The sequence below is a fragment of the Pseudophryne corroboree genome, chromosome 3, assembly GCF_028390025.1.
Source record: "Pseudophryne corroboree isolate aPseCor3 chromosome 3, aPseCor3.hap2, whole genome shotgun sequence".
Classification (NCBI taxonomy): domain Eukaryota; kingdom Metazoa; phylum Chordata; class Amphibia; order Anura; family Myobatrachidae; genus Pseudophryne; species Pseudophryne corroboree.
In genome coordinates, this window is record NC_086446.1 from 362,359,322 (window position 1) to 362,503,500 (window position 144,179).

Here is a 144,179-nt window from a genome sequence, read left to right on the forward strand (position 1 = left end):
GAACACAGTGTACCCCGCTGCAGAAAAGCAGATTTAGGGTAGACTTACCATGGTTAAATCTCTTTCTGCGAGGTACACTGGGTTCCACAGGGCGCCCACACTGACACACTTAGCTTCTTTGGGTTTGTATGGCATTAGCCGCTAGTCCCTTCTCCTGTCGTGAGAACGTGGTTCTATGTGACTAATATCTGCCTTCTCTTTTACCTGCTTCTGCATTGGACTGGTTAACAAAACTGAGCTCACAGTGTCTGGAGGCGGGGTTATAGAGGAGGCCCCGCAATGCATTCTGGGACAGTCTAAAGCTTTAGCCTGTTGGTACCTCTGGATCAAGATCCATCTCTACACCCCGATGTATTCCCTGTGAAACCCAGTGTACCTCGCAGAAAGAGATTTAACCATGGTAAGTCTACCATAAATCTTTTTTGAAAGAATTAGTGTAATAGTTGTTAATTGTAGAAATATTATAATAAGGATATATAACTAAAAACCTTTATCCATTATATTCTTTATGGGCCGTATTCAATAGCTGTCGGAAGCTGCAGTCTTGTCACAAAGACTGCAGCTTCCGACAGATTTCTGTCCCCCTACCGCCACTGAGAAGTGCACCCCTCCGCCGCAAACATCACCGCCCGCCACCGCTGACAGCACCCCCCCCCCCCCGCCGCCGCAGACATCACCCCCCGTCGCCACTGCCAGCTCCCCCCGCCGCTACTGACAGCACACCCGGCAGCCACTGAGAGCAGCAGCAGGACAGGACACCGGAAACGGCCAAATCCGACAGTCAGATTTGGCTCAAATCCGACATTCGGATTTGGCCGTTCATTAAATAGCCCTTGTCAGATTAATTACGACAAATGCATGTCGGAATGGATCTGACACTTATTGAATATACCTCTATGTGTTTAATGAAAAACAGTATGGTTTCTTTCTTTTGGTGTATGTGTATTATAATGTACAGGGTTGAGTTTAAAAAATAAATAAAAATAAGTAAAAAAATAAATACAAATCCAGAACATGTCTGCTTAATGCACTATAAAGCATGTGAAACTTAAGAGAAAATACAAAACTATAAGAAAGAAGAAAACTGAAAAACCTTTATTTATTTATTTTTTTAATGTAAAGCTAATTTGTATTCCATAAGCCTGTTCTTCCTCCAACTTGAAACGTAACCTTGATTGTAGCAGAGTACTGAAAATTATTAAAGTATAGAAGCGAGTATAGCAAAGCTTTGATGTGTAACAGCAAATCCCTTCCATCTTTTCATCCAGCTATGTCAGCAGGAGATAGCATGGGCAAATAATGCATCTTGGTTCATTATGGGTCCATGGTACAGTAATTTCCAAATATTAGTATACCATAGATAGCAAGCTGAGATCCCCAGTCCCTGCACTCATGAATGCTTGTTGCAATTGCTTTTTGTCATGTTTCCCAGTGGCTGTTTCATGTTGGTTATGATGGAAATAAGAGGTGTTGTTCAACATACAAGAATTATATAACACTTATTTTCCATGTTATAGTTAAGAATTCTATAATAATAGTTTAGTAATACAGTATAACATCAAAGCTGAAATGGGTTTCATAACAAAATATAATTAACATTTCTAATGTGCGATTCCACTGTTATACACAGACCACTATTTCTGCATCCACGCATCACATTAGTAGTGTACATTGTTTGCTCATCTTTGTTAGATAGGATATGGGGTCCCTGGTTTCTTTTTTAGATAGGATATGGCAGGGACGTGCAGTCAGGGGAGGCAGTGCCTCCCCTGTGATTAATTATTAAAATAATAAAAAGAAGATACTTATGACCAGAGGCGTCACTTACTTTCAAAATACCCGGTGCGGCCGCTGGTGAAAAGGGGGCGTGGCTTTGCGGAAGGGGGCGTGGCTTCACGTCCCGACCCCGTTTTCGGCACATTGTGGGTCCGGGGGATGCGGGCTTCACCCGGAGACTGCTGAATCTGCAGTGCTGGCTTCTGCACTGTGACAGGAGCCGGGTTGCAGCATCCAGCTCCTGCCACTGAGCAGGAGCCGGCACTTTGGTGTCACCCCTGAGAGGGGAACACCCGGGTGCGGGCCGCACCCCCCACACCCACGTTGTGACGCCACTGCTTATGACACATATTCTGTGTCATAAGTATCTTCTTTATTTTATTCAAATAATTTTCCGTGTTTAAATTAGTTTGGGAGGCACTGATAGCAGTTCCTCCCGTGGATAATAGGAACGGGGACAGAGCGGGGTGCGGGGCCAAGCACTGGGCTGTAAAAGCCCATTAAAATAGATCAGGAAAGCGGTACTGAAACAAGTGCCTCGCTGACAGGGACACCACCCCCAGCCAGCAGCGGTGGGCCTGCGCGGCTCTCCCCCCGTCCTCCTCTGCCGGCTCCAGCAGCAGCAGGTTAGTTTGCGTACCCCTCTCTTCCTCTTCCCCTCCCCCTCCCCCTCTCCCTCTCCACCTCTCTTTCCCTCTCTCCCCGGTGGATTTGTAAGTGTAATGTTCATTTTTGCAGGTACCCCTACCCTATTGGATTCTACTGGACAAGTGGACGTGACCGGCGTGGGATGTAGGTAAGTATGTGTGAGTGTGTGTGTTTTAATAAAATTTTACTTTCACGGTGTGTGTTATGTTTTTATTTGGGTATTTTTTTGTTGTTGTAGAACTACAGGTACCAGCGATCCCGTTATTTCCCCACATGCTGGTACTTGAGGTTCTCCAAGTACCAGCAAGCGGGGGAGGCTTGCTGGGCCTTGTAGTTCCACAACAAAAAACAATATTCTTTTTTTACACACACGGCTATCAGCCCGACACCCACCGCCCACGGGTGCTGGAGACAGCCTCGGGCTTTGCCCCTGGCCCTTGGTTTAAGGGGTCCCCACTCATCCAGGGAACCCCAGCCAGAGTTGACTAGTTGGGGGGGTAATGCCACGGCCGCAGGGACCTACATTAAAGTGTGCCCCGGCTGTGGCATTATCTCTCTGGCTAGTGGAGCCCGGTGCTGGTTTTAAAAATACAGGGGACCCCTACATCTTTTGTCTCCTGTATTTTTGGAACCAGGACTGGGCCAAGAGCCCGGTGCTGGTTGTCTAAATACGGGGAACCCCTGTCCAATTTTTCCCCCAGTATTTAAACAACCAGGACCGGCTCAAAGAGCCCGAGGCTGGTTATACTTAGGAGGGGGGACCTTACGCATTTTGTAAAAAAATTTTTTAACCCATTCCGACCGTTCTCCACTAAGTTAATGGAAGCCCTGGACAACAAAATTGTATTCATGTCCTCCTCCCATATTATATGGGGTCCCTGGTTTCTTTGTTAGATAGAATATGGGGTCCCCGGTTTCTTTGTTTTATATAGGATATGGGGTCCCTGGTTTCTGAGGAAGAGCAGAGATACAGTATAACATTGTATACTTTGGCTATTATTCCTATGCGAGAACATATTGTAATTCTTCACTTGTCTGAGTTGCATTTTGTTTTTGTTATTTTTGTCTAAAAGTTTTTGGGGTTGAACCTCAGAACTTCTGTTGACAGACTGTATTCGCTTACAGTATAACAGCTATCAGACCTTGAAATCACTGCAGTGCTATTTTGTCAAGTCCATTGTAAAAGCACTAGTACTCTGCAAGGGATCAGTCTGTTTTGCCGGCACATTGGATCCCAGTGGTCGTAATACCGACGACGGGATCCCAAAGTTTTAAAAGCCGAGAGAGGTGAGTAATGGGTGTCTCCCCCTCTCCCCCACCACCTAACCCTCCCTCCCCGCAGCCTAACCCTAACCTCCCCCCTTTTGCCTAACCCTAACCACCCCCCGTAGGTGCCTAAACCTAACCCCTTGTCCCCGCTGTCTAAGCTTATCCCCCCCCCCCCAGTCTAACCCTTACCCTCGGAGGGGGGTGCCTAACCCTAAAATACTGACCCAGAATAGGGACGGTTTTCCGGCGTTGGTATTCTTACAGCTGGGATCCTGACTGCATCCTCTCATCAAGGAGGTTATTGATTATCTATCTATCTATCTATCTATCTATCTATCTATCTATCTATCTATCTATCTATCTATCTATCTATCTGTCTTTCTATTTAGCTCTGCCTGCCTGACCCTGACCTTTGGCTGCTGGTATGAATCCCATGAAAGTCACAAACTGTGGCCCAAGTCCCCTTTCAGGGTCTTCTGGTGAACCAAGTGGGCCATTAAACTCTGTGCCTAAATGGAGCCCATACCAGCCATCAGAAGAATAGAAGTTCCATGTGACATTCCAGTTTTTACAACATCCTGTGTTATGATGTCATCATCTTCATATGATAAAGACTTAGAAATTACAAACTGAGATTGGCCCATTCAGAAGCATACAATAGTCCTTGGCTTTGACACACACACACACACACACACACACACACACACACACACACACACACACACACACACACACACACACACACACACCTTCCTAGTGGCTGGTATGCAGTACACACAGCATCCTAGTTACCGCTATACAGTACACACAGCCTTTCAGTGACCTCCACACAGTACACACGCTGCCTCAAAATCTTTGTGGGAGAAACTATTATCAGTCAAAGTGTTCCTGTCAAAGTGTTCATTCAGGTCCTGAAGCAACTGTGACAGCAGATGCAAAGTAACAAAGTACCAATACAGTATTCGGTATTTAGCGTATGTGACGAACCCATACTGCACATGCACAATACGAGTTCTGCGTCTTCGAATGCAGTGGCTGCAGCTGTCAAGTGTTTGACCATTTGCAGCCATTTGGGGATGGGGCAGGGTGTGACAATGGCAGCTGTTTCACAAAAAAGGAAGCATGCAATCTCCTTTTTGTGAGAGTGCCAAGGCCAGGGACTCCGTCTTCCAATGGAAGGAGCTGTGGTTGCTGACCTGCGTGACCTCATGGGTCACTCAGCCAGCCGATGGTGTTGCAAGTGATCTGATGCTGCATCCTCGGATACAGCACTGGATTACATATGCATGCAGGAAGAGTCTACTTATACCAGATGCCTCCTGATAAATTAACTTATCAGAGCATCGCTGCTGCTTCCAAGTAAGACATTTCACATTATTATTTACAATAGATTCTACATCAAATTCTAGATTCTACATCAGCTGTGATCTGAATATAAAGTGTTTCCTCCAGAGAAGTCAGTTGACAACAGGTTGAAGCAGAGGATTAAAACCCCATATTAATATCTATATACAGAGATCTTTAGAATCCCCCCACCCCTCTCCCCTGCATCCAGGATAAAAAAACAACAACCTATTCTGCTTAATATGAGCGATCACACTGCAGTGTGCTTGAACTCTTGCAGTGGCCGAATTCTTTCAGATACACCACTACTGTAAGTGCACCGTGGGGGTAATTCAGAGTTGATCGCAGCATCAAATTTGTTAGCAGTTGGGCAAAACCATGTGCACTGCAGGGGTTGGGGGGGGGGGGGGGGGGGGCAGATATAACGTGCAGAGAGAGTTAGATTTGGGTAGGTTATTTTGTTTCTGTGCAGGGTAAATACAGTACTGGCTACTTTATTTTTATACTGCAATTTAGATTTCAGTTTGAACACACCCCACCCAAATCTAACTCTCTCTGCACATGTTATATCTGCCCTCCCTGCAGTGCACATAGGCCCTCATTCCGAGTTGTTCGCTCGCTAGCTGCTTTTAGCAGCATTGCACATGCTAGGCCGCCGCCCTCTGGGAGTGTATCTTAGCATAGCAGAATAGCGAACAAAAGATTAGCAGAACTGCTACTAAATAATTCCCTGCAGTTTCTGAGTAGCTCCAGACCTACTCACAGATTGCGATCAGCTCAGTCCGTTTAGTTCCTGGTTTGACGTCACAAACACGCCCTGCGTTCGGTCAGCCACTCCCCTGTTTCTCTCTGACACGCCTGTGTTTTTTAGCACACTCCCGGAAAACGCACAGTTACCACCCAGAAACGCCCCTTTCCTGTCAATCATTCACCGATCAGCAGAGCGACTGAAAAGCGCTGCAGGATCCACAGCAAATCTAAGTTTTTAGTTAAATAACTAAGCGCATGCACCCTGCGTGCCTTGCGCATGCGCATTTTGCAACAAATCGCAGCATAGCGAAAATCGGCAACGAGCGAACAACTCGGAATGACCCCCATGGTTTTGCCCAACTGCCAACATATTTGCTGCTGCGATTAACTCTGAATTAGGCCCCATGACAGAGATGCAAGAGATTTGACTTCCCCTTTTTAGCAGACACAGAACCACTCGTTGTAACAGTCCAACACAATTTTATTGTTTTCAATTAATGTTGTCGGTGGTAACAATTTTAAGATGACAAGAAAACAATACATACACAGTTTGAAGTAAAGGACAGGTACGTGACAGTATGAGCTCAGGGCTAACTACTTAATTGTGGTAAGCAATAACAATAGGATCTTGAACACAGTACACGGGTGAAACAGATGAAGCAGGTATGCCAGGATGGCTGATGGTCTGGTGGCCTGGTCCGGTTGCACAGAGAGTCAGCAAAGCCACACGCAGCGCAGCTTCCGGCTATCTTTTGTTCTTCCCCTGCCCGAAGTGCCATTTCAAGAAACATAGGGACGTGCCGCGAGTCCACACCCCCTGACTCATGGTACGTCCCTGCGAGCAATGTCCATGCGCCCCTCTCACATCACACATGCACCAGAGGAAAGCATCCCCAGTCCATCACTGCTCTGTAGCACCAGCAGGGTTACACTCAGGCAAAAACTTAATGAGGATATGGCTATTTGAGGGCTGTCCCTTTGTGTGGGTGCCCCAGTTCACCCCACTATAATACAGAACCAACAAATGTTTTGCTTTGCAAATGTTGGGGTACAAATAATGGGGTGTGGGATGATAGATAGACAGTGTCTAGTTAGACAGTCAATAGATAGAGACCACACGTTAGACAGACATCAGGTAGACAGGGTCAAAAGGTTGACAGGGTCAAAAGGTCAACATGAAAAAGGTAGACAGTACAAAAGGTTGACAAAGTCAAAAGGTCGACATGAAAAAGGTACACAGTACAAAAGGTTGACAGGGTCAAAAGGTCGACATGAAAATGGTCAACACAATAAAGGTACTATAGACACTATTTTTATTTTATTTTAGTGGTTTGTGTGGATAGTTTTGTCATCTGGGACCCCCAACTGTAGAAAGGCATCCCCTCATCGGGCTCGCTTCGCTCGCCACACTTCAGGCTTGGTGGCTCGCTGCGCTCACCACAAGGTTTATAACCATCTCTGTGCTGACATGGATAGAGAAGGTATGAAATAGTCCAAGAACATGTTATTTTTTTACAAAAACCTGTTTCTACCTTTTTTTATGGCAACCATTTTCATGTTGACCTTTTGACCCTGTTGACCTTTTGTACTGTCTACCTATTTCATGTTGACCTTTTGACCCTGTCGACCTTTTGACTCTGTTGACCTAATGTCTGTCTAACATATGGTGTCTACCTATTGACTGTCTAACTAGACACTGTCTATCATCCGGATACCCAAATAATGTTTATGGGCCACCAGGGTACATATTTGGAAATTATTTGAGAATCACTTCCCTAAAGCAAGTGTGAAGCAGGAATGAAACATTTCATTGGTTCTGGTGAATTCAATCCCAGAAGTTAAAGTGGCTTCAGATGTTTAAGACTTGCTAAATAAAGATTTTGGAAGGGGTTCTGATTTACATGAAATAGGAACTTAAAAGTGACTTGTTTACTGTTTTATGAAAACGTGGAGGAAGAATTGTGCTAAGAAATGTTCTATACTGTGTAAATACATCTCAGAGAGGAACTTCCGAGAAGCTTACAACAAGCATGTAGGGGAAAATGGGAAGTTGATATAAAAACTAGCTGTTTTATTGTGTCTTGTAAACCTTATAGGTCACCTTTGTCACTCTATAAACACTACAATGTACAGCCCAAATGTCACTGAGTCTGTTCATTCCAAAGATTTCTGGACAAGTGACATCATCCTGAAATTACATGCTTGCTGAAACAAGTGTCTGTGTCTGTTTATAAATCTACTTTACAAGTTTCTTCTTGTAATATATGTTATTTTATACTGTTTCTATAGTGATACAACTATAGTAATTGCTTTGTATCAAGTAAAAACTAATCTGCTCACAGAAACAGATTAAAAAGATACATGTTATAATGTCTTTCCATGTCTGAGGTTTGTTGTTTTATATTTGCCACTGATTACGTGCTTAGTTTCATTAACTATCATTTTCAGTATGACATTGTATGTGATCCTTGAATAAATCCCTTCTGTCTAAATAAAAAGTGTAAATTGGATTGTTTCACTCAAATCCCAACAGGATTTAATATAATTTTCTTACTTATAGTGTTTTACATGAGAACACAATGTGACTACTATAGTTTATGCATGCAGACTGATTTATGAAAACTAGGATTTTAGACCCATTATTTGGTGGGTCACTAGCTAGCAGGTGAACACCCCCCTTTCTCCCCCCATCCCTTTTTGCCTTTACGCCACAGTTCTCTGTCTCCACTTCCCCTCTCTCTAGAGCCTCCTCATTCACTATCCATCCCACTATGAGGGATATTCAATTAATATCATTTTTTCGACTGCACTTTTCACCTGTTTTTTAGGTTGAATTTACAATCGACCTATTCAATGCCCGTTCCGTTTTTTGACTGGTCAAAAAATCTGCATGGGCAAAAACCACGTGTATCGGCGAATTGTTTTGTCAAATTTGCGGACGTTTGACAGTTTTTGGGTCCACTATTGAATACACTGACGTCAAATTAGTGTCAATTTTCCGACTGTCGGAAAATTCGGCACTGATTGAATATACTCATTGATCTTTCTGCCTCATCCACCCACTTCCTGATCTCTTGCACTCTCTTCCATCCCTGTTCTCACTGTCTCTCTTACCTCACCCTTTTCTCTCTCCTTTCCCACATACATTCTGTCTTTCTTGCCACTATACTGTTTCCCTCTCTTTTTTTATAGTATGTAATAAATATATATATATATATATATATATAAAACCAGTACAGGAAGACACTGCGGCACTCGGAGTCTTTAACTTGGAAAACGTGTATTCAAATTAGCACTCCAAACCAACGTTTCGGGGCTGGCACGCCCCTTTGTCAAGGTGAACAGAGATGAAATAACAAGAACATAACTTACCTAAATACCTAGGAGAAGCCCGCCGTGGAAGAAGCGCCGCCCGCGGTCACGTGGGTTGGACCCGGCTCTGACGTTCAACTGGCGCGGTATGATGACACGCTGCCAGGTAGTCATGGGAACCGGGACGCCCGATGTCGCGTCAGTGTGCGCTACAAACTAAACAAAGAGTGACGTACATTACAGGGCCCCAATCACCGGTGTATGTTCTTGTTATTTCATCTCTGTTCACCTTGACAAAGGGGCGTGCCAGCCCCGAAACGTTGGTTTGGAGTGCTAATTTGAATACACGTTTTCCAAGTTAAAGACTCCGAGTGCCGCAGTGTCTTCCTGTACTGGTAATACTTCTTTTTACTGGGGGCACCGGAGCTACCTATTCCCATGAGAGCGGAGTGCCGGTCCATGCACTAGTATGTATGTATGTATATATATATATATATATATATATATATATATATATATATATATATATATATATATGCAAATCATCCTGTATACACAGTAATTTTCCTGTGCCAAAGTTGCCTTATTTTCTCCTTTCTCTGAATGCCTCCTTTAATGTCTCACTACCTCTTTCCCCTTAACTTTCTGTCTTTCTCCTCCTGTCATGACCCTAATCTGACACTTCCCATTCTCCCCCTTCCCCTATGTCTTTAAGAGGTCTATTCATGAAGCAGTGAAAAGTGTGGAGAAGTGAGCCAGTGGAGAAGTTGCCCATGGCAACCAATCAGTATTGATTACATTTGCTCCCCCTGCAGTGAAACATGGTTTTGTCCAGTTCCTTGTTCTTTTGGTTTGCTACCACATCTGAATAACCACTAGAGACCAGAGGGAATGACTGATGCTACCAGCACTTCAACCAACTTCACAGTGCTGTGTCTGACTAACCAGAACTATCAGACATGGAAATTGCAAAGTAAAGATACTGCTTAAAAGAGAAGGCATGTGAAAATGTATACAAGAGGCTAAGTCTGACATGTCAGAGGAATTTATTGAGGAAGACCAGAATACAATATCTGTCAGTGTAGATGATCAGATTGTGCATTTATGTAACTGTGACACTACAAAAGAAATATGGAGTGTGCTGCAGAAAGTTCAATAAGCTGTATTTAATAAGAAAGTTATAAGGGACTAAGGAGCTAATTCAGACCTGATCGTAGATGTGCAAAATTTAGCACATCTGCGATCAGTTTCACAGACATGCGGGGGGACGCCCAGCACAGGGCTAGTCCACTCCGCATGTCAGACCCCCCACCTCCACGCACAGGTACAAAAGCATCACACGGTGGCGATGCTTTTGTACCTAAAGAGTAGCTGCCTACCAGCGCAGCTCCTGCGCACTGGCAGGGAACTACTCATCACTTCCCGGGCTGCAGCTGCTGCGTGTGACATAACAAAGCCGCCACGGCCTACCCCCCACATGGTCTGGGCACGCCTGTGTTGCCCGGGCTGTGCCTCCAAAATGGCAGCCAAACATTGCTGGCCCGCCCCCTCCCGCCCAGCGAACGCCTCTGCCTGTCAATCAGGCAGAGGCGATCACAGGGCTGAGATGGCCATCAGCTCTCTGACATGCGGTGGCACCGGCGCATGTGCAGTTCAGACCTGATCGCCCGCTGCGCGAAAATGCACAGCAGCTGATCAGGTCTGAATTAGGCCCTAAGCTGCTTAAAAAGGCCAGCACATGCAGAATTATTTAAGATATACCTTAGAGATGGTTGAACATCTGTGCTGCATAGAAGAAGAAATATAGGACTCTTGTATAGTAGCCCTGCTACTCAATGTTCTCACATCTGAAGTTCTCTTCAGCTATGAAACACTTATAATACATAACATTTGATGCCACAGCAGATGATGAAATTACATTAGAGCATGTTAAAGGAAAATTTTTGGTTGAATTCAATCACAGAACAGAAAGCATACCTCCCAACATGACCCTCTTCAGGAGGGACAGAATGCTCTGCTCCTGGACTTTTCTCTTAATGTATGATTGCCAGCACCTGTGATGAAACACCTTTCTTATCCATTATCCTGTTCTAAACAGGTGCCGGCAATCACAAATTAAGAAAAAAGTACAGAAGCAGAGCATTGTGTCCCTCCTGGAGAGGGTCATGTTGGGAGGTATGAGAAAGTGCAAATAAATATGATACTACATAAATGGTTCAGAACTGTATTATTAAGAAAAATAGTCACAGACCAGAATTAATCAGCTAAATAAACAAGATGCAAAGCAAAGAGTGCTATAAAGGAGCTGGGAAATACGTCTAATGCTAAATTAGTGGCACATGCTCACAGATGATCACAAGGATGCTGTGCACCATGCAGCTGCACTGAATTGCATAGTGCATGTGGAGTAGCTCCCAAGTGACTAACAAAGGTGAGTCAAGTGGGGCATGTGCACTATGTGCCCTGATACCAGCACCAGTCAGGGGTTTGCCTACAAAGTCATTGCTGTCCCACCACCCATATAAATCCCAGTGGCTCCCTCTGTGTTGTCCCACATACTGTCGTTCAGTGGCATCAGAGCCGGCCTTGACCAATTTGGTGCCCTAGGCATGATTTTATCTGGTGCCTTCCCCCACCCCTAAGCGGGAGCTTCAGCGCATGTGCACATGAAAAAGGAGCATGGCCTCGTGAAAGGGGCATGGTCTCATGGAGTGGTGTGGCCTTGTGTTGCTGCACTCTGCTTCTCCCATTGGGGCAGATGTATTAACCTGGAGAAGGCATAAGGAAGTGATAAACCAGTGATATGTGCAAGGTGATAAACACACCAGCCAATCAGTTCCAATATGTAAATTAACAGTTAGGAGTTGATTGGCTGGTGTGTTATCACCTTGCACATATCACTGGTTTATCACTTCCTTATGCCGTCTCCAGGCTTAACACATCTGCCCCATTGTATTGTGCTCCCCATCCTGCACAATCTCATCCCCCATTGTTTCTCTCCAGCACCAGCCCATACAAGTGTCTCTCCAGTCCCAGCTCCAGAATGTTGTTAGAGAACTGCCCTGGCCAGTGCAATAAAGCTACAGAGTATCTACAGCAGCTACAGCAGTTGCAATAAAGCTACAGCCTGAAGTAATTCAAACTTCTTGTCCAGACTTCCCAGATGCCCCTAGGCAGTGCCGTAACTAGACATTTTAGCACTGTGTGCAAGAAACAGCACTGGCACTGACCTCCCCCCCCCCAAACCCACACACATATACAAAACAGGCGCCAAAAGTATAGAGGCGTGGCTTCATGGAGAAGTGGTGTGGCCACAAAATAATACCAATTCATATTACGCTGTACAGAAGCCTCCATTATTCAAATTACGCCGCACAGTGGCGCCACTTACACGCATTACTCCAGGTAGAGCCTCTGTCACACATTATGCCAGGTAGAGTCCCCTTTTACACAGTACGGCAGGCAAAGCTCTCTTTTACACATTAAGCAGCAGAGTCCCTCTTTTTGCACATTAGACAGCAGAGTCCCCCTTTTTGTACATTAGACAGCAGTCCCCCTTTTTACACATTAGACAGCAGTCCCCCTTTTTACAGACAGAAGAGTCCCCCTTTTTACACATTAGACAGCAGAGTCCCCCTTTTTACGTGTGTGTGTTTGTGTTACAGCCCTGCCTTAAACATTATGCAACATATTTTGCCCCTCACACTTCTGCCACACATGCCTATGCCCCTTACATATCCAGCCACACATTACGCACTTACACTTTATGCCACACATACCCTTACACATTCTCTTTCTCCCCCCCCATATCCTAGCCAGTAAAGAGCAATCCTTTAGCTCTCCAGACCCCATGCCTAGCAGTGGCTGAGCTCTCTCACCCGGTGGAAGTGGCTCTCCCCCCACAGCAGCAGCTATGCTAGCAGCAGCGACTTCCTCCCGGCAGCAGCAGCTCTTCCCCAGCGGCAGCGGTTCTCTCCTGGATAACCTGGAGGCAGCGGCTCTCTCCAGGTGGTAGTGGCTCTCCCCCCACCGGAAGCGGCTCACCAGGAGGCAACGGCTCTCTCCCGGTGGCAGTGGCTCTCCCCCCAGCAGAAGCGGCTCTTCCCCGGCGGCGGCGGCTCTCTCCTGGTGGCAGCGGCTCTCCCTGGGTGGAAGCGGGTAACCTGGAGGCAGCGTCTCTTTTCCGGTGGCGGCTTTAGGAGTGGATCACTGAAGTTGGAGTATGATCGTTCCTGCTTCCCCATGGTCTCTCTGTTGCTTCCCTCGCCTGCACAGTACACATGGGTCAAGAGATGGGGCGGGCCGCGGGAGCGCAGTAGACAGGGGCGGGCAGTGGGAGCGCGGGGAAAGATGCGCTCTAACTAGGTGTGCGCCGTAGGCAAAGCCCCTTCTGCACACACCTAGTTACGGCGCTGCCCCTAGGCTTTTTAGTTCCCACTAGTCATTTGCCTATACTGGCTCTGAGTGACATATTGCTGGTGCCACAGTGAAACCCTCTTCTTATAAAGGCACAGATGACTCCTCTTGCAGCCTGGCATATCAGCACTGCAGACAGCAGCTCCAGTTCCCAGCTTCCAGCAGCGTTGCGCATATTGTATGATGCAATGATGACAGGACGTTGCCTAGCAGAGGAGCTGGGAGAAGATGGTCTTTCTGTGAGTACTTGGTGAGGCATTGGGGTATCTTCAATAAGAGTCGGATCCATTCCGACATGTATTTGTTGGAATACATGTGACCAGCCCTATTGAATGAGCGTCCAAATCCGACTGTCAGATTTGAGCCAAATACGACTGTCGAATTTGTCCATTCCCGGTGTCCCGTCAGCAGCTCCCCGTTTCCAACAGAAGCATGCGGATTGGTGGCTATTCCACCGATCCACGTGTTTTCCGACAAGTCAGAAAAAAACAGCCCCTATTGAATAGGTTGGAACCCCTTCCGACCTAAATCAGTCGGAAACTGCCGTCTTTCGACAAGACAGCAGTTTCCCACTCTTATTGAATATACCCCATAATGTTTGATTACTAGTGGATGGGAGAAGGGGAGATCATGATGCTAACTAGAAAATGGGTTTTTGTCTGGTAAGGGGAAGGGCAGGCAATTATATAAGATACTGAAAGGTTTTTTTTGGGAAGGGGAATGACACAAAGGGGGTTATTCAGATGTGGAAGGAAACCAAAAAAGCAAGCAACTGGCCAAAATCATGTTGCACTGCAGGTGGGGCAGATGTAACACGTGGACAGAGATTTAGATTTGGGTGGGGTGTCTTTCATAGAAACAATATATTTGCATTGCAAAATGGTTTATTCTAGATACAAAGTTACATGCTTTTTCTGCCTTGCTTCCAATTCCTGATGTAGCAAAATACAGAAAATACAGACATGTGAGGGGACAACATTATAAAGACTGGGCAGTGGGATGTATAAAGAAAATGGAGATGAGGGCCAGTATAACGAAAATACGGAAATGGGACACAATATAAAGAAAATGTGGTCATGGTATAAAAAAAATACAGAAAGGGACAATAAAAAGATGGGTGAACAGTATAATGGACAAGAGGGGAAATGTAAAAAAAATACAAATGGGCAGTAATATGGAAAATACAGACATCGGGGTAATATAAAGAAAATACATAAAGGGACAATATAAGGAAATACAGACAAGGTGGGAACAATACACACTTAGGGGTATATTTACTAAAGTGCAGGCTTTCAGAAGTGGAGCTGTTGCCCATAGCAGCCAATCAGCTATTATTTTCTAGACATTTTAAGTTTGAATGATAAGTAGAATCTGATTGGTTGCTGTGGGCAACATCTCCACTTCTGAAATCCCGCACTTTAGTAACTATACCCCTTAGTGCTCCATTTTACAGTGACAAATAACACCTTTCTGCAGCGGGGTACACTGGTATTCCACAGGGAATAACAATGGGGTGTAGAGTTGGATCTTGATCCGAGGCACAAACAGGCTAAAGCTTTGACTGTTCCCATTGCACCGCCTCCTCTATAGCCCCGCCTCCAGGCACTGGAGCTCAATTTGTAAGTTGGTGCCTGCAGTGCAGGTCACTAACAGGGGGGGCTGTGCTAGACAGCCCTGAAAAGAGATTTTTAAGAAGACTTCAAGGGCCACAGCACTTTTATGTCATTCTGACATGCTGTGTTGCGGCTCCATCACCCCCCTCAGCGGCGCTGCATACTGCCGTGGGCTGGTACCCGGGAACTTGCAGCAGGGACGCACCGGTTTCTAGGCACACCACCGCTGCTGCTCTCCTGGATCGCATGGCTGCATGCAGTGCCGTAACTAGGCATTTTAGCGCTGTGTGCAAGAAACGGCATTGGCACCCCCCCCCCCCCATGTAAGATAGTGTTATGATTCCAGCACTCTGGTCTGAGGAGGTCCTATTGCAAGGACCGGAGCACTGGAACGTAATGCTGGGGAAGGAAGCGGGAATAGAAAGTAGCCCCTGGCGCCCTAACTCCGTTGTCTCGCCCGTGCTGTCAGAAATCCCCTGCGAGACTATGGTTGCTTGAGCCCATGGCAGCCGCGTTTGAAGGGCGGATTATGTCTGCCCAACTCCGATGCCCCCTCAGGTCTTAATGGGAGACAAAGGGAAATCCAAGACAGGGTGATAACAAGGGGCCCTCTGACTAAACAACCAGGCCAGGGGCTACAAGCTAACTGACAAAAGCTGAGGTATGTGCGGAAACCCGCCAGGGAAAAGGACAACCAAAATCCACTAGTCCGTTACTCCTACCCAGCACCGCTGGATACCAGAGTGGATCTGTGGGAGCGGAATCCTCCGCAAAAGCTCCGAAACACAAATAATAAATAATAAATGATAAAGCAGCCAAGCCGCAACACACGGCTACGCCGTGACTCACGAACACCACTGGATGTTCAAAGGTGCTCAGTCAGGACTCCAGGAACAGATGACGACTTCCGAGTACAGGACAACTGAGAACAGGAACGACCGGATACAGCAGGACTGGAAACACTCTCAGCAAACAGATACAGCATGCAAGAAGCTATTACCGGCGTCTGTGAGAAGCCCAGGAAGTGTATTTAACAGGGAGTCCTCCAATCAGCTGTTTAGAGGCTGATTGGATTAGATGCCATACAGTTGCCTAGCTGCATGGCCAGGAAACAGGTGTCCTATTAATTAAAATGGACCCAGCAACGGGGAACGCGGTCCGTCAGTGGCGTCCCCGTTGCTAGGGTCCGTGCGGCTCCGTGCGCCCGGCGTCTAGCGTTGCCAGGGAGCCGGCGGCTGTACGCGCACGGCGTCCCTGGTTGCTAGGCGCCGGGCCGCACCGACGAGCGGACCCCGGCGCCTAACAGTACCCCCCCCTTGAGGAGGGGTCAAGGAACCCCTAAAGCCAGGTTTCCGAGGAAATTCCCGAAAAAATGCCCTCTTGAGCCTCGGGGCATGGAGATCCTTATCCAGGACACAAGACCTTTCCTCTGGACCATAGCCTCTCCAGTGCACCAGAAAATAAAGCCGACCCCGGGACAATTTGGAATCGAGAACCTTCTCCACCAAGAACTCCTGATGACCCTGTACATCTACTGGTGATTTCCCCTGAGAGATCTTCCGAGGAAATCTACTGGAAGAAACGTATGGTTTCAACAGGGAGCAATGGAACGTATTTCCGATCCGGAGAGCTCTTGGTAAACGTAACCGGAAAGCAACTGGATTGATTTTTTTAATAATATGAAATGGTCCAATAAATTTGGGGCCCAATCTAGCTGAGGTTTGTCGAAGTTTAATGTTACGAGTCGACAACCATACCCTATCTCCCACCTTAAAAGTGCAAGGACGCCGGAGCCTGTCAGAAAAATTTTTCTCTCGAAATGCCGCTTTTCTGAGAGCAAGGTGCACTTTTTTCCAAATGACTCTGAGATGAGAGGTTAAGGTTAGCGAGGAAACAGAGGAATGTTGAAAAAAAGAATTAGCTCTGGGGTGAAAACCAAAAACTGAAAAAAATGGAGACACATTAGTGGAGGAATGACAAGAATTGTTGTAAGCAAACTCCGCCAAAGGAAGAAACTCGGACCAATCATTCTGGAGTTTGGCTGAGTACAAACGCAAATACTGTTTTAATGATTGATTAACTCGCTCGGTCTGCCCGTTGGATTGGGGATGGTAGCCGGATGTTAAAGACAATTTCATCTTTAATGAGGCACAAAAAGACTTCCAGAATTGTGCAATGAATTGTGGACCCCGATCAGAAACAATATCAGTGGGCAACCCATGAAGTCTGAAAACATGGCGGAGAAACAAAACTGCCAATTCCTGGGCAGATGGCAGTCGGGGAAGAGCAATGAAATGGGCCATCTTGCTAAAACGGTCCACTACCACCCATATGACTCGGAATCCGGCTGACAGAGGGAGGTCTACCACAAAATCCATGGAAATATGAGACCATGGCCTGAGAGGAACATTTAAGGGCATAAGTTGCCCGATAGGCAAGGAACGGGGAACCTTATGCTGTGCACAGACCTGACAAGAAAAAACAAACTCCTTAATGTCTTTAGAAAGACCAGGCCACCATACTGAGCGGGAGACTAATTCCAAAGTCTTAGAGATCCCCGGATGCCCGGCAACTTTGCTATCATGAAACTCAGTCAAAACAGTAGCTCTCAAAAACTCAGGGACGTAAAGACGACCAGCAGGAGTATTTCCAGGAGCTTGATGTTGAAGCTGCTTTAACTGGGTAAATAAATCTTGTGTGAGGCCTGCCGAAATGACTGAAGACGGAAGTATGGGAGTAACAGGACTGTTATTATGAACTGGAAGAAAACTGCGTGACAGGGCATCCGCCTTGGTATTCTTGGAACCTGGCCTAAAGGTGATAATAAACTTGAAACGAGTAAAAAATAAAGCCCAACGAGCCTGCCGGGCATTCAGCCGCTTAGCTGATTCGATGTACTGAAGATTTTTGTGGTCAGTCAATACTGAAATGGTATGTGTTGCTCCCTCAAGCCAATGCCTCCACTCCTCGAAAGCCCATTTAATAGCCAGTAACTCCCGGTTACCAACATCGTAGTTGGATTCAGCGGATGAGAATTTCCTTGACATAAAGGCCAAGGATGTAGTTCTAGAGAGTCCGGATCCTTCTGAGATAGGATAGCCCCCACTCCAACCTCCGAGGCATCAACCTCAACAATGAAGGGCAATTCAGGGTTGGGATGTCTGAGGACTGGGGCCGAGACAAAAGCTTGTTTCAAGGCCTGAAAGGATAACTCAGCTTCACGTGACCAGTTGGTAGGATCCGCTCCCTTCTTAGTCAGTGCCACAATGGGAGCAACCAGGTCGGAAAAAGCATGAATAAATCTTCTATAATAATTCGCAAACCCTAAAAAGCGCTGAATTGCTTTTAAGTTGGTGGCTTGCGCCCAACTAAGGATGGCTTGGAGCTTCTTAGGTTCCATACAGAATCCCCGAGGGGAAATAATGTACCCTAAAAAGGATACCTCCGTGACATGAAACTCACACTTCTCCAGCTTGGCATATAGGTGATTTTCACGTAATTTTTGAAGAACCTGACGCACCTGGGTAGCATGTTGTTCAATAGAGTCAGAATAGATCAGGATGTCGTCTAAGTAAACGACCACGAATCTTCCTAGAAAATCACGGAGCACATCGTTAATGAGATCCTGGAAAACTGCCGGAGCGTTAGACAAGCCGAACGGCATCACCAGATACTCGTAGTGACCCGACTGAGTACTGAACGCCGTCTTCCATTCATCTCCCGACTTGATTCGGATGAGGTTATACGCTCCCCTCAGGTCAATTTTAGAAAAAATCACAGCCGAACGCAGCTGATCAAAGAGGACAGAAATCAGCGGCAGAGGGTAAGTATTTTTAACTGAGATCTTATTCAGGGCTCTAAAGTCAATGCAAGGTCTGAGTGATCCATCTTTCTTCTCCACAAAGAAGAAGCCTGCACTTAAAGGGGATTTAGATGGCCTGATAAATCCTTTCCCTAGGCTCTCCTTAACATACTCATTCATGGCCGCAGTTTCTGGCCCGGACAATGCATATAACCTTCCCTTTGGCAATGTGGCACCAGGAATTAGCTCAATAGCACAATCATAAGGCCGATGGGGAGGCAGAATGTCTGCATTGCCCTTGGAAAATACATCAACAAAGTCCTGGTATTCCACGGGAATGGGTTCGGGAATGGCAGCAGCTATTCTGACGGGAAATGTAATACATTCCTTATTACAGATGGTACCCCATTGTGAGATCTCCCCCGACTACCAATCAATGATGGGATTATGAAAGGCCAGCCAAGGGTGACCCAGAACCACTGGAACTGCTGGGCAATGGGTAAGGAAAAACTCAATTTTTTCGGAATGAAGAGCTCCTACCGTAAGTAGTACAGGGGGTGTACAGAGGGAAATAACCCCATTGGACAAGGGACTCCCATCTAAACCATGCATGGTGATACACCTACCCAAAGGTAACTGAGGAATACCCAAGGCCTTGGCCCACGTTAAGTCCATAAAGTTCCCTGCAGCTCCACTGTCAACAAAAGCCGACACCGAAGAACTGAGGCTGCCAAAGGAAACTTTAGCTGGGACTAAAAGGGAGTTATTCGAGGAGATAAGCTGCAGACCAAAGTGAACCCCCTCACAATTCACTTGGTCGAGGCGTTTCCCGACTTATTCGGACAATTACGGGCAAAATGTCCCTTACCCCCACAGTACAAACAAAGACCAGAGTTTTGCCTTCTGGCTCTTTCTTCTGGAGACAGCCGGGAGAGACCCATCTGCATGGGCTCCTCTATGTCCTCAGGAATGGAAAATACACATGGAGTAGACCTGACAGGTGCTCCTTTTTCAGCCCTCCGCTCTCTGAGACGACGATCAATCTTAATAGAAAGCTCCATGAGTTTATCGAGAGTCTCAGGAGCGGGATACTGAAGGAGACTGTCTTTTATAGACTCAGATAAGCCGAGGCGAAACTGACTGCGCAGGGCTGGGTCATTCCAGCCACAGTCGTTCGGCCAACGGCGAAACTCCGTAGAATAAACCTCTGCAGGATTTCTACCCTGTCTGAGAGCGCGTAACTGACTCTCAGCGGATGCCTCTCTATCAGGGTCATCATACAAAAGCCCTAAAGACCCCAGAAAGGCGTCTACTGACAACAATGCTGGATCCTCTGCTTTTAAACCAAAAGCCCAGGTCTGAGGATCCCCCTGGAGCAAAGAAATAATAATTCCGACCCGCTGAGATTCAGTACCTGAGGAGATTGGTCTTAAACGAAAATAAAGTTTACAGGACTCTTTAAAATTAAAAAACTCCTTCCTATCACCAGAAAAGCGGTCAGGCAAGTGCATTTTTGGTTCAGGGACTACCCTCGGGGAAGTTCGTAAAAGATCTTCCTGCGACTTCACCCGAAGGGAAAGATCCTGAACCATCTGAGTAAGTTCTTGAATCTGGCTAACTAGGAGCTGGCCAGGATTTGGCCCTAAACCGGTGGGATTCATGAGGCCGATAAATCTTACAAAACTGAATAAGGAAAAAATCAAACCCTGTTTAATTTTAAGTTTGGGTGTGGCCGGTAATAATGTTATGATTCCAGCACTCTGGTCTGAGGAGGTCCTATTGCAAGGACCGGAGCACTGGAACGTAATGCTGGGGAAGGAAGCGGGAATAGAAAGTAGCCCCTGGCGCCCTAACTCCGTTGTCTCGCCCGTGCTGTCAGAAATCCCCTGCGAGACTATGGTTGCTTGAGCCCATGGCAGCCGCGTTTGAAGGGCGGATTATGTCTGCCCAACTCCGATGCCCCCTCAGGTCTTAATGGGAGACAAAGGGAAATCCGAGACAGGGTGATAACAAGGGGCCCTCTGACTAAACAACCAGGCCAGGGGCTACAAGCTAACTGACAAAAGCTGAGGTATGTGCGGAAACCCGCCAGGGAAAAGGACAACCAAAATCCACTAGTCCGTTACTCCTACCCAGCACCGCTGGATACCAGAGTGGATCTGTGGGAGCGGAATCCTCCGCAAAAGCTCCGAAACACAAATAATAAATAATAAATGATAAAGCGGCCAAGCCGCAACACACGGCTACGCCGTGACTCACGAACACCACTGGATGTTCAAAGGTGCTCAGTCAGGACTCCAGGAACAGATGACGACTTCCGAGTACAGGACAACTGAGAACAGGATCGACCGGATACAGCAGGACTGGAAACACTCTCAGCAAACAGATACAGCATGCAAGAAGCTATTACCGGCGTCTGTGAGAAGCCCAGGAAGTGTATTTACCAGGGAGTCCTCCAATCAGCTGTTTAGAGGCTGATTGGATTAGATGCCATACAGCTGCCTAGCTGCATGGCCAGGAAACAGGTGTCCTATTAATTAAAATGGACCCAGCAACGGGGAACGCGGTCTGTCAGTGGCGTCCCCGTTGCTAGGGTCCGTGCGGCTCCGTGCGCCCGGCGTCTAGCGTTGCCAGGGAGCCGGCGGCTGTACGTGCACGGCGTCCCTGGTTGCTAGGCGCCGGGCCGCACCGACGAGCGGACCCCGGCGCCTAACAGATAGGGGCAGTGCGCGGCGTAGGCGCGCGGAAAATACATAGGGGCATGGCTTCATGGGGAAGGGGCGTGGCCACAAAATAATAGCAATTCATACTACGGTGCACAGTAGTCTACATTATTCAAATTGCGCTACACAGTAGCGCCACTACACCAGGTAGAGCCCCTTTTATACATTACAGCAGACAGCGTCCCCCTTTTTACACATTACAGCAGACAGTCTCCCTTTTAACACATTGCGGCAGCCAGTCCCCCTTTTTACACATTGCGGCAGACAGCGTCCCATTTTTTACACATTACAGCAGACAGCGTCCCCGTTTTTACACATTACAGCAGACGGTGTCCCCCTTTATACACATTGCGGCAGCCAGTCCCCCTTTATACACATTGCGGCAGCCAGTCCCCATTTTTACACATTGCGGCAGCCAGTCCCCCTTTTTACACATTGCGGCAGCCAGGCCCCCTTTTTACACGTTGCGGCAGCCAGTCCCCCTTTTTACACATTGCGGCAGCCAGTCTCCCTTTTTACACATTGCGGCAGCCAGTCCCCCTTTTTACACATTGCGGCAGCCAGTCCCCCTTTTTACACATTGCGGCAGCCAGGCCACCTTTTTACACATTATGGCAGACGGTGTCCCCCTGAGAGAGAGAGAGAGAGAGAGACATACTTACCATCTGGCAGTCAGGCTCCTCGTGCAGCTCCCTCGGTGCAGGCAGGTGAGAAGGAGGAGGAGGGAGGGGGACTGGAGCCGCAGCAGCGCTATTTCATTGGTAGTAAGCGCCGCTGCAGCATCCCCCTCTCCTTCCGTATTGGCTGCCCGGCGCTGCTGTGGATGCTGGGATGGAGGAACCGCATCCCAGCATCCACAGCAGCGCCGGGCAGCCAATACGGAAGGAGAGGGGGATGCTGCAGCGGCGCTTACTACCAATGAAATAGCGCTGCTGCGGCTCCAGTCCCCCTCCCTCCTCCTCCTTCTCACCTGCCCGTCGCTATAGCTCTCCTCCACAGCGCGGCGGCGGCGCATGGCGCAGACTTCAGAGGCATGTAAGGAGTCAATTTGACTCATTACATGCCGCTGCCCGTGCGCCCTCAGGGCAACTGCGCTGTGTGCCAAGTGGCTGCATGGCAGGGAGGAGGTAAAAGGGTCCCCCAGGTGGTGCCCACCGGTAAATCACGATCCGGTCGCGACACCAGGAGACGGAACGCGCCGCTGACATGGACACTGTGGCCATACAGGGACCCCACTATATGCACCAGGGCAGGGAGCACATGTCGGATTTACCAAAAATCCGTTTGTAATAGGGTCCATAGTACCCGGTGGTGAAGTCCAGCAGAGGGGATAAGGCGCTGACCTGTAGACCCTCCCCCAGCTCTAGGCGCCATCTACTGCTGGTGTTCCCGCCCTGGAGCTACATCTCTCTCTCTCCCTCACTCCCTGAAGAAATTTTGGCGCCATTACATAGCTGGGATCTCCGGGACTGCTGGGCACTGTCTCCTTTGTAAAACCGCCTGTCCTGCAGCGCTGTATATTTAAAAACACTTAAGTATTCTACATGTCATTTTAGACAGTGAAGAACAAGTGTACTGCTATATGAATATTTAGTACAAGTATTCTGTGATATACATCCAGTGTTTACTGTGCATTGTTATATCTGTATACATACATATCTATATGTAGATTTACTAGTCCAGTGCAGTCTTATTATTTATATGTAATAATTTCTGCATTGTAACTGTGACTGTGTGCCTATAGCTGCTGTGTGGATTCTATTCTGTGTATCACACGTATTGCTAACACCATATTCTTTACCCTGGGGGGCTAAGTACGTCAGGGTCTCATTTAAAATATAGTGTTCCAGGATATACTGTTTTGTATTTTTCACTGTGTGTTTCAGTCACCTCACACTGCTTAAATCCTCTGTTGTGTGCTTTGCAGTTGCTATCACATAACACAGGTTTTTTTTTGCAGGTATTGTGTTTGTCTGGCTATATTGTACTGTTGCGCCCCAAGGCTACATTCCCAATAATGTCTGCTACAGAGGGCGGAAAATCCGCAGATGCTACTGCATCATGCAGTGCTGGCGCCACGGATTTGACTGAGGAAAAGGTTTCAGCTAAGGGTTCAGTTACTGGGTGCCCTGCACCTTCCAGTCAGTCTGCAGCACCTGTGGCAAATCAAGACCCACCTTTGGCTGCTTTTTCAAATATGCCGACGAAGCTTGTATCGCGGCACTTCCTGTGCCATTGCAGCCACATATTGTTCCTGTAGTTAACCCGCCTTGGGCGGATGCTCTGTCTACCCAGTTACAACAATTAAATCAGTCTTTGGTTAGACAAAAACCTACCTCTCGCCCTGCTGGGGTCAAGGGGTCATCTAAGCGGGCCATTTCTTCCTCACAATCCACTAATATTTCGGATGATTCTTTCGATGAGGATGGGGATTATACTGATCTGTCAGACAGTGATACAGTTGCTTCTGATGAGGAATCTACAACTCAAGTTGATGTTCCTGACCTAGTGGAGGCTATCAAGCTGATTCTCCAAATTGATGATGATATTGAGCCTCCCCGCTACGTCTAAGAAACCTGATAAGTTTAAACGTCAGAAGGTTGCTAAAGTTGTTTTACCGCATTCTGACCTTTTAATTGACATACGTCAGGAATCCTGGTCATCTCCAGTAAAGAAATTTTCCCTGTCCAAAAAGATGCTAGCTCGTTACCCTATCCCTGCGGAGTTGAGTAACAAGTGGGAAACTCCACCGCAGGTGGACTCTAATGTCGCCCATCTAGTGGTATCTTCTACTCTGCCTGTCACCACTGTCACCTCACTGAAGGAACCGATGGATAAGCGTGTGGAGGGATGCCTGAATTCTATTTACACACTTACTGGTGCCGTACATAGAACCACTATGGCAGCCTCTTGGGCTGCAAAGGCTGTTGAAGCATGGGTTCAGGCAATTGAGGATGAGCTACCTCTACATTTTTCTGACACTGCCAGACAATATCTGTCGTATATTACCACAGCCTCTCACTATATTCAGGAGGCGGCCTCTGATGCAGGCGTAATGGCGGCCAAGGCGTCTACTACGTCTATTCTGGCTCACTGGATTTTGTGGTTAAGGTCCTGGACTTGGACTCAAAAAAGACCTTGGATGTTCTCCCTTTTAAGGGATACATACTATTTGTACTATTTGGTGAGCATCTGAACAAGATCGTGACTGACTTGGCAACAGCTAAGACTGCATTTCTCCCAAGCACTAATCCTTCTGCTCTGAAGGATAAGAGAACCACTTTTCGTTCCTTTCGACCTCCAGGTAAAGCAAAGGGTCAGGCATACCCGAGACAGGCTCGTACTTCCAAAACCACCAAGCCCAAGTCTAAGCAATCTTGGGCTGCCCATCAGCCTGCTTCCAAACGGGACCAGTCTGCGACATGACGGGGCAGGCCACTGCAGTTCACCCAGGCCTGGTTAAAAACCACTTCAGACGCCTGGGTGCGAGAAGTTGTCTCTCACGGGTACGCAATCTCCTTCAAAAGACGTCCCCTCACCAGTTCTGCTCGATGGTTATCCCTTCGGATCCTCTGAAAGCACAGACTTTACACTTGGTTGTACAATCTCTCCTAGATACTGGAGTGATTGTGCTGGTACCTCTGTCTCAAAGAGGCAGGGGATACTATTCGACCCTGTTTCTAGTCCCGAAACAATGGGTGAGGGTATCCAAATTCCGTATGGAAATTCTGCGTTCTATTATACTGGCCATGGAACCCAAGGACTATATGGTATCCCTGGACATACAGGATGCTTACCTGTACATTCCTATTGCCATGTCACATCCGCAATATCTGCGGTTTGCTATTGGCAACCTACATTATCAATTCCAGGCCTTGCCTTTCGGACTGACCACGGCTCCTTGGATCTTCACCAAGGTCATGGCAGTCATGACTGCTCGTCTCCGTCGTCAGGATGTCAGGGTCATGCCGTCTCTGCACGACTTGCTGATCCTGGTGAACTCCCCAGAGGTTCCCCTCAGTCATCTGGAACTGATGGTCCAATTCCTATAAGCCCACAGGTGGCTCATCAACTGGAAGTAGTCCTCGCTGGTCCCTGCTCACACACACACACACAACCAATGATTGTTCTTGTCTCCAGAGAAGGTCCTGAATCTTCAGGACATGATCAGATACTTCCTCTCTCGCCAGAGAGTGTCAGTACACTCGGCGATGCAAGTACTAGGCCTCATGGTGTCGGTATTCGACATGGTAGAGTACGCTCAATTTCATTCCCACCCTCTGCAGAGGTTAATCCTTTCCAAGTGGAACGGCCTGCCTCACCGGATCAGGTCTCAAATAATCTCCTTGACTCCGGAGGTTCGGCTGTCACTAAGCTGGTGGCTACAGGACCAACAGCTGAGCAGGGGCCGTCCCCTCTGGATCTCCAACTGGGTCCTCCTAACAACGGATGCCTGTCTGCGAGGTTGGGGCACGGTGTTGGAGCAACACTTTCTCCAGGGTCGGTGGACCAGGGAGGATTCACTCTGCATTGACACTGGGCCTACCTCTGGTACAAAACAGGCCTGTTTAAGTACAATCAGACTACGCTACCACGGAGGCGTGCATAAATCATCAAGGCGGCACTCGAAGCCACATGGCAATGATGGAAGTGTCAAAAATCCTCCTATGGGCGGAACGCCATCTGCCAGCAATATCGGCAGTGTTCATTCCGGGAGTCCTCAACTGGGAATTAGACATCCTCAGTCATCAGGACGTGCACGCCAGAGAGTGAAGCCTTTATCCAGAAGTCTTTCAACTCCTAGTGGACAAGTGTGGCCTACCAGATCTAGACCTGATGGCATCTCGACACAATCACAAGGTTCCGGTCTTCGGAGCAAGGACTAGGATCCTCAAGCAGGGTTCGTGGATGCACTGGTAATTACATGGAATTTCGGCTGCCATACGTGTTCCCTCTAGTGTCACTCCTACCCAGGGTAATACGGAAGTTCAAGCAAGAAGGATGAATACTAATTCTAATCGCTCCAGCGTGGCCCACACGGCATTGGTTCTCACACCTGCAGGGTCACTCGATAGAGGGTCCTCTTCTACTTCCTCAACGCCCAAACCTCCTCGTTCAGGGCCTCTGTGCCTACACGGACCTGGCCAGACTGGCTTTGACGGCATCGCTCTTAAGGCATCACTCCTGAGAGCAAAAGGCTTCTCTGAGGCGGTCATTCAAACTATGGGCCTAATTCTTGCTGCTGCGATCAACTCAGAATTTACCCCCTATGTTGAAAGCCCATAAACCAGCTTCGGCTCGGATTTATTACAGGGTCTGGAATTCTTACTTCACATGGTGTGCTGCTAAGAATTATGATGCATATACTTTCAAAACTTCCAGACTTTTGGCTTTTCTACAACAAGGCCTAGACGGGCCTTCATCTGGCCTCCCTCAAGGTTCATCTGCCTTGTTGGTGTGATTTCAGAGAAAAATTGCGTCTCTTCCTAAAGTTCACACTTTCACTGAGGGCGTTCTAAGGATTCAGCCTCCCTATGTCCCTCCTGTGGCTCAATGGGATCTGTCTGTCATCTTAAATGCCCTGCAAGAGTCTCCATTTGAACCTCTTGAGTCAGTGGACCTTAAATGCCTTACACTTAAGGTCGTGTTTCTGTTTGCTATTGCCTCTGCTGGGAGGGTGTCGGACTTAGGTGCTTTGTCCTGTTGTCCACCCTTTCTGATTTTTCACCGTGGCCGGGTAGTTCTTCGAACTTGCCCTGGTTATTTACCTAAGGTGGTATCATCTTTTCACCTTAACCAGGAGATTGTGGTTCCGGCCTTCATCTCTTCTGATTTGTCCTCCAAAGAAAGATCTTTGGACGTGGTACGGGCTTTCCGTATTTATGTGGAAAGGACTGCCTCTATCAGGAGTTAAGATTCCCTTTTTGTACTTTTTGGTTTTCACAAACGTGGCTGGCCTGCGAATAAGCAGACCTTGGCCAGATGGATTAGAATGTTGATTGCGCAAGCCTATGCGCAGGCTGGGCTCCCAGCTCCTGCTGCTATCAAGACCAATTCTACCCGGTCAGTTGGACCTTCTTGGGCGGCTTACCGTGGCCCGTTTCCGCAGACCAATTGTGCAAGGCGGCTACGTGGTCCTCAGTGAACATGTTCATCAGGTTCTATGCCTTTGATACTTCTGCTTCCCAGGATGCTACCTTTGAACGCCAGGTTCTTGTGCCCGCAACAGTGCATCCCCCCCATGAGGAACTGCTTTAGGACATCCCCAATGTTATTCCCTGTGGAATACCAGTGTACCCCACTGCAGAAAAGATTTATGGTAGACTTACCATTGTTAACTCTCTGTCTGCGAGGTACATTGGATTCCACAGGGCGCCCACCCTGACGCACTTAGCTTCTTTGGATTTGTATGGCATTAGCCGCTAGTCCTTTCTCCTGTCGTGTGTGGTTCTATGTGACTAACATCTACTGTCTCTCTTACCTGCTACTGCATTGGACTGGTTAACAAAACTGAGCTCCAGTGCCTGGAGGCGTGGCTATAGAAGAGGCGGTGCAGTGCATCATGGGAACAGTCATAGCTTTAGCCTGTTGGTGCCTTGGATCAAGATCCATCTCTACACCCCAATGTTATTCCCTGTGGAATCCAGGGTACCTCGCAGAAAGAGATTTAACAATGGTAAGTCTACCATAAATCTCCTTTTAGCGCTCATTAAAGGGATTATCACCTCTGTTCAGTATTTACTAAACAGTAGTAAGTTTAGCTTAACACTGCTCAGGGGCGTATCTACCCCTTGGCCAGGATGGCACTTGCCAGGGACTCCGGCTGGTGACCAATAAGGAAAAATCACTGCAGTAATCAGGTAACTCAAAGCCGGCTTTCTGAGTTCCTGTAATAATAACTGATCGCACAGTCAGGGAATACATCTGATGTCAAACGGTGAGAGGATGGAGTCACTGGTGAGGCTACCCACTGCACTGCTGCCTGACAATCACAGTAACCTGCTGCTGGGACTGGAGGAGGAGACTCAGTACCACTAAATTTTATCCAAGTCTCTGTCAGGCAGGAGGGGGACAGTGGTTGCAGTGATGTTGGGGGCTGTCTGGTGTACGTGGGGGTGGAGTGTATAACAGACATACTGTAGGTAATTTATGCAAGGTTTTGGGTCACATGATAACACACAGGCCTCACAGACATGTCAGCCTACCAGGAATCTTCCAGGTGAGCCCCATGGCCAATCCGCCCCTGCAGGTTACTATTCCCAATAGAGGATGACATTGATCCAGTGCCTGACAGGAAAAGTTCTTTTGGTGAAGGCAAGCTAGGCACTATTCTAGTTTTAGGGCCTCACACATGGGCATATGGCTAATTGGCTGATTTTACAGTGTATGCACTTGGTTTTTAGAAAACGTGTTTCCATTTTACAATGATCTATATTTCTGCAATATTTTCCCCAGGGTCGTATATGTACTCATTGGCCAGGATGGCACTCACCATGCCCACGGGGTAGAAACACAAAGTAGTTATCAGGGTCTTAACTAGTATTGTGTGTATGGCAGGGCAAAAAAGCATAGGGAAAGGAGACTATGGGTGGGGGCACCAGTCCTTTACTTTGCCTGGGGTGCTCGGACCCCTAGATACAGCCCTGCTACTGCTTGTCACTGTACCACTTACTGTACATCATCCATAGATGATGTTATTAGCACACAAAAAAAAAAGGAAGAAAAAAAGCGTGTACTTGGATCAAATAACATTGGCCCTCATTCCGAGTTGGTCGGTCGCAAGGCGAATTTAGCAGAGTTGCTCACGCTAAGCCGCCGCCTACTGGGAGTGAATCTTAGCTTCTTAAAATTGCGACTGATGTATTCGCAATATTGCTATTACAAACTACTTCGCAGTTTCAGAGTAGCTCCAGACTTACTCTGCCTGTGCGATCAGTTCAGTGCTTGTCGTTCCTGGTTGACGTCACAAACACACCCAGCGTTCGCCCAGGCACTCCCACCGTTTCTCCAGCCACTCCTGCGTTTTTTCCGGAAACGGTAGCGTTTTCAGCCACACGCCCCTAAAACGCCGTGTTTCCGCCCAGTAACACCCATTTCCTGTCAATCACATTACGTTCGCCGGAGCGAAGAAAAAGCCGTGAGTAAAAATACTTTCTTCATAGTAAAGTTACTTGGCGCAGTCGCAGTGCGAACTTTGCGCATGCGTACTAAGCGGATTTTCACTGCGATGCGATGAAAAAGAACGAGCGAACAACTCGGAATGAGGGCCATTATACGAGTCACATTTTTATTGATATGTATTAAAATTCTGAATATACATATGTCACAAGAAATGGTGAAGTATTAAAATACAGTGCGAAAAAAGTGAAAGAAAAAGGTGTATTAAAATTCTTATAAAAAAGACCTCTGGCTTCTGTCTTTTCTTACTGCTTAGATATTATGGTGGTATGGATGGTAAGGAATTATATTATTATGTAATATAATATATTTTATAGAATGTAAGCTCTCACGAGTAGGGCCCTCTTCCCTCATGTGTTTATCCTTCTCTTTCTTTATAAACCTCAACTGCCCCAGATCCTGCAGTTCTCGGCCACGTGATACTTATGTCAGTGTCGTCTACTGATGTAGCTATGTTTATTTACCCTGTACTTGTCCTATATTGTCTTCAACTGTAATTCACTGTTTTTCTGTTTTGATTATTTGCTTATGCACTTTGTAATTGGGCGCTGTGGAACCCTTGTGGCGCCATATAAATAAAGGATAATAATAATAATAATAATAATAATGTGTCCCCAATGCAGGCAATGGGTACCCAGTAAAGCTGTTATAGGTTCAGAGAAGCCTTCCAGGCTTTGTTAATTTCCTTCCGAGACGAAATTCACATTTCAGATGACCATCTGGCATTACTCAGAACCCTGTCACAGGCTGTGATAGGCTGCCATCAGCTGAGTGGATGGAATGGGTTTATTGGGTTGACCCTATTCAGGCCTACACTCATTAGGTTGACCACTATTGGTTGACAGGCAGTAGGTTGACAGCTGGAAAAGGTCGACATGGACATCAGGTCGACATGAAAAAAGGACATAAGTTTTTTTGTTGTTTTTTTGGTGATGTTTTGTTCATAAAGTTACAGGGAACCCCAATTAGTGTACCGTGTCCCTAAGACATACTTGCCTACCTGACCCTCTCCATGAGGGAGAAAATGCTCTGTTCCTGGACTTTCCTGGTAATGTATGATTGCCATCACCTGTGGTTAAACACCTTTCTTATCAGTTATCAATTAACTAGCTCACCAGAGGTGATGGCAATCATACATTACCAGGAAAGTCCAGAACAGAGCATTTTCTCCCTTATGGAGAGGGTCAGGTAGGCACGTATGCCCTAATTAGTGATGAGCGGGTTCGGTTTCTCTGAAACCGAACTCCCCCGAACTTCACCTTGTTTACACGGGTCCGAGGCAGGTTAGAACCTTCCCGCCTTGCTCGGCTAACCTGACCGCGCCCGAACGTCATCATCCCGCTGTCGGATTCTCGCGAGATTCGGATTCTATATAAGCAGCCGCGCGTCGCCGCCATTTTCTCACTCGTGCATTGGAGATGATAGGGAGAGGACGTGGCTGGCGTCCTCTCCGTTTATTGTAGAACTAGAAGTTGATTGGTTTATTGCTTTTGCTTAATTGTGGGGAGGATTGGGGAGCAGCTGTTAGGAGGAGTACAGTGCACAGTTTTGCTGATAAGTGACCACCAGTTTTTATCCGTTCTCTGCCTGAAAAAAACGCTCCATACCATATCTGTGCTCAGTGTGCTGCATAATATATCTGTGCTGAGTGCTCACACTGCTTAATTGTGGGGACTGGGGAGCAGCTATAGCAGGAGTACAGTGCAGAGTTTTGCTGACAGTGACCACAAGTATACGTTGTCTGCCTGAAGAAAAACACTCCATATCTGTGCTCAGTGTGCTGCTTTATTGTGGGGACTGGGGACCACCAGTATAATTAATATTATATAGGAGGAGTACAGTGCAGACTGCACTGCTGTACCTACCTCTGTGTCGTCATCCATTAAGTATACTATCCATCTACATTCTATACCTGTGGTGCATTTTAGTTTTGCAGTTTGCTGACAGTGTCCACCAGTATACTATATATAGCAGTACGGTAGGCCACTGCTGTACCTACCTCTGTGTCGTCACTCGTCATCCATTAAGTATACTATCCATCTACATTCTATACCTGTGGTGCATTTTAGACAGTTTTGCAGTTTGCTGACAGTGTCCACCAATATACTATATATATACTTATAGCAGTACGGTAGGCCACTGCTGTACCTACCTCTGTGTCGTCATCCATTAAGTATACTATCCATCTACATTCTATACCTGTGGTGCATTTTAGACAGTTTTGCAGTTTGCTGACAGTGTCCACCAGTTTATTATATATATACTTATAGCAGTACGGTAGGCCACTGCTGTACCTACCTCTGTGTCGTCACTCGTCATCCATTAAGTATACTATCCATCTACATTCTATACCTGTGGTGCATTTTAGACAGTTTTGCAGTTTGCTGACAGTGTCCACCAGTATACTATATATATATACTTATAGCAGTACGGTAGGCCACTGCTGTACCTACCTCTGTGTCATCACTCGTCATCCATTAAGTATACTATCCATCTACATTCTATACCTGTGGTGCATTTTAGACAGTTTTGCAGTTTGCTGACAGTGTCCACCAGTTTATTATATATATACTTATAGCAGTACGGTAGGCCACTGCTGTACCTACCTCTGTGTCGTCACTCGTCATCCATTAAGTATACTATCCATCTACATTCTATACCTGTGGTGCATTTTAGACAGTTTTGCAGTTTACTGACAGTGTTCACCAGTATACTATATATATACTTATAGCAGTACGGTAGGCCACTGCTGTACCTACCTCTGTGTCGTCACTCGTCATCCATTAAGTATACTATCCATCTACATTCTATACCTGTGGTGCATTTTAGACAGTTTTGCAGTTTGCTGACAGTGTCCACCAGTATACTATATATATATACTTATAGCAGTACGGTAGGCCACTGCTGTACCTACCTCTGTGTCGTCACTCGTCATCCATTAAGTATACTATCCATCTACATTCTACACCTGTGGTGCATTTTAGACAGTTTTGCAGTTTGCTGACAGTGTCCACCAGTTTATTATATATATGCTTATAGCAGTACGGTAGGCCACTGCTGTACCTACCTCTGTGTCGTCACTCGTCATCCATTAAGTATACTATCCATCTACATTCTATACCTGTGGTGCATTTTAGACAGTTTTGCAGTTTGCGACAGTGTCCACCAGTTTATTATATATATACTTATAGCAGTACGGTAGGCCACTGCTGTACCTACCTCTGTGTCGTCACTCGTCATCCATTAAGTATACTATCCATCTACATTCTATACCTGTGGTGCATTTTAGTTTTGCGCAGTAAATATAGTAGTAGGCCATTGCTATTGATACTGGCATATAATTCCACACATTAAAAAATGGAGAACAAAAATGTGGAGGTTAAAGGGAAAGATCAAGATCCACTTCCACCTCGTGCTGAAGCTGCTGCCACTAGTCATGGCCGAGACGATGAAATGCCATCAACGTCGTCTGCCAAGGCCGATGCCCAATGTCATAGTAGAGAGCATGTAAAATCCAAAACACAAAAGTTCAGTAAATTGACCCAAAAATCAAAATTAAAAGCGTCTGAGGAGAAGCGTAAACTTGCCAATATGCCATTTACGACACGGAGTGGCAAGGAACGGCTGAGGCCCTGGCCTATGTTCATGGCTAGTGGTTCAGCTTCACATCAGGATGGAAGCACTCATCCTCTCGCTAGAAAAAAGAAAAGACTTAAGCTGGCAAAAGCACAGCAAAGAACTGTACGTTCTTCAAAATCACAAATCCCCAAGGAGAGTCCAATTGTGTTGGTTGCGATGCCTGACCTTCCCAACACTGGACGGGAAGAGCTTGCGCCTTCCACCATTTGCACGCCCCCTGCAAGTGCTGGAAGGAGCACCCGCAGTCCGGTTCCTGATAGTCAAATTGAAGATGTCACTGTTGAAGTACACCAGGATGAGGATATGGGTGTTGCTGGCGCTGGGGAGGAAATTGACAAGGAGGATTCTGATGGTGAGGTGGTTTGTTTAAGTCAGGCACCCGGGGAGACACCTGTTGTCTGTGGGAGGAATATGGCCATTGACATGCCTGGTCAAAATACAAAAAAAATCAGCTCTTCGGTGTGGAATTATTTCAACACAAATGCGGACAACAGATGTCAAGCCGTGTGTTGCCTTTGTCAAGCTGTAATAAGTAGGGGTAAGGACGTTAACCACCTCGGAACATCCTCCCTTATACTTCACCTGCAGCGCATTCATCATAAGTCAGTGACAAGTTCAAAAACTTTGGGTGACAGCGGAAGCAGTCCACTGACCACTAAATCCCTTCCTCTTGTAACCAAGCTCCTGCAAACCACACCACCAACTCCCTCAGTGTCAATTTCCTCCTTACCCAGGAAAGCCAATAGTCCTGCAGGCCATGTCACTATCAAGCCTGACGAGTCCTCTCCTGCCTGGGATTCCTCCGATGCATCCTTGAGTGTAACGCCTACTGCTGCTGGCGCTGCTGTTGTTGCTGCTGGGAGTCGATCGTCATCCAAGAGGGGAAGTCGGAAGACCAATTGTACTACTTCCAGTAAGCAATTGACTGTCCAACAGTCCTTTGCGAGGAAGATGAAATATCACAGCAGTCATCATGCTGCAAAGCAGATTACTCAGGCCTTGGCAGCCTGGGCGGTGAGAAACGTGGTCCGGTATCCATCATTAATTCAGAGGCAACTATAGACTTGATTGAGGTACTGTGTCCCCGGTACCAAATACCATCTAGGTTCCATTTCTCTAGGCAGGCGATACCGAAAATGTACACAGACCTCAGAAAAAGACTCACCAGTGTCCTAAAAAATGCAGTTGTACCCAATGTCCACTTAACCACGGACATGTGGAGCAGGGCAGACTCAGGACTATATGACTGTGACAGCCCACTGGGTAGATGTATTGCCTCCCGCAGCAAGAACAGCAGCGGCGGCACCAGTAGCAGCATCTCGCAAACGCCAACTCGTTCCTAGGCAGGCTACGCTTTGTATCACCGCTTTCCAGAATAGGCACACAGCTGACAACCTCTTACGGCAACTGAGGAAGATCATCGCTGAATGGCTTACCCCAATTGGACTCTCCTGGGGATTTGTGACATCGGACAACGCCAGCAATATTGTGCGTGCATTACATCTGGGCAAATTCCAGCACGTCCCATGTTTTGCACATACATTGAATTTGGTGGTGCAGAATTATTTAAAAAACGACAGGGGCGTGCAAGAGATGCTGTCGGTGGCCCGAAGAATTGCGGGCCACTTTCGGCATTCAGGCACCGCGTACAGAAGACTGGAGCACCACCAAACATTCCTGAACCTGCCCTGCCATCATCTGAAGCAAGAGGTGGTAACGAGGTGGAATTCAACCCTCTATATGCTTCAGAGGATGGAGGAGCAGCAAAAGGCCATTCAAGCCTATACATCTGCCCACGATATAGGCAAAGGAGGGGGAATGCACCTGACTCAAGCGCAGTGGAGAATGATTTCAACGTTGTGCAAGGTTCTGCAACCCTTTGAACTTGCCACACGTGAAGTCAGTTCAGACACTGCCAGCCTGAGTCAGGTCATTCCCCTCATCAGGCTTTTGCAGAAGAAGCTGGAGACATTGAAGGAGGAGCTAAAACAGAGCAATTCCGCTAGGCATGTGGGACTTGTGGATGGAGCCCTTAATTCGCTTAACCAGGATTCACGGGTGGCCAATCTGTTGAAATCAGAGCACTACATTTTGGCCACCGTGCTCGATCCTAGATTTAAAACCTACGTTGTATCTCTCTTTCTCTGACGTCCTAAGTGGATGCTGGGACTCCGTAAGGACCATGGGGAATAGCGGCTCCGCAGGTGACTGGGCACAACTAAAGAAAGCTTTAGGACTACCTGGTGTGCACTGGCTCCTCCCCCTATGACCCTCCTCCAGACCTCAGTTAGAATCTTGTGCCCGACTGAGCTGGATGCACACTAGGGGCTCTCCTGAGCTCCTAGAAAAGAAAGTATATTTTAGGTTTTTTATTTTCAGTGAGATCTGCTGGCAACAGACTCACTGCTACGAGGGACTAAGGGGAAAAGAAGCGAACCTACCTGATTGGAGCTAGTTTGGGCTTCTTAGGCTACTGGACACCATTAGCTCCAGAGGGATCGAACACAGGACCCGACCTCGATCGTTCTGTCCCGGAGCCGCGCCGCCGTTCCCCTTACAGAGACAGAAGCATGAAGATGGTCCTGAAAATCGGCGGCAGAAGACTTCGGTCTTCAACAAGGTAGCGCACAGCACTGCAGCCGTGCGCCATTGCTCCTCATGCACACCTCACACTCCGGTCACTGATGGGTGCAGGGCGCTGGGGGGGGGGGGGGCGCCCTGAGCAGCAATATTAACACCTTGGCTGGCAAATTAATCACAATATATAGTCCTAGAGGCTATATATGTGAAAAATACCCCTGCCAGAGATCCATAAAAAGCGGGAGAAAGTCCGCCGAAAAAGGGGCGGGGCTATCTCCCTCAGCACACTGGCGCCATTTTCTCTTCACAGTGCAGCTGGAAGACAGCTCCCCAGGTTCTCCCCTGTAGTTTTCAGGCTCAAAGGGTTAAAAAGAGAGGGGGGGCACTAAATTTAGGCGCTAAATTGTGTATTATAGCAGCTATAAGGGAAAAATCACTGTGGGAAGTGTGAATCCCTGTATTATATAGTGCTTTGGTGTGTGCTGGCATACTCTCTCTCTGTCTCCCCAAAGGACTTTGTGGGGTCCTGTCCTCAGTCAGAGCATTCCCTGTGTGTGTGCGGTGTGTCGGTACGGCTGTGTCGACATGTTTGATGAGGAAGGTTACGTGGAAGGCGGAGCAGATGCCGATAAATGTGATGTCGCCCCCTGTGGGGCCGACACCAGCGTGGATGGATAGGTGGAAGGTATTAACCGACAGTGTCAACTCCTTACATAAAAGGCTGGATGACGTAACAGCTGTGGGACAGCTGGCTTCTCAGCCCGCGCCTGCCCAGGCGTCTCAAAGGCCATCGGGGGCTCAAAAAACGCCCGCTACCTCAGATGACAGACACAAATGTCGACACGGAGTCTGACTCCAGTGTCGACGAGGTTGAGACATATACACAATCCACTAGGAACATCCGTTGCATGAGCTCGGCAATGAAAAATGTATTACACATTTCTGACATTAACCCGAGTACCACAAAACAGGGGTTTTATGTTTGGGGAGAAAAAGCAACCAGTGTTTTGTTCCCCCATCAGATGAGTGAATGAAGTGTGTGAAGAGGCGTGGGTTCCCCCGATAAGAAACTGGTAATTTCTAAAAGTTACTGATGGCGTACCCTTTCCCGCCAGTGGATAGGTCACGTTGGGAGATATCCCCTAGAGTGGATAAGGCGCTCACACGTTTGTCAAAAAAGGTGGCACTGCCGTCTTAGGATACGGCCACTTTGAAGGAGCCTGCTGATAAAAAACAGGAGGCTATCCTGAAGTCTGTATATACACACTCAGGTACTATACTGAGACCTGCAACTGCCTCAGCATGGATAGTGCTGCTGCAGCGGGGTCTGTTACCCTGTCAGGACAGGGATACTATTTGGCTAACCATAGAGCATATTAATGACGTAGTCTTATATATGAGGGATGCACAGAAGGATATTTGCCGGCTGGCATCCAGAATTAATGCAATGTCCATTCTGCCAGGAGGGTATTAGGGACCCGGCAGTGGACAGGTGATGCTGACTTTAAAAGGCACATCTGCCTTATAAGGGTGAGGAATTGTTGGGGATGGTCTCTGGGACCTCGTATCCACAGCAACAGCTGGGAAGAAATTTTTTTTTACCTCAGGTTTCCTCACAGCCTAAGAAAGCACTGTATTATCAGGTACAGCCCTTTCAGCTTCAGAAAAGCAAGCGGGTCAAAGGCGCTTCCTTTCTGCACAGAGTCAAGGGAAGAGGGAAAAAAGCTGCACCAGACAGCCAGTTCCCAGGATCAAAAATCTTCCCCCGCTTCCTCTGAGTCCGCCGCATGACGCTGGGGCTCCACAGGTGGAGCCAGGTGCGGTGGGGGCGCGTTTCGGGAACTTCAGCGACCAGTGGGCTCGCTCACAGGTAGATCCCTGGGTTCTGCAAGTAGTATCACAGGGATACAAGCTGGAGTTCGAGGCGACTCCCCCTCGCCGTTACCTCAAATCAGCCTTGCCTGCTGCCCTCGGAGAAAGGGGAGGTAGTACTGGCGGCAATTCACAAGCTGTACTTCCAGCTGGGGATAATCAAGGTACCCCTCCTTCAACAAGGCCGGGGTTACTATTCCACAATGTTTGTGGTACCGAAACCAGTCGGTTCGGTGAGACCCATTCTAAAATTGAAATCCTTGAACACTTATATACGAAGGTTCAAGTTCAAAATGGAATCGCTCAGGGCGGTTATTGCAAGCCTGGAAGAAGGGGATTACATGGTATCACTGGACATCAAGGATGCTTACCTGCATGTCCCCATTTACCCTCCTTACCAGGAGTACCTCAGGATTGTGGTACAGGACTGTCATTACCAATTCCAGATGTTGCCGTTGGTCTGTCCCCGGCACCGAGGGTATTTACCAAGGTAATGGCCGAAATGATGATACTCCTTCAAAAATAAAAAAAAGGGAGTTATAATTATCCCTACTTGGACGATCTCCTTATAAAGGCGAGGTCCAGGGAGCAGTTCTTGGTCGGAGTAGCACTATCTCGGGAAGTGCTACAACAGCACGGCTGGATTCTGAATATTCCAAAGTCGCAGCTGGTTCCTACGACGCGTCTACTGTTCCTGGGTATGGTTCTGGACACAGAACAGGAAAAAGTGTTTCTCCCGGAGGAGAAGGCCAAGGAGTTGTCATCTCTAGTCAGAGACCTCCTAAAACAAATACAGGTGTCGGTGCATCAATGCACGCGAGTCCTGGGTAAGATGGTAGCTTCTTACGAAGAAATTCCATTCGGCAGGTTCCATGCAAGGATCTTCCAGTGGGATCTGTTGGACAAGTGGTCCGGGTCGCATTTTCAGATGCATCGTCTGATAACCCTGTCTCCAAGGGCCTGGGTGTCGCTGTTGTGGTGGCTGCAGAGTGCTCATCTTCTAGAGGGCCGCAGATTCGGCATACAGGACTGGGTCCTGGTGACCACGGATGCCAGCCTTCGAGGCTGGGGGGCAGTCACGCAGGGAAGAAACTTCCGAGGACTATGGTCGAGCCAGGAGACTTCCCTACACATAAATATTCTGGAACTAAGGGCCATTTACAATGCCCTAAGTTAGGCTAGACCCCTGCTTCAACACCAGCCGGTGCTGATCCAGTCAGACAACATCACGGCAGTCGCCCATGTATACCAACAGGGTGGCACAAGAAGCAGGATGGCGATGGCATAAGCCACAAGGATTTTCCGATGGGCGGAAAATCATGTGTTAGCACTGTCAGCAGTGTTCATTTCCGGAGTGGACAACTGGGAAGCAGACTTTCTCAGCTGGCACGACTTCCACCCGGGAGAGTGGGGATTTCATCCAGAAGTCTTCCAAATGATTGTACACCATTGGGAAAGGCCACAGGTGGACATGATGGCGTCCCGCCTCAACAAAAAGCTAAAAAGATATTGCGCCAGGTCAAGGGACCCTCAGGCGATAGCTGTGGACGCTCTGGTGACACCGTGGGTGTACCAGTCGGTTTATGTGTTCCCTCCTCTTCCTCTCATACCCAAGGTACTGAGGATAATAAGAAAAAGAGGAGTAAGAACTATACTCATTGTTCCGGATTGGCCAAGAAGGACTTGGTACCCGGAACTTCAAGAAATGATCTCAGAGGACCCATGGCCTCTGCCGCTCAGACAGGACCTGCTGCAGCAGGGGCCCTGTCTGTTCCAAGACTTACCGCGGCTGCGTTGACGGCATGGCGGTTGAACACCGGATCCTGAAGGAAAAGGGCATTCTGGAGGAAGTCATTCCTACGCTGATTAAAGCTAGGAAAGAAGTGACCGCAAACCATTATCACCGCATTTGGCGAAAATATGTTGCGTGGTGTGAGGCCAGGAAGGCCCCAACGGAGGAATTTCAGCTGGGCCATTTTCTGCACTTCCTACAGTCAGAGGTGACTATGGGCCTAAAATTGGGTTCCATTAAGGTCCAGATTTCGGCTCTATCGATTTTCTTCCAGAGAGAACTGGCTTCACTACCTGAAGTTCAGACTTTTGTTAAGGGAGTGCTGCATATTCAGCCTCCTTTTGTGCCTCCAGTGACACCTTGGGATCTCAACGTGGTGTTGGATTTCCTAAAGTCACATTGATTTGAGCCACTTTAAACCGTGGAATTAAAATATCTCACGTGGAAAGTGGTCATGCTGTTGGCCTTGGCTTCGGCCAGGCGTGTGTCAGAATTGGCGGCTTTGTCATGTAAAAGCCCTTATCTGATTCTCCATATGGATAGGGCAGAATTGAGGACTCGTCCCCAGTTTCTCCCTAAGTTGGTATCAGCTTTTCATTTGAACCAACCTATCGTGGTGCCTGCGGCTACTAAAGACTTGGAGGCTTCCAAGTTGTTGGACGTAGTCAGGGCCCTGAGAATTTATGTTTCCAGGACAGCTAGTGTCAGGAAAACTGACTCGTTGTTTATCCTGTATGCACCCAACAAGCTGGGTGCTCCTGCTTCACAGCAGACTATTGCTCGCTGGATCTGTAGTACGATTCAGCTTGCACATTCTGCGGCTGGACTGTCGCATCCTAAATCAGTGAAAGCCCATTCCACGAGGAAGGTGGGCTCTTCTTGGGCGGCTGCCCGAGGGGTCTCGGCTCTACAACTTTGCCGAGCAGCTACTTGGTCGGGGTCAAACACATTTGCTAAATTCTACAAGTTTGACACCCTGGCTGAGGAGGACCTAGAGTTTGCCCATTCGGTGCTGCAGAGTCATCCGCACTCTCCCGCCCGTTTGGGAGCTTTGGTATAATCCCCATGGTCCTTACGGAGTCCCAGCATCCACTTAGGACGTCAGAGAAAATAAGATTTTACTCACCGGTAAATCTATTTCTCGTAGTCCGTAGTGGATGCTGGGCGCCCATCCCAAGTGCGGATTGTCTGCAATACTTGTATATAGTTATTGTTTAACTAAAGGGTTATTGTTGAGCCATCTGTTGAGAGGCTCAGTTATTATTCATACTGTTAACTGGGTATAGTATCACGAGTTATACGGTGTGATTGGTGTGGCTGGTATGAGTCTTACCCGGGATTCAAAATCCTTCCTTATTGTGTCAGCTCTTCCGGGCACAGTATCCTAACTGAGGTCTGGAGGAGGGTCATAGGGGGAGGAGCCAGTGCACACCAGGTAGTCCTAAAGCTTTCTTTAGTTGTGCCCAGTCTCCTGCGGAGCCGCTATTCCCATGGTCCTTACGGAGTCCCAGCATCCACTACGGACTACGAGAAATAGATTTACCGGTGAGTAAAATCTTATTTTCCGGCAGACACAAGTCTGCAGAGGTCCAAAGACCTGCTGGTGAGAAAATTGTCAAGTCAAGCGGAACGTGACCCGTCAACATCTACTACTTCACATTCTCCCGCAACTGGGGGTGCGAGGAAAAGGCTAAGAATTCCTAGCCCACCCGCTGGCGGTGATGCAGGGCAGTCTGGAGCGAGTGCCACTGCTGACATCTGGTCCGGACTGAAGGACCTGCCAATGATTACTGACATGTCGTCTACTGTCACTGCATATAATTCTCTCACCATGGAAAGAATGGTGGAGGATTATATGAGTGACCGCATCCAAGTAGGCACGTCAGACAGTCCGTACATATACTGGCAGGAAAAAGAGGCAATTTGGAGGTACTTGCACAAACTGGCTTTATTCTACCTAAGTTGCCCTCCCTCCAGTGTGTACTCCGAAAGAGTGTTTAGTGCAGCCGCTCACCTTGTCAGCAATCGGCGTACGAGGTTACTTCCAGAAAATGTGGAGAAGATGATGTTCTTCAAAATGAATTATAATCAATTCCTCCGTGGAGACATTCACCAGCAGCAATTGCCTCCAGAAAGTACACAGGGACCTGAGATGGTGGATTCCAGTGGGGACGAATTAATAATCTGTGAGGAGGGGGATGTACACAGTGAAAGGGGTGAGGTATCGGAGGATGATGATGAGGTGGACATCTTGCCTCTGTAGAGCCAGTTTGTGCACAGAGAGATTGATTGCTTCTTTTTTGGTGGGGGCCCAAACCAACCAGTCATTTCAGTCACAGTCGTGTGGCAGACCCTGTCGCTGAAATGATGGGTTCGTTAAAGTGTGCATGTCCTGTTTATACAACATAAGGTGGGTGGGAGGGCCCAAGGACAATTCCATCTTGCACCTCTTTTTTCTTTCATTTTTCTTTGCATCATGTGCTGTTTGGGGACAATTTTTTGGAAGTGCCATCCTGTCTTGATTGACACTGCAGTGCCACTCCTAGATGGGCCAGGTGTTTGTGTCGGCCACTTGTGTCGCTTAGCTTAGTCACACAGCCACCTTGGTGCGCCTCTTTTTTTCTTTGCATCATGTGCTGTTTGGGGACAATTTTTTGGAAGGGCCATCCTGTCTTGATTGACACTGCAGTGCCACTCCTAGATGGGCCAGGTGTTTGTGTCGGCCACTTGTGTCGCTTAGCTTAGTCACACAGCCACCTTGGTGCGCCTCTTTTTTTCTTTGCATCATGTGCTGTTTGGGGACAATTTTTTGGAAGTGCCATCCTGTCTTGATTGACACTGCAGTGCCACTCCTAGATGGGCCAGGTGTTTGTGTCGGCCACTTGTGTCGCTTAGCTTAGTCACACAGCCACCTTGGTGTACCTCTTTTTTTCTTTGCATCATGTGCTGTTTGGGGACAATTTTTTGGAAGGGCCATCCTGCCTGACACTGCAGTGCCACTCCTAGATGGGCCAGGTGTTTGTGTCGGCCACTTGTGTCGCTTAGCTTAGTCACACAGCCACCTTGGTGCGCCTCTTTTTTCTTTGCATCATGTGCTGTTTGAGGACAATTTTTTTGAAGGGCCATCCTGCCTGACACTGCAGTGCCACTCCTAGATGGGCCAGGTGTTTGTGTCGGCCACTTGTGTCGCTTAGCTTAGCCATCCAGCGACCTCGGTGCAAATTTTAGGACTAAAAATAATATTGTGAGGTGTGAGGTGTTCAGAATAGACTGGAAATGAGTGGAAATTATGGTTATTGAGGTTAATAATACTATGGGATCAAAATGACCCCCAAATTCTATGATTTAAGCTGTTTTTTTAGGGTTTTTTGAAAAAAACACCCGAATCCAAAACACACCCGAATCCGACAAAAATTTTTCGGTGAGGTTTTGCCAAAACGCGTCCGAATCCAAAACACGGCCGCAGAACCGAACCCAAAACCAAAACACAAAACGCGAAAAATTTCCGCTGCACATCACTAGCCCTAATATAATCTGCCAGATAATTGTATAGTGTGTACCTAGTTTAAGACTCGCTGGAGGGGAAAATAATATTAAATACAGTGGCAAATTCGTCAGTATCACTGTAATGCTAAACAAATAATACTGACCGAGGTAAGAATTGTTCATAAATAGAGCACATGGGGCCTAATTCAGAGTTGATCGCAGCAGCAAATTTGTTAGCTAATGGGCAAAACCAAGTGCACTGCAGGTGGGGCAGATATAACATGTGCAGAGAGAGTTATAGGCCCTACACACTGTTCGACATCACTCAAAGACATGAACGATCTCGTTCATTAATGAATGAGATACCGTTCATATCTTTGAGTGTGGAGGCACCAGTGATGAACGATGCACGGCCCCGCGCTCGTTCATCGCTGGTGCCCCATCGGCTGTGCATGCAGGCCAATATGGACGATCTCGTCCATATTTGCCTGCACTGCTACGGAGCCGGGTGATGGGGGGAGTGAAGAAACTTCACAACCCCCGTCACTGCCACCCGGTCGCCCATCGACCGTATCCGCCGTCGGGCAGCTCGGCGGCGGATCGCCCAATGTGTAGGGCCCTTAAGATTTGGGTGGGGTGTGTTCAAACTGAAATCTAAATTGCAGTGCAAAAATAAAGCAGCCAGTATTTACCCTGCACAGAAACAATATAACCCACCCAACTCTCTCTGCACATGTTACATCTGCCCCCCATGCAGTGCACATGGGGGGTCAGCCATACAAACGCTATGCCGCCGCCCTCTGGGAGTGTATTTTAGCTTAGCAGAAGTGCGAACGAAAGGATCACAGAACGGCTACTAAAAAATTTTGTGCAGTTTCAGAGTAGCTCCAGACCTACTCAGCACTTGCGATCACTTCAGACTGTTCAGTTCCTGTTTTGATGTCACAAACACGCCCTGCGTTCGCCCAGCCACGCCTGCGTTTTTCTTGGCACGCCTGCATTTTTTCAAACACTCCCTGATACGGTCAGTTGACACCCAGAAACGCCCTCTTCCTGTCAATCACTCTGCGGCTGCCTGTGCGACTAAAAAGCTTTGCTAGTCCTTGTGTGAAACTACATCATTCATTGTAATAGTACGACGCGCGTGCACATTGCACCGCATACGCATGTGCAGAAGTGCCGATTTTTTTGCCTGATCGCTGCGCAAGCGTCCGAAATCTGCTAGCGAACAATGCGGAATGACCCCCATGGTTTGGCCCAACTGCTAACAAATTTGCTGCTGCGATCAACTCTGAATTACCCATAGAGAGGGATACATACTGATTCATGGAATGACTAGACAAAGATAAATACATGGGAAGCTTAATCTAAATAGAATATATATTATGGTTGCAATAGTAATGTTACTATAAAAGCTATCCAAATATATAAACTTAAAAAGCCAAAATAGATAATTGACAATTATTAATATTGTGTTTAAGGGGGAAGGGGGAAAGACCTGAGCACTGGTACAGGACCCCTATTCTTATCGAACAGAGATACGGTGGACCAATTACTCCATGGTTAACACACGTTATTTAAAAATGGCCAATCAGACAGAGTCCTGACAGGGATTGGGATTGAAAACCAGCCTGGGAAATTGTACAGAGCAGCTAATTGGTTGCCAGGGGCTCTGCACATATCCAGCGTTCTGCAGTGCGCATATGCAACCCTTCATCATGCGTTCGCATCCCGGAAGGATGCAATCGCATGGTGATCGGCAAACGATGGGCGATGCAGCATTGGGATGGGGGGGAGGGGGGAACAGGAAACACAGGTGTGTCATGGCCATTTGCAGCGCAGCCCGATGACATCGTCTGTGTTTCCTTTGAGTGAAAAAATGGCCCGGACCGCCTGCATACACAGCCATGCTGCATAGGCAGGGGTCTACGTCTGATCACATCACAGGCATACTTGCCTACTCTCCCGGAATGGCCGGGAGGCTCCCGAAAATCGGGTGACCCTCCCGGCCCCCCGGAAGAGCAGGCAAGTCTCCCGGAATCAGGGGTCCCCCTGCCCGTCCGCCCACTTAGTGTGTAAAGTGGGCGGTCCGGGCAGTTGATGACGCGATTCTTGCTGAATCGCGTCATCATAGCCACGCCCTTTGCAGTGTAATGCCGGGGATCGTGGCATTACAGAGCGGGGGGCGTGGCTTAAAGGATGTGCCACCAAAACTCTGCCCCCATCCCACCCCTGCTCCACCCCCGTCCCGCCTCCGGTCCACCTCCTCCCCACCTCCCCTGCCCCCTTGCTGAGCCGACCTGGCTGCTCTCTCCCGCAGAGAGCAGCCAGAATGTCGGCAAGTATGATCACAGGGTGGAGCCATACATGCTGGATGGCCCCCAGCATGTGAGTAGTATGGTCTCAGATTTTGCTGCGATAGCAAAATATAAGACCAACACTGAATAACCCGTATAATACGCTATATCTGCATATGATTATCCAACCCCCTGTAACTGCCCAGGGATGTGCAACAAACGTCTAATACACTTCTTGTTACACCCATCTGACTCTATACTGCAACTCTGTACAAGCACTACATGGTACACATGCACAAACTAAGGGCCTAATTCAGACCTGATCGCAGCAGCAAAATCTTTCTCTAAATAGGCAAAACCATGTGCACTGCAGGTTAACATGTGCAGAGAGAGTTAGATTTGAGTGGGTTATATTGTTTCTGTGCAGGGTAAATACTGGCTGCTTTATTTTTACACTGCAATTTAGATTTCAGATTGAACACACCCCACCCAAATCTAAGTGTCTCTGCACATGTTATATCTGCCCCACCTGCAGTGCACATGGGGCCTAATTAGGGTTACCACCTCATCCCTTTAATTCTGGACACTATTAATTACACAGGTTCTGTGGCTGACTAAAACCAGGTGACATGGAAAGTCAGCCAGCCACAGAACCTGTGTAATTAATGTGTCCAGAATTAAAGGGATGAGGTGGTAACCCTAGCCCTAATTCAGACCTGATCGCTGTGTTGCAAATTTTGATGTCCTGCGATCAGATAGTTGCCGCCCAAGGGAGAGTGTTAATTCGCCTGTGCAAGTAGAGATCGCATGTGTACGCTGTGCAAAAATGTCCCTCAGTCAGCGGACAGCTGCAAATCCGTTCACAACTCACTCACCATCTAATGGTTTTTCCAGTGTGTGCAGTCTGTGCGCAGCCCAGGACTTACTCCTACAGTGTGAAAAAGAACAGGCTGATCAGGTCCGGAGCTGACAACACACACCCTCCCAGAAACCGCTTGGGCACACCTGCATTTTTTCTGACACTCCCAGAAAACGTCCAGTTACCACCCACAAACAGCTTCTCCCTGTCAGCTTGCAAATGGCTGTGCGATCGAAATTTTTGCACCAGCTTGTCGCTGTTTGGTGACGCGCATACGCATGCATAGTCAATCGATAGTCGCCCGCTGTATGAAAACTAGAGATAAGTGTGTTCGGTTCTCAGAGCCCAGATCAGAGTCCAGCTCAGGACTTCCCGCCAGATTCGGAAACCAGAATGAGGCAAAACGTCATCATCCCGCTGTCGGATTCTTGCGGGTTTTGGATTCCATATAAGCAGCCGCGCATCGCTGCCATTTTCAGTCCAGACTTGGAGAGTGAGGGAGACAGATCTCTGTCTCTCTGTGTTTGGTAGTGTCGGGTGGGGTTAGTATGTGCGCTGTAGGGGTGCTGCTCCATTCACTGTCGTGTACCTGTGCTGTTAGGGGTGCTGTCCTGGCTGTCACTGGTGTTTCATGTGCTGTTACGGCTGCTGCAGCTGTACATGGGTGTTGCTGACTTGCTATCCTGGCTGTCATTGTGTTGTACAGGGGGCAGGGGCACTGTCCTCCTGTGTGCTGTAAAAATATAGGGGTGCTGCTGTTAAAATACCATTACACTGGCCCTGCATGCTGTAAAAATTCAGGGGTGTAGTTGTTCAACTAAAAGCACACTGGTCCTGTTTGCTATAAAAATATAGGGGTGCTGCTGTTAAAACAATATTACACTGCCCCTGTATGCTGTAAAAATTCAGGGCTGCTTTATTTAAAAATAAAATAGGACTAAAATAAACAAGACACACAGGTATGCTCACATGTGTGTAACTGGGACACACAGGTATGCTCACATACGTGTAACTGGGAGCTGTGAAAAACAAACATAAGGCATCTGCAACAAAATATGTAAATAAAAATGCAATAAAAAAATGGAACAAAAGAAACCCACGAGATTTTCACAAAATAAATCTCCAGACTCTGTGGGGAGGAAAATATCTAATCTTGATCCTGTGGTATACACCAGTTTATTTGCATCCCAGCATTAAATCTGAGATTATCTTAATCCCTGAACATGGAGAAGGGGGTACAAATTTGGAGGCTTTGGCCCCTAGTTTTTCAGTTTGTCCAGTAATGTGGTAATTACATATTTGCTTGGTTGAAGTCCTTTCCATTCCACACCAATATAGGAGTGGAGGTGAAAGCCTGTGTGTTGTTCCTGATTGCGTGTGCCTCTCTAATTTTTAATGATTTTCTTGACACAGTCCTCTTCCTCTTGCCTCTTCTCATATTGTGAAAAGTCATCAAATATGGAGGTGGTATGTTTGTAGCTAGCTATGATTCGGAGAACTTGGTGAGCTTTTTCCATGGGGACCACCTGTCGCTGAAATGATGGGTTTATTAAACTGTGCATGTCCTGTATTATACAATTCCATCTTGCACCTCTTTTTTTCTTTGCATTATGTGCTCTTTGGGGCCTAGTTTTTTAAACTGCCATCATGTCTGCCACTGTAGTGCCACACCTAGTTGGGCCAGGTGTTTGTGCCACCCACTTGTGTCGCTTAGCTTAGTCATCCAGCAACCTCGTTGCACCTCTTTTTTTTTTGCATTATGTGCTCTTTGGGGCCTAGTTTTTAAAACTGCCATCCTATCTGCCACTGTAGTGCCACTCCTAGATGGGCCAGGAGTTTGTGCCGCCCACTTGTGTTGCTTAGCTTAGTCATCTAGCGACCTCGATGCACCTCTTTTTTTTCTTTGCATTTTGTGCTCTTTGGGGCCTAGTTTTTAAAACTGCCATCCTGTCTGCCACTGTAGTGCCACTCCTAGTTGGGCCAGGTGTTTGTGTCACCCACTTGTGTCGCTTAGCTTAGTCATCCAGCAACCTTGTTGCACCTCTTTTTTTTCTTTGCATTTTGTTCTCTTTGGGGCCTAGTTTTTAAAACTGCCATCCTGTCTGCCACAGCAGTGTCACTCCTAAATGGGCCGTCCACTTGTGTCTCTTAGCTTAGTTATCCAGCGACCTTGGTGCAACCTTTTGGCATAAAAACAATATTGTGAGGTGGGAGGTGTTCAGAATAGACTGGAAATGAATTGTATTGAGGTTAATAATACTGTAGGATCAAAATTACCCCCAAATTCTGTGATTTGAGCTGTTTTCATGTTTTTTTTAAAAAACCATCGAGATCCAAAACCAAAACCCGAAATCGTGGTTTTGGCAAAACCAGTCCAGATCCAAAACATGCGCTGGGATCCTTATCCAAAACCAAAACACGAAAAGTGTCCGCCGCTCTAGTGAAAATGCATAGCAGCGATCAGGTCTCAATCGAGCCCATGGTTTTGCCCATTAGAGAAAAAGTTTGCTGCTATGATCAGGTCTAAATTAGGCCCTAATAACATTGCAAAAGAAAAAAAACACTTTGTCCTTACAGGAAAAAGCACACGTTGGCCCCCACAGGAAAAAACAAAAACACACTGACCTCAATAAGAAATAAAAGCACTTATAGAACCATCACATGTGTAGTTCCTTTACTAGGACATGCAGACAGGGGGGTGGTTCAGATCTGATCACTGCTGTGCATTTTCGCAGAGCGGGTGATCAGGTCCTAACTGCGCATGCATATGCACCGCAATGCGCATGCACGTCGGGCAACAACAATGGGCATCACTGGTCAGCGACAGGATGGTGCAAAAAATAAGTGAGAATGGGCGTTCACAAGGTGATTGACAGGAGGAGTCCGTTTGTGGGTGGCAACTGAGCGTTTACAGGGAGCGTCATTTTCAGGGAGGGTGTCTGACGTCAGCTTCGGCCCCGATCAGCCTGTTCTCATCGCACTGGAGGAGTAAGTCCTGGGCTGCACAGAGACTGCACAAACTGGATTTTTGCAGCTCTGCTACACATGCGTTCGCACACTTACACGGCAAATTTACACTCCCCCTGGAGGTTGTGACTATCTGATCGCAGGACAGCAAAATTAGCAGCCCAGCGATCAGATCTGAATTACCCCCAGATTCATAAACAACAAACACTTTAATATACAGACACTGTGCTGATAAGCAGCTGCATCAGAGCATCACACTAATGTGTAAGCAGCACTACAACTTACAGCTTTACTAGTTTCAATTACATTTTGGAGGTAATTCCAAGTTGATCACAGCAGGAATTTTTTTAGCAGTTGGGCAAAACCATGTGCACTGCAGGGGGTGGGTGGGGGGGGCAGATATAACATTTGCAGAGAGAGAGTTTGATTCGGGTTGGTTATTTTGTTTCTGTGCAGGGTAAATACTGGCTGCTATATTTTTACACTGCAATTTAGATTGCAGATTGAACACACCCCACCCAAATCTAACTCTCTCTGCACATGTTATATCTGCCTCCCCTGCAGTGCACATGGTTTTGCCCAACTGCTAACAAAGTTCCTGCTGCGATCAACTCAGAATTACCCCCTTTATCAATATCTACAGTTTAGATAATGGGGTAGATGTATTAACCTGGAAAAGGCATAAGGAAGTGATAAAGCAGTGATAAATGCAAGGTGATAAACGCATCAGCCAATCAGGTCCTAACTGTTAATTTACATACTGGAGCTGATTGGCTGGTGCATTTATCACCTTGCACTTATCACTGGTTTATCACTTCCTTATGCCTTCTCCAGGTTAATACATCTGCCCTATGAATGAGAGCCCATAATACTGACGGGTGTGTATTGCGTTACTGGTGGTCAGGAGTACGTCGGTCACCATACCGACGCGGTGGGCAACCGCAACAAGCCCCTTGCAGTCGCCACGGGTTCTTTTCCCACTCCTAGCCGTGATGAGTTTGAAAAATGACAGGATCTGATTGTCATTTTTCAAACCCATAAAAGTTAAGAGCTGATTGGCTAGAGCACTATTTATCATTCATAACAAGTTTAAAATAGCTATATCTCGTTGATAAAAGTTGTGAAAGTGTACAGAACTGTGTAAAGTACCTACACATGTGCAGCTCCCAGGGCAGAGAAGAAAACAAATAATTAGCTTGTTGCACAAAAGTTCAAATTCATTTCAATACTGTAGTATAACTATTTCATAACATTTTATTTGTCCCATATACTAAATGGTGAATATACTGTTTGATGATGACAACGGCAAGTGTCAATCAACCAGGTTATCTGGAAAGGAAAGGGTTAATTATTGGCCGGAGAGACACAATTGTGTATGAGACAGTACTCTGAAATTTTTTAAAATTACCAGGATTTATAAAGCCCCTCTGAGTTGGTCTCATCTCATATTCTGAGCATGGCAAATAATTTCCAATCATGATATGAATGTCATGTATGCACTTTAAACTCAATTTTATATTAAATGCAGAGGGCAGTATTGCCTAAATTATTAAAAAGCAAATATTTATGAATTTTCTAGCCTGGAACACGCTAATGCTATCCTTAAAAAGAACATCGAGCCGCATTCAAATGCAACATTGTATATTAAGCACCTTCCAGCTTATGGGAATTGAAGCTGAGAATGCACGATAGAATGTCAGGGTATAACTTGAAGGGCAAATTCTTATTTTTAAATGTCATCAGAATTTGAACAAAATCATTATTTAAAATGATACAATTAACTCTAAAGTTCCTCCTCTGTTATATCTTGTGTATTAAAGGTTGCTACAACAAGTTATGTAACCTGCCTGTGGATACAGCATATATCTTGCATGAATTGATCCGAGCTTACAGAAGTATAGCCAATGCTGAGTCATACTCCTTTTTATCACATATACAGTCACGGCTAAAGAGGCACTGGACTGTAATGGAGCGTCCTCTATTAGGCAAAGTTCAGTCAGGTAGTGTTGCAAGAATTGCATACTGGACATGACATAAATGTAGATATTCCAGTTTCCAGGTGTAGCTTTTGCACCAGGTGCAGACAGATAATTGGAAATTCCACTAAATCCAAAGGTTTAATTTTATTGATCATTTACATTTTTATTCATGTGAGTGGGTAGGTAGGGGCCGCAGTGCATTGCTTTGCTTAGGACCTAGAGTGCCGTTAAGACGGCCTTGTTACAGAATTCTGCATACATTCATAAAGTAAGAAAATGACTGCTTATCTACTTGTTTTCTATCTGCAATCTCAAACTTTCCAATAATAATATGCTGATGGCAGCCTACATTCATACACAGGTTAACACTAAAACATCTAAAAATAAAGACACTGGGGTCTATTCATAAAACAGAGAAAAGCCCTGTTTTCTGCTTTGGGCTGTTCACAGAACGAGTTACCGTGGAGAAGTGCCTGACTTCTTCAGCGGCACCCCTGCTTCGTGTCTGAATCGTATCACCATACTTTTGTATGGTGAATGAGATTCATCAAGGTATGGAAAGCTCTGTTTTCCACTTGTCCACTGTGTTTAGATTCACCATCCCAGGAGAGGACAATCTGAACTTGGGTGCGATAAAGACTGGGAAGCTCAGTGCTCTCCTGCTCTCTGCCTGGCACCCAGTACTAGCTCTGCCCCCGACCTCCCATCAGCCACTGCAGCTTCCTGGGAGCTCAGCTGGCAGCACATACACAGAGGGTCCCGCTGGCTGACGCCAGTCATCGCAGAGGGGATAGCCGCAGAAGACTTCACTGCTGGTCCCAGGATACTGGATTGCATCACCAGAGAGGTGGGTATACATGAATTGCTAGTTACCAAAGCTATATATTGCATCGAACTGATGTGATGTATAGTGATAAGTAAGAATTCATGTTTCATTTTTTTTACATGCACAGACTCAACTGAGACCTATCGGCAGGGAAAAAATGGTCAGTTTACTTATTTATTTATTAAAGGGTATGGTGGTAAATAAAATACTGACACACACACACACACACACACACACACACACACACACACACACACACACACACACACACACTGCACCATCTGACTTAACTTGGGTCCAGCTGCTAGCCCATAGAATATAGGGGGTAATTCCAAGTTGATCGCAGCAGGAAATTTTTTAGCAGTTGGGCAACACCATGTGCACTGCAGGGGGGGCAGATATAACATTTGCAGAGAGAGTTAGATTTGGGTGGGTTATTTTGTTTCTGTGCAGGGTAAATACTGGCTGCTTTATTTTTACACTGCAATTTAGATTGCAGATTGAACACACCCCACCCAAATCTATCTCTCTCTGCACATGTTATATCTGCCTCCCCTGCAGTGCACATGGTTTTGCCCAATTGCTAACAAACTTGAAGCTGCGATCAACTCAGAATTACCCCCATAGTACACAAAGCCTAGATGGGGGTCAGCTACCAGCCCATCACTAATAACTTAAAGTATCAGACTCCCCTCCCAATAACACCTGTACCAGTGGTGCTGCTGATACCAATAGTTTATAATCAGCCTAACCAATGCATTGGCAAAGAGAGCAACTCAAGACCTAAAACAAGACAACTACTGCTACTATTCTTCCCTGTATATGACAGATGCCAACCGAAGCAAACCGAAAAGAGGACGGTGGGCGGAAAGCCGTAAGAAGAGACCTCGTAGTGCTGGAAACATTAGTGTAAAACACTAAGCACACCCACAACATACGCAGAGCAGGATGACAGGCCCAGTCACAGAAACATGCCATAACTAAGTCGAACCCAATAACAATTTAACCACTGATACTAAATATATACTGAAACACAGGGCCGGATTAAGGATGGTGGGGGCCCTGGGCAATCTTTGCTTTCTGGAGAAGTCCATGCCCCCCTCCCTGGGCCGTGCGCGCGCACGCACACACATACATATACGCTCACACATACACACACACATACATTCATACACTCATATATACACACGAACACACATACACACTCACACACCTTTACTTACATTGCAGCAGGGAGCGCAGGCTGTCCGGCGGCTTGCAGTCACTGTCTTGCGGGATTTCCTTGTCCCGTGAGACTGACTGTGCAGGAGCTCCTTGGCGGCTGCTGTTACTGAACAACTGAGCTGCCAAAGGAAGATTCCTGCAAAACGTAAGGTGTGTGGGCCCCTAATGTGTGGGGGCCCTGGGACGGCCGCCTCTCTTGCCCCTGCCTTTATCCGGCTCTGCTGAAACATTCTCGATCCTTAAATTAGGGCAGACATATTAACTGCTTTCTGTCTCCCTTTTTTTTTTTTTATAAAGTCACGATTTAAAAAAACCTTACTTGGAAAAAAATAAAATAATAATAATTATCTGACAATAGTCCAAGCAAAACATATATTAGTGTGGGTGTCCAAACCTGGGTCTGGAGCCAGAAGTTCACATTTTTCTACACTATTCTGTGATGTCCTAAATCTATTTATCTGGAATAGGTAATGAGGGTAGCTTCCCGAAAAAACATTGCTATACTCAATCAAGAAAAAATTAGTAATATTTTGCAATGGCGAATAACTGATTAGGAATAGAGGGGCAGACGTGTTAAGCCTGGAGAAATGATAAAGTGGAAGGTGATAACGCACCAGCCAGTCAGCTCCTAACTGTCATTTTTCAAACCCAGCCTATAACTTGACAGTTAGGAGCTTCTCCAGACTTAATACATCTGCCCCAGAATAACAGGTTTCATTTGCATAACATTCACAATTTTCCTATTTACACCCAGGTTTTCATTTTCTTATACCAAAACTAAAAAATAAATTTGCAACTTCAACTGACACTAGAAGCATCCTGATATATCTGTAATGTATTCCTGTCACTGAACACTGTTACTTTCCATTATGGGGTATCAGACAGATCATGCTCTTCCTTATTAATAGCTCTCTCTCAATACTGAAATATCAAGAAATAAGCTGTTTTTATGCACCCTGGATCAAACCTACATTCGCAAAATGAAACTTTTCAATATGTGCAGTTTGACCCTTGTACAGTATAAAGGTCAGGTCTGATACACAGAGGGAAGAAAGGTAAAACTGTAAATTCTCTTCCCATCAAAATGTATTTCTGTAAAACAAGAGCTTGCCGCAAATAACTCTTGTCTTTTGTAAGATAAACCATAATTTGTTTCCGGCTATAAATCTAATATACTCCAAGTTCTATTATGGAAATGAAGACCTTGCAATTATCTATAATAAAGACTATTGGGCCTCTTCGAGCCTGGGAAGTGTGCAAGTGAATTTTACATTAATTTCTTGAAAATTGATTTCAGCAGTAGAGTTAAACTAATCCTGAAACATAAATGTGGGAGCTCAGGATTTATTCTTTTAATGGTATTCCCTAGATATTTGAAGAGGATGTTTCATGAAAGATAAATATTTGCTATTGTATGGATTTAGGTATCCATTTGTATATAAACCGTTGTTTACATTTTCCTTATAAAATCACTGTTTATTAAAACTAAAAAAAATAGTGTTAAGGGGGACATGTACTAAGCAGTGATAAAAGTGGAGAAGTGAGCCAGTGGAGAAGTTGCCCATGGCAACCAATCAGCATTGACATAACAGTTATAATTTGCATACTTTAAAAGTATATAGAGCAGTTGCTTGGTTGCCGTAGGCAACTTCTCCACTGGCTCACTTCTCCACTTTTATCACTGCTTAGTACATGTCCCCTTTAAGTGGTGTGCACATAATATTTTTTTGTGAATCTTCTTTTCCTTAAACTGTTCTGGGAATGCACAGTTAATGAGTGTAAGAAATGTAATGTAGCCAGTGAGTCATACTTGCCTACCCTCCTGGAATGGCCGGGAGGCTCCCGAAAATCGGATGGCCCTCCCAGACACCCGGAAAGATGGGCAAGCCTGCCTCTTTCCATGCAGGATTTGCGCTGAATCGATCATCGTAGCTCCGCCCCCTGCTATACAGTGTCTATTTTCTTGGCACTGTATAAAGGGAGGCAGAGCCACGATGAAGCGGTCCTGATGCCACGCCCCTGGACTGCCCACTTCCCTGTCGGTTACACCCCCGGACAGCAGACATTGCCTCTTGTCACACCCCCGGACCGCCCATCTTTGCTGCCGGCCATGCCCCCATGCACCTACAACGTTGCCTCCTCCCGGAGGAGGGGGCAGCAAAGTAGGCAAGTGTGCAGTGAGTGACACATGCTCAGACACTGTGCTATGTGGCCAGGGGCTTTTTAACAGTGGAGGGGGTCCATGTACAGATTCTGGATGGGCACCCTCCTCTTCATTGCACAGTAGACTCTGAAATTGTTCCAGAATCCTCTGCGTATGCGTAGATCTCCGGAAACATGGCGTGCACCATGTTCCGGAGACTAAAGGGCCTATTTACAAAGCCTTGGATGGAAATAAAGTCAACAGAGATAAAGTACCAGCCAATCACCTCCTGTCATTTTTCAAACACAGCCTGTGGCATGGCAGCCAGGAGCCGATTGGCTGGTAATTTTTCTCCGTCGACTTTATCTCCATCGAAGGCTTAGTAAATAGACCTTTGTATCCCTACTGCGCATGCACGCAGCTCTGGAGCCAGACTTCCGGAAAGGTAAGTAATAAAACATGGGTGCAGCCCCCCTGATTCTAGGGGTCCGTGTGCACCACAGCCATTGCACACATTATAGAAACACCAATGCATGTGGCAAACAGCTGAAAACTAATCCTTGTATTGAGCTATTTCATAAATACTGGGGGTGATGGTGAGCATATCTTGTGTGTATCCACATTGCACATGCTCAGGAAATGGGTGCATACAGGAGCAGGCAATGCAAAATTGTAAGCATGTCACGCACATGTACAGTAAACTCATAAGTAAACTGGATTGCAATTGAGCATCCTCATGTAGACAAAGTTGAACAAAGGTTTTTCATTACAACTGTGGGCTATGCAGAGCTGTACTTAAGCATAAATACATCTGTCTGGAAGGGTGGTCTTCTGTTTGCCGGCGGTCGGGCTCCCGGCGCTCAGTATACCGGCGCCGGGAGCCCGACAGCCGGCATACCGACAATTATTTTCCCTCGTGGGGGTCCACGACCCCCATAGAGGGAGAATAAAATAGTGTGGCGCGCGTAGCGCGCCACCGTGCCCGTAGCGTGGCGAGCGCAGCGAGCCCGCAAGGGGCTCATTTGCGCTCGCCAAGCTGTCGGTAAGCCGGCGGTCGGGCTCCCGGCGCCGGGATGCTGGTCGCCGGGAGCCCGACCGCCGGCCAGCCGTAGTGAACCCGTCTGGAAGTGTATTTACGCTTAATATAGGGTAGGAGCAATTGCACATTGATGATGATGACTAGTAGCAAACCAAGTATGCATACAGAATTGCAATCAGATTGCAATTATAAATAGATGTCAGATGAGCACATCCAGTGGTGTATTTATAATGGATGGAGGATGAGGTGACCTCGGGCCACCTACCACCCTGCTGCACAAAATTCAGTTACTTACTGATCCAACATTATTCCATCGCCATCTTTGGATATATGGTGCTACATTTTTGACGGTATCAGCAGATCATAGAAGACTCTGGCACAGAGCTTGAGTATTTGTGATGTCCTGCATATACACTGGTGCCTTAAGATGTGTAGGTTGTCCACAGACATCTCCAATCTTAAAATGCCCCTTGGTGCACTATACGCACACAACTGTACATATGGGCAAATATACACATTTTTACTGTGCATACAGTTTGGGAGCAGCTTACACCTAATTGCTATCCATTTTGCTATGAATTTTTTTTAGTCCCTATTGTAACATTTACCATTCAAACTTGTAGCCTAAAGGCCAGTACTCACTGGCCGATGCGGGAGAGATGTGTGCTGAGCGAACCGCTCAGCACACATTTCTCCCACTGCTCAGCACAGCGCGATGTGTGCTGAGCTTGCGGAGGGGAGACGGGGGCGTTCATTTCACCCAGCGGGTAAAATGAGCGACCCGCTAGATTGGCCAATCTAGCACCAGTGATAGCGATGTGCGGGGCTGCGCATCGCTATTGCTGTAGGGGGTACACACGGAACGATCAGGCTTAAAATCGAAGCAATCTAGTCAGATTGCTTAGATTTTAAGCAGCGATCGCTCCGTGATCCCTTAACATTATTTAAAGTGATAGCCGCCTACGTCCGCTCTTTGGACATGGCAGTGTACAGACACTGTAGCAGGACAGGTATTGTCCCTCCTACTGATATTTTGCCTCATTACTTGACAATTTGGTCCAATCTACAATATGGAGGCAACTTTTGCTATATTTTCCAGGACCACTTTAAATTCTCAACCCATGCCTGTGTACACAATATATGATTTAAAAACATAGCCTGTCAACCTGAAATAGTGTCTATAAGTCAAATGTATAACTGCAGAATGTATATTGGTGTGCTTATCTTTTTCATTTCCCCAGGTCATTATATCTTTCTCTCCTTACTGAATAAAATTGACACATATATTCCAATTTCCTCTTTCGATTCTGATGGTGGCAAAGATGGTTCAGAATTGAAATGACAAAAATTAATCAAACAATATTTTTAACAATTTACTTATTCAGAATATTTTAGGTATAATATTTGTAAAATGAATAATCAGAATAGGGTTAATTTATTTTAATGATTGACATGCTTTAAGTCACTGTGGTGATGGGGATTTGAATTGACTATTATTTTTCTACAGTTTTGGATACTAAAAATGCATTAAAGCTAGTATTCTGTAGCTATCCTGACCCTTCCCCCGGTTTTGGAGACGTATATTGATCATGCTCTGTGATGGATTAACCCACAAGAGGATCAGAGTGCAGAAAATATAAATCCACCCTCCCTAAGGACTCACAGTGGGATGCGGTCAGGATCCCGACAGCCGGGATTATGACAGTCAGATTACCGACAGTGGAATTCCGACGGATCCTGAAGGTAAATACTGGAGATTGGATTAGGGTTAGGTTGCAGAGGGAAGGGGAGGTTAGGTTTAAACTGTGTGTGTGTGTGTGTGTGTGTGTGTGTGTGTGTGTGTGTGTGTGTGTGTGTGTGTGGGGGGGGGGGGGGGGGGGGGTTGGTGGTTAGTATTAGGCTGCAGCAAGGGGAAGCTAGGGTTGACCTGCGGTTGGGTGGATTAGGGTTAGCATTAAAGTAGGGTTAAAATACTTACTGGGATCCATCAGGATTCTGATCGTCGGGAAGCCACTGTTGGCATTCTGACTGCTGGGATCACCGACTGCTGGGATTTTGTACCCAACCCTTCACAGTTAACAATATCATAAAAGTGGCTCCAACGACTCCTTTATGCCCAATAGACATCCATAATGCACAGCTAAAATAATCACTGCAATATGTAATCTGCTAAAAAGTAATAACTTTTACACATCTGCCATTGATATGTCCATTAGTAGTAAATATGCCATAAAAATACATTTGGGTAGTAATATAAAATCATAGGCCTATTCATTTCAATAGGCTATTAAATACTCATTTGGAGTAGTGTGAGCAAATATGGCTGTTAGCAGCAATGTGCCCATGAGAAGCAATATGATTAACATTACTGATGCCATGTAATATGAGTATTAGTAGTAGTAATAATTATAATAATAATAATAATAATAATAATTATTATTATTTTCTCTAACGTCCTAAGTGGATGCTGGGGACTCCGTAAGGACCATGGGGAATAGCGGCTCCGCAGGAGACTGGGCACATCTAAAGAAAGCTTTAGGACTAACTGGTGTGCACTGGCTCCTCCCCCTATGGCCCTCCTCCAAGCCTCAGTTAGATTTCTGTGCCCGACGAGAAGGGTGCACACTAGGGGCTCTCCTGAGCTTCTTAGTGAAAGTTTTAGTTTAGGTTTGTTATTTTCAGTGAGACCTGCTGGCAACAGGCTCACTGCATCGAGGGACTAAGGGGAGAAGAAGCGAACTCACCTGAGTGCAGAGTGGATTGGGCTTCTTGGCTACTGGACATTAGCTCCAGAGGGACGATCACAGGCCCAGCCTGGATGGGTCCCGGAGCCGCGCCGCCGGCCCCCTTACAGAGCCAGAAGAGCGAAGAGGTCCGGAAAAATCGGCGGCAGAAGACGTTCCTGTCTTCAATAAGGTAGCGCACAGCACTGCAGCTGTGCGCCATTGCTCTCAGCACACTTCATACTCCGGTCACTGAGGGTGCAGGGCGCTGGGGGGGGCGCCCTGAGACGCAATAAAACATGATAAAAATACCTTACATGGCAAAAAATACATCACATATAGCTCCTGGGCTATATGGATGAATTTAACCCCTGCCAGAATATACAGAAAAACGGGAGATAAGGCCACCGAAAAGGGGGCGGAGCCTATCTCCTCAGCACACTGGCGCCATTTTCCCTCACAGCTCAGTTGGAGGGAAGCTCCCTGGCTCTTCCCTGCAGTCACTACACTACAGAAAGGGTTAAAAAAAAGAGAGGGGGGCACTAATTAGGCGCAGTATTAAAACATACAGCAGCTATAAGGGGAAAAACACTTATATAAGGTTATCCCTGTATATATATATATAGCGCTCTGGTGTGTGCTGGCATACTCTCCCTCTGTCTCCCCAAAGGGCTAGTGGGGTCCTGTCCTCTATCAGAGCATTCCCTGTGTGTGTGCTTTGTGTCGGTACGTTTGTGTCGACATGTATGAGGAGAAAAATGATGTGGAGACGGAGCAGAGTGTCTGTAACAGTGATGTCACCACCTAGGGGGTCGACACCTGAGTGGATGTACTGTTGAAAATTACGTGACAGTGTCAGCTCTGTATAAAAAAAAACAGTGGTTGACATGAGACAGCCGGCTACTCAGCTTGTGCCTGTCCAGACGTCTCATGGGCCGTCAGGGGCTCTAAAGCGCCCGTTACCTCAGATGGCAGATACAGACGCCGACACGGATACTGACTCCTGTGTCGACGGTGAAGAGACAACCGTGATTTCCAGTAGGGCCACACGTTACATGATTGAGACAATGGAAAATGTTTTATACATTTCTGATAATACGAGTACCACCAAAAAGGGGTATTATGTTCGGTGAGGGAAAAACTACCTGTAGTTTTCCTGAATCTGAGAAATAAAATGAGGTGTGTGATGATGCGTGGGTTTCCCCCCGATAACAATTGATAATTTCTTAAAAAGTATTGGTGTATACCCTTTCCCGCCAGAGCTTAGGGTGCGTTGGGAAACACCCCCTAGGGGGGATAAGGCGCTCACACGCTTGTAAGAACAAGGGCTCTACCCTCTCATGAGATGGCCGCCCTTAAGGATCCTGCTGATAGAAAGCAGGAGGGTATCCAAAAATGTATTCACACACATACTGGTGTTATACTGCGACCAGCAATCGCCTCAGCCTGGAGGTGCAGTGCTGGGTTGGCATGGTCGGATTCCCTGACTGGAAATATTGATATCCTAGATAAGGATAGTATATTATTGCCTATAGAGCATTTAAAAGATGCATTTCTATATATGCATGATGCACAGTGGAATATTTGCCGACTGGCATCAAGTATTAGTGCGTTGTCCAATTCTACCAGTAAAATGGTCAGGTGATGCGGATTCCAAACGGCATTTGGAAGTATTGCCTTTGAAAAGGGACATTTGGGGTCGGTCTTTTAGACCTGGTGGCCACGGCAACAACTGGGAAATCTACGTTTGTACCCCAGGTCGCCTCTCAAAATAAGACGCCGTATTATCAGGCGCAGTCCTTTGTTGGCAAGCGGACAAAAGGTTCCTCTTTTCTGCTCGTGACAGAGGGAGAGGAAAAAGGCTGAAGAGATTAGCCAGTTCCCAGGAACAGAAACCCTTTCCCGCCTCTGCCAAGCCCTCAGTATGACGCTAGGGCCTTACACACGGTGGGGGCCCGTTCTCAATGAATTTCAGTGCGCAGTGAGCTCACTCGCAAGTAGACCCCTGGATCCTTCAGGTAATATCTCAAGGGTACATATTGGAATTCGAGACGTCTCCCCCTCGCCCTTTCCAAAAGTCGGCTTTACCGACGTCTCCCTCTGACAGGGAGGCAGTTTTGGAAGCCATTCACAAGCTGTATTCCCAGCAGGTGATAATCAAGGTACCCCTCCTGCAACAGGGAACGGGGTATTATTCCACACTATTGTGGTACCGAAGCCAGACGGCTCGGTGAGACCGATTCTAAATCTAAATCTAAAATCTAAAATCTTTGAACACTTTCATACAGAGGTTCAAATTCAAGATTGAGTCACTCAGAGCAGTGATTGCGAACCTGGAAGAAGGGGACTACATGATGTCTCGGGACATCAAGGATGCTTACCTTCATGTCAAAATTTACCCTTCTCACCAAGGGTACCTCAGGTTATGGTACAGAACTGTCACTATCAGTTCAGACGCTGCCGTAGGGATGGTCCACGGCACCCCGGGTCTTTACCAAGGTAATGGCCGAAATGATATCCCTTCGAAGGAAGGGAATTTTAGTTATCCCTTACTTGGACGATTCCCTGATAAGGGTAAGATCCAGGGAACAGTTGGAAGTCGGTGTAGCACTATCTCAGGTAGTGTTGCGGCAGCACGATTGGATTCTCAATATTCCAAAATCGCAGCTGGTTCCGACGACTTGTCTTCTGTTTCCTAGGGATGTTCCTGGACACAGTCCAAAAAAAAGGTGTTTCTCCCGGAAGAGAAAGCCAGGGAGTTATCCGAGCTAGTCAGGAACCTCCTAAAACCGAACCAACTCTCAGTGCATCAATGCACAAGGGTTCTGAAAAAAAATGGTGGCTTCCTACGAAGCAATCCCATTCGTTAGATTCCACGCAAGAACTTTCCAGTGGAACCTACTGGACAAATGGTCCGGGTCGCATTTTCAGATGCATCAGCGGATAACCCTGTCACCAAGGACAAGGGTATCCATCCTGTGGTGGTTGCAGAGTGCTCATCTTCTAGAGGGCCGCAGATTCGGCATTCAGGACTGGGTCCTGGTGACCACGGATGCCAGCCTGCGAGGCTGGGGAGCAGTCACACAGGGAAGGAATATCCAGGGCTTAGGGTCAAGCCTGGATACATCACTTCACATAAATATCCTGAAGCTAAGGGCCATTTACAATGCTCTAAGCTTAGCAAGACCTCTGCTTCAAGGTCAGCCGGTGTTGATCCAGTCGGACAACATCATGGCAGTCACCCACGTAAACAGACAGGGTGGCACAAGAAGCAGGAGGGCAATGGCAGAAGCTGCAGGGATTCTTCGCTGGGCGGAAAATCATGTGATAGCACTGTCAACAGTATTCATTCCGGGAGTGGACAACTGGGAAGCAGACTTCCTCAGCACGACCTCCACCCGGGAGAGTGGGGACTTCACCCAGAAGTCGTCCACATGATTAAAAAACTCGACAGGTATTGCGCCAGGTCAAGAGACCCTCAGGCAATAGTTGTAGACGCTCTGGTAACACCGTGGGTGTACCAGTCAGTGTATGTGTTCCCTCCTCTGCCTCTCATACCCAAGGTACTGAGATTGATAAGATGGAGAGGAGAAAGCACTATATTCGTGGCTCCGGATTGGCCAAGAAGGACTTGGTAACCGGAACTTCAAGAGATGCTCACGGAGGATCCGTGGCCTCTACCTCTAAGAAGGGACCTGCTCCAGCAAGGACCCTGTCTGTTCCAAGACTTACCGCGGCTGCGTTTGACGGCATGCCGGTTGAACACCGGATCCTGAAGGAAAAAAGGCATTCTGGATGAAGTCATCCATATCCTGATCTAAAGCCAGGAAGGATGTAACCGCAAAAACATTACCACCGCAATTGGCGAAAATATGTTGCGTAGTGCGAGGCCAGTAAGGCCCGACGGAGGAAATTCAACTGGGTCGATTCCTACATTTCCTGCAAACAGGAGTGTCTATGGGCCTGAAATTGGGGTCCATTAAGGTTCAGATTTCGGCCCTGTCAATTTTCTTCCAAAAAAGAACTAGCTTCAGTCCCTGAAGTTTAGACGTTTGTAAAAGGGGTACTGCATATACAGCCTCCTTTTGTGCCTCCAGTGGCAATTTGGGATCTCAATGTAGTTTGGGTTCCAAAAGTCACATTGGTTTGAACCACTTAAATCTGTGGAGTTAAAATATCTCACATGGGAAGTGGTCATGCTGTTGGCCCTGGCCTGGGCCAGGCGCGTGTCAGAATTGGCGGCTTTATCCTGTAAAAGCCCTTATCTGATTTTCCATTCGGACAGGGCGGAATTGAGGACTCGTCCTCAGTTTCTCCCTAAGGTGGTTCCAGCGTTTTCACCTGAACCAACCTATTGTGGTGCCTGCGGCTACTAGGGACTTGGAGAAATCCAAGTTGCTGGATGTTGTCAGGGCCCTGAAAATATTTCCAGGACGGCTGGAGTCAGGAAATCTGACTCGCTGTTTATCCTGTATGCACCCAACAAGCTGGGTGCTCCTGCTTCTAAGCAGACTATTGCTCGTTGGATTTGTAGTACAATTCAGCTTGCACATTCTGTGGCAGGCCTGCCACAGCTAAAATCTGTAAAAGCCCGTTCCACAAGGAAAGTGGGCTCATCTTGGGCGGCTGCCCGAGGGGTCTCGGCTTTACAACTTTGCTGAGCAGCTACTTGGTCAGGGGCAAACACGTTTGCTAAATTCTACAAATTTGATACCCTGGCTGAGGAGGACCTGGAGTTCTCTCATTCGGTGCTGCAGAGTCATCCGCACTCTCCCGCCCGTTTGGGAGCTTTGGTATAATCCCCATGGTCCTTACGGAGTCCCCAGCATCCACTTAGGACGTTAGAGAAAATAAGAATTTACTTACCGATAATTCTATTTCTCATAGTCCGTAGTGGATGCTGGGCGCCCATCCCAAGTGCGGATTGTCTGCAATACTTGTACATAGTTATTGTTACAAAAATCGGGTTATTATTGTTGGGAGCCATCTTTTCAGAGGCTCCTCTGTTATCATACTGTTAACTGGGTTCAGATCACAGGTTATACGGTGTGATTGGTGTGGCTGGTATGAGTCTTACCCGGGATTCAAAATCCTTCCTTATTGTGTACGCTCGTCCGGGCACAGTATCCTAACTGAGGCTTGGAGGAGGGTCATAGGGGGAGGAGCCAGTGCACACCAGTTAGTCCTAAAGCTTTCTTTAGATGTGCCCAGTCTCCTGCGGAGCCGCTATTCCCCATGGTCCTTACGGAGTCCCCAGCATCCACTACGGACTATGAGAAATAGAATTATCGGTAAGTAAATTCTTATTATTATTATTATTATTATTAGTAATTCATAGAAATATGACTTTTGCAATGAAAAGCAGCTTATGGGAGTGTGGTCTACTCTCCCAGCAGTCCAGGAGAGCTCCTCAAAATTAGGGTGTGTTCTGGAAATTCTGGAAGAGCAGTGCATTATGGCCTAAGAGATGTGACTTGTCTAAGGAACATTGTTCCCTTGCACCTCCATGCCCATACTATTCTTAACATACAGGCAGATGCCTCTTGCATGCCTCTTTAAGCACAAGAAGCCACAACTCTGTGATACAGTCAACTCACAAATATGGCTGCATACGTAGTACAAGAAATGGTGGCATCACAGGGCCTAATTCAGAGATGTATGCAGTGGTGTACCTACAATGGGTGCAGTATGTGCAGTGCACAAGGGCCCCTAAGTCCAGTGAGGCCCACTCCACACATCCTGCATCCATTTTTTCAATACTCACCTCTCCAGAGTCCCCTGTTGGCGGCAGAACCTCTCCACAAATCACATGGTAAATAGCGTGGCAGTCATTATCCCAGCGCTTTGAGCATGCGCAGAACAGAAATCCCTAGGAAAATGGCAGCCGCACCATTTTCCCCAGAGTTCTGTGCATTCGTAATAGTCTGTGCCCCTAGTACTCAGACTTTATTGCACTGCCGGCTAGAGAGAAGAGGGCTCGGATGGAGGAGGCTGCACAGGCCTCAAGTTTTGTTAATACTCTCTTGGATGAATGCATATCTGATGGATTCCGTACATCTCTGATGGTGTGAGATCTGCACATGACCAGATGTCACACAGGGCCTAATTCTGAGTTGATCGCAGCAGCAACTTTGTTAGCAGTTGGGCAAAACCATGTGCACAGCAGGAGGGGCAGATATAACATGTGCAGAGAGAGTGAGATTTGGGTGGGGTGTATTCAAACTGAAATCTAAATTGCAGTGTAAACATAAAGCAGCCAGTATTTACCCTGCACAGAAACAAAATAACCCACCCAAATCTAACTCTCTCTGCAAATGTTATATCTGCCCCCCCTGCAGTGCACATGGTTTTGACCAACTGCTAACAAAATTGCTGCTGCGATCAACTCAGAATTACCCCCACTGTGCATGTGCAGATCTCATTCTGCAAGATTGCATGCAGTGCACATTAAGCCATAGCAGGACTGACATACTACGGCTGTTTGGCGGCATCGATGGTGTGGTGATGGGCATCATTCTCAAAAACGAGAGTGCTGCTTTTTTGAGGCATGCTGTAGAGTGACCATATTATCTCTTTTACCTGGGATGCTCATGGATTACACAGGTTCTGTGGCTGGCTGACTTCAAGCCTACATTCCAGCTGGTCTTAATCAGACACAGAACCTGTGTAGTCCATGAGCGTCCCAGGTAAAAGGAATAATATGGTCACTCTACATGATGCTGAGGCCAGTGGGTTAGCCAGATGACCAATGTTCACACAGAGGGATCTGTTGCTTTGTCTTCGGACACAGCAGCAGATCACAAAAGAATTTAGTGGGTGCCTTTCAGTTTCTACTCAAGGAGCCTAATTCAGATCTCATTGCTGGGCAGTGATTTTTGAAGTCCTGCGATCAGATAGTCGCCACCTACAGGGGGAGTGTTTTTTGCTGTGCAAGTGTGTGAACGCATGTGTAGCTGAGCTGCACAAACTGATTTTGTGCAGTCCCTGCGCAGCCCAGGACTTACTCTTCCTGTGCGATGGAATCCTGCTTATTGGGGCCGGAGCTGATGTCAGACACCCTCCCTGAAAACGCCTGAGCCTGCCTGCATTTTTCCGGACACTCCCTGAAAACGGTCAGTTGACACCCACAAATGGCCTCTTCCTGTCAATCTCCTTGCGAACACCCGTGCAAATGGATCCTTCGCTCCATCCCGTCGCAGGGCGCCGATGCCTGTTGCAGCAGTGTGACACACCGGTGCAGTGCGGTGCATACGTATGCGCAGTTCAGATCTGATCGCCCATTGTGCAAAAACGCACAGCAGCGATCAGATCTAAATGACCCCCAAGATGCCTCCTTCTGCGTTCACATATTTTAGCACAGGCACTGCATATAAAGTCCTAGAAGTTGTTGTGCTACTGCATCTATCTCTGAATCTGCCCTGGAGGTAACAATTTTTTTTTTTGTCTAATTCCAGTCAATAAACAATCTGTGATTATATGTGAACTTCCTTTCAAAGCATTGTTACAGCATTTCATAAAAATAAAATCTCCTGCTGTTGAAACAAGTGACCTTAAATGAGATACAAGTGCTGTATTGATATAATGTCATTATCAGTACTTCTGTGTGCGGCAGCTTCCAGATCCGACTGTGAGATCAGCATGTGGATAGCTCACTGCTCACATATTCATGGTAAAAAGAGAAAGCGAGTCTCCCGCTGTTTGGAGCCTAATACACCGTGTCATCTAACAGGGATTGATGAACATTTAAAGTGTGAACAGTGTAGCTGGAATATTTGGTAGTTAAATGTAACATTTTAAATGTATAATAAGTTTGAGGAATGAAGACATTTTTGCCCATTGTTATGTATGATTTACTTATGTTCATGTAGTTAGTACATTTTTCAGGAGAAACTGGTGTAATGCTTGGGTGCAATTATTATCAGCACTTGCACCAGCTCTTTACCAATACCTCCCAACATCCTCTGATGCAGGGATTACAACCCGGAAATTTATGGAAGCAGTCCTAATGGGGGCGGGGTCTGTTATGGGAGTGGGGTGGAGTCTGTTGAGTGGACAGGATTCTTCCTCATAAGGTCTGATTCTGAGTTGGATACAGTTTCGGTCTTCCTTGCGTCTTTTGCTGCAGTTGCGTCTATGAATTTATGCTGACACTATAATGCCCTTCCCTGGTGTACATCTGTGCATCCAAATATGCATGGACTGAGATGCCCACTTTCAGTGTCTACAGGTGCTGTAATTATCCTCTGCGCGTCGCACCATTGAAACTTTCATCAGCCCTATCAAAGTGCAAATCATCCATCTGAGTATGGCCTCCAATGTGAGCAATTCATTGTCTCCATATGCAACCACTATCAGCAACACGCCCACACTAGGTTACATCTGCATTTGATTAACCAACCCCCTTTATCCACCCAGGAATGTCCAACACATTTGTAATACACTTCTTGGTGCATGTGTCTGACTATGTACGAACACCATCGCGGTGCATGCATGCACGGTGGAACTCAGATACAAGTGCAGATGAAAAACATTGCACAAGAAAAAAATAAAACACATTGGCCCCCACAGAAAGCAATAAAACAAAATTGGCCCCCACAGGGAATAAAATAAATGTATATGATAGATTTTGGTATCACAATTTTTTCAGATTTCCACTTCTGTCTGAAAGACCCAGTGACACCATGAAGTTTAATAATTCTCGGCTGTAGAACATCTATATATTCATTTATTTATTAAAATTTATGTACAGCTAGCATATTCTATTGCACTTTCCTTTAAAGACAGGCAGGGTGTTACGCTTGCCCAGCAGTATTCTAGCCTCCTGCAATACTAGGCTTCACCTATAGCAGCCACCTTTTCCAGGTGAATTAAGTCCACCCAGTACTCTGATGCCCCCAGGTATTATAGAAGGACAAGGTGACCATAGAAGGCTGGGCAAGGGCAAAAATAGAAACTAGAGAGAAGCTCACTGGATGAGAATTAGGACAGATAATACTGTATCAAGCTGCACTATGCACAAACAGAAATAAGCATTTTAATGTATGCGAATGCAACAATGCACAAGGTGGTATAAGCAACTAAATATAAACTGTATATGAATGCAACAATGCACAGGGTGATATAAGCAATGGAATATCAATTGATTATAAATGCAATAATGCATAGGATGATATAAGCAACTAAATATCAATGGATAATAAATGCAACAATGCACAGGATGATATAAATAACCAAATACAAGAGGTAACTCAGACTCTGAAAATAACTAATGCTAAATCCCAGGACTTAGCTTAAGCTGTCTGATGTGGATTCTGAAGAAGCCCATAAACTGGACCTGGAACAGAACCCCCTGAAGGGGAACAGAGATCCAGAGACACTGAAACGGAGACTAGCTTCAGAGCAGGATTTCACTATGTGCAGCGATAGCAAGCTTGGCAACTGGAGAAGACAGCACTAACTTCACAGACTCAATTCACAACCATAGGACAAGGACCAGGTACAAACAAGAACTTGAACCTATAACCGGCGTCATGTAAAAAGCAAGCTGGGTAAAAAAGGGAGACACTCCCAATCAGAATACCCAGAGAAACCAAGCTTCCTGATGAGGATATACAATGCAGCGGGATAGCTAGACACAGAGAGTCAAACTGCTATTTATGCAACAACTGAGGCTGAACACAGGGATACATGCAGGAATCTAACTGCTGGAGTGTAGTAACACAGATGCGCTGCTAGTGGCTTGTAACACAGAGGCGGATTGGAAACTGAAAGTGGCTCTGGAAAAATTTGTACAAGTCGCCTCACATGGGCAACACCAGAGGTATACCTTGTAACCGTGGCAGCAGCACCACCCCTCACATGTCAACAAACCAAACATGCCCCACATGCATTTCAGCCCACTGGGAATCTTCTCTGTGAGCCCTAGGACCAATCTGCCCCGGCTCTGATGACAGATCGGGACGCCTTAGCCGAGCAGCCCAAAAAGCGGGCATTTCATTGCTATAGTGGGTATGGGGCCAGATGCATCATCTCTTGGAAAGTGATAAAATGGACAGTGAAAAAGTATCAGCCAATCACCTCCTAACTGTCATTTTTCAAACACAACCTTTGACATGGCAGTTAGGCCCTGATTGGCTGGCACTTTTTCTTTCTCCATTTTATCACTCTCCAAGCATCTAGCCCCATGTCTCTTGCAAAAGGGCCGTGGCATCTTTACAAGGGGTGTGACCTTGTGGGAAATGCAGCCACTAGCCAGTGCTCCGGGAGTTGCTGAACATATTCCCAGTCCCCCTTTCAACTGAATAGATGCCATGTGCATAAGCACGCTATTTATTCACCACTTGTTATGCTAAGCAGAACAACAACTGAGAGAGGATACTTTGGCCTACAGGTGGGACAATGCCCGAAAAGTGGGACTGTCCCACCAAAATCAGGACAGTTGGGAGGTATGCTATAGCTAGTACAAAAGATGTGCCTTAAATCAACTCTGCATAGCCTGCAAGTCTGACTACTGTACATGGTCAAAACACACCATCACACAACTTTATACAAAAAATGGGACAACAGACTTAACCAGCACTGTCCTGTGATGAATGGGTTAGTATTGTAACATTCTCAATATAGGAGTCAGCATACTTCTGGCAATGGATCAAGCTCTTGTTATATACTCTACTTGGGCTCGATAATGTATACTCAGAATGAGAAAAAAAATGAAATGCAAATAGTGAATTACTATTTAATAAACCATAAATAAAACTCACTACAATCTGGCTTTCGCCCACTCCACTCAACTGAGACTGCCCTGGTGAAAGTCACCAATGACCTGCTTTCGGCCAAATCCAGGGGCCACCTCTCTCTGCTCATCCTTCTGGACCTCTCTGCTGCCTTTGACACCGTAGATCATCCTCTCCTCCTCTGCACACTCCAAAACGCTGGCCTCTCTAGCACTGTCCTTGACTAGTTTTCTTCTTACCTCACTAACCGCTCCTTCTCTGTGTCTGCCTCCAGCACCACCTCGCACCCTTCCATCCATCCTGTTGGTGTGCCTCAGGGTTCTGTCCTTGGACCCCTTCTGTTCTCCCTGTACACCTCTTCCCTGGGTGCACTCATTAACTCCTTTGGCCTTCAATACCACCTCTATGCTGATGACACACAACTCTACCTCTCCTCTCCTGATCTGTCCCCCTCTGTCCATTCTCAGGTTTCCAGCTGCCTCTCCGCAATCTCCTCCTGGATATCTGTGCACTCTCTGAAGCTCAACATGGACAAAACTGAACTCATCATCTTCCCCCCCATCCAGAGCAACACCCCCGACCAATATCTCTATCATTGTTGACAACACCACCATCTCCCCTGTTCCCCAACTACGCTGCTTGGGCATCACTCTTAACTCCTCCCTCTCCTTTGCACCCCACATCCAAGCTCTGGCACAATCCTGTCATTTCCAACTACGCAACATTGCTCGTATCAGGCCATATCTCTCCCAGAGTGCAACTAAACTCATCATCCACTCACTGGTCATCTCACGACTTAACTATGGCAATGTTCTCCTCACTGGCCTCGCTTGCTCCCATCTTGCTCCCCTCCAATCTGTCCTGAACTCCACAGCTAGTCTTATCTTCCTCTCCCACCGCACCACATCTGCCACTACCCTTCGACAAAATCTACACTGGCTCGAATTCCCCTACAGAATCCTCTTCAAATTCCTCACCCTCACATACAAGGCCATCTCTAATTCCACTGCTGCCTACATCTCCAACCTCCTCTCCTTTCATACTCCCTCCTGCCCCCTATGGTCGACCAATGACCATCGACTCCCCACCGCCCTGGTCACTGCTTCCCATGCTCATGTTTAAGACTATGCCCATGCTGCACCCCTTCAGTGGAACGCACTCCCCCACTCCATTAGACTCTCCCCGACCTTGCAAAGCTTCAAACGGGCACTAAAAACCCACCTATTCATCAAAGCATACCCTCCCGATGCATAACCCAGTCCTGAAGCTGCGCCTCCACCCCCCTGCCTCATACCGTGAACTTCTCAGCTTTGCTTGCATACTGCCATCAGGCTACCTCCCGCTTGCCTGCACCTCTTGTCATCTGTCTGTCGCCCCTCCCCACTAGATTGTTAGCTCTTCAGAGCAGGGCCCTCTTTCCTCTTGTCATCTTAGCCATCGTCTCGACACATTTCACTCGCAGCTCTCCCCTACTCAACGACCATCTTTACCCTGCTAGTAAAGGCTCTTCTCCATCTATGGCCACCAGCCTCTAGTAGTACGATGATCACTCCCTCAATACTTACATCTTAGCTGTATTATGTCTTGAGAACGTGTGGTGCTCTATATTACCTGTACTGTATTTCTGTTATTTATTTACTGTAATGCTATGTTTTGTCTGCCTGTACTGTCCTTTGTACGGCGCTGCGAAACACATGTGGTACCTTATAAATAAAATGTAATAATAATAATAATAATGCAGAAAACATAAACATGGTCTGGTCCACACAAACAGCGGATATCCCCAGGAGGCTCAACAAGTAGCAATTACCAGCTAAGATATGCCTGGGGGGCGACAAAAAGGAGAAGAGATTCAAGCCAAGAGGAGGAAGGGAGGGAAGAACTAGGATAGAAAAATCCCAGAAAAATGCAGGAAGATCGCTAGCTAGAAAGACTCTTAAACAAAATGTATTTAATCTTTCATCTAAACAACTTAATGATTCTGAACTCTCCCTTCTGGAAAAGGGCCTCAAATTCTCCCCCACTAGCGAACCCAATATGTTCGACCTATTTGTCGAACTTAACCGCTATGTCCGAACGATGTGTAGAAAACGCTATTTTGCGAAAAAGAACCTCCAGAGGACTAAGGATGATTCTGTTCCCATTACCCTGGACAGCAACGACGCCTGTGCAGTTGCTGCCCTGGAGGAACTATGGGAGCAGAATAATGTTGAATCTGACAAAACAATCAAAATTTATGATCAAACCAGAGAGTCCACCAAATTTAAGAAGAAATCGGAATTCTTTCCTGTATGTGCAAAAAGTTCACATGTAGAATCTTTTTATAAAATTACCCTAGAAGATTTCAAAATTTAGTAGGACAACGCCAGGGGAACTCTAAGTACGCATCTAACCTAACTCGTCAAGAAAAGAGAGCCCTTAAGGAACTCACAAAAGACACCTCCCTTGTCATAAAAGAGGCAGACAAGGGTGGGGGCCTGGTAGTTAAGAATAGAATTGACTATATTAATGAGGCAAATAGACAGCTATGCGACACAAAAAAACTATAGAAGGATGGAAAAAAATCCAACTGATGTATTTTTAGCAGAACTAACATCCCACTTAGATGTGGCGCTTGTCGATGGGGTCATATCCAGGGAAGAATATAATTTCCTGTTGCCTCATTTCCCTACCACACCCACTTTTTACTTTCTCCCCAAAATTCACAAATCTCTCACTTCACCGCCCGGGCGACCTATCATCTCTGGTGTTAGTTCCCTTACCTCTAATATTTCTTTTTGTGTTGATTCTCACCTTCAATCACGAGTTTCTGCGCTTAGGTCACATCTCCGTGATACCACCCATTTCCTGACTAAAATTCAAACCATACCATGGAAGGAATCGTATTCCTTTCTAACCTTAGATGTTCAAGCCTTATACACACATATTCCTCATATACATGGAACGAGTAGAATATCTAAGAAACTACGCGAGGACGATGACCTTAGCGCAGAACACCAGGCTTTAATTGTTGATTCCATTTCTTTTATTCTTTCTCACATCTATTTTCTTTTTCTACATCACTATTATCTGCAGGTCATGGGGATGGCCATGGGGACCAGGTTCGCCCCCAGTTATGCCAACCTATACATGGGTGACCTGGAGGATTCGCTCCTGTGGGGAAGCGACTGGGAGGTGAACCTGGTCTTCTATGGCCGTTACATTGATGATCTGTTTATTATTTGGGATGGGGATTGTTACAGAGTAATTCCATATATCCATTTTAGAGATACAAAGAATGATTGATAATATTGGCTTCTATAACCTGAAGCCTAATTAACATCCCTACACTGTAGCCTTGGCCAATTAGCATTTAAATAACCAAGCTCACATGGCCAGCTCAGCTCACTGATACAGCTAGCCCACATGCTGTGAAAGACACACCCACAGGTATGAATATACTGTACCCACTTGAAATCAGAGCTCACTCACTCAGAATCAATCTAGCTCTCAGAAGCATGGCTTGCTCATCACCAGGACCGATCTCCTTACTAAGGCTAAGTATCATACTCAATATCTCATAGATAAATAGCATAGAATAGTTAAACATGTGTTTGTGGTAAAGTAGTTGTGAAATGATTGGCATAGAATAGTTAAATATGTAAATACATTTGACTTTAAGGTTAATAGTACTTGTGCAATCATGTGATTGTTATGTGTTGGTGATAATACTCTATGAAATCTGTAATGAATTGGAACAGTAGACAATCTGTAGCATAGCATTCCTGGTATACATTTGTGGATGGTGATTTATAACAGATTGTAGTGGTTTTATATAGTGCATCTTGCTGAAATATAGCATGTGCTTGTAGCAATGGCAGGCTGATACTTGTGGTTACCTGGTGATCTGGTCTTGTGATGGTTCATATAATATGGACAGCATACAATATGCTCTGGTTATTGAGATACTGTGTTGGCTTGGAATTGTGAAAGGTGATTAGATGGCTTGGAATTGTGAAAGGTGATTAGATGGCTTGGAATTGTGAAAGGTGATTAGATGGCTTGGAATTGTGAAAGGTGATTAGATGGCTTGGAATTGTAATATAAGTTGGAATATAGTGGAGTCTTATGGCTTCTGCTATGTGATTATGGTGTAGCAAAGAATGCCATGTGTTTGGACTTGCAAATCTAAAATGGCTGCTGGCATTCCCTTTTGAACCATATGTTACAGACTTTGGAATCATGGGAGTTTTCCCAAAATGGAGTCTAGCTTCTGTCCCATGCGGTCTGTGGACAATGCAGCCACATGCTGCCCCTCCCCCCCACACACACAAACACACACATACATAAACCAAAACCAATCCCCTAAGGTATTTCTCTAAGATATATATATTTTCCAATATATATCAATAAATCTAGGATTTAGCCGAGTGCTTTGAGTTATATCTCCCCAGTAATAAATACACACATACAGTACAGTACATACATCTCTCACACTTCTTTCATCCTATTTGTTCCTTATATAGTTTAAATCTGTGAAACTATTATATGGTGACTTGCATTGTATTTGACCAATGCTGTTTAATGATAAAAGTGAATTCTATGAGTAGCAATTGTTTGTTGAAATACATTCTTATGATTTACATTCCATATGACTGGCGTGCATTCTTATATGAACAGAATATTCCTAATGATTTAAAGATATATATGTCTAGATGCAACCTCTGCGGGTTTGCTTATAAAAGATACACAATTAGTGATTAACTATTATAAATCACTAAAGGGTTAAAATTATATATTTGCTTCAAAGATATGAAATATAGTTATATAATACAAGCAATAGAATCAGACAGAGAAAAGGAGGGGAATAGAGAAGGAAAAAGTATACCCCTTTATCATGACCCCTTAACATTGGCGCCCGAACAGTACTGCTTTCAATTTAAAAGAAGAGAACCCATATTTTTATTTTCTGTTTAAATCGCTTGTATACAAAATATACTTTATCTCTCTCCGTGCAAGATTTGTTTTTTTCAGCACTAACAAGTTTCCTCAAGACCAAGGATTCACGCTGAAGACATTAACCAAGCAAGTATGGTTTTAATTTATAACTTCTATTTGTTACAGCAAATCCAGTTATCTAATGTATTATAAACTGTAGGACTCTCCCCAAGTTTATAAAGCAGACATTTTGCTGTGTGAACTTGTTCACAGCCAATACAGCCAGGAATTATCACCATTGTTCTAAGTGATGTGCAAACAGTTCCTTTTCTGGCTGGTTTAAGACCTAAGATTTGCATACCAATAGGTTTCCTTGAATAGTAAAGTAACTAAAGAATTTGTATGGGACAGAGTAAAACATTTTTTTACAGTTGAAACTCAAACTGCTTTAGTTTTGTTCTTAACAGATGCATAATTAATTACAGCAAACCCATATATGACTTGTACATTTTTTTGGGATAAATATAAATGTTTTTATAGTTTTGAAGCAAAAATAAATAGAACTGAAAATTTATTGATAGTGATAGTAATTTTTTTGTTTAACTGAAATGTATGGAAAGTGTATTCCAATGTACTGTGCTGAAGTAATGACACAAACATTACTTAATTGGCAACTTTTCTAATGTTTGTTAAGGAAACCATACTTAACACAGGAAGGCTTTTAGCACCAATGTGAAGCATGATTTCAACTTATCACACCTTCTGTTGTTTTGCTCAAAATTTTAGCAGCAACAGAATGGGGGTATTGTTTACAGTGTACAAGACCCAATAAAACAGGGATCTGTATCACTGTACAGCAGCATTACTGAGCACACACTTGCAGTGCACTTACAATACAATTAGTTAAAATTAATAGATTGTTAATGACTGAATATAAGAACCTTATTTAGGAAGAAGAAAAGAATATGGATAATTCTACCTATGCTAAACTTGCTAACACTATTTTCTTCTTTCCAGATGGACTAAGTGTTATTTTTTGTTGTTGATATTCCTCTTCTTAGAATAAGTTCGTGTAGATTCCATGGAATTATGGATACTTGACAGGTTTTAGTCAAGGGTGTGATATCTGAGTGTGGTACTCAGTCAAGGTATGAGCCGCGTGGGGCGCTCCCACGGACTCATAGATGTAACGCCTTAAGCGTAACATCTGGGGGACTCTGCCCTGGATGCAGTGGTACAAGGCATTCGTTGAATAAGTCTTTGAAAGTTGTCTAGGTGGGTACGTGATTAACGACACATTAAGAATTTTGAGCTGACCAATGCGCACTGGATACCTGTTTTAAGGCCGTTATTAGTGATTTCGGCTGGGTGACTCCAGGTCTGCAAGATAAATTCACTGATTCTATAGAGAATCGAGGACTTCATTTCCACTCAGCAGGCAGCAGGGATATCACACAAATTAGTAATACAGTCATAGAACACCGAACATTAAAATATCGATTTCCTTAAATAGTTTAAGAAACTCGCAGAAGGGGGGTATACTAGACTCATTTATTCAACTCTGTTACAATTTATAGGTACCCTGGTAAGAAGCTTATATCAGGTAAGGTATTGATAAGCAGGGTGTAATTACATGGACCATATAGCGGGTTTTGCAATGAGTCCTGTAATAATCGTTCTATAGATTGGTAAGCAGAAGGTATTTGAAAGAAGACTAAATCGCAGGAAGGCGAAGTCTTTAACAATAACGGTAAAGATGGATATTCATTTAATTTAAGATGCCGCAGATGTTAGGATGTCTAAATCTTCTTTCCTTAGATAAACGGGTCATATGGTAAGTATATATATATGACTTCAGGAAACATGAATTTTTAGACTGCTATATACATTACATTATAAATATTAAGAAACAATGCAATATATGTAATACTCGGAACGTTGGACATGTAATATGCCCTTAGTACTAGGCATGTTATATGATAAGCAAAGATAAGGAGATCTGGGTCTGTCATGTACATGTACATAAGGAGACGTCTTTTTGTAACATTGTTGACAGATGATAACGGATTCAACCTTTCAGCTTATAACAATGTTTGAGATACATATTATTGTTCTTAAAACTGTATATGGTAATATATGGGATACAAATAGGTGGTATTTAAATCCTGCTCTTTGTGAAATCCCAGGTATATACAGGTATTTATAATGGAATATATATATGTATATATTGGAGGAAAATATCCTCAAACCACCTAGTGGTAGTAAGTATGTATTGCAGCCCTCTGACCAGATTCTTAGGAATTGGAAAATGGGCGGGACGAGGTTCTTTTGGAAGATCTGGAAAAGTTTAATAGCTGACATATCTCTCATAAGGTGACACAGTATTGGATAAACATTGTCACAACTGTTGTAACAGTACATATGGAAAGGTTGTATAAATCCCAAATGCTTGTTAAGAGCTGACACAAATGTGATTTTATTTTTTGTGTTCACAAATCTCTGTAAATCCTAGTTAAATTGAGATGTTCAGAATTAAGGAATTAAGAATAACCCTGATGTTTATGGTCTTATACACCAGGACAGGGGGGTGACCATAGGTCATAAAATATGATCATCCTGTTTAAACTGTCACAGTAATGATTGAAACTGTGGAAAGGTAAGTTATCCTTACATTTCTATAGTGTTAATTTTGATGGTTTTTTTTAACCTCTGATGACCAGTAGAGAGACACTTTTGTACTTTAGGAGTTTTGGAAGTACCAGATATTGACGTTGTTAGATCAAATGGTAGGACAATTCGTGGTTTCTTTTAACCAGAAAATGGAGAAATTTGCTCATGTTAGAAAAGTGGCTTTGCAGAACAGACATTGGATCAGCTGTTTGCAAAGAAACTATAAAATCATAATCACAAGGTAGTCATAAGATACTGAGCTAATGGTTGCCTAATATCTGATATATGATTGGTCTGTTAACTTGAGTTGTTTCATCTCATCATTACCGGTCCATAGCAGGTAAAAGAATGGTCTCATATTTAAATAGGTTCTACAGGACAATGTTGTGTTATTGGTAATCTATTTGGGTAAAACTTACTAACAGTTTGTGTGTTTGCAATAGATAGGAAAAAGTTTCATTTTGACAGTAATTGTATTATGTATGCTAATGTTTCTATTTTCTCAGAACATCAAGGAACAGTCCAAAAATTTGTCAAAGAGCCCAAGACTTCCTCAATTCTCCTTCCCAATTAATATACAGATTATTGGACAGGAGAAAGGGGGGGTAGTATATGAGTTGGTTCAGGATAAATATATGTGAAAATCCTGAATATCAGGACATTTTTGGAGAAATGTTTTATGAAAATGTGAAAAGCAAAGGCATCCTAGGATCTGGATGCCATCTAGTGGCTAAAATAATGTGAAGTTCAATCTGTAGCACTCGCAAATAGTGGCAGATGTGATTTGTAAAAATTTCAGAATGGAGTATACAAAATCATACAGTATCATAGAGGGTGGGGAGGGACAACTAATGCTCTGGAAGAGTTTCTGTTTGTCAGGTTCGGTTTTACTTGTGTCCCCGGAGGGGGCGCTAGTGGGTCAGTGGAGGTAGGATGGAAGAAGTGAGGAGGCTGGATTGGGTTTCTGCGCATCAGCGCAATGGTGTTTTATTAACATAAAAGTTCACACAATAAGGCAGCAGAATAACGTGCAGGAATAAACAATAAAAAGTATGCAATGGAAATGGTGCAGCTTGGAAGCTGAGAGTCTATGGAGGAAATGGTAATGATGGATAAGTTCACTGGTGTGAGAACCAGAATGGTTTAAAACGTGGAGCCAGCAGAGATGGTAATAAATGTGTAGCAAACCTGGTAGCAGATGCAGGAGACTCAGGTGGAAGTCCGCAGTGTAGTTCGTTAGGCACAGGCAGCTAGCAAGCTGCTTCACAGGTGAGGTGATGGAATGCACCTGGAGAGAGTCTCTACTGCTGAGGCTGAAGCACACAGTGGTTGTAGATAGGTGTGGAGCCAAATACAAATGCAGGGATTGCTGATGCTTGTAGTTCCACGGAAATGCAGGAAGGTAACCAGGAACACGGAGGAACAGGTAGGTAACCAGGAACACGGAGGAATCCAGGCACATGGGTCGCAGGAGTGACACAAAGTTCAGGACAACCACAGGCTCACCCTGCAGCACCTGATATACCCCCTGGTGTGCAGACATTGGTTGGAGTGGGAAAAGGAGGTGCGGCCAAGCTCCGGATTGGCCGCCGTACTCTGACCGATGGAGACTGTCATGGCGGCGCCCATGCCGCGGCCCGTCGGGAACACGGCGTGCTCACACGCCCGCTGTTACAGGAGCGTTCCTAGGCCCAGGATGACGTCTGGCGGCAGAGGAGCGGACGACAGCAGAACGTAGGGACCCCGGACGGAGTCCGCACCGACGGACAGATGTGGCTGTGGTGAGTCGATTCCTGACAGTACCCCCTCCTTTATGGGTGGGCACTGAACACCCACGTGGCTTGGAAGGATGAGTTCTGTGGAAGACACGGACCAACCTTGGAGCATGGACATCTGACGAATTCACCCAACTTCTCTCCTCAGGACCATAACCGGACCAGTCGATAAGGTATTGTAGACGACCGTACCGGCAACGGGAATCCAGAATCTTCTCTATCTCGAACTCCACGCCCCGCTGAGTTCGCACTTTGGGGCCGACTGGAAGAGCTCTTTGGAAGCGATTCAGGACTAACGGTCTGAGGAGAGAGACATGAAAGGCATTAGGTATTCGTAGAGAAGGTGGTAACTTGAGCTTGTAGGCCACAGGACTGATGACTCTTTCGATGGAAAAGGGACCGGTGAAACGTGGTGCAAATTTCATCGACGGGACTCTAAGACGGAGGTTCCGGGTGGAAAGCCAAACCTTGTCACCAGGTTTCAGGCTAGGAACTGCACGTCTTTTGCGGTCAGCAAAGAACTTATACCGGCTAGAAGCCTTCTTGAGGGAAGCATGAATCTTCCTCCAGGTTGAAGAGAACTGACTCAAGACAGCAGTGGCAGCAGGAACATCAATGTGAGGAAGTTCTTGAAAATCTGGAACACGGGGATGTTGTCCATATACAGCAAAGAACAGAGTTGTTTCCGTAGCAGTATGGTAGCGGAAATTGTGGGCAAATTCAGCCCATGGGAGCAGGTCCAACCAGTCATCTTGAGAAGACGAAACATAAAGTCTTAAAAAGGTTTCTAACTCTTGGTTTACCCTCTCCGTCTGCCCATTCGTCTGAGGGTGGTAGGCTGACGAAAACTTGAGGTTGACTTGCATGGCAGAACAAAGGGCTCTCCAAAATCTTGCCACAAACTGAACTCCACGGTCAGATATAATTTCAGTGGGTAGTCCATGTAAGCGGAAAATCTCCCGTAGGAAGATTTGGGCAAGCTTTGGTGCGGAAGGAAGACCCTGGAGTGGTACAAAATGGGCCATTTTGGTAAACCTGTCAACCACAACCCAGATGGTATTGAATCCTTGAGAAGAGGGAAGGTCAGAGATGAAATCCATGGACAAGTGTGACCAGGGACGGCTGGGAACAGATAATGGTTGTAACTGACCTGCTGGAGATTGTCGAGGAGTCTTGTGCTGCGCACACTTCGGGCAGGATGCCACAAAATCTTTGATGTCAACTTTCATCTTCGGCCACCAGTATGTCTCAGAGAGGAACTTGAAAGTTTTCAGGACACCAGGATGCCCAGTGAATTTGGACTGATGAGCCCAAGACAGCAACTTGGAACGGAGTTCTGGGGAAACAAAAGTCTTACCAGGAGATGGAGCAGGAGAAACTTGAGACGAAGCAAATACCACTGGACTCAGGATGGAATGCGGAACCGAGTCGGACGTCTCCTCTTCGGACTCCATAGATCGGGATAAAGCGTCTGCCTTGATATTCTGAGAACCTGGGCGGAAATGAAGCTTAAAGTTAAAACGAGAGAAGAACATAGCCCACCGGGACTGGCGAGGATTGAGGCACTGGGCTGCCTTCAAATAAAGCAGATTTTTATGATCCGTATAGATGTTGAACGGAAATTTGGCCCCTTCCAGGAGATACCTCCATTCCTCAAGGGCCAGCTTGATCGCTAGTAGTTCTTGATCTCCAATGGAATAGTTAGCTTCTGCAGGGAGGAATTTACGAGAATAAAATCCACAAGGGTGAATCTTCCCATCAGTTCCCTTCTGGGAGAGAACAGCTCCAACTCCTACTGTGGAGGCATCCACCTCCAACTCGAATGGCTTGTTTACATCCGGTTGAGACAGAACTGGAGCAGACATAAAGGCCAGCTTGATCTTTTGAAATGCCGCTAAAGCTTCTTCTGACCAGTTGGAATGATCTGCCCCTTTCCGAGTTAAGTTGGTAATAGGAGCGATGAGAGTTGAAAATCCTCGGATAAACTTCCTATAATAATTGGCGAATCCCAGGAATCGCTGAATAGACTTGAGACTACTTGGAATGGACCAATTGGCAATGGCTTCCAACTTTGTCGGGTCCATCTGGAGATCCGATCCGGAAATTATATACCCCAGGAAGGGTATGGAGGGAACTTCGAAGGTACACTTGGATAATTTGCCGTAGAGACGGTTCTCACAAAGACGTCGGAGGACCTCACGGACTTGCAGACGATGAGAAGAGAGATCTTGGGAGAAGATGAGGATATCATCCAGGTAAACTACGAGGTATTTGTACAGAACGTCACGGAAGATTTCGTTAACAAAGTGCTGGAACACTGCTGGGGCATTGCTCAACCCGAATGGCATTACCAGGTACTCGTAATGACCATCTCGAGTATTAAAAGCTGTCTTCCATTCGTCACCACTACGGATTCTGATGAGGATGTAGGCACCGCGGAGATCTAACTTGGTGAAGATGCGGGCTCCCTTAACTCTATCAAACAATTCAGTGATGAGTGGTAATGGATAACTGTTTTTGATGGTAATGTCATTGAGACCCCGGTAGTCAATGCATGGACGTAATCCTCCATCCTTTTTTTTAACAAAGAAGAAGCCCACACCAGCGGGTGAAGATGAGGGACGGATAAATCCTTTCTGTAAGTTCTCCCTGATGTAGTCGCTCATCGCCTCAGTTTCAGGAACGGATAACGGATAGGTACGCCCCCTTGGTGGTTTCTTGCCGGGAATGAGGTCAATGAAATCCCACTCTCTATGGGGCGGCAGAACATCAGCGGCCTTTTCACTGAAGACGTCAGAGAAATCTTGGTAAGCCGCAGGAAGATTTGACTGGGTTTTGACTTCAGAAGACTTGATAGGACAAACTTGGGCTAAGCAGGACAGGCGACAATGCGAACCCCAGGAAGTGAGTTGTAACGTAGACCAATCAATCTGCGGATTATGTAGTTGGAGCCAGGGCATTCCCAACACGATCTCTTGGGTTGCCTGAGGAATAACTAAAAACTTTATTAATTCAGAATGCAGGAACCCGACTCCCAGAACCACTGGTCTGGTTTGGTGAGAGATATTCCCCTTGGAGATTCGACTACCATCTACTGCAGTGATGTAGACTGGATATGAGAGTTCGCAGATAGGCAAACGAAACTTATCTACCGCAGCTTGAGTGATGAAGTTTCCTGCGGCTCCACAGTCCACTAACGCAGATGCAGACTGAAGACCATCTGTAGTCTCTAAAGTCACAGGAAGAATGAGGTCTTGGTTTGAAGGAGCTTGTCTAGAAGATCCCAACTTGACTCCTCCTTTACAAGTCAGGATCTGGCGTTTCCCGAACGCACTGTACAAGAATTGATCTGGTGACCTGCAGCCGCACAATAAAGACACAATCTCTCACGGAGTCTTCTTGACCGCTCCTCAGGAGTTAGACGGGACCTATTGATTTGCATAGGCTCATCAGAAGGTGGAGGCTGAAATTGTACTGAAGGTACCATTCTTGACTTGCGCGGCTCACTACGAGCACGCTCACTGTTGCGTTCGCGGATGCGAGAGTCCAACTTGATGCATAGAGAAATCAGTTCAGGCAATTGCTCAGGGACATCGCGGGTTGCCAGTTCATCCTTGATCCGATCTGAAAGTCCATGCCAGAAGGCTGCTACCAGGGCTTGATTATTCCACTGAATCTCTGCGGCTAACGTCTGGATCTGGATGACATTTTGTCCCATACTCCGGGTACCTTGACGAAGCTGAATAAGGTCTGCCGAGGCTGATGCTGCACGACCTGGCTCGTCAAAGATACGTCTGAAGGTTGACACGAATTCAGCGTAGTTGTTCATCAGAGGGTCAGCACGTTCCCACAGAGGAGACACCCAACTCAAGGCAGAACCAGAGAGCAGTGAGATAATGTAGGCAACCTTGGATCTTGACGTGGGGAAATTGTGTGATAATAATTCAAACTGGATTTCACATTGGTTAAGGAACCCGCGACATAACTTCGGACTGCCATCATATTTGCTAGGCACGGGCAGTTGCAAGCGTGACACTGGAGCTGATGTAGCCGGCGTAGAAGAACTCACAGCACTTGCAGGTGCTGGGGTAACTGGAACTGGAGTAGCAAGTACACTAGGCAGGGTTTGCTGTAGTGTATCAATCCGGGAGGACATCCCTTGCAGAAACTGGAACATCTGCTGCTGCACAACCTCTTGACCATCCAAGCGGGAGACCAGATTTTGTAAGGCCCCTGACCCCACACTCTGACCACCGTCCGAGTCCATCGGTCCTGAACTTACTGTCAGGTTCGGTTTTACTTGTGTCCCCGGAGGGGGCGCTAGTGGGTCAGTGGAGGTAGGATGGAAGAAGTGAGGAGGCTGGATTGGGTTTCTGCGCATCAGCGCAATGGTGTTTTATTAACATAAAAGTTCACACAATAAGGCAGCAGAATAACGTGCAGGAATAAACAATAAAAAGTATGCAATGGAAATGGTGCAGCTTGGAAGCTGAGAGTCTATGGAGGAAATGGTAATGATGGATAAGTTCACTGGTGTGAGAACCAGAATGGTTTAAAACGTGGCGCCAGCAGAGATGGTAATAAATGTGTAGCAAACCTGGTAGCAGATGCAGGAGACTCAGGTGGAAGTCCACAGTGTAGTTCGTTAGGCACAGGCAGCTAGCAAGCTGCTTCACAGGTGAGGTGATGGAATGCACCTGGAGAGAGTCTCTACTGCTGAGGCTGAAGCACACAGTGGTTGTAGATAGGTGTGGAGCCAAATACAAATGCAGGGATTGCTGATGCTTGTAGTTCCACGGAAATGCAGGAAGGTAACCAGGAACACGGAGGAACAGGTAGGTAACCAGGAACACGGAGGAATCCAGGCACATGGGTCGCAGGAGTGACACAAAGTTCAGGACAACCACAGGCTCACCCTGCAGCTCCTGATATACCCCCTGGTGTGCAGACATTGGTTGGAGTGGGAAAAGGAGGTGCGGCCAAGCTCCGGATTGGCCGCCGTACTCTGACCGATGGAGACTGTCATGGCGGCGCCCATGCCGCGGCCCGGCGGGAACGCGGCGTGCTCACACGCCCGCTGTTACAGGAGCGTTCCTAGGCCCAGGATGACGTCTGGCGGCAGAGGAGCGGACGACAGCAGAACGTAGGGACCCCGGACGGGGTCCGCACCGACGGACAGATGTGGCTGTGGTGAGTCGATTCCTGACACTGTTTCTCGCATCTACAGGGAAACAAGTCAACAGAAGGATATCAAAAGACTACAAGTGGATCGGATGGAAGAGAAGACATCATGGGTAGATAGAGAGACATCCAAACTGATACCTCTTTATTTCCTACGTAGATACAGATGAGAAGGACGAGCCCAGCTGTAGACAGACGATATATCCAAAGATGTCTGCATGGACCCTTAGATGATCGGACAGGACACAGACCAGAAGTACCGGACACAGATGACCTGAACCAGATGAAACATAGAAACATAGAATTTGTCGGCAGATAAGAACCATTTGGCCCATCTAGTCTGCCCCTTTTTTTATTTTTTTATATTATTTTTATCTCTAACCTTATTTGATCCTTATTTCTTTGTAAGGATATCCTTATGTCTATCCCATGCATGTTTAAATTGCTCTACTGTCTTAGCCTCTACCACCTCTGATGGGAGGCTATTCCACTTGTCCACTACCCTTTCTGTGAAATAATTTTTCCGCAAATTTCCCCTGAACCTCCCTCCCTCCAGTCTCAGTGCATGTCCTCGTGTCCTATTGCTTCTCTTCATTTGGAGAATGTTTCCCTCCTGGACTTTGTTAAAACACTTGATATATTTGAAAGTTTCTATCATGTCCCCCCTTTCCCTTCTCTGCTCCAAACTATACATATTGAGATTTCTTAGTCTTTCTGGGTATGTTTTGTGATGTAGGCCATGCACCATTTTAGTTGCCCTCCTTTGTACAGTTTCTAATGTATTAATATCCTTTTGAAGATATGGCCTACAGAACTGAATACAGTATTCTAGATGAGGCCGTACCAATGACCTATACAGTGGCATTATTACTTCTTTCTTTCTGCTGCTGATTCCTCTCCCAATGCAGCCAAGCATCTAACTAGCCTTCCTCATTGCCTTGTTACATTGCTTACCTGCCTTTAAGTCATCTGAAATAGTGACTCCTAGATCCCTTTCCTCCTCAGTAGTTTCCAGTATAGTGCCATTAATACTGTATTTAGCTTTAGGATTTTTGAGACCCAAGTGCATGATTTAGCATTTTTTGGCATTAAACTGTAATTGCCAGACTCTTGACCATTCCTCTAGTCTACCTAGATCCTCAATCATTTGTTTTACCCCACCTGGTGTGTCTACCCTGTTGCATACCTTTGTGTCATCTGCAAAAAGGCATACTTTCCCTTTAATGCCATTTGCAATGTCACCAATAAAGATATTAAAAAGCACTGGTCCAAGTACAGATCCCTGGGGTACTCCACTGGTAACATTTCCCTCCTGTGAATGCACTCCATTTACCACAACTCTCTGTTTTCTATCCTTCAACCAAGATCTTATCCATTCAATAATCCTAATATCCAATCCCAAACTTTCAAGTTTATTTAGCAGTCTGCGATGTGGAACTGTGTCAAAAGCCTTACTAAAGTCTAGATAAGCTATATCCATGGCTCCATCTTTATCCTTCACTTTAGTCACACAATCAAAAAAGTCAATAAGATTTGTTTGACATGATCTCCCCCCAGTGAATCCATGCTGTTTGGGATCCAGTAAATTGCCGGATTTGAGATAATCTACAACTCTTTCTTTTAAGAGTGTTTCCATCAATTTCCCTACTACTGATGTAAGACTCACTGGTCTGTAGTTGTTTGCCTCTTCCTTGCTTCCACTTTTGTGCAGTGGGACTACATTTGCTCTTTTCCAGTCCCCTGGAATTACTCCTGTAGCTAATGACTGGTTGAATAATTCTGTCAATGGTGCTACCAGCACCTCTTTAAGTTCTTTTAGTATCCTTGGATGTATCCCACCTGGCCCCATAGATTTGTCCACTTTCAGCTTTGAGAGTTCTGTTAGGACCTTCTCCTCTGTAAATGTACTTGTTTAATTTTCCTGAATATCCCTACAACTTAACTGTGGCCCCTTCCCCTCTCTTTCAGTAGTAAATACTGAGCAAAAATAATCATTAAGATGATCTGCTATTAAATTGTCTCCTTCAACAAGACTCCCAGTGTCCGTCTTTAGTTTTATAATTCCGCCTTTTGTTTTTCTCCTTTCGCTTATATACCTAAAAAAAGTTTTGCCTCCTTTACCCACTAACTGGGCCATTTTCTCCTCAGCTTGTGCCTTTGCACATCTGATTACCTTCTTTGTCTCCTTCTGTCTAACAAGATATATCTTTTTGTCTTCATTATTTTGTGTCTGCTTATATTTCCTAAAAGCCATCTTTTTTGCTCTCACAATATTTGCTACTTCTTTTGCAAACCACACTGGCTTCCTTTTCCTTGTGTTTTTCCTAACAGTTTTGATACAAAGGTCTGTTGCCTTCAATATTGCACATTTTAATGTTTCCCACCTCTCCTGCACTGTTTTCAAGTTCCTCCACTCTGCCAAAGAATCGCTTACACATTTTCCCATCCCTACAAAATCAGCCTTCCTAAAATCCAACACCTTTGTTTTTGTATGGGACGAGTCAGTCTCTGTCTTAATGCTGAACCATACTGCTTGATGATCACTGGATCCCAGGTTTTCACCCACTTTTACGTCCGATAATCTGTCTCCATTTGTAAGTATTAAGTCTAATATTGCGTCTTTACGAGTGGGCTCCCTCACCAATTGGTGGAGGGATGCTCCCTGAAGGGAATTTAAAATGTTCCTACTTCTAGTGGAACTAGCAACAGACACCTCCCAGTTTACATCAGGAAGATTAAAGTCTCCCATGATTATTACCTCTCCTTTTAATGCCATTTTAGTTATGTCCTGCAATAGGTCCTTGTCAAGTTCCTCTTCCTGACCTGGTGGCCTGTATATCACGCCAATACGAATAATCAACTTTTCCCCTGTTTCTATGGTCACCCAAAGGGCCTCAGTTTTTTCTTCAATACTTTGTATTAATGTAGTATTTATGGCATTTTTTACATACATTGCTACCCCTCCTCCGATTTTTCCAATTCTGTCCTTCCTAAATAAAGTATATCCCGGTATAGCTATGTCCCAGTCATGATTTTCATTGTACCATGACTCTGTAATTGCCACAATGTCTAGATCATCCCTTGTCATTATTGCAGTTAGTTCTGGGATTTTATTTCCTAAACTCCTAGCATTTGCACACATAGCTTTTAGAGTTTTGTTTGTGCTTTTTCTGTTCCTAGCTATGTTCTTCTCTCTGCCTATTTTTATTTGGTTTTGATCTGAATTATCTTCTGTTGCTGTGGATATGCTTCCTATTCCCTTTGCCTGCAGAAACAATACCTCTGTGTTGGGGGAGCAGATTTCTTTATTCCTGTTTGGTTCACTGCCCCCCTTTGTTAGTTTAAATAGTTTTTGATGAAGCATCCAAACTGTTCAGTTAGTATTCTTGTTCCCCTTGAAGATGGGTGCAGACCGTCACTTTTGTATAAGCTCCTATCTTGCCAGATGGTGTGACTGTGGCCTATAAATCCAAATCTCTCCTCATTGCACCATGTCCTTAGCCAAACATTTAAGTTTCTGATGCAATGAGTTCTGTCTTCCCCTCTATGTACTGGCAATACTTCTGAAAAAGATACAGTGGTAGCCACCTGCTTCAGAGCAGTCCCTAACTTCCTAAATTCATCTTTTACAGCCATGGTCCAAGGGATGATGACACCTTCAGAAGACCCCACCACACTATGAGAAGAAGACTTCACAAAGAAACAACTAGGCCTTTAGTTTCCATTGTTGAGGGATATTAGGAAAGGGCTTGCCCACATAGGCAGATTTTTTTGTCCTTGCATAAGCATGCATAAATATAAAAACAAGGTTTTTTTCCATCGACCTATGGCGGTGCAGGGGAGAAATGCCTCTTCTCAACCCCTTCATTACTTTATACTTTGAACTGTGAAATGACTTTGTTATAATCTTTTCCAAACTAAATCTTTTCCTTTAGACACCTGTACTAACACAGAACACACACTAACACTAAAATGTTTTTGACTGTATGTCAGTTTAATCTGTCAAATGCCAGATCACTGTCAACAGGGGGATATGTTACAGAGTAATTCCATATATCCATTTTAGAGATACAAAGAATGAATGATAATATTGGCTTCTGTAACCTGAAGCCTAATTAACATCCCTACACTGTAGCCTTGGCCAATTAGCATTTAAATAACCAAGCTCACATGGCCAGCTCAGCTCACTGATACAGCTAGCCCACATGCTGTAAAAGACACACCCACAGGTATGAATATACTGTACCCACTTGAAATCAGAGCTCACTCACTCAGAATCAATCTAGCTCTCAGAAGCATGGCTTGCTCATCACCAGGACCGATCTCATTACTAAGGCTAAGTATCATACTCAATATCTCATAGATAAATAGCATAGAATAGTTAAATATGTGTTTGTGGTAAAGTAGTTGTGAAATGATTGGCATAGAATAGTTAAATATGTAAATACTGTCGAAGTCAGAAAAATATCACTCCACACGTTGCCATATTTGCACCTCATGCGAATGCCTGCTGCACGTCCATGAGCCCTCCCGTGCGTGCGCATACTCACCTTTGGCGTGCACCCGCAGGCGCACGGTATGTGCATTTATGGTAGAGTTTATGTGCGCCTAGCGTGCGACTCAATCGTAGCATATTTTAGCCATATAATGTATTTTGTAGATTATGGTCCCTTTGATAGAATCTGAAAGTTTAGTTAATATAGCATGTTCATAGACAAAGAGATCCCTCCTTGTTTGATAAGAAGGGTCAGACAGGGGTTATACAGTGGTGTTTAGTATCCATCGGAAGAGTATTTAATTAGCAATATTCCGGTGTTGGTTTGAAGCGGACTAATCGCTCGTGCGAATAGTTATGGACATAAGAAGTTTATGGACATTTACTATATTTGCACTTTATTATCCATGCGGCGGGAAACCTAGTTTCCCACCCACCTGAGCAGTTGGAAATAGTCACAGCCCACCTGTATGAACCAACCTATGACCTTTTGTTATAATGCGAAGACGAATTCCTGTGTCCAATGAACAATAAGAATATAGGGACCATTGTACTGTATTGTGTGCAGTGTATATAAGGTTCACCGTCCCCAGACCGGCCAGTACTCTCTCTTCAACAGTTATCGCTGATAATTGGAGGACTGGATTCCGGTTGCGCCTGCGAGTGTTCCCCGTATGGTATGTTTCTCTGTTGCCACTTTGTTATCCGTATAATGTTAGCCATTCACACTTAGTCTATGTATTTGTAATTGCGATTATTCTCAATTGTGTATATTTCTGTCTAGTTATTCTGTTAGAATTATATGTTAGTTTGTAGTGTATGACTTGTAAACTGTTTTTCCCCTTTTCGATATAACTTAAAGCTTGTTAGTAAAGGTGTTGGATCCTTAGCACGGTATTGTGTGTTCATTATATTGCAGAGGGTAATAGGAGCGTCTTTATCGCTCAAACAGCTTTAGTGTAAACAAGGTTAAACAGCGTTATATCGCTACAGTGTTTCAGTACAAGGTCTACAGTATAAGAATATCATTTCTGTGTGTTACATTCAAGGTCTACTGATTGTTATCTTGTGAGCGTCTGCGCCGCTCGTGATCTCCTCGTGGTCTCGAGCGTCCGCTACGCTGATAGCGTAGCATTACGGTAGTCGCTTACCTATAGTGTGCCCGATACCAACAGCGTATTCTCGTGAGCGTTTGTGTCGCTCGAGCGGCTCGCTCCCGATACAGCGTCCGCTACGCTAAGAGCGTACCCTTACGGTACCTCGTGCGCCAATTGCGTACTGTGTCTCTTAACCTCTTTATAGTGTGTTATATAGGATAAATATTAGACTTTATCAATTGAGGGCTCGTCCGTCCTCCACATATCCTCACTACTGTAATCAGACTTTATCTGTCAGCAAAGGGCGGGAACGCAGTATCCCTTCGTATCCGTATTGGTGGTGAGGGATACAGTGGTGCTGACTAGATGAGCGTCTGTTACGCTACGTTGTAGGAGTGCTGGGGTGGAATCCGGAACCGGAGGTAAGAACAATACGCTATTATCTTTTAAAACTGTTTGTATCTGTTTCTGCATACGCACACACGCATGCACGCACACATCTACATAGTTGCAGCTCACTTTCTTGTTGCCATTAGAATTGATTATTAGACACGTGCTGAAGAAATCTGGTGCTATTTAGTTGAGATTAAAATAAGGACACGCACACAGCATAGCAAATACTGTGTGGTGTACGGTAAGCGATTTCTGTTGAATATTGTTTACATTGATAGAAGCGTGTTGATTGTGTCGCTGTGGGTATATCTGCAATTTGTGCATGTGTCTCGGACAACGTGCGAAAGCACGTACGTGACGCAAAGGCATACGCACGTGGCGTGTTTTACGCAAACGGAGTGTACGGATACGCCCATTGAGACTCACACAATAACCTTGTTTAGGGTGGCCGGTATAGTATAACCACCTGATAATAGCACACGGTTGTTCAGTTTTTCCAAAAAGTATTAGTTAAAAGAAAACCTTTTTCTACTGCAAACCCAGGGATTGGACTTCTACCTGCATGAAAGGAATTTATGTACAGAAAGATTAAAAGTGTATATGAGTTCATAGGAATGAGTGTGGAACTTAAGGTATTATTTTTGTGAACCCACAAATCGGGATCCCGTCGGAGATCACATCAGGTGAGTGGACACTTGGTGGCGTGGGACTGGCTTGCCCGCGTTAACATTGTATAAGAAAAAGGAGCAAGTAGTTTCCGCAGACAAAAGGACTGCGAGGTATTTAATAGAGATGAGCGCCTGAAATTTTTCGGGTTTTGTGTTTTGGTTTTGGGCTCGGTTCCGCGGCCGTGTTTTGGGTTCGAACGCGTTTTGGCAAAACCTCACCGAATTTTTTTTGTCGGATTCGGGTGTGTTTTGGATTCGGGTGTTTTTTTCCAAAAACACTAAAAAACAGCTTAAATCATAGAATTTGGGGGTCATTTTGATCCCAAAGTATTATTAACCTCAAAAACCATAATTTACACTCATTTTCAGTCTATTCTGAATACCTCACACCTCACAATATTATTTTTAGTCCTAAAATTTGCACCGAGGTCGCTGTGTGAGTAAGATAAGCGACCCTAGTGGCCGACACAAACACCGGGCCCATCTAGGAGTGGCACTGCAGTGTCACGCAGGATGTCCCTTCCAAAAAACCCTCCCCAAACAGCACATGACGCAAAGAAAAAAAGAGGCGCAATGAGGTAGCTGACTGTGTGAGTAAGATTAGCGACCCTAGTGGCCGACACAAACACCGGGCCCATCTAGGAGTGGCACTGCAGTGTCACGCAGGATGTCCCTTCCAAAAAACCCTCCCCAAACAGCACATGACGCAAAGAAAAAAAGAGGCGCAATGAGGTAGCTGTGTGAGTAAGATTAGCGACCCTAGTGGCCGACACAAACACCGGGCATTTCATCGTCTCGGCCATGACTAGTGGCAGCAGCTTCAGCACGAGGTGGAAGTGGATCTTGATCTTTCCCTAATTTTGGAACCTCAACATTTTTGTTCTCCATATTTTAATAGGCACAACTAAAAGGCACCTCAGGTAAACAATGGAGATGGATGGATTGGATACTAGTATACAATTATGGACGGGCTGCCGAGTGCCGACACAGAGGTAGCCACAGCCGTGAACTACCGCACTGTACTGTGTCTGCTGCTAATATATAGACTGGTTGATAAAGAGATAGTATACTCGTAACTAGTATGTATGTATAAAGAAAGAAAAAAAAACCACGGTTAGGTCACTGGTATATACAATTATGGACGGGCTGCCGAGTGCCGACACAGAGGTAGCCACAGCCGTGAACTACCGCACTGTACTGTGTCTGCTGCTAATATATAGACTGGTTGATAAAGAGATAGTATACTCGTAACTAGTATGTATGTATAAAGAAAGAAAAAAAAACCACGGTTAGGTGGTATATACAATTATGGACGGGCTGCCGAGTGCCGACACAGAGGTAGCCACAGCCGTGAACTACCGCACTGTACTGTGTCTGCTGCTAATATATAGACTGGTTGATAAAGAGATAGTATACTCGTAACTAGTATGTATGTATAAAGAAAGAAAAAAAAACCACGGTTAGGTGGTATATACAATTATGGACGGGCTGCCGAGTGCCGACACAGAGGTAGCCACAGCCGTGAACTACCGCACTGTACTGTGTCTGCTGCTAATATATAGACTGGTTGATAAAGAGATAGTATACTCGTAACTAGTATGTATGTATAAAGAAAGAAAAAAAAACCACGGTTAGGTCACTGGTATATACAATTATGGACGGGCTGCCGAGTGCCGACACAGAGGTAGCCACAGCCGTGAACTACCGCACTGTACTGTGTCTGCTGCTAATATAGACTGGTTGATAAAGAGATAGTATACTACTAATATTATATACTGGTGGTCAGGTCACTGGTCACTAGTCACACTGGCAGTGGCACTCCTGCAGCAAAAGTGTGCACTGTTTAATTTTAATATAATATTATGTACTCCTGGCTCCTGCTATAACCTATAACTGGCACTGCAGTAGTGCTCCCCAGTCTCCCCCACAATTATAAGCTGTGTGAGCTGAGCAGTCAGACAGATATATAATATATATAGATGATGCAGCACACTGGCCTGAGCCTGAGCAGTGCACACAGATATGGTATGTATGTGACTGAGTCACTGTGTGCTGTGTATCGCTTTTTTCAGGCAGAGAACGGATTATAAATAAAAGTGGTGGTCACTGGTCACTATCAGCAAAACTCTGCACTGTACACTACTGAGTACTCCTAATGCTCCCCAAAATTAGTAAATCAAGTGTCTAAACGGAGAGGACGCCAGCCACGTCCTCTCCCTATCAATCTCAATGCACGTGTGAAAATGGCGGCGACGCGCGGCTCCTTATATAGAATCCGAGTCTCGCGATAGAATCCGAGCCTCGCGAGAATCCGACAGCGTCATGATGACGTTCGGGCGCGCTCGGGTTAACCGAGCAAGGCGGGAAGATCCGAGTCGCTCGGACCCGTGAAAAAAACCATGAAGTTCTGGCGGGTTCGGATTCAGAGAAACCGAACCCGCTCATCTCTAGTATTTAAGCGCAGCCCCGGGGGTTTGGCGTAGCACCCATATAGTCAAGGTAAAAGCTCCGGCTGAAGGTTTCGCAGCCTAAACAACCGATTCCGCTGGTCGTAAGGCGGATAAGTAATAGTTACTTATACGCAGTGCGACTGTACCGCACGTAATTGTGTGCATTAGTTTGTTACCTTGATACCCATCAACAATTTACTGTGGGATCATAAACGCTATTTGTACATTCTAACGTGATTTGTGTAGGTTTTTGTTATTTTAAGGGAGTTTCGCTGTTCACTAAGGAAATCTCCAACAACCAATACTTACTGGGGAGGGATCGCATACTCCCACACGCCCCAGTAAATAGAGGTTACAAAAGATCCCACGGATTGGATAGGCCAATTGGGGCGCAGAGTGAGTGAAGGCACTAGTTGAACTTTCACCGTCGCCTTACCGCAGGCAATCAGGTCTGTTTGTGAGAATTAGCTAAGACAGCAATATCTACAAACGATGGGGGCCAGTTGTTCAAAGAAGGGACGTCCAACAAGGGTTCACGTTGGTGGTTGCTGGCCCAAAGGGTCCGCACGGTATATAATGTGTGAAAAATACGGATCTCACACACAGGTATTATGCAACGAATGGGAACGTATGACAGAGGATGATGGGGAACAGTTTCCCCGGGTAGGCAGTCTGAACCCTGAGGTATTGCAGAATCTAAGAAAAAGGATAGGTCTAATAAAATCTGCAAAGCAGAGGATTAGACATTATGATTGTTTACTGATATGGCAACAGGAAAGTGAAATACAACAGGAACTAGCTCAAAAAGCAAATTCCCATCCTGGTAGAAATCTAATAGCAACAGCACCACCACCATATATAGTAGGGGACAAAGTGGCTGCAGAGAATGACATACGGGTGTGCAATAAGGATGCACTTAATCAATGTATTAATGATAAAATTAAGATAAAAGTAAATGCAAATGTTGATACTAACGCTAACCCATGCAAGTTGTATCCTATGTTAAACTTCCCCCAGGAATACGACCAAGAAGATGAGCCCACTACAATTTCAGCTCTCTCTCTAGCGGCCACCATAAGCGATACTTCAGTGGGCACCGCCCAACCAGTAAGAGGGGCATCAAAAGCTCATAGCTCAGGGACAGGTGAGGTTGTGTCTACAGGTAAGTACGGCACTGTACAATATGCTGAAACTATTGCACCACATGATGTAGAATCAAACCAGAGTGAAGTAATCAATATCAACCCTGTTAGGGTAATAGCGGTCCCCAATGGTAAGACTGACACAAATGGAGCCACACCCATTAGAAATATTGCTATGCACTGTCCCTGGTCCCGAGCAGAATTAAGAACAATTTTGTCTGAATTTCCTGATCCCAGAAAAGATTTAGCCGCATGCCAAAGGTTCATTAAGGACCTAGGTAACTCCACTGAACCAAACAACAAAGATTGGAGGATACTACTGCGGGCATGTCTGCCCTCTAGTATTGACCCTATCAAGTTTATAGCTGACTGTAAACTAGATGAGGAGGTACCCCTTACGGATGCATATAATCAAGACAATGTAACCAGAATCAATCTGCAGTTGGGAATATATTTCCCAGCTGTAGTAAAATGGAACAAAATATTCTCCATTAAACAAATGGAAGGGGAAACTGCCCCCGACTATTTCCACAGAGCATTAGAGGAAATGGCTAAATACACTGGGATCGTGGACATTGAGGCAAATGTACACCATAGAGAGGTAGCGGTGTCCGTCCTGATGGACGGTTTAAAGGAAGTATTAAGGAGTAGGGTACAAACTACTCAACCTAACTGGAGAGGTATGTCGGTGGCCGCCTTAAGAGAGACTGCTGTTGGGCACGACAGGAACATTACAAGACGCAGGGAGTCACAGAGTGATAGACTGATGGCAATAAGTATCCAGGCCCTAACAACAAGGCCGCCTCAGTCCCGATCACAGATCCCTGGTGGTAAGCCGCATGTGGTAAAATGTTACAATTGTAACAGGGAAGGACATTTTGCACGTAACTGTACAAATAACTCACATAATGCACATAAAAACCCTAGACAACGACATGACATACGAAATTGGGATCAGGGACCGCAGAGACGGGGTTATGAGCCACATGCAGGGGAAACAAGAAGGTATCCCCCAAAAAGAGACTGGCAAGCCTCTGATAATACCCATTTACCCCCTTCACAGGTAATAGCTTCCACTGCAATGCAGGGAGGTCACCACACACCATAGGGGTGTGGCCACACCTGTAATCTGCAGCCAGTGAAATTAATTGCAAATATTGGAAGTGAACCCGAGGTCACAATTGATGTAGCTGGAAAATCTCTAAATTTCCTTGTAGATACGGGGGCGGCCAAGTCAGTGATAAATTCGACCGTGGGCATTAGAACCACTGGTAAAACAATTCCAGCCATGGGAGTGACAGGAGTAGTACGACAATACCCTTTAAGCAAACCAACAGAGGTTACGATAGGGCCTTTGCATACCAAGCATTCTTTCCTGCTGGCTGCATCGGCTCCGACTAATCTCTTAGGGAGAGATCTACTGTGCAAAATGGGATGCGTCATATACTGTACTCCTGAAGGTGTGTTTTTGGACATTCCCGAAAGCCACGCTCAGGAAGCGCAAGATATGCTAGACTCCCCAACAAGATTAATGTCACACACTGTTATTGAAAATAGGTGTCCGTCCATGATAGAAGAAATGACGTCCCAGGTACCAGATTCACTGTGGACCAAGGACGGACAAGACACTGGATTGATGGCAAATGTAGCCCCAGTAGTTGTGCAAGTAAAAGATGGTAGGATAGCTCCAAAAATCCCACAGTACCCTCTGAAGCCAGAGGTGGAGTTAGGAGTTTACCCTGTAATAGAGCGCTTGCTACAACAGGGCATTCTGGTAAGGACGTCCAGCACTGCCAATAGCCCCATCTTCCCTGTTAAAAAGAGTGGGGGGAGGGGTTACAGATTAGTGCAGGATCTAAGAGGGGTCAACAAAATAGTTGAGAGTCAATTCCCCGTAGTGCCAAATCCAGCTGTTATCCTTATGCAAATCCCTCCCACTGCCAAATTTTTCACTGTGATTGACCTCTGCTCCACTTTCTTCTCGGTACCCCTGCATCCCGACAGTCAATATTTGTTTGCATTCACATACAGAGGAGTCCAATACACATGGACTCGCTTACCACAAGGTTTCATAGACAGTCCAAGTATCTTTTCACAGGCTTTGCATGATTGTTTACAGTCTTTCCAACCAGAGAGTGGATCAGTATTGATACAGTATGTGGATGATTTACTACTGTGTTCAGATTCATTGGAAGCATCCCTGAGAGATACGAAACAGCTCCTGTTTCATCTTTCAGACACAGGACAGAAGGTTTCCAAAGACAAATTACAATTATGCCAGCCTAAAGTAAAATATCTGGGACACTGTCTAACACAAGGACTGAGACACCTGACCGCTGATAGAATTCAAGCAATTAGAGACATGACTCTGCCACAAACCCAGCAACAGATTAGAACGTTTTTAGGAATGTGTGGGTATTGCCGTAACTGGATCCCAGGGTTTTCCATTCTAGCATTACCTTTGCAGGAGATGGTTTCATCAAACAAACCTGATCGGATTTCGCATACAGACGAATCCAAGATGGCATTTGAGAGACTCAAACAGTGCCTAACGCAGGCACCAGCATTAGGTATGCCAGACTATGGGAAACCCTTTGAGCTGTACGGAACAGAAAGTGCTGGTTGCGCGGCAGGCGTCCTAACCCAAAAGCACGGTGATGCCAGCAGGCCGGTAGCATACTACAGCGCTCAGCTAGATACGGTAGCGCGATCCCTCCCCACATGCTTGCAAAGTGTTGCAGCGGTAGCATTGCTAGTTACAAAAAGCGAAGATGTAGTGCTAGGACACAACCTCACAATCCATACGCCACATGCAGTGTCAGCCTTGTTGAATTCTGCCCAAACCAGGCACGTCTCATCAGCGCGGTTTACAAGATGGGAATTGGCATTAATGGCCCCCGTAAACATCACCATAAGGAGATGCAGTGCATTAAATCCTGCAACATATCTCCCAGGTGTGCCTGGACAGGCACAAAGGGTGGAGGACGAGAGTGATGGGGAAGGAGGATTTAATACAAGGGATGACACACATGATTGTATGGAATATTTGACCCAAAATTTCACGGAAAGGCCTGACATCAGTGACAACCCACTAGAAGATGTAGATCTTACTTTCTACACTGACGGTAGTTGTCACAGACAGACGGACTCGGGAGACTTGTGTACTGGATACGCAGTCGTAGATGACCAAGGCACCATAGAAGCAGAACCGCTAGGCCCACCTCACTCAGCCCAGGTTGCTGAACTGATTGCCCTAACCAGAGCATGTGAATTGGCTAAGGGCAAGTCAGCCAATATCTACACCGATTCTAGATACGCCTTCGGGGTAGTCCATGATTTCGGAGCCCTATGGCGCCTCAGAAATTTCATGACGGCAGCTGGTACACCGGTAGCGCATGCAGCTCACATCAAAAGGCTTCTAACAGCGATACAGGAACCTGACAGAGTGGCTGTTATCAAATGTAAAGCACATACATATAGCCAAGACCCAGTATCACTTGGTAACAGCCGAGCAGACGAAGCTGCTAAGTTAGCAGCCGGTACCCCCAGACAGACAGACATCACACAACTGATGGTATTCAATACTGTAAACACACAGAAATTGTGTGAAATGCAAAACTTGTGTTCCCCACAGGAAAAGGCAGTCTGGAGGTCAAAAGGATATAGCCAGGAGTCCTCAGGACTCTGGACAGATGGACAGGGTAAACCAGTGGCACCCAGAGCATACCTTCCATGTTTAGCTGAAGCAGCACATGGGCTGACTCATCTGGGCAAGGAGGGAATGTGCAAGTTGGTAAGAGCATATTGGTGCGCCCCAGGATTCTCATCCCATGCAGGTAAGAGAGCAATGTCATGCCTTACCTGCTTGAGGAAGAACATCGGAAAGGCATTACCAACAGAACCATCTCATATCCCACCTACAGGCGGCCCTTTTCAGGTAATACAGATTGATTTTATACAATTACCCCCTTGTCGAAATTTGAAATATGTACTTGTTTGTATAGATGTGTTTTCAAATTGGGTTGAAGCATTTCCTGCGGCCACAAATACCGCTATGTTTACTGCTAAGAAAATTGTGCAGGAATTTGTGTGTAGATACGGTATCCCTAGAATAATTGAAAGTGATAGGGGTACCCATTTTACAGGTGATGTCTTTCAAGGAATGTGTAAGTTGATGGGAATTGATAGTAAGCTGCACACTCCGTACCGCCCCCAGGCGAGTGCGAAAGTAGAAAGAGTGAACAGCACTACTAAAAATAAATTGAGCAAAGTTATGGCAGAAACAGGATTGACATGGCCAGAAGCTTTGCCCATTGTGTTATACAGCATCAGAACCACTCCCAGGTCCCCTCTTAATCTGTCCCCTTTTGAAATTCTGTTTGGTCGACAACCGCATGTCATGATTAACCCTCAGGATGATTTGAAGTGTAACAATGAAGTGACTGTAAAGTACTTGGTTAAGATGAGTAAACAGCTAAAGAATCAGAATGATAATTTGAAGTTAGTGATTCCTGATCTGCCAGATAGTAATTGTCATGACATTGAACCTGGGGATTATGTAATGATACGGAATTTTCTACGCTCAGGTTGCCTTATTGACAGATGGGAAGGACCATACCAAGTCTTATTGATTAGCACAACAGCATTGAAGGTTGCCGAGAGAGAGACTTGGGTTCATTCGTCCCATTGTAAGAAGGTTGCTGATCCAGAGAGGTCCCGTGATAAAGAACAGACGGTGGAGGAAGTTGTATCACTGGAGTGTCTGTTTCAAGAGGACTGAAACGGCACCTGAGCATTGAGAAAATAAGATCGGAGGCAGTTGTCGATTCCCTGTTCCCTTTTATTGTTTTTCTCCACTTCCCATCCCATCCCCCTCAATTACTTCTTTCCCCATTCTCATTCTTCTCCATTTCCTCCTATAAGATGGACTTGCCCCAAGAGACTGTGATCCGGATTTTTCTGTTGACCATGATGTTGACCAGAGCAGTCTGTTCCGGCGAGAGTACCATGGAGGTCGAGAGAGGTTCTGGAATGGGTTCTGATGACAGAGATGGAGGCGTAGATTTCCAAGAACAACATAATCACCGAGTAAAGGCGAGTATCAGAAAACGATCTGGTAGCATTGACAATAGAAGAAATTGTGAAGGATTGTTAGCTGAAGAGAACTGTATCTGTAGACTCTGTGACAGTGTAGTTGAGGATGGGTGTATCAAGAAATGCCAATCCAGTTTTAATATCCACATGGACCGGCATCCATTGAGTGACTATCACTCCTTAGTGGGTAAAGTGTTAAATCAGACAGATTGTTGGGTATGCTCTCAAGTACCTCAAGGCCATAGCAAATCAGGATTAGTGCCCTTCCCTTTAACTATAGGGGAGGTACTTGAGCTAAGTGGTGGGAGACCGGTGGACAGGAGGTTTAATATCTCCAGTCCTCCTAGTTTGAAGCTCCACCAATATCATGTGGATAGATCCCTAGTATGTTTTAACATTTCCAATCCCCGAAAGCCGGGAAATTGGGAAGTGTCATGGAGTAACCAAACCATGACCTTTTCATATAGAGCAGATAGAATGCCTACAGATACAGAACTTATACGCCACATAGCCGGTAGTGGAAAATATTTCCGATATAGGTATACCCTAGGAAGTAGGACCATGAGAGTTGGAGAGGTATCACCAGGATACTGTGCACATATCATACAAACTGATACGTGTACTAAACAGATGGGAGAATTAGGGTTAGGAGATTTCATATGGAAAATGTGTAATATGGTAATGTCCTACTCCGTCCCATATGTTCTCCCCGATGATGCATACTTCATATGCGGGAGGAAGGCGTATAAGTGGCTTGCCCCAAACTCAGAAGGGTTATGTTATATTGGAAAAGTACTGCCTGAGGTAATGACGGTATCACATACAAAAATGAAAGATATTCACCGCAGTGCCCAAGCTCCTTATACTCACACTCATTACGAGCACATCGTTAAACGGCACCTAATAGAAAGAACAGAGCACCCGGCCTCTGACCTGATCAATGAATCCACCGGGATTCAATTCCTAATCGCGTTAGATATCACTCGTACCGCCAGAGGAGTGATAAATTATAAATATATATCTGCGCTTGCAAATTTATTAGACAACATCACTGAAATGTATGATGACACATTCAGGTATACTGGAAGGGAGCTCCAAGCTTATAAAACAGAACTGGTTCAGCATAGGATGATTCTCAATTACCTCACAGCTGTGACGGATGGGTATTGTGTTACCCTAGCAACTCAGTATGGAATAAAGTGCTGCACATATATTACAAACAGCACCGAGGACCCGGTCGAGGTCATAGACAAAAAGATGGACGACATTCTCCAATTAAAATGGGATTTCCGAAGGAAACACAATCTCACCCTTGCCGCTGTGGGTAATGAGCTGACCAGTTGGGTGTCATGGTTGAACCCACGAAATTGGTTCTCTGGTTTAGGAGAATGGACTCAAGGAATTATCATGGATGTAGGGAAATTCCTTTTGTGTGTTCTGGGTGTCATCATATTGGTCGGTCTGATATTTAGATGCGTTCGGGTTTTAACAAAGTGTAAACGTAGCGCCCGAGTGATGAGTTTAAGGAGTGAAGATACTGTAATAACAACGACTGATTTGGTTTATGACCCAATGATAGAGACAATGTTGTGATGAAAATGTGATTCCACGGTCCGTTTCTTTCACCCGTTTCTCCTTTGTTTTCCTCCAAGGTAAAAAGACATCCGCCTGGAAGAAGAATTTGACAACCTTTTACACAGACAACTGATGGACTATGCCATAGACCCCCATATGCCTAGTACTTTTAATTTTACGCTAGCCCAACACTTTTTGTAAGTCTATGGACATTGATAAAGCTTTGCTTGCGTTTATTGGCAAAAGCACAAAGAGACTACAGTCAACATGTACATCGAGACAAGACGAGACAAGACACAAGACAAGACCTCAATCGGCAAATGTATATTAAACTCACATAGTTTATCACTGCATTTACCATAATTGTTCTTTATCTTCATCTCTACAACCTTCAGGTAATAACACACATAGTCGATAGGGAATATAGGCACAGATATCAGCACCCACATATTCCCCCATTCATGTATCATCAACTAAAATGTGCTCCCCCATTTTGTTGCAACCAAAAGCCGAAGAGAGCTTGGTAAAGTTTGACAGCCCATCCACAGACCCGTACCACGGGATAAGAAGGAATTCAAATGTATACTTCGCAATACCTCGAAGCTTGATTTAAGACACGTACGGCACGATGATACATGACCCCCCAAACATGGATTCATACACACATGCTTCTGCTATCTCACTAGGTCATACCCTTTTCCTACCTTTTCCTCTCCTCCCCTACCCAATCATAGAAATGTATTTACACATGATATATATTTTTCTCTTTTTGAAATGTTTTAGAAAGTGTCAGTTATTGGTGACTGCCAAAGGGTGGACTGTCGAAGTCAGAAAAATATCACTCCACACGTTGCCATATTTGCACCTCATGCGAGTGCCTGCTGCACGTCCATGAGCCCTCCCATGCGTGCGCATACTCGCCTTTGGCGTGCACCCGCAGGCGCACGGTATGCGCATTTACGGTAGAGTTTATGTGCGCCTAGCGTGCGACTCAACCGTAGCATATTTTAGCCATATAATGTATTTTGTAGATTATGGTCCCTTTGATAGAATCTGAAAGTTTAGTTAATATAGCATGTTCATAGATAAAGAGATCCCTCTTTGTTTGATACGAAGGGTCAGACAGGGGTTATACAGTGGTGTTTAGTATCCATCGGAAGAGTATTTAATTAGCAATATTCCGGTGTTGGTTTGAAGCGAACTAATCGCTCGTGCGAATAGTTATGGACATAAGAAGTTTATGGACATTTACTATATTTGCACTTTATTATCCGTGCGGCGGGAAACCTAGTTTCCCACCCACCTGAGCAGTTGGAAATAGTCACAGCCCACCTGTATGAACCAACCTATGACCTTTTGTTATAATGCGAAGACGAATTCCTGTGTCCAATGAACAATAAGAATATAGGGACCATTGTACTGTATTGTGTGCAGTGTATATAAGGTTCACCGTCCCCAGACCGGCCAGTACTCTCTCTTCAACAGTTATCGCTGATAATTGGAGGACTGGATTCCGGTTGCCCCTGCGAGTGTTCCCCGTATGGTATGTTTCTCTGTTGCCACTTTGTTATCCGTATAATGTTAGCCATTCACACTTAGTCTATGTATTTGTAATTGCGATTATTCTCAATTGTGTATATTTCTGTCTAGTTATTCTGTTAGAATTATATGTTAGTTTGTAGTGTATGACTTGTAAACTGTTTTTCCCCTTTTCGATATAACTTAAAGCTTGTTAGTAAAGGTGTTGGATCCTTAGCACGGTATTGTGTGTTCATTATATTGCAGAGGGTAATAGGAGCGTCTTTATCGCTCAAACAGCTTTAGTGTAAACAAGGTTAAACAGCGTTATATCGCTACAGTGTTTCAGTACAAGGTCTACAGTATAAGAATATCATTTCTGTGTGTTACATTCAAGGTCTACTGATTGTTATCTTGTGAGCGTCTGCGCCGCTCGTGATCTCCTCGTGGTCTCGAGCGTCCGCTACGCTGATAGCGTAGCATTACGGTAGTCGCTTACCTATAGTGTGCCCGATACCAACAGCGTATTCTCGCGAGCGTTTGTGTCGCTCGAGCGGCTCGCTCCCGATACAGCGTCCGCTACGCTAAGAGCGTACCCTTACGGTACCTCGTGCGCCAATTGCGTACTGTGTCTCTTAACCTCTTTATAGTGTGTTATATAGGATAAATATTAGACTTTATCAATACATTTGACTTTAAGGTTAATAGTACTTGTGCAATCATGTGATTGTTATGTGTTGGTGATAATACTCTTTGAAATCTGTAATGAATTGGAACAGTAGACAATCTGTAGCATAGCATTCCTGGTATACATTTGTGGATGGTGATTTATAACAGATTGTAGTGGTTTTATATAGTGCATCTTGCTGAAATATAGCATGTGCTTGTAGCAATGGCAGGCTGATACTTGTGGTTACCTGGTGATCTGGTCTTGTGATGGTTCATATAATATGGACAGCATACAATATGCTCTGGTTATTGAGATACTGTGTTGGCTTGGAATTGTGAAAGGTGATTAGATGGCTTGGAATTGTGAAAGGTGATTAGATGGCTTGGAATTGTGAAAGGTGATTAGATGGCTTGGAATTGTAATATAAGTTGGAATATAGTGGAGTCTTATGGCTTCTGCTATGTGATTATGGTGTAGCAAAGAATGCCATGTGTTTGGACTTGCAAATCTAAAATGGCTGCTGGCATTCCCTTTTGAACCATATGTTACAGACTTTGGAATCATGGGAGTTTTCCCAAAATGGAGTCTAGCTTCTGTCCCATGCGGTCTGTGGACAATGCTGCCACATGCTGCCCCTCCCCCCACACACACACAAACACACACATACATAAACCAAAACCAATCCCCTAAGGTATTTCTCTAAGATATATATATATTTTCCAATATATATCAATAAATCTAGGATTTAGCCGAGTGCTTTGAGTAATATCTCCCCAGTAATAAATACACACATACAGTACAGTACATACATCTCTCACACTTCTTTCATCCTATTTGTTCCTTATATAGTTTAAATCTGTGAAACTATTATATGGTGACTTGCATTGTATTTGACCAATACTGTTTAATGATAAAAGTGAATTCTATGAGTAGCAATTGTTTGTTGAAATACATTCTTATGATTTACATTCTATATGACTGGCGTGCATTCTTATATGAACAGAATATTCCTAATGATTTAAAGATATATATGTCTAGATGCAACCTCTGCGGGTTTGCTTATAAAAGGTACACAATTAGTGATTAACTATTATAAATCACTAAAGGGTTAAAATTATACATTTGCTTCAAAGATATGAAATATAGTTATATAATACAAGCAATAGAATCAGACAGAGAAAAGGAGGGGAATAGAGAAGGAAAAAGTATACCCCTTATCACGGGCCCTTATCAGGGATGTATCTTCTATTTCTTCGTTTGTCTCCTATCTTAATTCCAACACTTATAATTTGCTTTTCACCCACACTCACAACAGGGAACGGATAGACTTCCTGGATGTGATCCTTGAAATAATTGACAATCAAATTATGACCTCAAATTACTCAAAACCTGTGAATACTTATTCATATCTACATTATGAGAGTGCACATTATGCACCATGGAAGCACAACATACCTAAAGGGCAATTAATGCGCCTGAGGTGCAATTGCTCTAATCTAGAAACATTTACCATCCAGGCCAATGAACTGATGAATGCTTTAAGACAACATAAATACCCAGATAAACTCCTTGACGAAGCGTTCAAAGAGGTTTATCATATGGATAGAAGCAATCTATTACAAATGAAACCTTTAGGTCGATTTCCCCCAAAAAATCAAAAAACAAAAGGTGACGATACTAGACAATTCGCATTTGTATGTAAGTACAATAACTGTGCTAATGAAGTTAAAAATATAATCTTTAAAAACTACAGAGTATTGAAACAGGACAAAGTTCTGAATGAAATACTACCCCCCAAACCCTGTATAGTATATAAGAAAAATAGATCTTATAAATCAATATTGGCACCAAGCCATTTGGCGCTAGGGGGATCTAAAGAGACTACTGACGGATACAAATGGCTAACTACAAAACCATTAGGATGCCATAGATGTGGCAAACCCAGGTGTACTACATGTACCTATATGCAGAAAAAGATCAAAGGGAGGACTCGGTAAACCTAATTGTTATTACCAGCATGGCCATGCTCAACAGAGATTGCTAATTATAATCCCGCAATACAGTTTAAACAATGCATGCATAGTAATTTCATCTGCTTGGCAAATTAACATCTAGCCACTGGAACACTTGCTATATATCTGGAGATAATCTCTTGAACTTGTAACCATCTATGCCACAGGAACTAATATTGCAACAGTGATGACTTTATTGCTAAGTGATACATCTAGAATCTTGTGGTTTTGAGTGTATCAATATTGTTGCATAAATTTGTAAACATATTTTCTCTGCTAAAAAGCATATCATACTAGTGTTGCTAGTGAGGAGAAATTGTTTGCCTATAAAAATATTACAAGGATTTATTAGAATCATTTAGTGCTGTGTTTCAATAAAAGGCTTAGGGACAGTCTTTTATGTATTTTCTATTTTTTAATAAAATTAATTGAATTTTAGTATTGTTCAGTTTGTCAGCGCTTTTCTAGCTTTTTTCTTTTTGTATTGTCTATCTATGGAGGGCATGGGTGTCCCTCTAATTTAGGAGAGCTGTAGACAGATTGTTATTTAAAATACTGAGCATTTAAATTGGCGCCAGGAGGTACTGTGTACCATTCCCCTTTTTTCTGTGGTCCTGACATTAATTTGGTGGTGGATTTGTTACATTTGTTGCTAACCAAAAAATATATTATAACATACGTTTATCATATATATATATATATATATATATATATATATATATCTGCAAATATGTCAGTCTTACAAACTAGGTAGCTGATACATATATGCAGTTCCCATACATATGAATTATTAAATGATGATTCCAAAGTGAGTTCAAACATGGAATTCACAGCTCTTATCATCTGATTGTTTATTTACATGCAAAATCAAATAATACAGAATAAGATATACACAGTAGTGATATATATATATACTTATAATATTTATGCTTATGCTTCCTTAATTATAGAACAAACATAACAAAACACAGTTTCACAAACTTAGACAATTACTAACATAAAGTTTATACTTGCAAGTACATAGTTGCCATCCTAATTTCTTATGTGTGAACATCCCTCCTCCTGCACTTAGCTTCGTCTTAACTCCGCATCTTCTCTCCGTCCTCCAACTCCTTCTGATTTCAACCTCCACCAACTTACTGACTGAACTCAAGTATATATACAGTACCTATAACTTAACCATTTTAAACTGACATATTCCTATTGGTTCCCCTGTAACTGATAACTGCCGGATTCCAAAGGATCATAAAACATGTCCAATTGTTCTGCTGTAAGGTGGCAAACAGGACGTGTGGTTTGGAGTCATAAAATGTAGTCCTTCCTAATTCATGAACTATTTCCCTGTAAAAATTATCACTTGGTTTGGGTGTTACAGTTTCAATAGATCTTCTGTTGTCGTTATCACTGGCAAGCAGTATGACTGGACAGAAGGCCAGATTACACTTCCTGAAGGCATGTAGATCTTTGTGGCTTTTAAACATGCACATGTGTGTACAAGCAGCTGTTTACATATTATGGCCTAAGTCAAGTGACCCATTCAGCCATACAGTATATAAATATCTATATACACACATATACAAAACATTATTTCTTAAATCATCTAAACATTACCTCTTACATAAAAACTTATTTAATCTATTTCTCACTATAAAATGTATTTCCATCCTGTTCACTATGGTTAGAATCACCTTTCATCATTAATGATTTGAGACAAGATACCTTGTCCTTATAAAATTGCTAAATTATATTTTATGCAAACAGTTACCTATCTGACAACACTCCTTAGACGTGAATCTAAGTGGATCTTCGATTTGGGTACCCTTTCACCTAAGGGGTTAAATGAGAACTTGGGGCTACACTGTTTTTTCTAATTAACTTTGCTATTAAGGTGCTAGGAACATGATGATCATTCAGTATTTGTGTCTATTTAAATTGGTGTCTGTGCAGTAGAATCGTCATTAAATGTTATTAATGAGGTTTTGTGAAAGAAGCCTTTTTTGCTAGTTTTTGTTATTACATTATACATTGTAACTTTATCATCTTATATAATTGTATTATACAATGTAATTCTATAATGTAACTTTGTTATATTATGTATCTTGATCCGCTGTTGCTTTGTTTAATTTTTTAGTTGTCCTCCGGTTGTTGTGGTGACGGGTTGTGGAATATGATGTCATTGTGCGCCGTGTTCCAGGCCCTGGATCCCGCCAGTACACGTGGTGTGGTGAGGGTTTAAATAGGATGAGTGTTTATTTTATTGCTGTTCCTGATGATGATGGAATAAACCATCTAAACGTTGAAGCTGATTCCGGTCTTCTGACTCTTCATTATTGAGTGGCGTTAAACATTTTTGCTATATATACAGTATATATATATATATATATATATAGAGAGAGAGAGAGAGAGAGAGAGAGGTCAGCACTCCACTATTGCCGAACGTTCTACCTGCCCAGGAGACCTACGCGAATCAGGCAAAAATCCATAAATAGTTGAAATCAAGGCAGCACTCACAGGACTTCATCAGTAAAGAATCACCAGACAACCAAGTCTAGTTGTGCTCAACGTTTCAGGCTAATGACTTTTTTCAAGAACATACCACACCACTGCAAAACACATACCTTAAATAATGCACTGATACAAGGAACCCAGGCCCACTCGCCGTGCATCGCTGGACACATCCGGATAACGTCACTTCTTATGTTGAACTCCGGCCATTACCTCTGGCATTTAATCACGTGAGCCTGATGCCCGCCGTGATGACATAATTCATTAGCTCCGGGACTCGCACACCGCTGTAGTGCGCATACCAGGAAGTTTACTCAATGCCGTGTGCAGGCATTGCGAAGGCAGGCACAGGGAAGTCATTTTTTGGGTTGCAGCAGCCGTGTGTGGCTGCCCCCATTTTCGTCGCCACACCCAACACTGTGTCAATGCCCCCGCAGCACCACGTCACTGCCCGCCCTAGTTGGCCCCGCGAACGCAGAGGCATTCGCATAACTGAGAAGTGATCCCACATTCCCCGCACGTGCAGAATGGTTCCTGCGCGTGTGCACTGCGGGAGAAGGTGGGAAGATGCGAAGTCAGTTGCGACTGCTATTGAATACTCTCCAATGTCTCTAATATTGCAACCACGTGTGTAACAAGGCACAATGCTATCATTTTTTAGAACACTCAAGTCTGGGATGGAAGATACCATAGGCCAGAGATTCTGTGGCATTTTGCTAGTCTGTCGTCTACTGCTATTATATTCATTCACCCAGGGTATCACACAATCAAGTTTTGTATTCACCACTGGTTTAAGGATGTCCTCCCTATTCTTGGACGCTGCCTAGGCTCTTGCTTTTTTCAAATCTTTTAAGGGGTAACCACTTTGTATACATTTCTCAGTCATGGAGTTTAGCTGTTTTTCTCTATCGATCACATTACTTGTGACCCTACAAACCCTTAAGAACTGAGAATAAAGGAGGCCCTTAATGGTAGACATTGGGTGAAAGCTGTCATGTTGCAGCAATGTGTTGTGATCGGTGGATTTTGCATACAAAGTGGAGTTTATTTTTCCTGTCTGTACCTTATTAATATGGATGTCCAGATAACAGATCTCACTCATGCTACTTGTGAAGGTTAATATAATGGGACTAGTAGACTTGTTTTGTACCTCAATCAAATCTTGTTCTTGGACTTGCCAAAAAATAAAACCACAGGTTCTCAAACTTGGTCCTCAGGACCCCACATAGTACATGTTTTGCAGGTCTCCTCCCCAGACTCCTGTGAAACTAGCCAATGAGAGTCTGGGACCGGGCTTAGGAGAGGGAAGCCTAATGCCAAGTCCTGAGTTCTGCACGGACGCTGTTCTATACAGCACAGCTGCCAATCCGGATACACTGCCAGCACATATATTACATACATCTACACATGTATGTTTATATGTGCTTAGAGGCCCTCCCGGCACAAGGTAGTCGGGGCTGCAGCTGCCGCTGGTGTTGAGTTTTGGGAGAAGGAGGCTATTTATTAAATGTGAATACTAATTATTTAATGTTGGCTGGTCTTTCTGAATTACTTCATTTGTTTCTGACAAAATTGCAGCAGTGTGGTTAGACTGCAAAGAAATAGGTTTAATTGGGCTTTAGGTGTTATAGTCAGTGTTCCATGACTACTAATGTTATTTATATGACATTTGCAGAGGGAAACAAAACATTGTATGAATGCGGTTTCACTGGTTTCACAAATGTACATACACCTATACATAAGTATCTGGGGGAGCAGGGCCGGTTCTTGCCCTTGTGGCGCCCTGGGCAAAATGCCCCCCCCCCCAAAAAAAAAAAACCCCAGTTAGGGGCGTGGCTTAATACGGGGACATGGTCAGTTACGCCCCCATTTGTAGCGCCGCTGAAAGAAAAGGAAAAAAAAGTATACTTACATCCCCGCTCCTGATTCCAGACTGCTGCAGACCTCCGCCGGCACCGCTTCTCTCCTCAGATGCATAGACACTAGAGGTCAATTATGACCCCAAGCGTCTGTGCCACAATGCTGTGTGGTGCGCGATGATGTCATCGCGCACTGCACAGCAAAGGTCCTCTCCACGAAGGGAAACTAGACGCGTAGCGTCTGGTTCCCTTCACAGCGGGGGACCAGCGGGGGGGCACAGTGGCGGATCTTGCCATGGTGCGGCACCCTCCGGAAGTTGGTGCCCTGGGCAAAAGTCCTGCTTACCCGTGGCAAGATCCGCTACTGTGGGGGAGGTTATAGTTAGGCTGCGGGGGAGGTTAGGGTTCATCTGTAAGGGGGAGGGGGTTAGACTGCTGGAGGGAAAAGTTAAGGTTAGGCACTAAGGGGGTGGGGTTAGGCTGTGGGGGAGGGGGGAGGTTAAGGTTGGGCTGCAGGAGGTAAAGCTGGAAAATGGACACTAATGGACAGCTACCAAACACTGGAAAATGGACAAAACCCTTTATACAAATTGGTTAAATCATGGACTGGTTTTGTCCATTTTCCAGTGTTTGGTAGCAAATGGTCGATTGTCAGTTTCTCTCATCCATTACCAGGTTTTCATTCCAACCACAGATTATCTTACAGATAATTCTATAGTGTATGCCCAGCTTTACGCTGCGGGGAGGGAGCGTTAGGGTAAGGCTGTGGGGGGAGGCTAGGCTGCAGTAATGGAGGGTTAGGGGCAAGGTTAGTCTATCTTCCATTCTCACCCCTGTCGGGGTTTTGGTAGTTGAGATGCCGGGGTCTGTATTTTGACCGCCGGCATCCCGACTGCCGGTCTCCCAAACCCAACCTGATCCAGGGGCATATTAAGAAAAGAGGGGACCCGTGTGCAGTCTCCGGTTTACTAGAAGCGGCGCAGGTCTCCGGGTAAATGGTGTGGTGCCCATTTTTGCAGCAATTTTCCTATTGTGCATGTGCAAGAAAATTGGAAAATTGCATTTTGCAGCACTGCCGAAGCGGATTTCTGCAGAAGTAAATATAGACAAAATGGGTATACGGTGTGGACCCCCTTAATCCCAGGGACTGGTGAACACAGCACACACTGTACCCATTATAGATACGCCACTGTGTACTGTATATCTGTCTTTCAGAGCTGACTCATCAATTAGCCAAACTAGGCCCCCTTATCAGTTATGTTTTTGACAAAAAGAGGGATTGGTTTCTCAAACCAGTATCTTGCCCAATACCCCATAGCATCTTAGACAGGCACTGTTCTCATTTCAGTACTGTTTTGAAACGGATAATAGGCCTAATTCAGAACTGATCGCTAGGCTGTATTTTCGTACAGCCTGCTATCAAGTCTGAGCTGCGCATGCGTATGCACTGCAATGCGCAGGCACATCGGTCCGCAGTGACAGGCATCGGTGGGCAACGACGGGATGTGCGAAAAAAGTGATCGCATAGGCGATCGCAAGGTGACTGACAGGAAGAGGACATTTGTGGGTGGCAACTGACCGTTTTTAAGGAGTGTCCAGAGAAACGCAGGAGGGACCAGGCGTTTGGAGAGAGGAATTCTGACGTCAGCTCCGGCCCCGATCATCGCAGCGGCTGAGTAAGTCCTGGGCTGTGCAGAGACTGCACAAACTTCTGTTTGTGCAGCTCTCCTGCACATGCGATTGCACCTCTGCACAGCGATTTCCCCCTCCCTCTGTAGGCGGCGACTATCTGATCGCAGGGATGCAAAAAATGCACCCTAGCGATCATATCTGAATTAGGCCCAATATTACTTTTAAATAGTAGCAATACATTTTATAATAAACGGTGATACTATAAATATAAAAGGTAAATTTGTATGTTTTTATTTCAATTCCTCTACCTTTCTTAGAGACTGACTGTCGGCACTTGTCGTTCTCCGTTCCCTGGTATAAACTATCCACAGCTAGTAGTGCATTATGTAAAGAGCGCAGAGGATGGAGGCCAAATGGGTTATAGGAGCAAACCATTTTCTGCCTGTATGTGTTTAATTGTACTCTACAGATACTCCCATGCAGATAAAGGTTGTGATTTGCAGCACCCATTTAGAAAGCAACATGCTGGCATACTGCATGAAGTGCTAGGGGATTGAAGGCTTGGAATGTTAAGTATGCTTTCATCCCAACATGAAATGTGTTACTTAATGACATAAATTACCGTTCCTGACTACAGGCTTCGGTACAATTTACAGTACATAGAAATGAAAAAACAAAACAAAACAACAAATGTACAGTAAACAGCTCAATAAATTAAGAACTCTGGGCGTCATTAATTATATTCGAGTGTCAGTCCAGCTTTGGTAGCATTGTTAGATCAGAATATATTATATAGATCCATTTTCCGATCACCATTTTCTGGCTTTTTAAAGTCGTCCTGCGCCCTTTACTAAATGTAGTGTCACAACTGAGGGTCTGGGCTGACAGGAGGAAGCCTCAGTTGTAGGGGCTGAGATAAACTTAAACTTGGAAGGTTTAATCAGACCCCTGGACATGTAAGTGTAGTGAAGAAGGATCACCCGAAAGTGTGACCATGACAACCAGGGTTTAAAAGTCAATAAAAGTTTTATTAACAAACTCCGTATTTTGCACAGCAGTAAATAAAGAACAAGCAGTGATAAAATGGTACAGTTCCTGGATCACTAAGAACTTGGCTGGAGCCACAGAGCACTGGTAGGATATGGATCAGATGTTAAAGTCCCATAGATGGATTGTCCTTACCAAGCCTGTCTGTAGAAGTGAGGATAGCCGAGGAACACGTCAGCATATGTAATTCTTGAAGCTGGATCACTGTAGCTGAAAGGATTGCTGTGAATGCTGGATGGGACCAGCCAGATGATGAAAACACGGAGTGGATGCTGGATGGAACCAGCCAGGTGATAGGATGAAGCTAGAGAGCGTGGATACTGGAAAGATGGAAGGTGGTTACCGGTGGTTTGTGGATACTACTGGTATGTAGGTATCCGCTGGAACAACACAGGCACTTTAAGGAAGCTGGATACTGGAAAGATGAAAGGTGGTTACCGATGGTTTGTGGACACTGCTGGTATGTAGATATCCACTGGAACAACACCGGCACTTTAAGGAAGCTGGATACTGCTGGAAGCTGACCACTGGAAGCAGATAGTTGGTAGCTGGAAGCTGGAGTAGTCATGGAGGACTGCAGAGTCAGGCTGCACCGCAAGATGGAAAGCAGGTGCGGGTCTCTAGTGGCTGCTGGTAACAGGAGCTGGAAACCTGGAGAAATAATCACAGGAGAGAGAGAGACTGGAACAAGGTTTGACAACCAAAGCACTGACGCCTTCCTGGCCCAGGCACAGGATACTTATACCTGCAGCAAGGCAGGCATTGGCTGGGCAATTATGCAGATTCCAGAAGCAGCGGATTGATGGAAACTGAGGCATGTGACTGAAACCAACATGGCTGCGCCCATGTTAGCAATTGGAGGGAAAGTTAGTTGGAGAAACCATGTGGAGATTCAGCAGTAATGGCGGCGCAGACCGCGGAGGGCAGGAGACGTCACACTAGTAACCTGCACACTGGAACCACATGGATGACAGCGGAGATCGCGGCAGACATGAACTGCCACACTGACAATCAGTAATCTGGAAACACAGGAGCGGCGGCGGAGGCCGCAGATGCTGGAGATGCCAAACGTGATGCCGCTGTGACAGCGTCTCAGAGTGACAGGAGGGAGATGTAGCGCATGGACATCAGTAACACAGGTGAGATCCGGCCCTGGAACGCTGAGCCAGCCTCAGGAGACATCTAAATGGCAAATAATGGCGTCCAGATACCCGGATCGTGACAGCACCCCCCCCTTTAGGAGTGGCCCCAGGACACTTCTTAGGCTTCTGAGGAAATTTAGAGTGGAAATTCCGGACCAAGGCAGGAGCATGGACATCTGAAGCATTGGTCCAAGAACGTTCTTCAGGACCATATCCCTTCCAGTCGATAAGATATTGCAACTGACCGTAACGGAAACGTGAATCCAGAATCTTGGCAACTTCATACTCAACTCCCCGTTGAGTCTGGACTTTAGGAGCCGGAGGTAGTGCAGAATGAAAGCGATTCAGAATCAGTGGTTTCAGAAGGGAAACATGGAATGTCCTAGGTATTTTCAAGAAGGGGGGTAACTGGAGTCTGTAAGCAACAGGATTGACAACTTGTTCAACTCGAAAAGGACCGATGTAACAAGGTGCAAACTTCATGCTGGGAACTCTTAACCTCAAATTCTTTGTAGACAACCACACACGATCACCCACCTTGAGAGCAGGAACTGCTTACTATCCGCAAACTTCTTGTATGTAAATGATGCTTTGAGCAGAGCCGCTCGCACATTTTTCCAGTTATTTGAAAACTGGCGTAAGGTGATATCCACTGTGGGTACCGAAGTTGCTGGAAGCGGCTGGAATTCTGGAACTTTAGGGTGGAATCCATAGTTAATGAAGAATGGTGTTGAAGAAGATGAGGAATGATATTGGTTGTTATGGCTGAACTCGGCCCAGGGAAGGAGTTGAACCCAGTCGTCTTGAGAGGAAGATACATAGATGCGGAGGAAGGCCTCCAAGTCCTGATTCACCCTCTCAGTTTGACCGTTGGTCTGAGGATGGTAAGCTGTAGAAAACTTTAATTTGACTTAGAGGGCTTGACACAAACTTCGCCAGAACTTGGCTACAAATTGTACTCCTCTATCAGAGATAATCTCTTCAGGAAGACCGTGAAGTCGGAAGATCTCTTGAATGAATACTTGAGCCAACTTGGAAGCTTACGGAAGACCGGTAAGAGGAATGAAATGTACCATCTTGGTGAATCGGTCAACTACCACCCAGATGGTATTAAACTTGTTGCACATAGGCAGGTCTGTAACAAAGTCCATCGACAAATGGGTCCATGGTCGACGGGGAACGGATAATGGAACCAGTTGCCCCGCAGGCGACTGACGGGATACTTTGTGTTGGGCACATTTTGGGCAAGATGCAATAAACTCCATGACGTCCTTCTTCAGAGTTGGCCACCAATAAGACCTAGAGATAAACTCAAGGGTTTTCTGAATGCCTGTATGTCCGGCGAAACGGGAAGCATGGGCCCAATGCATGAGCATCTTCCTTAATACCGGTTTCACAAAACTTTTCCCTGGTGGGGGCGTAGAGTCCATCCTTACCGTGGAGAATGCCAACGGATTAATAATAGGATGCTTGTCAGAAGACTCATTTTCTTGCTCCCAAGAGCGGGAAAGGGCATCGGCCTTGCGATTCTGAGAGCCCGGACAGAACTGGAGTTTAAAGTCGAACCTGGAAGAGAAAAGTGCCCATCTGGCCTGACGAGGGTTAAGACATTGTGCGCTTTTCAGATATAAAAGATTCTTGTGGTCGGTGAGTATGGTAACTGAATGAGAAGCTCCCTCCAACAGGTATCTCCACTCCTCTAGAGCGAGCTTGATTGCCAGCAACTCCTGATCGCCAATGGCATAGTTGCCTCAGCTGGGGAGAACTTCCGGGAGAAAAAATTGCAAGGATGTAGATGACCATCTTTAGCTCTCTGGGATAACACCGCTCCTACTCCAACAGAGGAGGCATCCACCTCTAGGATGAAAGGAGAGCCGATGTCAGGCTGTTTTAAAACCGGAGCAGAGATGAATCGTTGCTTTAAAATATGAAAAGCTTGCATAGCTTCTTCAGACCACTTGGATGGATTAGCACCCTTCTTAGTCAACGCAGTGATAGGCGCCACAATGGTGGAAAAGTCTCGTATAAACTTTCTGTAGTAATTGGCGAATCCTAAAAACCTCTGGACCCCTTTGAGGGTTAAGGGTATCGGCCAATTCTGGATTGCTTGTAGTTTCTCAGGATCCATCTCTAGTCTGGAACCGGACACAATGTAGCCTAGAAACGGAATGGATTTGACTTCAAAAACACACTTCTCTAATTTGCAATAGAGATGATTGACTCGGAGACGGGACAGAACCTCCTTTACCCAGAAACGATGTTCCTCTAGATTATTGGCAAAGATGAGTATATCATCTAGATAAACCACGACATGGCGATATAAGATGTCTCTGAAGATCTCATTCACGAAATGCTGGAAGACAGCTGGAGCATTACTTAATCCGAAGGGCATGACGAGGTACTCATAATGTCCGTCACGGGTGTTAAAAGCGGTCTTCCACTCGTCACCCTCTCGGATCCGGATGAGATTGTAAGCCCCCCTCAAATCCAACTTTGTAAAGATGGTTGCTCCGCTAACTCTATCGAAGAGTTCTGTAATCAAGGGTAAAGGATATCGGTTCTTAACGGTAATGTCGTTCAAGCCTCTGTAGTCGATGCACGGCCGCAGGCCACCGTCTTTCTTCTTCACGAAGAAGAAACCTGCACCTGCTGGGGAAGAAGGTCGGATGAAACCCTTCGCCAGATTCTCCTTAATGTATTCTTCCATAGAATGCGTCTCTGGTATGGACAACGGATAAGTTCGGCCTCGAGGTGGAACCTTCCCTGGGATGAGATCGATTGGACAGTCCCATTCCCTATGAGGAGGAAGGATGTCAGCAGAAGCTTTACTGAACACGTCCGTGTAGTCTCGATATGGAGGAGGTGGAACATCAGACGACCTAGAGGAGGAAGAACAAACAGGACAAACAGGTCTCAGCACAGGAGGGACCCCATGCTAGTATTTGCATAGTCTTCCAATCAATCAATGGATTGTGGAGACGAAGCCATGGAAGGCCCAAAACCACTGGATGTGTGGCTCTTGGAATCACTAAAAAAGAAATAAATTCTGAATGAAGAACTCCTACTCTCAGACGAACTGGTAGAGTCCTTAGAGAAATAACTGCATCAAAAATCTTACTGCCATCCACGGCAGTCAAGGAAATGGATGAGGAAAGTCTCTCGGTGGGTAGGGACCACCGTTTAACATATGCTTCAGTTATGAAATTCCCAGCTGCTCCTGAATCTAGGAGGGCAATGACGTTCCTATAACGTTGGGCAATTTGAAGCGAGATTGGGAGATTACAATCATGAGGAGATGGAGAGGAGAGCATTACTCCTAGCCGGCCCTCTCCTTGGCGAGCTAGGACTTGAAGTTTCCCGGACGTTTGGGACAAGCATTGATTGCGTGAGACGGAGCTGCACAGTAAAGACAGAGGGACTCGGAAAGACGTCTTCGGCGCTCAGCAGGAGATAGACGGGAACGACCAATTTGCATGGGTTCATCTTTGGATGGAGACGGTTGACGAGGAGGAGGAGCAGAAGATTTTGGAGTAGATGACCATCCCCGCTCAGTTGCTCTTTCTCTGAACCGTAGATCAACTTTTGTGCATAATGAGATTAGCTCATCCAATTTAGAGGGCAAGTCTCTGGTAGCTAATTCATCCTTGATGCGTTCAGATAAGCCATGCCAGAATGCAGCATACAGGGCTTCGTCGTTCCATGCCAATTCGGATGCCAGGATCTTGAACTGTATAAGATACTGTCCCACAGTACGCGTTCCTTGGCGTAAACGGAGAATCTCAGAAGAAGCTGAGGTTATTCGGCCTGGCTCATCGAAGATGCGCCTAAATGTTGTTACAAAGTCAGTATAGGAGGACAGCAGGGTATCGGACTACTCCCATAAAGGTGATGCCCAGTCAAGGGCTGAGCCACTAAGAAGGGAAATAATATAGGCAATTTTAGTACGGTCACTGGAAAAACTGCCGGGTTGTAGCTCAAAGTGGATTTCACATTGATTGAGAAATCCCCTGCAGAATCTTGGAGATCCATCAAATTTTGCTGGCGTTGGAAGATGAAGACGTGGAGCAGAAATGGGTAAGGTGGGTGGGGTTACAGCTGGTGTCACTGTGGTGGACGCACCGGATGCGCCAGATCCACGGAGGGTCGTTTGGATCCCATCCAGCCGAGTAGAGAGATCCTGGAGACAGCGGATAATGTGGCCTTGAGCAGCCTCCTGGTGTTCGAGTCTGGCTGCCAGTTCTTGCATCGGCCTGGCCGCTTGATCCTGGTCTCCGGCTGGATTCATATGATCAGTGCTTACTGTCACAACTGAGGGTCTGGGCTGACAGGAGGAAGCCTCAGTTGTAGGGGCTGAGATAAACTTAAACTTGGAAGGTTTAATCAGACCCCATGACATGTAAGTGTAGTGAAGAAGGATCACCCGAAGGTGTGACCATGACAACCAGGGTTTAAAAGTCAATAAAAGTTTTATTAACAAACTCTGTATTTTGCACAGCAGTAAATAAAGAACAAGCAGTGATAAAATGGTACAGTTCCTGCATCACTAAGAACTTGGCTGGAGCCACAGAGCACTGGTAGGATATGGATCAGATGTTAAAGTCCCATAGATGGATTGTCCTTACCAGGCCTGTCTGTAGAAGTGAGGATAGCCGAGGAACACATCAGCATATGTAATTCTTGAAGCTGAACAGTTGAAATCCCGACAAGGGGCGGTATGTAGTCTATTTCTCACCATTCCCTACTCCTTCCTTTTAGGTGCCTAACCTAACCCTCCCACAGCCTAACGCTAACTTCCTCGGGTGGTGCCAAAAATGTAAAAAAAACTCCCCAAACCCTAAACCCTACTGTCCTTCCCCGCAGCCTAACGCTACCCCCCCCCCCCTGGTGGTGCCTAAACACCCTCCCTGCACCCTAAACTTAACCTTTCCCTGTCATACCCAAAGTCCCCCGGGGGTCTCCTAAAGCTAACTCCCCATCCCCAGTCTAGTACCTACTCACCCCACTGTCTTGATGATCGGGATCCCGGCGTCTGTGTTCTGGACCCTTTTTTGGATCCCGGCATTGGGATCCCAGCCATCGTGGTTGTAACCGCATCCCTATCAAAGGAATAGCCTCAGGATAATTGCAGGGGTAACTGCAGTGCTGTTTGCCAAATCTAAAAATATTAACTGTACAGTCTTTTGAGTGTTTTAAATAAAATGTCTATACAAGCTAGGGATATCCAGTGGGGATTGGGGTACTTCCAGTAGAGTTATAGCACAGTTTCCCGTAAGGTCCCAAGGTTTGCCCATTCAATAAAGGGGCCTCAGAAGCAGTGACCTCCTTACCCTGGTGGCACATGGAATGGGGCAAGGAATATCCCTCCCTGCCATGGAAAATTGTATTAGAAAGTGTGAAAACCTCCAAGCTTATGTAATACTCGAAAACTGACAACCCAGTAAAAGAGAGAGACACGCTAAGAAGTACAGTGCCCATCTGATCGGCATCAATGTTCCTTCTGAAAGTGAGCTCACCTGGAACAGGTCTGTTTGTTCCTGGGCACACCTTTTCAACAAATCCCAAGTATTTGGTACTATTACATTTAAGTGCTGCTTAAGCATATGCTATTGTCAGGGCTGCGATCAGAAATTGTGGGGCCCAGCCCAGGACTGACAAAATAGGCATGGACATCCTCCCAGACCAAAAGATACTGTTGTGCCCTCCTCCATCCCCATATGCACAATAGCACAGATGGGAGAGTTAGTAATGTGCTAGTTATCCCCAGTGTCTCTCCAGCTCCAGACAGTACCCCTTCTGTCTCTCTAGCCAGCACCCATTCTGCCTCACCAGCCAGCACCCTTTGTCTTCCCAGCTAGGACACATCTGTCTCACCAGCCAGCACCCCCTTCTGTCTCATCAGCCCCCCAATCTGTTGCACAAGCCAACTCTCTTCTGTTTCTCCAGCCTACCCTTCTGTCTCATTAGCCCCTTCTGACTACCCCTTCTGTTTGTCCAGCCAGCCTCCCCCTTCTGTCTCACAAGCCCTGCTTTGCCTTTCATCTCCAGCCAGTACCCACATGACACACCACTTACCTTCTTCTCGCAGCTCCTCACTTCTGCCGTGGCTCCTCTCTTTTTCACTGGTGCAGCATGGCATTAAGGGGATAATTCAGGTTGGATTGCAAATCATCACTTAGGCAGAGGCGGTCGTGGGGCGGGCAACACTCCGTTTCCAGGGAGGAGGCGGAGCGTTGCGGGGGCAGAGCGATGCGAATGGTGGGCGGTGTGGTGCGAACGGGGTCATGATCGCGGCAGTTGCGTGATGTCACATGCAGCTGCTGTGATGGGTAAAATGGCGCCGGGTCTCTTGCGGCCGCAGCTAAGCTGCGCCGGCAGGAGGCATCAATAATTTTTATGATGAAGCAGAAATTGCGAGGCGTTCACAATTTCTGCTTCATCAAGGTGGGGGGGAGGCGCCGGTCAGCATGCGATCCAAAGGATAGCAAATTCTGCCGATTATCAGAATTTGCTATCCTTACTGAATTAGCCCCTATGTGCGCCAGTACGCTATAAAAAGAAACTTTAATGCACGGCATTATAATGGCAATCATAATTTAAGAGGAAAGTCCAGAAGCAGAGCATTCTGTCCCTCCTGGAGAGGGTCATGTTGGGAGGTATGAAGGTGGCTTATAATATCCTTTATTTTATAGTCTGGTTTTATATCCGTGCCTGTGACATGCACCATATAATGGGGCTTCTGACATGATTTCAGGTAGGGGAAGGACCATATTAGAAGTCAGTGGCAATAAATCTCTAGAATAAACATAGCACAGGCCCAGGGCTTAAAGTGGTCCTGGAGAGGTGGTGGAACTCTTTTACCCCGCCACCTACCCCCTTCCAATTAAGCAGAGATAGTGCTAGTGTTTTCGCCACCTCCCTGCAAACTACCACTTAGTGCCCTACTTCCCTTACTTTATAAAGGGACATTGAGCTCACAAAGCAGCATGGTCACACAATAGTACCCCCAATTCAAATTACACCACACAGTAGCACAATCTTATTCATATTGCACTGCATGTAGTTCCCCACTTCATATTACACCACATAGTAATGCCCCTTATTATGGTTACGTCACTGAGTAGTGGCCTTTAATTATGTTGCGCTACAAAATGGTACCCTTTATACATGTTACGCCACTCAGTAGTGCCTGTTATACTCATAATGCCCACAGAAGTCCGGCTTACACACAAAAATGCCCACAGTAGTAGTGACGCTTATATACAGAATGCCCACAGTAGTAGAGCCCCTTACACATAATGCCCACAATAGAAGTGCCTCTTACACATAATGACCACAGTAGTGCTGCTAATACACATAATGTGCACAGTAGTGCCCCTTACACACATATCTACCTCTGTCACTCCAGCAGCTCACTGCCTGTGTCCCTCCAGCAGCTCCATGCACTTTATCCCTCCAGCAGCTTCCTCACCTTTCTTGTCCCTCCAGCCCCCTCTCATCTTGTCTTCAAGATGCACAGAGCCTGGTGACAGCATGCTATCACATACACCATGCCGAAATGGAAGCCACTGGGACCTGAGAAGGGGATGAATGCTGTCCAACAGACACAGAGTGCGTGAGTACCAGGAGGGTTGGGCTGTAGATGGAGGACCATGGAGACACCAGGACCTGAGGAAGGGGGTGGTGACTGCAGCTCATCAGTAACACTAGCACCGCCTGCATCATCTATTGATGCAGGTGATGGGGCAGGCTTTTCTGTTGGAATTACTGTACAGGGCAATGGAGGAGGTGGAACTAGTTCCCCTTACCATCACAGGTGGTGTAGCTCAGTTCCACCTCGTCCCCATCCCCCCCACACTTTAACCCCTGCACAGGCCCCATACATGGATTTTCTGGCTTTTCAAATAGCCCATGAATGAGAGCAAATTGTTTTAATCACCTGTGCAGTAATGTGCAGTAATCCGTGTTTCCAGTCATCATATGATGTGCTTTAACATACAACAAGGAAAAGTCTGCTGGTTCAGAAGCAAGGGCATCATAAAAATCCAAAGCTTAATCAATTGCAAATGAACACTGCTAGGATATGCTCACAGCTGCATCTTAAATATCAATGATGACCAATCAATAGTCAGCACAGCTGAATGGATCTTAATTAAAGGTCAGAGACCAAAAAAGAGATATGCTGGACAAAAATATACACTATGAGATAAAATGCCTTTTTATCTGACAAAGCTATGTAAAATATTTCACAGTGTATGTCCATGATATTTTCATCCATCACCTAAGGAAGAAATGTTTCCTTGTAAATTCCCTGTGAAAGAACAAGGGAAAGGTCAGGTGGTTGGCTGATAAATCTAATGATCTATCAGACATGCTGGGCAATTTTCAGTGTCCGACAGAATGATAATTACCAGGCTGCAGCTCCCCTAGGTAAAATCCACCACCCAGCTCACCATCAGTGTAGCCAGATGCAGTCCGTGAGACTGCACTGGATTCACTGTGAATGGCAGTGACTTCATATTGGATGTACTACCTGCCAGTCACAGACACTACAGACAGTCCCATTGGGAGGTATTTCCTCCCTCCGGGACTGCCAGACCGGGCTGCGATAGGCAGAGAGCGGGCTTCCTGTAGTAAGCCAGCTACCTGCCTCATCAGCCCTAGCCGGCTTCTATGGGCTGAGCCAATGCAGTCAATAGAAGCTGCAGTTTTGCGCATGTGCAGTCCTGTCCCCGCTACTGCACATGCACCGGGTCCTGGCGTCTGTGACCTGCACATAGCACAGGCACTGGGACCCAGGCGGCAGGAACCGGGCAGTGACGGGGACAAGGAGCATCGCCAGCGGCAGCCCTCCTCCTCCAACAAGGTAGGAGCCGCTGCTGATAATCACTGATCAGTTGCGGCAATATGCTGTTCAATTATCGGCCCGATCAGATGATTTGCGGCTGATCGGGATAGCAAATAGACGTATGCCCAGCATTAACTGGATAATTTCATGCCAATAAATGGTAAAATAATAAATGAAACAAGTTATTATTCACATATATATCATAAAGTATACCAAATTAAATATATACAGGTACAAGTACATTTATCATACATAAGTACATTAAATGGATTGTCAGTATGTTTAACCAATTAATTCATACTTAGGGTTCAATTCAATTAGCCAAGGCAAATTACCACATGGGGAAAAGGGTGGTTAGGCACAGGGCCTTCTATACAGCAGTGTAGGCCCCTTGCCAAATCAATGCACAGGGGCCCCCACCGGCGGCGACTGTGATGTCCATGGGCATGGGCCCCTAGTATCTGGGGGCCCTTGGGCAACTGCCTATTGTCAAAGTCGAAAAATATCATGATTCACATTCCTTGTACTGACCCCATGCTCATGCCCGCTGCACGTGCACCCAGTCTGCGGTGCGTGCGCATATTCGCACTTTGCGTAATGGAGCTTCTACGGCCGTGCGCTTTGGAGCGTGGTATGTGCATTTACGGTAGAGTTTGTGCGCTTGTAGTGGGCGACTCGATCGCAACATATTTAACCTATATAGTGTGTTTTGTAGATAATATTCCCCTTAACAATGTCAGTAAAAATGTTTAAAATAAAGGAAATATTATCTGCGCAAACTCCTTAAAGGAATGGGGTTTAGAATTTAAATTTGCAGCCGTAGGACAAACCGTTACCCTTAATGGTTATAGATTTAGAATGTGAAATCCAGGCGCAGCATTTAAATTGGAAAGTAGAGAAAAGAAAAAGACAGAATATATGGAAATACCAGACTAAATAATAAAATTATAACACATTTATTTACCACAAAATTTAAATAAAAATTCTATATGAGCACAATAGACCATATCTAGAATCTTTTTCCCATATTAGTCCATCTAAGTATAAATTGATCCACACAATCACAGCCTGAACGGCTTAAAATGTCCTGAGACCTGATTTCCTTGGCCACAAGGGCTTCCGGTATATAAAACAGTGTTCTCTATGGATAAAAAAGTGGTGTACTCTAAAACGTCACACTAAGGTCCCATCATTTGTTTCTATGGCAATAAAAATAGGACCATATACACCCGATATGCTGACAGAGTTGTTCCGGATCGCAGTAGGTACTATTTAAGTTTCCTGAAAGCAAAACGCATTACAGGTGTACCTTCTGCCCTTTACTCCGTCTGCCGGCTCTCCGTCTCCGAGGGAGTCTGAAGGACATTTTAAGCCGTTCAGGCTGTGATTGTGTGGATCAATTTATACTTAGATGGACTAATATGGGAAAAAGATTCTAGATATGGTTTATTGTGCTCATATAGAATTTTTATTTAAATTTTGTGGTAAATAAATGTGTTATAATTTTATTATTTAGTCTGGTATTTCCATATATTCTGTCTTTTTCTTTTCTCTACTTTCCAATTTAAATGCTGCGCCTGGATTTCACATTCTAAATCAGTAAAAATGTTTAGTTTAAATGGTTTGTGGACAGAGAGATTCCTCTTTACATGATAGGAAGGGTCAGATAAAGGTTGGAAGGTGGTGTTTAGTATCCAGCTGTAGAGTATTTTAATAGTAACATTTCAGTGTTGGTTAGGAAGAGATTGTTCACTGCTGCGTATAGTTATGCACAAAAGTATGTTTGGAACATTAAATGTATTTGCAGTTTATTACACATGCGGAGGATACCTCCCACCTGGGCAGTTGGAGAAGGACACAGCCCACCTGTTTAAACCCACCTATGACCTTTACTATAATGTGGAGACACATTCCTGTGTCCAATGAACAATGAGATTGTAGGGACCATTGTATTGTGAATTTATGCTGTAAATATAAGGACCACCATTGCTGGGGCAGTCACTCACTCTCTACAAGGTTTTCACAGTGAAGGCTGAGGCCTGGTCCAGGACGCGCTTGCGAATCGTTTCCAGTGTGTGTAAGTTCACTGTAGCCATTTTTTCCCTTTGTGTATACCATTCATTCTCTCTCTGTGTGCTTGTATTTGCGATCGCATTGCTAATGTTTATATCTTATTTCTTGTTATTCTGTTTAGATATTGATGTTAGGTTTGTAGTGTATAAGCTGTAATTGTTTTCCCCTTATATATATATATACTAAAGAATCTTCTAAGAAGGTGTTGGAACCTTACCAGGTCTTGTGTGTTTCACCAGTTATTATATAGGGTCTCTCTTGTAGCTTATTAACCGCTCATACCATATTCACATCGTTAAAGGTTTAAGCATTACATCATTGTGGTTTTACATTGCCAAGGTTTACAGTATAAGCATACCCTTACTGCGTACATTTAAAAGGTTTAAAGGTTATCAACTGTGTGTGCGCCCGCTGTGTGTGTATTCCGTACACCCAGCGCAGCATGTGTACGTTACGTGCGTACCACGTGCGAAGTCTTTGTACGCAAATAGCGTACAAAGTGCGTAGCACGTGCACGTGGTTTAGTGGCCATAATAGCTTCACGTTGTTAATACATAGCTTATGTTCAAAGGTAAATATTTGACTTTATCAATTGGCGGCTCGTCCAGTCCACCTCATATCCGCAGTCAAGCGAAACCAGGCAGACTTTATCCGTCAGCAAAGGGCGGAAATGTAGTATCCCCTGTATCCGTGTTTGTGGTTGGGGATACGGTAGTGCTGATCAGATAAGCGTCTGCGTCTGGTTCGCTTGGTTTGTAGGGATGCTGGTGGAATCCGGTTCCAGAAGGTAAGAACGTAAAGCTTTGTTTTTGTTTTTTTAAATATGTTTAATTTCTGTTTGGTGCCAACTGCGCACGCAAGACACGTAACACACGCACACACCTGTACTCTGCATATCTGATCATATTGTTGCAAAACAAGGATCAAATGAGTCATATTGTGTTTGATTCAGATTGGATTGCTTATCTGTTTAAGTAGGTTTAAAAGTATTTTTAAAAGTTTGCATAGCTTGATAGTTTTATTTTTAACCCAGGCCTAAAATAACTTCAGGGGCTTGCATGGTGATTTTTTTGTGACAAAGGAAGCCGCATGGTCTGTCCTCCATTTTGTGTAACCCTCATGGATGTGGAAGGGGGAGGAGCAGCGGCCATTTTGGGGAAAGTCATTTTTTCAAAATAGCTGATTTTCAGTCTACTCAGGAATAATCAGCCGTCCTTTGTCAAAAAAGAAATCACCATTTATGAGTTTCCAATTCATTTATTTAACCCATGTCATAATCAATTATAAATAGTTCAGATGGGGCTTAATGAAAGTTAATAGTAAAATGAATATTTGATGTAAGAACGACACACAGAGATAAAACAAAGTTGTTGTTTTTTTTCTTTTTCTCTCTTCTTTACCTCCAAGTTTCTGTTGAACTCTGCTGCTTGTGAGATGGGCCATTGAAGTGCAAATTAACCTGTGTAACTGGTGAAAAAATAAAAATCACCTTCACAGACAGTCAAAAGCATATTCATATGCAAATTAGAAGCACTGAATAAGTAAATGAGTCTCAGGAAACCAGTGGATGGTACATAGATATAATATTATAATTATGTGTGTGTTTACATCAATGTATGTTCTGCAAGATGGCTATCCAATATGAATCATGCTATTGGAAGCATTGATTATTAGATTAATTTAGAATTGTATTTTGTGTACTTTCACATATCTACCTTTCTGTTTGCCATTAGCATTGATCACGTGCTGAGAAAATTTGCTGCTATTTTAAAAAGTAAAGAGTAATACTTAAGGGAGTAATTGTAAAAACACGCACGCAGCATAGAAGATACTGAGTGGTGTTTGGTAAGCGTTTATAGTGAAATATCGCTTACATTTATAGAAGCGTGTTATTTGTGTTACTGCGGACGTATCCGGCCTGTGTACACGTGTCTCTCACCGAGTGCGAGTCAAGCGTACGCGACGCAAAGGCCTACACACGTGGCGTAAATTACGCAACGTGCGTACAGATACGCCCACTAGATACAAATCACACGATAGCATTGTTTTAGTAAGGCCATACGGAAGCCTCGAGATAATAGCACAATCTTTTTCAGTTTCCTAAAACTAGTTAAAAAAGATCCTTCTCTTGCTGCATCTCCTCTAGGATTAACCTGTGTTACCTGAATGAAAGTAATTTTCTGTACAGAAAAATCAAAGTATATTTGAAGTGAAAGAAGCGTGTGTATGCAAGTGAATTTTTCTTTTGGGTGAACCTTGAGAAAATTCGGGATCTCTTAGAAGTACACCCGTGAAGTGAAGCACATGGTGGCGTGGGAGGCATCTCACGTTAACAGTGAAATAAGGTAAAAGGATCAAGTAGTGTTACAGCAGACCAGAAGGTCGCTAAAATAAGATATCAGTTAAAAGTACCTATACGAAGTTCTGAAGACCCTGACTTAAGAAAAGTCAGAGGTAAGTGAGCGCAACCCAGAGGGGGGTTGGCGCAAAACCCATATAGGCCCGTGTTGAGAATACGCTCCGGCTGAAGGTTTCGCAGCCTAAACAACCGATTCCGCTGGTCGTAAGGCGGATAAGTAATAGTTACTTATACGAAGTGCGACTGTACCGCACGTAATTGTGTGCATTAGTTGGTTACCTTGATACCCATTCAGTTTTTGTGGGATCATAAACGCTATTTGTACATTCTAACGTGATTTGTGTAGGTTTTTTTTATTTTAAGGGAGGTTCGCTGTTCACTCAGGAATTCTTCAACGGCCAATACTTACTGGGGAGGGTAGCATACTCCCACACGCCCCAGTAAATAGCGGTTCATAGGGGCCCTAGGTTGAGTACAGCAGCGCTAATGCAGTTTCTGGGTGTATTGGTCAACATGGGCGAGAATGGGTGAAGGCACTCGTTGAGCTTTCACCGTCGCCTTACCTCAGGCAACTTGGTTTTTTGTAGGAATTCGCTAAGAAGGCAATACCTGCAAATAATGGGGGCCAGTTGCTCAAGTAAGGGACGATCAACCAAGGTTCAGGTTGATTTAGTACCACGACCAGTTGGGTCGGCGAGGTATATAATGTGTGAAAAATATGGATCACACACAGAGGTTTTATGCAATGAGTGGGAACGTATGACTGTGAACGATGGAGAACATTTCTTTAGGGTGGGCAGTTTTGATCCTGAGGTGTTGCAAAATTTAAGGAGAAGGATAGGTCTCATAAAATCCGGAAAGCAACGGAATAGACATTATAATTGTTTACATTTATGGCAACAGGAAAGTGAGATACAAAGGGAATTAACTTACACAGCTTGTTCTCACTTTAGCAGGAAACACATGGCAACTGGAGAAACAATGGCTACAGAGAATGGCATACTGGGATATGATGATAATAATGCACTTAGTAACTGTATTAATAATGATAATAGTAAATGTAATAAATGTAATAATGATAGAAGGAAAACTGATAAATGTACAAACTCTAACCCATGCAAGTTGCACCTCATGTTAAACCTCCCTCAGGATTACAAGCAAGAAAGTGAGCCCCGCACGATGTCGGCACCTTTTCCAGCAGCCATCATATGAGACACCCAGGTGGGCACGGCCCAATCGGTAAAGGCAGTAGTCAAGCCCCCTAACGGAGGGTCAGGTGAGGTCGTGTCCACAGGTAAGTACGGTATTGTATATCATGCACAGACAATTGCACCTCACATTGTAGAGTCAACACAAGATGGTGTAATTGAACTAAATCCTGTCAGGGTGATCACAGTCCCCAATGGGAGGACTGACGCTCAGGGAGTCACTCCCGTCAGAGACATTGCTATGCATTGTCCCTGGTCCCGGACAGAATTGAGGACAATTATGTCTGAATTTCCAGATCCCAGGAGCGATCTAGCTGCATGCCAAAGTTTCATTAAAGAACTAGGTAACGCCACTGAACCCACTAACAAAGGTTGGCGAACAGTACTGCGGGCATGTTTGCCCTCTACTATTGACCCCTTGAAATTAATTTCTGATTGTAGGTTAGACGAAGAGAGACCTCTCACTGATGCATACAATCAGGAAAATGTTAAGCAGATAAACATTCAATTAGGAGTATACTTCCCAACTGTTGTCAAGTGGAAAAAAATCTTCTCCATAAGACAAAAAGAAGGTGAAACAGCTTCTAATTATTTCAATCGAGCACTGCAAGTAATGTCTAGATACACTGGGATCACGGACATTGAGGAAAATGTACATCGTAGAAAAGTAGCAGTTTATGTATTGATGGAAGGTTTAACAAAAGTGTTGAGAACAAGGGTACAGACCACTCAACCTAAATGGAGAAGTATCTCGGTGACTGCGTTAAGAAAGTCCACTGTTGGGCACGAGCGGAACATCAGCAAACACAGGGAGACACAGGGCGGTAAGCAGATGACCATAAGTAAGCTACCTCAGTCAAAACCCCAGTCCCCTGTTGGTGAGTCAAATGTGATAAGATGTTATAGTTGCCAGAGGGAATGTCATTATGCACAAAATTGTATGTTTAAAGACACATACCAGGTATATCAACCCCTTAGACAACAACATGACCATAATATCCAAAGAACCAGGGAAGCACAGGGAGAGCGGTTGATGGTGAAGCACCAGAGGAGGCATCAAATTGACCAAAACCCCAGGCCCCTGGCACATGGAGGAAGCCGAGGGTTTGTTATCTTTGTAAAAGGGAAGGGCATTATGCCAGCAACTGTAACAGCCCACATAAAGTCAGACCCCCTAGACAAGAACACGAGCAAAGTTATGACACACGTAATTATAATCAGGGATCATATATGAAGAATTTTGGGCCGCACCTGTAATTTGCAGCCAGTAAAGTTGATCATTAGCCTTGATAGTAAGCCTGAGGTTACAGTCAATGTAATTGGGAGGTCAGTTCCTTGTAAACACAGGGACAGCCGGGTAAACTTTGTAATTTATCTTTAAATGTTTTCTTCTCATCTCTAACGTTCACCAACGGAACTGAAACGTCACATGACTACTTGGTCTTTTCAGAGCTCTACCCGATCCCAGTATATCTTACCAGCATTGTTGTGTTTGGCCAGACGCAAAGGGTGGAGAGTGGAGATACTGGTGGGGGAGACTGTGCAGAGATACCGGTGGACATGTTGATGCGACAGCCTGTTGATGAATCTGACAATGTTTTTCTTTTTTATTTGTTCTCTCTCTATTTTTGTTCTTTCATGTTGTATGGATAGTATGTCACACCTCATTTAGACAAATGGTAATGCAAGATTTATGCTCCTTACAGAAAGATCGCTGATTTGGAAAGAATATTGTATCACCGGAGTGTTCGTTTTGGGAAGACTGAGAGACAGCACCTTTGAGATGACAGTCGAGCAAGAAGAACAACAAGACTAGAGGACAAATTATCGTAACAAGTTTCTTTCCCCTTCAATTATTTTCTGTACCCCCATTACAACTTTCCCTTTCTCCTCCTGTAAGATGGACTCGCCTCAAGAGACTACAGTCCGTGTTTTCCTGTTGACCCTGTTGTTGACCAGAGCAGTCTGTTTCGGTGAGAGTACCAGTAAGGACGAGAAAGGATCTGGAATGGGTTCTGATGATCAGGACGGACTCGTAGAATTCCAAGAACCACACAATCACCGAGCAAAGGCGAGTATCAGAAAACGATCTGGTAGCCATGACATTAAAAGACATTGTGAAGGATTGTTAGCTGAAGAGAACTGCATCTGTAGGAATTGTGATAATATAATTGAGGACGGTTGCATCAAGAAATGTCAGTCCAGTTTTAATATCAACATGGACCGGCATCCATTGAGTGACTATCACTCATTAGTGGGTAAAGTGTTAAATCAGACAGACTGCTGGGTGTGCTCACAAGTACCTCAAGGTCATAGTAAGTCAGGACTAGTACCATTCCCTTTAACTATAGGTGAGGTGCTTGAATTAAGGGGTGGGATACCGGTGGACAAGAGATTTAATATTTCTAGTCCTCCTAGTTTGAAGCTCCACCAATACCATGTGGATAGGTCCTTAATATGTTTTAACATTTCCAATCCCCGAAAGCCGGGAAATTGGGAAGTGTCATGGAACAGCTAAACCATGACATTTTCACACAGAGCCGACAGAATGCCTATAGACTCAGAACTTATACGCCAAATAGCCGACGGTGGAAAATATTTCCGGTATAGGTACACTCTAGGAAGTAGGACCATGCGAGTTGGAGAAGTATCACCAGGATACTGTGCACATATCATACAGACTGATACGTGTACTAGACAAATGAGATAGCTAGGGATAGGACTTTTTTTTACATGGAAGGTTTGTAATATGGTTATGTCATATTCTGTCCCATATGTCCTCCCCGATGACGCATATTTCATATGTGGGAGGAAGGCGTATAGGTTCCTTACCCCAAACTCAGAGGGATTGTGTTACATTGGAAAAGTTTTGCCTGAAGTGATTTATGACCCGTCAATCGAGACAATGTTGTGATAAAATGTGATTCCACGGTCCGTTTCTTTCACCCGTTTCTCCTTTGGTTTTCTCCAAGGTACAAAGACCTCCACTTGGAAGAAGAATTTGATGACCCTTTATGCAGACCACTGATGAACTGTGTCACCGACACCTGATGGACCCTTAGAGACTGTAATTTTATAAACACCTGATGAGCTTTTAGAGACTGTAATTTTATGGACACTTGAAGAGCTTTGCTTGCCACTTACAGCAAAGTTACAGCAAAGATACGACAATCCGGACAAGACATCAGACAAGACATCAACAAGACTCCAAACGACGACCACATACATAATCATATGAATGCATTTATAACGCATGTTTCTTATCTTCATCTCTACAACCTCCAGGTAGTACCACACATAGTCGACAGGTGACTTTCACATATTAGCATTCACATATTTTCCCCCTTCATGTATCATCAACTAATGTGCACCCCATTTGTTGGAACTAAAAGCCGAAAAGAGCTCGGTAGAGTTTGACAGCCCATCCACAGACCCTTAATACGGGATAAGAAGGATTCAATGTATACTTCGCAATACCTCGAAGCTTATTTAAAACATGTACGGCACGATGATACATGCCCCTCAGACATGGATTTCATACATATATGCTTTTACTATCTCACTAGGATATACATTTCCCACCTTCTCCTCTCCTCCCTCCACCCAATCATTTATAGGTATTTCATTGAATTGTATATTTTTCTGTTTGATTATTTAGATAGTGGCAGTTATTGTTGACTGCCAAAGGGTGGACTGTCAAAGTCGAAAAATATCATGATTCACATTCCTTGTACTAACCCCATGCTCATGCCCGCTGCACGTGCACCCAGTCTGCGGTGCGTGCGCATATTCGCACTTTGCGTAATGGAGCTTCTACGGCCGTGCGCTTTGGCGCGTGGTATGCGCATTTACGGTAGAGTTTGTGCGCTTGTAGTGGGCGACTCGATCGCAACATATTTAACCTATATAGTGTGTTTTGTAGATAATATTCCCCTTAACAATGTCAGTAAAAATGTTTAGTTTAAATGGTTTGTGGACAGAGAGATTCCTCTTTACATGATAGGAAGGGTCAGATAAAGGTTGGAAGGTGGTGTTTAGTATCCAGCTGTAGAGTATTTTAATAGTAACATTTCAGTGTTGATTAGGAAGAGATTGTTCGCTGCTGCATATAGTTATGCACAAAAGTATGTTTGGAACATTAAATGTATTTGCAGTTTATTACACATGCGGGGGGAATCCAGATGATACCTCCCACCTGGGCAGTTGGAGAAGGACACAGCCCACCTGTTTAAACCCACCTATGACCTTTACTATAATGTGGAGACACATTCCTGTGTCCAATGAACAATGAGATTGTAGGGACCATTGTATTGTGAATGTATGCTGTAAATATAAGGACCACCATTGCTGGGGCAGTCACTCACTCTCTACAAGGTTTTCACAGTGAAGGCTGAGGCCTGGTCCAGGACGCGCTTGCGAATCGTTTCCAGTGTGTGTAAGTTCACTGTAGCCATTTTTTCCCTTTGTGTATGCCATTCATTCTCTCTCTGTGTGCTTATATTTGCGATCGCATTGCTAATGTTTATATCTTATTTCTTGTTATTCTGTTTAGATATTGATGTTAGGTTTGTAGTGTATAAGCTGTAATTGTTTTCCCCTTTTATATATATATATATACTAAAGAATCTTCTAAGAAGGTGTTGGAACCTTACCAGGTCTTGTGTGTTTCACCAGTTGTTATATAGGGTCTCTCTCGTAGCGTATTAACCGCTCATACCATATTCACATCGTTAAAGGTTTAAGCATTACATCATTGTGGTTTTACATTGCCAAGGTTTACAGTATAAGCATACCCTTACTGCGTTCATTTAAAAGGTTTAAAGGTTATCAACTGTGTGTGCGCCCGCTGTGTGTGTATTCCGTACACCCAGCGCAGCGTGTGTACGTTACCTGCGTACCACGTGCGAAGTCTTTGTACGCAAATAGCGTACAAAGTGCGTATCACGTGCACGTTGTTTAGCGGCCATAATGGCTTCACGTTGTTAATACATAGCTTATGTTCAAAGGTAAATATTTGACTTTATCACTATTAAGCCCAATGGAAGAGACACCCCTGGTTATGCATGGGGAAAAGGGCTTCTACACACAAGGCTATTCATCTGCCCTTTTCTTGTGCAGTAAATTTGCCACTAGCACACATTAACCTATAGGTTCCCATGAAAAGTACCTGGAACTATGGGTTAATGCTTTTTGTAGCATACATGGTAAGGGCATTTAGCACAGATTTCTGTTTGAGCCTCCCTCAGGCTTAAACAGAAATCCATGTTAAGTTCAGCCCACAAGTTTATCACAATCTGCCACGGAGTGTAACTGAATAGCACCAGCAGACAAAGTAGCCCGTGGTTAATTACAGGGGCTAATTGAATCTAGCTCTTAGAATACATATAAAAGTATATTGAATATGTATGCAAATAAAAATAATAAAATAATAATGGATACACATTACAATTAAAATTAAATACTGGATAAAACTATAAACTATTTAAACTGAAAAGGCATTAATTAGGTGATTTTCACATTTGAATTTTTTTATTCCAGTGGATAACCAAGCTTAGTTTGAAAAAGTGAAATCGCAGCTTATTTTTCAATGGTTCAATGTAAAATTGAAAATTAAGTTTCTATTATTAGATGTGTGGAAAGATACATGGTAAATTTAATAAACTGTAAAACTCATACCTGCTTCATCATATTAAGAACAACATATTATACCTACCATATCTACCACCCTTCCCCCCCATTACATCATGTGTTGTACTATATCAACACCCATAGTCTATATTCAAGGAAGGTCGGACACCCATAGTGAGCGTGGTTCATGCTACATTATAAACTGTAAAACTCACTGTATTGATTACTTTCAATTTAAGAGAAATCTTCTCACCTGCTTGTGAGAAGATTTCCCCCCACATAGGGGGTAATTCAATTAGCCACAAAAATGCAGTCATTTACCACAATCTGACTTTTCTCAGCTATCATCCAAATTATGATGCGAAAAGCGGCTTTTTGTGGGTATGTGTGCTTACGCAATTCAACCTATCCTATTGCAAATTCGTAAAAACGGGATTCGTGTGATAATTCTTGCCGGCAAAACCAGAGAAAAGTGAAAAGTGAAAATAGTGAAATCTGCCTGACCTCCCAGAAAAGCAAAAACAAATATACTAAAACAGCTTAGAAGTCTATTAGCGGTCATAATAAAAAGATTTAGTGTACTTATTGGGTCAAATGGCTGTTACATGCATTTTATTAAAAAAGTGAAAAAATTATAGAAAGCTAGTGTTATACACAATTAAATTGGGGGGTACATAAAAATATGTATAAGTACCTGTATATACGTGGGTCATTTTAAGCCACTTTAAAAAAAAGTTAAAAATCCCCAATTACTCCCACCTGCAAGCCTAAAAACACTTGTTCCACTCATAAAGCACTCCAGTATACCTGTCCCATACCTTGTACCCCAATTTCCATCATTTGTACTTTTTGACCCCTAAAAAGACCTGTCATTATTGGTTAGTTAATAATAATTAAAACGTTCTAAGTGCCTAATTAGTCATTCAGGGTTGTGTGCACCAAATCCCCAAATTTTTCACTTAAAATAAAGATTTCCCACAACTTTTAATTTGCTCAGAGGTGGCAAATTAAATTTTCAATACAACCTATGGAGAATTATCCATTTATGCAGACAAATGACTACCCGTTTTTCGCTGGTCACGATAAAAACAGAGCCACATTTTTGGAGCCGGTTGAATTCCTCCCTGTAGTTTGAGCCTGTTATGTAATTATGTAATAGGCTCAAACTATGTGTGTTATTTTACTCGATAGTATTTTTAAAGCAGAAGTATAACATGAAGTAAAGCATAATATAGAAAATCTCAGTCCTGACATAATTATATTGCTTAATAAGCACAGTATTGATACATAATACGTCTAACAATTCAGGTTAAGGCCCCCATACAACTGTGATGCATTGAGGTAATCACGGCCATCTTATCGTATGGGCAGACTGGGCAGATGCCCATGGCCCCACGCAGTGTCGGACTGGGGAATGAAGGGCCCACCGGGGTAATGCAGAGGCCCATGCTTAGGGGTGTGGTTAGTCTCTAGAGGTGGTGTGGCCCACAGAAACAGAAGCTTGGATAGCCATTAGAGAGTGCATGGCCTGGGCCCCTTGATAAATATTTATAATAAATACAGCTAGTGCATGCAGGATAACGTAAAAGATTAATAACAGCAATGCACTATAGACAATATACCATAGTCATGTGCAGTATACGGTAAAATATGTATTATGTACAATTCAAGTGCACAGTCTGGAACCTGATCCATAGAGGAGGAGGTGGGCCCCCAGGCAGTGGGGCCCACCGGGGGTTTCCCCTGCACCCCTATGGGGCAGTCTGACTCTGGCCCCACTATTTTACGGGCCTTTGAGCAGAGCCGGCTGGACTAGGAGGCATCATCCCCCCCCCGGCTGTTGACTCTGGAGCTTCTTGAAAGGCAGATAGAGAATGCTGTTCGGCCAGGCAGTGTTCTCTACCTGCCTCCCAGCTGGCAGCCAGACAGTGCATGGCTGTCAGCTTGCTGATTGGTGGATAGCTGGAACTATCCACTAATCAGAGTGCTTACAGCCATTTACTGTATGGAAGTAGGTGGAGAGGGGTCTACTACATTTGTTATGCTGGCCGTCGGGATCCCGACAGCCGGCATATCAAATGCCTCCCGGTGGAGACAATGTGGGATTGCAGGAAGGGTAAATTATGATTTTAATTTTTTATTATATTTATATTCCCATGAATGGGTGGGTAGGGGTCCCAGTGCATTTCCCAATGCCTTCAATGCTGTTAAGACGGCCCGGGTTGTAATTTCCCGATCCCCTGATGGCCGGGTGGAGGGATCAGGAATATTCAACATATTGAGTTTTCCCGATTTGTTAATTCTGACCAGAAATTATTGTAATTGGCAAATCTGGGAATTTTAAACTTGTAGAATTTCCATGATTCTTTTTAACTTGTAGAATTTCTGTTGATCACGGATGGCCCCCGATCTGAGTTTTTGATTGTCGGATCGTGTCGGATCGGGGAATCAGGAAACCGGCTGCCTGATGGATGGGGCAGTTTAGTCAAGGTGCAAAATGTGAATTACCTGTGCCCTGTCATGTGACCTCTGCACCCTGTGAACCTTGTGAATGATATGCTGTGTGGGAAAACCTGGAACAGGAGCAAAGAGTATTTGCAATACGTGGCTTTTCATAATCTAGCATTGCTGTGTAATACAGAATGTCTGAGGATCTAATATGAGTGGAGGCAGACTAAATTTAATTGGAACATGTAGTCTATTCTTTGTTAAATTATTCAGTTAATACAATGAACGTATTTTGTGATTGCAGACATTACTAAGCATGACACTTGTTTTCTATTTTACTGACAAATATTATGCAAATAGAGTAGTTAATAGATGTGTTCTGTATTGATGCAGCTTGGTATGAGCAGTTGCAGAATAGAAACAATCATCATTTTGACATACAATAAATAAAAGAATGACATTCTTTAACTTGTCTTAATTACATTACTGCACTCAACATATTATTATAGTAAGGAGGTACTGTATATTATATGACATCTATGTTGTTCAGAAAATTGCTTTTTATACTCTACGCTGATCGACTAATCAAGCATAATGATATGATTTGGGACTTAATTCTACTCTAATTAATCATGAACAGCAATTATTAGATCAGCCATTTGTACTAATCAACCAAAACAGCGCACTGATGTTAATTACACCAATCACCACTTGCGGTCATTTGTTGCAGTTTAACAAAACTTACAGTTGGATGCAATTGAACAGTAAATGTACAAAGAAAAGATGTACAGATAAGAAACTTACTAAGGGTGTACACTGAGAGGAAAGAATCTTAAGATGTGTTCGAATTAAAAACAGCAGTATTTGCACCATGCATATCTGAGACATATAAGTATATATTTATGCCTATAGATAGCATAAAGAGCAGCAGATAGGTGCCTTTTGAGAACCATGGGCACACTGATGAAATAGCCAGAGCCACAAATACTACTTTTTCCATTGGTGCTAAAACTCAAGTTATTGTTGTGAAAACCTGGGTCCCTGCTTAGTGGAAAAGGGTTAATCCAGGTCCAGTGATAAGGGGCAGTGTAAACAGATAAGCCGGGTCATCTGACCCAGCTCCAATTTACCTCATGGGAGATCCACGGGGATGCTGCTTCCTGGTTCCAGCAGAGCTAACACTCATCTGGGGGCAGGGTCAGGGTTGGTTCTATATCGGAGTGGGAGAAGGGACCTTCTGACATCACTAGGGGAGGAGACACGTCGGCAGGGGGAGGAGCTATGGCCGAACAGGGTACCCGAAAAGTACCCTCGCGGGCTCGCTTTGCTCGCCACACTTCGGGCTCGGTGGCTCGTTTTGCTCGCCACCGGGTTACTAAAGGTAATAGTTGGTGGCATGGATAGTAGAGGAACTATCCCGCTGGCTTAGCTCCCCCCCCCCCTTGTGCCATGGCTCCTCCCCCTGATGTAAAAGGTCCCTTAGCCCACTTGAATCTAGCATCTACCGCAGGGTCAGTGGTGTGAGGGGGCAGAGCTGGAGTCTCTACTGAGGCTAATGCTGCTGCTCAGACTTCCAGTGTTATTCAACCCGTGTGCAATTTAAACAGCTTCAACCCAGGATTAATCCAGTTTAGAGCCACAGTGAAAAGGGGTCTGTCCTGGGTCTGACCCAGTTTGTAACTGTGCTCCAAATCTTGGGTCAGACCCGGGACTTAGTTGGAAAAGGTGTATAAGAGATGAAGGGGCACATGACGCAGGCTCCACTCTCTAAGAGAGCCCTCGCTGCTGGAGTCATTTTCAGCCACACGCTGACACTCCGCTGTAATGGCGCCACAACAATGGAGCCTGAGAGTGTGATCTGCACCCTACAGCGTTGAAGCCATTCATACACTGAGTAAATAAGGAAAATATGCAATTCCTGTGCATAGGGAGCTGCATGGCTGTTTCTATAGTATTATTATAGCACAGAACAGCCGGGGTCCGAGGAGCATCTGCTGCCACTCGGATTGCCACCGACGACAGCCAGCTTTACCCAGCCATTTGTTACCAGAGGACGGCCGCAGCAGATGGCCCGGGATCGCTAAATTCAGCCCCCCCCACCCCTCATAGCCAGCAAATTTACCTGTCTGTCTCCAGTCCTGTGGATGCACAGTGGCGCACAGTGTGACATAGAGGTAAATGTATGAAGCAGGGATAAGTATGGAGAAGTGACCCAGTGGAGAAGTTGCCCATGGCAACCAATCAGCATTGAAGTAACATTTATAATTTGCATACTATACAATTGTACGTAGGAGCTGATTGGTTGCCATGGGCAACTTCTCCACGGGCCCACTTCTCCACTCTTATCACTACTTCATACATTTACCCCATAGGGCGGGAGGATGAGTAGCAGAGAGGAGCTAATGGAGATGGAGCTGTCTGGCTACTTCTAGAGTGCTCAGGGTCTTCTAGGGAGTGTCTGTTGCTGATCTGCTTAACATCGGCAGCCAGCCTGGCCCAGCCGTATGCTCGCAGAGGGCGGATGCAGCAGTCGGCTTAAACCCTCCCTCACTGGTCCAGCCCGCCACTTTTACACCCACTGTTTGTTTCCCACTGCTGGCTGCATACTGAGCTGCAAATCAGAGTCGATCGCGGTAGTCAGAGCCGCCATGTAGATGCCCCAAACATCTGATGGCCCTAGTCTTGGAATGACCCATGGCAGTTGCCTAGGTTGCCTATGCCTAGGGCCGGCTCTGAGCACACATCCTGTTGTACAGAAAATATAAACCCATCCCATACCCTCCAACATTTTACACATAAAAATCGGTACAATACTTTCAATGGAAGTTTGGAGAGCCAAAAATCGGTACAGACCATAAAAAAAAGGTACTTTACCTGCTAAAAAGGTACAGTTGGAGGGTATGCCATCCCATTAACATGCCTCCGACACTGCTCTTTGTTGATTATCTTTAAGTTCAGTGATGCGTTCACAGACACCGTGTGTGACTGTAGATCTTGCCTTTGCACATGCACATTGTGATGTTTTGCATTTGTGAAGGAGTCTGAATAACCCCCCAAAACCTATGTTATATATATATATATATATATATATACACATAAATCAGAAACGCATAATGAAAATATTAAAAATAATGTGTCAAGGGGTCAGCTTACTGGGGGTAGCTTGCGTGGAATTTAATGAGTGTGGAATTAAGAAGTGTGTTATCCGAACAGTTAATAAAAAAAAGTTGAACAAACATTGATCACCATCAGGGAAAGGTAACTTACTTAAACAACTTATTCATACACCACTTAACCCAAAATTAACTCACAAACGACCACAGCATGTTCATCAAACTACTGTTTCTTATTTCAAATCATGGAATTCTCACCAAATGTAACACATTCTACACTCTAAAACTCACCCCTCTGTGCACATTACAGCTTCTATTCTCCAGTCCCCTCTTCTAACCACTCATGAGCTTTATACTTACTTCTCTGCAAGTACTTTGACAATCACAATTGGCCACCATAATAAACACTCGCAAACATCCACCAATATTTATCTCACTCTTCTGCTTTTATTAACTGGTGACATATCACCAAATCAAGGCCCCAACCACCTGTCCCTCTCACACTCAGCTATCTCAAAACAACATAGAAATCCATCTAACCTCATAAATATCACGTGTCTCCCATCCCTCTCCAAGTCACTAAAATGTGCCTTATTGAATGCATGCTCTGTTTGTAACAAATTAACATCCATCCATGACCTCTTCATATCTCACAACTTTAATCTGCTGGCTATAACAGAAACATGGCTCACACAATCAGACACGGCCTCCCCTGTAACACTGTCACATGGTGGTTTCCACTTCACACACACATCCAGGCCTAATAATTGTAAAGGTGGTGGGGTTGGAATCTTACTGTCCCAATTTTTCACATACACTGTTCTACCTCAGGTTACATCACCTACATACACTGTTTTACCTCAGGTTACATCACTCACATTCACATCATTTGAAGTTCACTCTATCAGGATTTTTACCCCCTTCTCTCTGCGTGTTGCAGCTATCGCCCTTCTGGGCAACCCAAACAACAATTTCTAGAAGATTTTTCTGCCTGGATCCCACACTTCTTATCCTCTGACATCTCCACCATCATTATGGGTGATTTCAATACAGCTCTTGACAGTCCACAATCTGTTCATGCCTCCAAACTCCCCTCTCTAACCTCCTCTCTTGGCCTCACCCAATGGTCCGACTCCTCTACTCACCATGAGGGCCACTGCCTTGATCTTGTGTTCACCAGGCTCCTTTCCCTCTCTCTGATCATAACCTGATCACCTTCACAATCTCTTCTATTACTCTAAATTCTACGACACTAAAACCAAGCAAGCCTTCTCTAACCCACAGAAATACTAACAATATAAATTTTCAACAACTTTCCAGTTCTCTGCAACAACTCCTCTCACCAGTCTCTACATTTACCACACCTGACACTGCTGTATCCCACCTACACCAGACCCTAGAGAGTGCCCTTGATGAAGTGGCTCCAGCTAACCATCACACTCCACGTAGGCTTAGATGCCAACCATGGCACTCTAAATCAACAAGACAACGACAAAAACTGTCATGTAAAGTAGAACGTCAGTGGCGTAAATCTCAGAATCCAAGTGACTTTCTCACATATAAGACCACTTACCACTCCTATCGTCAGGCCCTGGACACTGCCAAACAATCATATTTTCAATCTCTCATCTCTTATCATGCCACCAACCCCAAGCGACTTTTTAATACATTTAAATCACTTCTTTATCCTCCCTCACCTCCCACACTAGCTACTATCAGTGTACAAGAACTTGCTTCCTACTTCAAGGATAAGATTGATCAAATCCGAGATGAAATGGTATGCTCTAACTCAGCCAGTGACCTGCTCAATTCCCTACATGAACCCTCTGGCACTTTCTCTTTGAGCCCACAAGTGAAGATGAAGTATCAACACTCTTTTCATCTTCCTACTCCACCACCTCTCCTCTTGATCATATACCCTCACAAGTCAGTAAAATGTTGTCTCCTGTGCTTATCCCAACCCTAACTAAAATCTGTAATCTCTCTCTCTCTCTTTACTGGTATATTTTCTTCTCTGTTTAAACATGCAATGATTACTCCCATTCTAAAAAAACACAACTCTGACCCAAACACACTCTCTAACTACCGTCCCATTTCTCAGCTACCATGTCCCTCCAAGCTACTTGAGAGACTTGCCTACACTCGCCTTACACACTTTCTTAACTCCCACATCTTATTGGACCCACTTCGGTCAGGCTTTCGTGCCCAAAACTCCACAGAGATGGCACTGAATGATCTAGTCACTGCTAGATTGAAAGGCCATTACACACTACTTATTCGTCTAGATCTCTCTGCTGCTTTTGACACTGTTGACCATTCTCTTCTCATACAAACACTACAATCCCTAGGTGTTCAGGACACAGCACTTACTTGGTTTTCATCCTACCTATCTAATCGCTCTTTCAGTGTTCACTTCACTGATTCTACCTCTTCTTCTCTACCTCTATCAGTTAGAGTACCACAGGGCTCAGTCTTGGGTCCTCTGCTGTTCTCAATCTATACCTCATCTCTTGGTAGACTAATCAGCTCCTTTGGATTTCAGTATCATTTGTACGCTGATGATACTCAAATCTACCTATCCTCCCCAGATTTATCACCATCTGTATTGGCTCGTGTCACTGAATGCCTGTCTGCAATTTCATCTTGAATATCTCACCACCTCACCTCAAACTCAACATTTCCAAAACAGAATTAATTATTTTCCCATCAGCCAAGAGTAGTTACCAACCTAATATCTCCATAACTGTTGACAATGCGACTATCCACCCTACCCCACAAGCTCGCTGCCTAGGTGTCACTCTTCACTCTGAACTGTCCTTTGTTCCACACATTCAATCTGTCTAATATGTTACATGCACCTAAAAAACATATCCAAAATACGCCCTTATCTTACACAAGACACTGCAAAAACTCTAATCCATGCACTCATCATCTCCCGCATTGATTATTGTAATAGTCTCCTTACTGGTCTTCTCAAACATAAGCTCTCAACACTACAATCCATTTTAAATGCAGCTGCAAGGCTAATCTTCCTCGCTAGACGTTCTTTGTCTGCTGATCCGCTCTGTCAGTCCCTCCATTGGTTACCAGTATTCTACTGTGTTAAATATAAAATACTTTTACTTACATACAAGGCTTTTAACCAAACTGCACCATTTCCTCACTCATCTCAAAATATCTCCCTACCAGACCTCTCTGCTCTGCACAAGATCTGCCTCTCTCATCCACATGTATTACCTGTTCCCACTCAAAATTACAGGACTTTATCCGGGCTTCACCCACTCTGTGGAATGCCTTCCCACGCACAATAAGACTCTTCTCTAGTCTAGTTCGTTTGCGTCATTTTTTAAATCTAAGATGGCCACCGCGAGCCAATCACAGCTCGCTGTGTCATCGCCATGCCCCTCTGGGCTGTCTTATAGAAGCCAGCGCGAGGGAGCAGCTCTCAGTCCGCAGGCGGGGAGGGAGCGTGCAAGAGCTCCTGAAGACAGAAGATGCCTGGAAGCCCTGGGTAGGCCGTGGCCAGGTAAAAGAGCTGACCAAAGGCCGCCCACCCAGGTGAAGAAAGAAGGCGCCGGGAAGCCCTGGGGAGGCGGCAGCCATGAAAAAGAGCTGCCCAAAGGCCGCTGCCCCTCCAGGTGAAGACGTGGTACAATAAACTTTCTAAAATAAATGGGTCTTGTGTTTATTTTAATATTTTCTTTACAGGAGGACTACAGGTGCGAGCGGGCCCCGAATGTCCGGGCATGCAGGCACTTGCAGCTCTTCAAGTGCCGGCATGCCGGGGCAGGCTTGCTGGTACCTGTAGGCTGCCTGTAAAGAACAATATTATAACATGAACCCAGCACCCACCGCCACCAGAGGTGCGGGGCATAGCACTGGGCTGCCCAGTGCTGGTTGTTGTTCGGGAGGGGGGACCCCATTTATTTTGTCTGGGTCCCCACTTTCAGCCCTGGGCTGACTGGTTTGGGGGTGCTTAATATGATGGCAGGGGGACCCCACACCGAGTGTTCTCCCTGCTATGGCATTACTCCCCCTGGCTGGTTCAGCCTGGTGCTGGTTATGGTTAAGTATTGGGAACCCCATATTCCCCCCCCCCCCCGTTTTATATATATATATATATATATATATATATATATATATAGTGTGTGCGTGTGTGACACATGCAGTGTCTCCAGAGCCACTGACTTCACCACACTTCATTGGTCCCTGGAAGTAGAGATCAATGCCGATGAAAATGGTGAAGGGGCAATTTGGAAAGCCAACAAAGGACTCCAATCCTTATCAAAGGATTTGGCCAAATTGTTGATTATGCTAGGGTCGGGATATACTCCATCTTGTACATGTACCAGATACATGCCAAAACCGACTGTAGTGGAGAGAGGGTAAGCGTTTCCGGTCAGCTGCAATCTGGTACCTCATGCCAGAAACAATATGACACATTAGCTTATTTTGATGTCTAGATAATGTAGGGTGTCCCTGGGGAAGCAAGAAATATTTTGGGTCAGAAGGGATACAGGCCCAACAGATGTAAGAGGAGATTACTAACTTCCCGCCAAATGGCAGCTATCTTTGGACAGGACCACCAAATATGGATAAAGGTGCCTTCACCAGTGCATCCCTTCCAGCATCTGTCTGAGGTGTCAGGGAACATTGCCTTCAAGCCTTATCAA